Source organism: Schistocerca serialis, unplaced genomic scaffold (assembly GCF_023864345.2).
Source record: "Schistocerca serialis cubense isolate TAMUIC-IGC-003099 unplaced genomic scaffold, iqSchSeri2.2 HiC_scaffold_1401, whole genome shotgun sequence".
NCBI classification, from domain to species: Eukaryota; Metazoa; Arthropoda; class Insecta; order Orthoptera; family Acrididae; genus Schistocerca; species Schistocerca serialis.
Genome location: NW_026047627.1, coordinates 627,472 through 771,650, shown reverse-complemented (window position 1 = coordinate 771,650; position 144,179 = coordinate 627,472). Strand labels below are relative to the sequence as shown.

At 43.9% G+C, this 144,179-nt stretch overlaps 1 protein-coding gene across 1 annotated transcript; it reads left to right on the top strand.

Moving 5' to 3' along the window:
* Positions 1-28,479: 28,479 nt before the first annotated feature.
* Positions 28,480-86,120, top strand: LOC126442695 (uncharacterized). Its single transcript, XM_050090744.1, has 5 exons — positions 28,480-28,802; positions 58,248-58,414; positions 66,353-66,480; positions 78,046-78,221; positions 85,841-86,120. The coding sequence occupies exons 1-5, from the start codon at positions 28,480-28,482 to the stop codon at positions 86,118-86,120; spliced, it is 1,074 nt and encodes a 357-aa protein (XP_049946701.1).
* Positions 86,121-144,179: the final 58,059 nt, after the last annotated feature.

The window sequence follows — 144,179 nt, the reverse complement described above, 5'->3', positions numbered from 1 at the left end:
CGAATGTTTTTTGACTTGTTCAAAACAGATACTGTCTGAGGCCATTTTTGGACTGAACGTTGCGTGGCGTTTCTTGCTGGCACTTTGAGACCATTAAACATCTCGACAAACAACTAACCACGCCATTCCAATGCCTTTTTGTGACGTTACTTTCCACAACGGACACCCGCTGCTCCTCTGTGAGCACCGTCGCCTCCTTTGCACTGCTCCACTCGCACTGACACAGCTCGCACTGCACTCTGCAATGGTCTGGATCACGTGACCGGCATATACGTCACAGCGTGATGTTATGTGCACACATTCAAGTCCAATCGTATCGATTCGTCCGCGCCATTTTTATTTCCCCTGTCTGCATATTACAGGGTTTCCTTGCATTTCACTTATTTTGCCCAGACTGGAATGGAATGACGTTAACTCGCGGCCTGAGGATGAAGTGACATGGAACAGCTGGAAGTGACTGAGAGATGGACATACGGAGACTGTAGTTTTATGTCGATTTCCTCACCCAGGTTCCAGTTCTGAAGGTCACACCGAATTACTGTGTCTACCCCTACCCCAGGCCCAGATATGTTAGTTGCAGTGCTTTTGCTAGTATGTGGGATATTATTGGCAAAATTCATTGCATGAGTTTTCGCGCTCCAATTATTTTTTCTGGACACTGGTTTACTTTGGTTAGTTGTATGTTGCGAACAAATGAGATTAATTATTATTATACTGGAACTGGCTTCTTATTAAATGAACAGTTTTGTTACTGTAACTCAGTAGAATGCACAACATATCCTCCTCTGGTACAGTTATCGTAAAAATGTTCTGAAATTATTTCTGTTATCAAAAATAATGAAGTTACTGTACAGAGTGCTTAAAGAACCTCAAACCTTGCAGTGGACTTTTCGTCAACTTTATTTATTAATCAGTGCCATGGCTAACACTAGAGCATAAGACTATCATTATTAACCGGAAAATGATTTTTCTATAACTTTTGGCCGGCCGTGGTTGCCGATCGGTTCTAGGGGCTACAGTCTGGAACAACGCGACCGCTACGGTAGCAGGTTCGAATCCTGCCCCGGGCATGGATGTGTGTGATGTCCTTAGGTTAGTTAGGTTTAAGTAGTTCTAAGTTCTAGGGGACTGATGACCTCAGAAGTTGAGTCCCATAGCGCTCAGAGTCATTCGACCCATTTTCTATAACTTTTACTAGCGCATAACTTTTGCGTAGCAAGGTTTCCTTTTGAAACATGAAAGTATTTTAACTTTGATACTGTTAAAGTTTACAATATTAGCAGCCCGCGTCCACCTGTGAAACAGAACGTACAATCTGCTGCTTTGTACTCTGATCTCGAACTGCTGTGAGAAATAATTTTAAATGCACTTTTCGCCTGACCGCTTATTGCCGTATGGTTGCCCTTATTATCAGATCTGAATCTGCCGCGGCGGCGGCTCGCTCCGCCGTGTCTCAGCTCTGCACCGCGGACGCGACTTAAAAAACTGAAAGTGTCGCAAATAGATGTGTAAAATACCAGGCAAGCTTAATAGTACCATACGAATTCTCATTAAACAACTACATTTAAAAGTCGAACAACAAGTTCACACACCATTCTTAATAATCAGCGCCCAATAGCGTCCTGCTTACAATCTTGATAAATGAAAGCTACCTATGTGTTGAACATAGCGTCACAGGTTCTTCCTCTCTATGTGACTCCAAGAAGACGACAACGACAATATTATTCTTACACGACTATTTATAAAATGGCTGACTGTCATGAAATCTTTGAGTTTTTCTTCATTAATTCTTTTCTGTGGAGGTTTCAGAACTCGCCGACACAGATATTATTTCAAAAATCCACTACTTAATCCTTTACAAATACAAAATATATCATAATTGTCTCTATTATCTTATTATTCAGAGCTCACAGACGTAATCAGTGCCAGTATATACATAAATAAAATTGTGTTCGCATAGTTATAAAGCATGTTTTACGTGGAAACGTTATAGAGTCTGATGTGAAAGATAACTTTAAAGGTGAGAGTGAATATTATAAGTCTACAGCAATCACATGTGATGGTTGTGGAGGTAAAACGGAAGTTAGCAGGAGCATCCAGCCTGCTCTGCTGCCGTTCGGACATTATCAGCATTACGTCACCTTCCATGCTGTGTTACAGTGATACAGTTGATGTGATACGCATTATGTCCCACCATGAAGACATGCAAGACCAGATTAATATATCATGCTGTGCGAAAACGTAGGGTTGAAACGAAGCCTGGTGTTTGTTAAGGAAACGCTCAACTGTGGAGAACGACACCCATCTACTCAGTTATTGTGTTACAGAGATCTCCTCTGCAGGGTGTTGCTCAGCTCACCTGTCGCAGACAGGCTGATTTATTGGCGTTTCATGCTGGACAGAATAATGAGCCAAAATAACCAGTGGTGTTTGGTCGGAAAACACAGAATTTGCTAGATACAACAAGCCTGGTCTGCTGCCTTTCGGTCCACTTTACTGGGATGTGTTGTTTCAGCAGGACAGCTTTTACTGACTAACTTCCTGAATTACACAGATGCTCTAGCGCACATGTTCCTCATATCCTGTGTTACAGGTTAAACGATCACTTTATAAATATCCTTTGTGGCCAACTGTAAGTTAAAATAACCCATTTTGTTCTGTGAGGGAACACTAAACTGTGCTGGATTCCTCCAAGCTGTACTACTGTGCTACTTTTGGGGGTGATCTTTCACCAGCACAAGACATTTATACCCTTTTAGCGCAGGGTCACTCTCCAAAACGTAATCAGTTCCCTCGGGAGTGACAAATCAGATACATTCTCAGTCGCGTGGCTTGGGGAACTTTAACATGAAACGATCCTCCTGTGTCTGAGGAATTACTGAACTCTGCAGGTGTCCAGAGTGTTGTCCTGCCTCTGCTGGGTGAGTGGGAGACGATGTTCCACAAGAATACCGCCCTTTCCGTCGCTTCCTGGCAGTGACATGCAACCTCACTTTTGAGTATCATGTTTTAGAGGAACCATTAAGCAAACAATCACTGATGATTGATCAATGAATAATACGGCATGGTCAATGGTACTTGGTAACAACCTTAACGAATTTATCTACTGTATCTTTGCCATATTTAGCGAGTGTGTGTAACTGAATAGATACCATTGGACGCACATTAATTTCTCTTACTTCGTTCTCGAGGTTCCTACTTAAGACGTGCAATAGTTTTACCGTAAATGTTGCACATTTTGCCTCGAATTCCTTTTCTGTAAATTTACCTAATAGAATTTCATGCCAGCCGCTGTGGCCGAGCTGTTCTAGCCGCTTCAGCCCGGAACCGCGGTGCTGCTACGGTCGCTGGTTCGAATCCTGTCTCGGGCATGGATGTGTGTGATGTCCTTACGTTAGTTAGGTTTAAATAGTTATCAGTCTAGGGGAATGATGACCTCAGATGTTGTCCAATAGCGCTCAGAGCCACTTGAGCCATTTTTTTGAGAATTTCACGAAAACAACTTCGTCCTTCTGCCAACACTCCGGTCTGAATTTCACAACCACCTCTGTTACTTCTGCGTATGCTCAGTCCTAGCACTCCTTCTGATTTTGCTCCATACCCGCTGTCATGCCGACTTGACCAGGTCTCCAGGTGCTGCAGCAGAAGTCTACATCTACATCTACATTTACATGGATACTCAGAAAATCCCATTTAAGTGCCTCTCAGACGGTTCATGGAACCACGTTCTCAATTCTCTGTTATTGCAATCAAGTATAGCGCGTGTAAAAAACATCGCTCATATATTTCCGTGCGACCTCTGATTTCCCTTATTTTATTATGGTGATCGTTTCTTCATATGTAGTTCGGCGTACACTCCTTCAACATCCACATTCAGGTTCAGGGTCTTCCTGTCGTTCAATATCAGCATAGCTATACATTGAAAGGTCGTGCATTTCTGTATCATCCCCATTACATATCTGAATTGTTACGTTATCCACTGAAGAACCAAAGAAAGTGGTACACAGGCCTAATATCATGTAGTGTCCCCGTGAGCTCACAGAAGCGCCACAAAACGACTAATGTCTGAATGAGATCTGGGGGAAATAACACCATGAATCGTCCAGGACTGTCCATAAAATCGTAATAGTACGAGGGGCTGGCGACCTCTTCTGAACAACACGTTGAAAGGCATACCAGATATGCTCAATAATGTTCATGTCTGGGAGTTTGGGGCGAGTGGAAGTGTTTAAATTCAGAAGAGTGTTCCTAGGGCCACTCTGTGGACGTGTGGGGTGTCGCATTGTCCTGCTGGAATTTCCCAAGTTCGTCAGAATGCACATTGGACATGAGTGGATGCAGGTGACCAGACAGGTCACCTCTCAGAGTCGTATCTCGACGTATCAGAGGTCCCATATCACTCCAACTGCACATGCCGCACACCATTACAGAGCATCCATAATCTTGAACAGTCCCCTGCTGATATGCAGAGTCCATGGATTCATGAGGTTGTGTCCGTCCATCCACTCGATACAACTCTTACTTTTCATTTTCTTTGGTTGATAATATTAAGTTTATGACACTAGATAAGTCATTAGGAGCGAGTACTGTTAAATCAACGTTGTCTCGAAATCACGGAAGTTTTTAGCAACATACTGGCTGAAACAAACCGTCTGTACAACAAAAAACCAGCCACTGTGGGATATTTCACTTTTTTATTCACTTGATAGCTAGTTTCGGGCCAGGACCCATTTTCTTCCTTTTACAAGTTGCCACCCGCTCAAGGAAGATGCGTTGCTTATAGCGATTACGAGGCAATAGAGCGACTGCTGTCAGGTACGTAGGTTGTTCTTGAACATTAGCCAGAGGCTCTGTCTTGCAATTCTGATCGGCACACAAGAGAGGAGTCAGGCATCACATCTGGATAAAGAAGGAGGCCATCCTGGCCACCAATCGGCTTAATGGGAGTAACAGGAGAAAAACGGTAATAGGTCGTAGGAAAGGGTGACTTAAATGGAACAGACAAATTTAGATGCGTTTCAGTTTTTCTTTTGTTAATCGTTACACCAGAAATCCCAACGACTTCCCCACGCCTGTATGTTTATGGAAGATGCTAGGACACAAACCAGCTGTCTCAACTTCCTTCTTCGCACCATCGATCCTACCAGTAGAGCAGGAGTCAGCACTACAGTATATAACAACCAACAGACTCACTTCAGGGAGCGCTGTGTGAGGAGTAGATGTACCCAACTCCTCTCTGTGCTGTATACGACATCTCTTGTGTTGCACTGCGGACACAGCCAGTATGCTAACAACAGCTTCACGACCCGGCAACTAAGATCAAATTGAAAAGTCAGGAACAGGTAGATGCGCTTCCCTCTGTTGCTCCATTGCACCTGGCGAAGGCGTGGCAACAATCTCGTGAGCAGTAGAAACGAGATCAACACAAATATCCTCCACTAGCAATTAGTTAATAGGTGGCCACTTTAGCTGATGAGAAAGCACGTCGCTACTTCCTCATAATATGATGTATGAATGCGGTACACACAAAACTGTAGATGGGAAGGAATGTTGTATTTTACTACCATCTCCACTGAATGGATCCTACTATAACTCTACGAAGGTTATTGAGTTGAACGGCCTTCACATTGTATACCCGTCACATCACTTTAAGAGACCAAAGTAAACTCTTCTGGCCAAGACGATGTGTTACACACGAGGCCACGAAAACACCGAGGGAAAGCTGTCCAGGTATGCACGTACTGTGGTGAGGCAGTAAACTGGCGACCCTCCCATCTGGCGCTCGATGCGGAACTACCCCTGGACCACCGCTGCAGAAATATCGTACAAGAATCTATATCTTATGACATCACATTTCCAACGCAGATCCCGCTGGACACTATGTTGCATTGGAACACGAATTCCTGAGTGACTAATTACGCAACTTGTCTATAGAATGCAGCAGACGAATGCTTTGGTAACAAATTTCTCTGAACATTATTCGACAGATACTCATTTTGTGCGCATTTGTGTGCGTGTTCCACGTGATGTGTACAGCTGGAGTGCCTGACATCCCCACGCTGTGACCATACACGGAACGCCAGCAGAAACCAAAAATGTACTGGAAAAGCTGTGGTACAGAGGTAACGATCAAATCACGGTCCATCTTCCCAGATTTAGGTTTTTTGTGGTTTCGCCAAACCACTGCAGAAAACAGTGCGGCCTTCCCTTAAACACGGGTACTGTTGATTTCTGCCCTCATTCTTCTGTAGTGAGAGGCCATGTCCCCACTCGAATGGTCTAGACGTCAAGAGGACTTGAAACTTTAAACATTTCTCCTATTCTTCGGGAGCAGAACTCGCCGCCTCCTTCCAAAACTTGAATGTTCAGTACGGTTTTGCTGAAAAAGCAACAGACAGTGATCCGTATATCAGTTAGGGCACGTGCAGAGACTAAATTCACAAAACCCTAGGTTATGTATAAGCATATGCAGACACATGTTGGCTGATGCTAATGAAGATCTCATTTTCGTTAAAATGTATTCGTGTCCAACAACGTTCACCTCCGTCTTAACCGTTAATTTACGTCTGATGCATTCTATAGTAATTCGCTACTCGCCTGTTCTCTGTCAATATCACGAAAATGTAGTTGCAGTGGGTTGGAGCCTCGTCTTACAGCGCTAGGCAATCGACAGAAGTCATTCATTTGATGTCCACAGGGGGCGTCATAGTACATACCAGCGACACTCCAGCCTCTGGAAAATGAGACAAGTCAGTTCCCAGGTTTGAAGTTGTGGAGTACAGTACAAGGATGCAATTCTCATGTTTGATCAGTAACTAGCTACAGAAGTATTCTTCTGTTGTATATTTCCTTGTATAGTCTGTACGTGCAGCTTTCGCATTAGTGTACAGCCTAGGATTACTCTTGGGTATTTTAATAAGTTAGTAAATTCGATAGAATGGTTTCTTAAGGCTGTAGTTACGAGTTTGAAAAGCGGTTGTTTGTTTTATACAATGGCGTGGGTCTTGGAATCGCTTGAATCAAAGTGTGTCTGTTTGCACATGGTTGAGGTTTGATGGTCAACACATTGGAGGGAATGGACAGGATGTCTGAACCCAGCTGCTCCTAATGTTTCCATAACCAGTACATCTTATTGTCAATAAGAGTGGGGTTCACTTGGAACTTCTCCTTCATCTACTATGTTCTGCAACTTATCCACTACCTCAATAAGAACAAATTTGTCATCTTTGCAGCTCTTAACCTTCTGACTATGTGTGTGTGTGAGTGTGTGTATGCACAGGGGCAGGCACTGGTGCCTGTACCACTGGTATAGACAGAACACTACCGTCTGTTACTGCTCTCACCCAGGACAATGTATAGATTTTCATCGCTCCAGTAGTCATTACATTATCATGCAATGGGTAAATAATTCTTTCTTTCTTTCTTTGTCGCTGTGTTTTGTTTCTATCGAACTGCAGGTGATATGGCGCTCTACTGTCTGCTCATCTGCCTTTAGTTTTTCGAACGAACGTGGAACGCCACATTCGCGTTCAGCAGAAAGTGGAACAGGAAGTACGAGCTGGTCGCTCAGGGAAAGAAATGGAAAAAATGAAAACATTAACTCATCAACAAACCCAGGAAAAAATGCCAGTGTTCTACCACCTACTTAATTGACATTAGACTACTTATGTGCCGAGATGGTGCATAAATTCATACGCGTTAGCGTAAATTCACTTGCATTTCTTCAAGACCAGACCCTGATTTCCATATGTCGTCAACCACGTGTCTGCTACCCCTGCACTCGTACATACGTTATGTATATTCCCGTACAGGGGAGACATGTTGCCGGCCGGGGTGGCCGAGCGGTTCTAGGCGCTACAGTCTGGAACTGCGCGAGCGCTACAATCGCAGGTTCGAATCCTGCCTCGGGTATGGATGTGTGTGATGTCCTTAGGTTACTTAGGTTTAAGTAGTTCTACGTTCTAGGCGACTAATGACCTTAGAAGTTAAGTCCCATAGTGCTCAGAGCCATTTGATTTGGAGACATGTTAACTGACAGTCGCTTGCCCGGTATCGGCGGATAAATGCGATGCTGAAGTGCCTGTGTTGTTCAGAAATACGATGCAATGTTTCTTCGGACATGCAAGCGTGCATATATGTATGCATGTCCGAAAGAACATTGCACTGTACTTGTGAAGAAAACAGGTAAAGGGAGTATGGGACTGACGTAAGAAAATCTGTATCTCGAGGCTAAACTTTGACCGTTATTTTAGTAACACTATTTGCACAGTCGTTCGTAATCTACAGGAGTGGATATCATGAGCAATGTGTCTCAAATTGCCCTGCGAATGAGTATTAAACCTATGGATGCTAATATCTGTAAGTAATGTTTTGAATTGTAGCTAATGACGTAAAGAATTCCTGATACCTCCAACCATTCACTGCTTAGCTTCTTTGCTTTTTCTGTACTACCGCACACTTTGTTCCATTACCTGACTAACGTTTCCTCGATACTTGAAGACCTTTGCTGTCAGTCGATCCCTTCTATATGTTTCATCCATTCGATTATGTAACTTTTCGTTAAGAACTGGATTTACCCATCATACCTTCAGCATTATTCTGTGTAGGCTGCTGCCCCTCTACGGGAACCATATGTTGGTCTGGCTCCTGCATAGACGCCCCTTCCACGTTGTTGGATCTGCAGTACGGCTGTGTGCATCACTGAGGCACGCACGCCACCCCACGGCGGCGAGGGTCTTTCCGCCAAACAGTGTAGGTGGAGGGAGGATTGGAGTGATTTAGTGTACATTGTCGAATATTTTACTTCGTACATAAACGACATGAGGATGCCACAGATTCTTTGTATTCTATGTTGTACTGATAATCAACAGGTAAAATTTGCTACTCTGATATCTATATGTCTACTTAATCGATTTAATCTTCTCTTTATATTCTTCTATAAAATTTATAAATCAGTCATTTATATCTTTAAAACTTAATGAAGCGGTTACCAATGGGTGTAGCTATTCGAAACGGACGAAATTTATTTTAAATTCTTTGTAGGGATTTGGCATGAAGCCATGGTGAGACTCGCATCATGTAAGAGACACAGCGTGTCAGGCCATACATTTAGGTTCAAAATGGCTCTGAGCACTTTGGGACTTAACATCTGTGGTCATCAGTCCCCCAGAACTTAGAACTACTTAAAGCTAACTAATCTAAGGACATCACACACATCCAAGCTCGAGGCAGGATTCGAACCTGCGACCATAGCAGTCGCGTGATTCCAGACTGAAGCGCCTAGAACCGGTCGGCCACACCGGCCGGCCATAGTTGAAGTCTAGATGGCAGAGAGCGCAGTGGCGGCATGGCAAGGACGACGGATTCAACGTTTTGGAAGGTGCCGATTCAAAAGTGTGCGGCACCTTCAAACTCACTGCTCCTGCACAACGATGGAAATTCTGAATTTTATTTTACGTATTCTGTACTGCTTATCGACGTACCGGTAAGTCAGCAGCCACGTGTCACCACTACAGTGATTTTGGGTCGGTCCGTACGCCGGGCCCCGTACTGTCTGGACTCGGCCCGTGTCGCTCGCTGGCCTCCCTCGCCCTGTGTTGCTGTGACGCCCACAGCCGGGCTGTCGGAAGCGCGAAGCGGCTCAGACCGCAAACGGGATGTTAGCTGCCCGCTGTCACAGCGAGGACATGACGCACTTCCCACACACACACACACACACACGTAAAAGCGTGTAGTATTCATGGCGCACATCCGCAAAGCTGCACTTACGCAAATACGACTTGGAGGCGAGAAATCGCGATGCTGCGATAGTAGCTTCCCACTAATGGACAGATTTATACCAAACATGTTAGTAAGTCACGGCTCTATTCTCCCTTGGCACACAAAACAGCCACTGTTGAAGAAGAAACGAGAGAAATGACTTAAAAAAAGGACAGTATCACCAAGAATGGCGATGTTTTACTGAAAGTCAAAATTTTGCCGGGCTTCAATGCGATATGCTTTTAATAGTTTCCACAACGGAAGTGTGTCTTCACATCTGGCAGAAAACCCGCCTGTGTAAACATGTCACCCACACATGTCGCGCGATCGCATTGACGAGGCTTGCAACCGGCAGGGTCAAAAACGTACTAATAGACGTCCACCATTTAACAGTAAATATATTGAAGCTGCGTTATAAGACAAAAATGCTCAACACATTCTAGAACAACTTTTATTCTCAAAAGAACGAATAACTTGGAGCAGTGAAAGTTGTATTGTGTCAGAAATGATCAAATCAGTCATCCACACCGTACCCGTACATCCAGCAAACGTGTCTGTAACTGAACAGCCTACAGCCACTGGGCTTGTCAAGAAATCACAGTGGGCACCTGCTATTCCTTGTTTCAACTGATACAGGGTCAGTGATTTAACAAGCAGCCGTGTTCACTATACTCCAGCATATTCTGTGTAACGCGCTATGGTAGGTATTAGTTTCCATCAAAGAACACTTCTATCGAATGAAGTACTGTATTACGTTCACCAGTAGGATCAGAGACACAAGTTTACGGAACAATCTAGTGAACTTATCGTCAACGCAGATGTAGCACTTCGGCGTACACCGCCTGTGGTATTCGCGTCACTCCGGTTTGCACACGCGAGTAACCCAACACTGACGCCAGTGTACAGAGCTCTGGAGGCCGCCGTTCGACGTGGGACTGCTCCGGCTGCAGTGCTGTGCTGACTGAGGCAGGCGGGGGCGGGCGCAGCGCCTCACCAGCTGCAGCGCCGGCCTTTGCTGCGGGGGCGGAGCGACGCCCCGGCGCCGACCGCTCTGCCACTGGGAGACCGCAGCAGCTGGCAGTGGGACAGCTCAGCTCCTTCACTAATACAGTAGGGATCTGAGGTGAAAGTAATACTGCATTCACCTATAAACCCCCTATTGAGACTAAATATCTGAACAGCTATCATTTCTTTCCTTCTGGAAGATAGTATCAGTCATACTTAAATGCCGTTCCGCCGCGTCTTTTAAACTTTGCAATATTGTATCGACGCTGTTCACTTGATGAAAGTTACTGAACACCGAATTCAGTACCTATGAAAGACGGAAAAGTCACACTAATGCTCTTCCAGAAATCAAAACCAATATTTTCATTACAATGTTCATACGACAAATCAGGGTCAGATATTTTCGTTATGGAGTCCAAATGTTTCCTCTAGAGTCAGCCATGAATCTGACTAGTCAGCTAGATAATTTCTGCCTGACTGTCTGTTGACAATCTCTTGCTTTTTACCAGACCAGGATGTTTCGTAATATCAACCAACCAAAAATCTTATATTCTTTTCACAAAACTCAATTTATCCCTGATCATATTCCTAACGATTTCATATATTCGTACATCTGGAAGGGGTCAAATTGCCGTCCTTTTACAGAACTGCGGCATAAGCTGCACGTGCTGCGCCACTCTGTGATGCTGTCAGTGGTCACGTGATCACTCTCGCACTCGCAGACCAGCTCCTGCACGTCCACGCAGCCCTGACGCCCGCCAGACTCGTCTTATTCCAGGGGCAGCGGCGACAGGGCGTACAGCTACCACAGCACAGGTAACACAGCTCGTGAGACCAGACACAAACTGTTGTGAACCACCTATTAGCAATGACACTGTGGACACCCACGCTTCTAGCTCCTCTCCCACCCACACCACAGCATCGACTGGTGCCGCCAGGGCTTCCTTCACCTGGAAGAAGGAATGGCGCGCCCAGGTCTTCAGCGACGGCAGCAGATACTGCCTGCATCCAAGTGACGGTCGTTTGTGCATACGACGAAGAGCTGGTGAGTGCTACCTCAAAGAGTGTACTCTTCCGAAACACACTGGCCTTACTGTGCCGTTCCTGGAGAGGACATGCAGAATGTTGTTAACCCTGTTTTGCTTTTCTTGTAACAGGAAGATGGTGTGTTGTTCCAAGAGGATAATGCTCGCCCACATAATGCTCATCGAGCTCAATGTGCCCTGCAAGACGTGTGGCAACTTCCCTGGCTGGCACGATCTCTGCACTCCTCTCCAGTGCAGCAGGTGTGGGCTATGATGGGACGACAAGTGACAGGTGCGACGTGTCAAGCGAGGACTCTTACACAACGACGTGACATCACGTATCCCAGGGCCGTATTCGCCCCCCATACTATCGACTCGATGACAGAGTCAGCGCCTGTGTTGCCGCCCGTAGTGGCTACGCCACTTGCTAATATGGACGTCTCAGATTGGGTCGATGCCTTTCGTCCAACCCGCGTGTGCTATTCGTCTGTATGTGTTACCACTTCATGTACTCCATATGCAGTGTTGCAACAATAAATCTTGAGTGACCTATTAACCTCCAAAAGCTACAGTTTTTTTTCTGGCAGTGTATTAGCAACCATGAGTTGCAACATTTGCAGACAATAATCCTATACTATGAGATCATCAGCGTCCATCTTCCACCTCTAGTCCACGCTCGCCGTAGACATTAAATCACGAGTAACTTGTAGTTAAAATAGATAACTTCACACAGAATTGTCCGTGGAAGCCCTGTAGGCTTGTTCTAGCTCTACTACTGATGTGGCGACAATGGTTTGCAACTCATACAGGGTGTGGGCTTACAAGCTCAAACGTCTACGTTATAATTAATAAGTATTAAGGAAGAATATTTAAAAAATGGCAGTTCAAATTTGCCGAAACTAGTCATCACTGTACGATCAATTGCGATTTCGGCAAATAAAGTTTTCGAATCAGAACACTTCATCATTTAAAGCTACAGAGAGTCTTCTACAAGACTCTCTCTGTGCCAGGTAATCCAATAGATGTGACTTTAATTACACTCCTGGAAATTGAAATAAGAACACCTAGAATTCATTGTCCCAGGAAGGGGAAACTTTATTGACACATTCCTGGGGTCAGATACATCACATGATCACACTGACAGAACCACAGGCACATAGACACAGGCAACAGAGCATGCACAATGTCGGCACTAGTACAGTGTATATCCACCTTTCGCAGCAATGCAGGCTGCTATTCTCCCATGGAGACGATCGTAGAGATGCTGGATGTAGTCCTGTGGAACGGCTTGCCATGCCATTTCCACCTGGCGCCTCAGTTAGACGAGCGTTCGTGCTGGACGTGCAGACCGCGTGAGACGACGCTTCATCCAGTCCCAAACATGCTCAATGGGGGACAGATCCGGAGATCTTGCTGGCCAGGGTAGTTGACTTACACCTTCTAGAGCACGTTGGGTGGCACGCGATACATGCGGACGTGCATTGTCCTGTTGGAACAGCAAGTTCCCTTGCCGGTCTAGGAGTGGTAGAACGATGGGTTCGATGACGGTTTGGATGTACCGTGCACTATTCAGTGTCCCCTCGACGATCACCAGTGGTGTACGGCCAGTGTAGGAGATCGCTCCCCACACCATGATGCCGGGTGTTGGCCCTGTGTGCCTCGGTCGTATGCAGTCCTGATTGTGGCGCTCACCTGCACGGCGCCAAACACGCATACGACCATCATTGGCACCAAGGCAGAAGCGACTCTCATCGCTGAAGACGACACGTTTCCATTCGTCCCCCCATTCACGACTGTCGCGACACCACTGGAGGCGGGCTGCACGATGTTGGGGCGTGAGCGGAAGACGGCCTAACGGTGTGCGGGACCGTAGCCCAGCTTCATGGAGACGGTTGCGAATGGTCCTCGCCGATACTCCAGGAGCAACAGTGTCCCTAATTTGCTGGGAAGTGGCGGTGCGGTCCCCTACGGCACTGCGTAGGATCCTACGGTCTTGGCGTGCATCCGTGCGTCGCTGCGGTCCGGTCCCAGGTCGACGGGCACGTGCACCTTCCGCCGACCACTGGCGACAACATCGATGTACTGTGGAGACCTCACGCCCTACGTGTTGAGCAATTCGGCGGTACGTCCACCCGGCCTCCCGCATGCCCACTATACGCCCTCGCTCAAAGTCCGTCAACTGCACATACGGTTCACGTCCACACTGTCGCGGCATGCTACCAGTGTTAAAGACTGCAATGGAGCTCCGTATGCCACGGCAAACTGGCTGACACTGACGGCGGCGGTGCACAAATGCTGCGCAGCTAGCGCCATTCGACGGCCAACACCGCGGTTCCTGGTGTGTCCACTGTGCCGTGCGTGTGATCATTGCTTGTACAGCCCTCTCGCAGTGTCCGGAGCAAGTATGGTGGGTCTGACACACCGGTGTCAATGCGTTCTTTTTTCCATTTCCAGGAGTGTATAATGAATGTAATCCAAATAGAGATGTACAGGGCGAATCAAAAAGGAATTTGCAACTTTAGAATGATATAGAAATGTATTGAGATAACTTATAGAATCGGTAGGTGTCTGATTATGCAGCAAACAACCTGCATGTACTTCAGTCCATCAGTGCCCCATTCCACCACCAGGAACGCCAGCGTTGTGCACAGTTAGGATGGCTGCTTTCACTGGTGTGGAGCGTGCCCGCTGTGTGTTCTGGTTCCATGAAACGAACTCTGCAATAACTGTTCGGCGGTTTCATTAAAGACCGCGTGTATGTTCGTAACGTAGCAAACAATTCGGCCGACCTGAAAAATTTAATCTACGCTGCGGTTTCTCAAGTTTCGCCCGATTTGCCGCAATGTCGGAAGGGGAAGTTGACTACCAGTGGGATGTGTCCCGCATCATAGATAGTAGTAACATGGAAACGAAATGACACTTTTATGTGAAACTTGAGCTTCTTTGCTACAAAATAACACATCAACCGACTCTGTGAGATATTTCAATATATTTCTGTATCATTCCAAAGCTACAAAGTCCTTTTTGGCACACTCTTTCTTTTTAGCAATTTTCTAGAATGCTACTGTTGACCAAAGATAAGCTCCGTCCAAACGGTAAATCTTTGAACATTAGCCTTAGCCACACTCTTTGGTTTGTTTACACCCTGTGGAACAAGTGGGAGTTGTTGGCTGTGGAAAGTTTGTTTAGTGCTGTGTGATCAATTCAAATGGAAAACATGAACTACGTTCTCCAATGTGGCTTGTGAGCAGTGGGTAAAGTGGTGGATGTTTATTACTGCAAGTAATACCGTCAAGCTGACCTTGGAGGGTAAGTAATAATGGGAGGCGCCGCCCAGGGAAGTCGGGCTGGAGGACACGATCTGAGACCGCGTTCCTTACCAGCGTTGTTGAGGCCACAACTACCAATCATTCCCACTTTGCTTTTTCTTTTTCTTCTCAAAAGTTAAAAATTTTATAATTTTCGATTGGGAAATTTGATGTATTATAATTTCGAGAAGTGATTACAGCTGTATGTTGTACAAAAAATGACAGAAGACCTCCAGGTGGCAGTGCACGGGCAGCGGTGCCCGTGACGTCAGCTGCGCAGCCAGACACCGCGGTGAGGCGGGGGCCGAGTGCACTCAGTGGAGGGAGCACTGAGGCCCGCAGAAAGTTATCAGACGGCGGACCCTGGCTGTGCGAATGCGGGCTCGGAAAAGAAAGAAAGTGCAGCCCTTGCTGGAGTCACTGATAGCTCGGTTAACTCGCGCCGGTCTTCCAGGACGCTTAGCACGATGCCGCAGCCGTGGCGGCTGCCTCGGCAGTGAGCGCTCAGCCCCCACTGCCTGAGAGGACAGCGCCGGCCGCCACCGTCAGCTGCCGTCAGCCTCCGAGGCACCCAATGGCCGCCCACTACGTGGTTTCACGCAGCTGCACAGACAAGTTGTTGTACTGCATTTGCGGCATTCTTAGTGGCCTTCCCTGCACGGAAAGCGAGCTGCCAGTAGTTTGTACCGCTCAGAAGCCGGTGAGACGACAGTTTGCCGCCAACCAGCTTTTCAAAGGCTTTTTACAGAATATCCAGGAAGCAAGTAGATCTATCGGACTTTCTTCATTGTAAATACTTCCGCGATTTTCCATGGCCTATTTCTAGAGATCGATTATAAACGAGACATAAACATGGAGCTATCTTTGGCGCCAAAAGTTATATAATTTCTTCTGATAATCCATTAGGACATTGAGCTGTGCCTCAAACAAGACTATTTAAGGCTACGGAGACAACCTCATGAATACATGTCAGCAGGGGACCGACCGTTCGAGGGGCTGGAGGCTCAGGAATGGTGTGGAGCGTTTTCAGTTGCAGCGACATGGGACTCCTGGTATGTCTATATACAATTCTGATAGGTGACACGTACATAAGCATCCTGTTTCATCATCTGCATCCATTTATGTCCATTGTAAAGTCCGACTGATTTGGGCAATTCCAGCGGGGCAATGCGGCAACCCACATGTCCAGAATGATTACAGAGTGACTCTAGGAACTTTCTTTTGAATTTAAAAACTTCCGCTAGCCATCAAACTCCCCAGACGTGAGCATTATTGAGCATATCTTGGGCGCCTTGTAACGTGCTGTTTAGAAGAGATGTCCACCCTCTGGTTCTCTTACGGATTTACGGACAGTCCTGCAGGATTGATGGTGTCAGCTCCCTCCAGCACTGATTCAGACATTAGTCAAGTTTGTGCCGCATGCACCAATTTCTTTTACTCTTCAGTGCCTACATGTGTGCATGTGTATATGTGTGGTTCTTTTTTCACCTACGCATATTATGTACAGGCAAAAACAAATTAGAAAAGAAAAAGTGGTTGACTGGGAAAACAGAGTGCTTATTATTAGTTTTTAATTTGTGCATGGAATTAAATGCAAGTATGGCACATAATTAAACGGAAAAAGCAGATAGTTTATTACTTTAAAAATGTATATGGAATTAAATGTGAAATTATATATGTGATTAAATGGTATAAATGGTTCAAATCGCTCTGAGCACTATGGGACTTAACATCTGACGACGTCAGTCCCCTAGAACTTAGAACTACCTAAACCTAACTAACCTAAGGACATCACATACATCCATGCCCGAGGCAGGATTCGAACCTGCGACCATAGCGGTCGCGTGGTTTCAGACTGAAGCGCCAGAACCGCTCGGCCACACTGGCTGGTTTAAATGGCATAGAAAATGAATATATTAAAAAATACACATCGATCATTTTTTTACAAAAAAAGATGCTCAACTAAAAAAACATTTCTTATTGTTTAGTTATATCATTGTTACTTCATAGAAAATAACCTAATCACTACAAATGACTAGCCAGATGTGAAAGATGAAAAAGGAGGATTTCCTTAAATCAATATTGTAACATGTGGCTAGTTATTTACAGTGTGCTGCATTACACATGTCTTTTCTTCAAAAATAGACACCTTACATATGAGCACAAAGTAAACTTCAAGGTAAAACAATAGGAACTAAAAAAATTATGTACAGTCACAGCAGCTTCGTAAAACACTGCCGCTGAGTTAGAGTAACTACACGTAATTCATTATTAACATCAAAGTGCTGACTGCTGCCGGCCACACGCTGTGGCGTGCCACCCCTCTGGCACTGCTGTGGAGGCCGTGGCTGGCTGGCTGCGGCCCCGCCCCTGCAGGTCTCCTCTGGAGGCGGGCTGGCGGCTCCCCACCCAGCCAGTGGCCACGTGGGGCCCGCGGCGGCAGCTCGCCACGGCACTGCCCGGCCTACACGTGCGCCACAGAGGCGTCTCGCGCACAGTGCTGGAGACTCCCGAGTAAGCACTGGCCCGTGGCACGTTTATGTGCAGTACAATGGTGGGGATTGGTACGCAGTGAGGCAGGAAGAACAATTTATTTTGTATTTTCTTTACTCTCATATGTACGTTTTATACTCATTGTGTAGAGCAATGTTTTCTCAGACGTTGCTTCATATGAGTCTAAAAAATTCAGCTTGTATAGTATTCTGTCCAGCAAGTGCCTCAACATATGTATTAGTATACATACCACCTCTGAATTCTACTTCACTGAACTCGATAGTAATAGGCTCTCCTGGTACAGCGAGAATACATGCATTTATACACTGCTCCTCTTACATTCAGACACCAGCACCTCAGTCTATCTGTAGCAGTCGCTAAGATGCAGTATAAATCATCCAAATTCCCCACACTCGAATGTTTTATTTAAATGCGGATATCCCCTGAAGTTGATTCAGTCATAGCTTCCCTGTACATATGCACTGTTGAAACCCTCCTCCCATACATTTTAAAGTCAGTTGGTGATTGTAATGCACCGCACTCTGTTGTCATCTACTTCTTTGTATACTCCCTCATGCTGCACAGATAGTCCTGTGATGCCAAAAACACGTCGAAAGTTTTCTGTTTCTGGACCTACACTGACGCTTTTAGATAGACTAACAGCCACAGTATATGTGTTGGTGAAAATCAGTACAATTCTGCAACTTAACTAAGACTTGCCGACTTGAGGAACTTCTGATCTCTGTGTGAAATAGTTGAAAGACTGCAGATCTGATAAATCTGGAAGATACTCTGTGGCTTGTTGCTGCATTCCAGCTGGAGTTCATTGGCCTGGGGTAAAAATACATAGATATTGTCGACTATGTTTGGTTTTTCGGCCCATCCCTGCTGACTGCAGTTTGTGACGTTCTTTTCACTACTTTATACAGAAGTGAAATGATCTTTATTGGGCGAGAACAGTGTCCGGGAGGGGAATGTAGGGGGATTGGAGTGGGGAGGGAAGGGTGAGTGGATGGGAAGGCGACATACGGATATGTGTCTGCTGTAATATGACACCGGAAGAAAAGTACTGACAGATCCTGAGGCAGCGATTTCGCTCGTGCAGTCTCTTAACGGATGAACGCAGAAAAGGTTTCTAGATATGGGAGTGGAACGCAAATTTCATAATAGCAGAACCCCTTACTTTGCACTCGACAGCGAGCGTTCATGAGAGACAAAGGTATCGCCAGGAGTGCGGCAGAACGTAATCTGACAGACAGAATGAGCTGATGATGCTGTAGTGTACAGGGACGTTTAAGTGTTGAGTGACTGTAGGATGGTATAAAATTTCTAGTTGGTAAGACGAATTAAAGTTAGATCCAAATGTAGAAATATTCGAATACAGAATTAGCAGCGCGCTGCTTGACATTCACGTCCATGAAATATCTAGGTGTGACGTTGCAAAGCAATGTGAAATGAAATGGGCATATAAGGGTGCAGCGGAGAAGGTGAATGCTCGACTTCGAGTAGGAGAATTTTAGGAAACAACGGTTCATTTGTAGAAGACAGAATATAGGACACTAGTACAATCCGTTCTTGAGCACTGTTTGAGTGTTTTGGATCCGCACAAGGTCTTATTAAGGAAAGACGTCGAAGCAATTTAACTGTGCAGCCAGAGTTGTTACCTCCAGGATCGAACAACACGCTAGTGTTATGGAGGTGGTTTGTGAACGAAAATAGGAACCCCTGTAGCGAACACGATATTATTTCTACGAAAATTATAGAGGAAATTTAGAGAACCGACATTAGAAGCTGACTGCAGAACGATTTCACTGACGTCAACGTCCATTTCGGTTAAGGAGCACTAACAGAGAAATTTGGGTGTCTGTGGAGTCATGGTGAAGAAGTGGGATCTAGAGAAGATAAGATCCAACAAAGAACAAATTACAGAAATGCTGTCACTTGAGTTTCTAAACAGATTAAGAGACAAAGAACCACCTGATAATGTCAACGAGTACTGGAATATGCTGAAAGAAGAAATCATTAAAGCAGGACAGCAAAATATAGGATATGTAAAAGGGAAAAGAGAAAAGAAACGATACGTCACACAAGAAATGATTTCGAATGTGGAGAAGAAAATTTAAAAACAAGAACACTGAAGATGCAAGAAAGATGTACCGAAGGTTAAATAATGAACTGCAAAGAGAAACAGAGCAGGCTAGGAAAAAATGGCTAAGAGGAATGTAACGCAATCGAAGAACTGGACGGGAAGGGAAGATACGACTTACTGTACAACAGAGTAAAGACTATGACATGGGATTAAAACAGAGCTGGAAGTGCTACTATGGAAATTTTGAGTAAAGACGAAGAGGTAGTGTACAAAGATCGTGACAATGTCCTCCAGCGATGGGAAGAATATCTAAAAGAGCTATATGACACAGATCGCAAACCAGAAACTGTGGAACTTGAATTACTCAACAGTGTAAATGATGACCAGAAAGGAAGGCCCAACCATCATAATGGAAGAAGTAATGTCTGGCATAACTGCAATGAAAAATGGTAAAGCAGTAGGTACAGATGCCGAGAGAAATATTAAAATGCTTTAAACAAGATGAAATAAGGGAAATGTTGAGGTTATGAATAAAATATGACAGTGGTGAATGGCCTGAGGACTTTCTGACAAAAATAATGATTCCATTACCGAAAAAAACAAGGAATCAAGAAATGCAGTGAGCACCGGACAATCAACCTCATTTCACATGCAGCCAAAATGATGTTAAGAATAGTTAATACGAGACTTTAAAAATTAATGGAGGAGAATCTTGGCGAGGAGCAGTTTGGCTTTAGACGGAATACGGACACCAGAGATGCAGTGGGGCTCCTACGACTCTTGGGAGAAAGGTTTATTGGAAAAGGAAGAGACCTCTAAATGTGCTTCACCGATCCAGAAAAGGCACTTGACATTGTGGCTTGGGACAAGCTGGCGACTGAAAAAAGAGGGGACTGGAAAACCAAAAGACTCATTATATCTTAATCAAAAAGCCTCAGTTAAAGTGAGAGGAGAAAGTACAAACTGGATTGGACTGGGAAAAGGAGTAAGACAAGGATGCTGTCTATCACCTAACGTTTTCAATCTCTACTTCGAAAATATGATTGCCCACTGCAAATTAGATGACAAAGGAGTAGAAACTGAAGAAGAGTAGGGTGTTTGAGGTTTGCTGATGACATGCTCCTTCTAGCCACAGGGGAAAAACAATTACAGGATTTAGTGCACACCATTGACGCCATTATGGAATGAAAATTAACACAAAGAAAACAAAAGTATTGGCACTAGGAGAAACTAAAGAAATAAAAATTATGCTGAGTGGAGAAATATTAGAACAGGTGCTAAATTTTTAAGTACCTTGGAAGAAGGATAGTCACCGACTGGAAGTGCACCACAGAAATGAAAACAAGGATAGCAATGGTAAAAGAGGCATTTTGTAAGAAAAGGAGAGTTTTCTGCAGCAGTGTGGACAGAGAACTGAGGAAAAGATAAAATGTTTTGTATGGAGTGTTTTTCTGTACGGCCTGAAACATGGGTTTTGAGGAATAAAGACCGAGAAAGACTGGAGGCTTCTGAGATGTGGACATGGCGGAGTATGGAAAGAATAAGTTGGATGGACAGAGTAATAAATGAAGAGGTATTGAGATGAGTGGGAGAGAAAAGACAGTTGCTAGATGTAATAAAGAGAAGAAAAAGACATTGGATTGGGCGTATATTAATAAAGAATGACGGACTGATAAAAACATGTGTAGAAGGTTATGTAGAAGGGAAAAGGAAGCGAGGAAGGAGGAGATTTCAGATACTGGATGACGTAATGGACGGTACAACATACAGCAGCCGTAAGAAGGAGGCAATGGATCGCAGAAAATGGAGAGGCAAAGGACCTGCTAATATAGCAAAAAACTGATGATGATGGAGGCATAAAGAGAGTCGCTTTTCCCTCTCTGTATTTACGAGCGTAACAGGGAAGAAAATGACTAGTGATGGTGCAAGGCAACTTCCACTATGCACCATATTGCGACTTGTGTGGAGTTGTAGATGTACATCTGCATCTACACCAGTACTCCGCGTGACACCCGGCGGTGTGTGGCGGAGGGTTCTTCTAGCATCACTAAGTGAAAGTCTCTTTAGTGCGCTTGTCGCTTTGTGTAGGTGTTCTGCAAACAAAACACAGTCTTCCCTACAAGATTTTCGATTTGATCGTTCCTATTTAAGTTGGCCCTAATTGTAATACCTTGGCATTTACCTGAAACGGTACCCTTTCGATTTGTGTGACTCATCGAGTAAAAGAAATTTAACGGGTTCCTTCTAGTTCTCCTGTGGATGACATAACACTCTTCATTATTTAGAATCAACTGCCACTTTACGCATTGCACCGGTACACTGTCTAAATTATTTTCGTATTGCTTTGATCTTCTGATGACTTTACTAGACGGTAAAAGAGAGCATCATCTGCAAACAATGGCTGCTCAGATTGCGTCCTAAATCGTTTTTATAGATTAGGAACAGCACAATGACTACAACACTTCCTTGGGGAAGGGCAGATACCACTTTTGTTTTATTCTACGACTTTAGCGAGCTCTCACCAGGCAAACAGGAATACGGCGTCACGCTTCCCGTGGTTTGGCCGTCCTGCGGCAGACTTCCGCTGCGCCCGCCGTCATATTGAGCGCGCGCTCCCTGCGGCGCGCACTGCTTCTGTTTGCTCCCCAGTGTCGACAGCGGACAATGCAGCCGGCGGGCGTAATTGCCACAGTGGCAGCTCTGCTTGCAGCAAACGGGACCTACTCGGTGCTGGATTGCTTATGCTGGCACATGGACAAACGCCCGGCGTTCAGTATCGGTGAATATGTGCTACGGTTGCAGTACTGTCACCGTCTCGGTAAGTGCTCTTTCGTGCTGTACGGATTCATAAGACGTTATGCACAGTCCACTTATCAAACACTCACAGGCGGCTTGGCTTACATATGCTGTTATTAAAAATTATACGTTTTCTGCCTGACAGTGAAGGACTGCGTTTATTATGAGGACGCTCAGCTAGGCATCCACTCTTAAGGAATACGTATAGAAATGATATTGGTGTAACAGGGTGACGTGAACTGATGCAAAGTGATGGCGTGCAACCGAATGCGAAACAGCCTGTCGTCGAGCTTATCGTAAAACTGGCTGTCCTTTAAGGCGTTGCTGCAGGTAGTGTTATAATATGTTTCATACGCACTGAAAAGACAGATATCTAGAGGTAGAATTCATCTGGAGGTTCCAGGTGGTACGAACTGCTATGTCACACACTTTCCAGGAGCGGTAGCTTGTTCTTTAGGAGTATGATTTGTATGCGCAGCCTAGGAATCAAGAAAAAACACCTATTTTGAAGAGCTATTGGCCGAAAGCAGTGATCATAGAATAGCTGTAGTTCTCTTACGTCTGTTCTCCCACTCTTGTTTGCTGTGACGTAAATATTCCCTATGGCCCCTGCCAAAATTACACACACGAGAAAGAATCAACGGGCACAGAGCAATAAATAGTGTGATACACAATAAATAGTGTTCCAGCCAATTTACCGTCTGGTTAATCAGTCGGCATAACTGTATACGAATGCGAATTGATAATAGAGGATCTTGATTGATCTCTCTTGGTACCTCTAATTTCCAGGGTCCCTTTCATGTACGTTTCCTCTTCATATGCCGATTGGCTGCAGTTGAAAACAAATTCCTTAGTCAACGACGGGGCAAATTTGCTTATCTCATCTACAAATATTTCGGTCGATCCTGTAGTTTGCTGTGCATCGTCCAGTTGACGCTTTCTTCGAAATTTCATTATCTCACGTCTCACACTGCTGTAGCACTGTCTGACGTCATGCAAGCATCCACTGCTTCTTTTGAAAACTCTGTAATGTATGTCGAGCATCCTTGAAACGCGCAAGTGAGCCTTGTCCTCCGTTGAATGTCTGTAGTTTTCCTTACACACTAACGGTCATATTTCTGCAGACTTGTTCAAAATATGTTCGTAATTGTTCTTTTGCTATGCTGTCTGCGATTTTCCAAGTACGTGATTATGTTTAGCATCCGCTCCTTGGACAACGACTGTCCTTCACTACGTGTGACTGGAAACTGGAGCTGCGGCCCTCTGTCCGACAGCGACGATGAACCACAGCACGCCTGTTTCAGTACAACTTTCCAGTGCCGTGCACGTATCGCCATCACTGCACTCCCCTTGTACATTGTTCGCACGACACCACGCATTCCACTGACTCGTGCGCCACTTCTTTCACACTCAGCGAAATTTCTTGAGTTCCTTTCTGATCAAATCTCGACTTTGGCTACTGTTTCTGAAGATATAACGCAATGTTTGCTTTGTTTATCGGCGCCATTGCTCTGCTTTGTATTAACAGCACTAGCACTGTAGCACTGTCGTGAGTTACTCGTCAACTAAGCAGTGCAGCCAAGCTCCGTAGCCTCGTGCTGTCGACATCATTTGATAGCTCCAGTCCCGCCCCCTGTTGGCATCATCAGCCAGTGTTGTGTTAGCATCGTGGGCAATATCTGGGCCGCCGAACGCTGTCACATCTGACATGCAAGTGCATGTCCCGCTTGTGTCTTTACCCGTAGCTTACAGCAAACACGGAAAATAAAATGGGTTATTGGTAGGAGTTGACCAGGAAATCCAGATGCTACTTTTACAAACATTTACATTAAAAGAGCTGCAGGATGCCTTACTTCGGCTTTTTCACCTTTGCTTTACCTCGAGCTGAGGCAGCGGGTTTTGTACTTCATAGTTCCCTTCGTAGCTATAAGGTGTGTCATCCAGAGCGATGTACGCCCGCAATCTCATTCTTCTACAGTAATTTTTATTTTGTGCTGAGATTTTCTTCTCCGCCAGTGTATTTCTAGCGATCTTTGCCCTCGCTCCTCTCTGCTGAAGGAACGATCATCAAAACTTCCGCACGGAGGTTCAGAAGAGAAAGTGTACCTTATCAGTCCCCGGGTAATGCTTTCAGACATACACTTGCTATATGAACAAGTTAAAATATCACACAATAAAAACTAAAGATGCAGAAAAAATGATCACATACGAGGCAGAATCGAAGGACGATTGTTTCATTACATTCAACCAGCTGTTTTCTGAGGCTTGTAGAGTTTCCAGACTTTAGAGGTTCCAGGCTGTGGCTGGAGTCTGTTCCCACGGCCGGAGAACGCGAGCGGCCCGCGGCGCGAGTCGCCCAGTGCGGGGGTGGGGGCCGTGGCCCGCTGCGTGGGAGGCCGGCCTGCCTGCAGCCAGACGCACAGGCCGGGGAGTACGTGGAGGAGGCGCGCCAGTCGGCCGTAAACACACTTTCGCTTAATCACAATAGGAGTAGTTTCCTTTCGTTACAGTGATTGTCAGGGAAAGTCCCTCAGTCTTTGGCCGTAACTGGGGCATTATTCCAGTACGGGAAGCTTCAAGTATCGCTGCACAGTTCACGGGGACAAGCTCTACGAGAAACACCGAGTCGTACAATTCTACATCGCAGGTTACGGAGAGCGCCAAGTGAGTCAGTCGGCCCTCAGACACGACGAGGCGGAGGTCTCCGTGTTGGGTCAGGAGCGTGGACTTCCCTCTGTACGAGTCAATTACGTTCATTGATATCAGGTGTGCATTACTGGAACGTTCACAGTGGTTAATTACAATAGCCGTACCGCAATGGCATCTCGATTTTTCGGTTAACAGTGGCAGCTGCCCACAGTCCTATCAGAAGCGACTGTTTGAATGTTTACAGCCCGGTAGCCACACCGACGGCGAGAGACGCCGTCAGAATTAGCAGTCTCACTGGGCGGGTACGGAACTTTCAGAATGTTTACCGGCGATGTCAGCTCACAGCCGAGGTAGCCTCAGCTGGACTCCCTAAGCGAAGCGGATCTGACGAGTGAAGCTGCGCGGGCTGACCGTCTGTTCCTTCACAGAGACATTACGCTTTCTTCTTTCCTTTTGATTCATTTTGCAGTGTAACTCACTGAGGGTTTTATCACGCATTTGCTCAAAAAGACGTGAGCCTCGTGAGGGAATGAGCAGGCAGAATATCTTTTGTGTGTCCAGAGATTCTGCCGTAACCTTTCTGGCAGGTGAGAACATATCAGCGCTTTTTAGTGCAAAGCCACTCTCTGCCACTCAGTGCCTTCATTGCTGCTTTATTTGCGGCGAGGTACCGTATGTCAACCGCACTTGCATATCGGTCGACAATTTCAGTTCGATTATTTCAAAAATGATCTCAACATTTCATGAGTACTTAGCTATTACATTTGTACATTTGTTTTCTCCCTGCTCCGTAAGCGCTGAACGTTCCCACACAAGTACAAAGGGACAGAAGTGCAACTACTGCGTCGGAAGTGTACAGAACAACGAATGGCAGCGCCTCTGCTACTTACCTAACGAGATACCCTGGGTAAACACGGCTACAGCTAAGAGGAAAATACAGCTCAGACGCGGATCCAGAGGTTAAAGCGAGAGGAGAGTGGTATGCCGATTACATCATTGGGAATTCCAGCTTTTCTGGCTGCAGTTATTTGACTGTGACGCAGTACTTGGCAGGTAGACTGTGATGAGGCAGGCGTAGTGTGCGGCGCTCCAGGAGATGAGAGTACAGGATCCCCGGGGTCGTCATTCACGGCCCAGCCTGGACTGGAGATCTGAAGTCACCAGGAGAGGCTCCCACCGGCTGCCGCTCCAGTCTGGAGCGCCCTGCCGCCTGCAGCCCAGCTGCCTCTCGGCCAGCCTGGAGTCTCCTCTCCAGCCCCGCACTGCCAGCTCTCACACCAACGTGAGACTGTATCTGCTCTGGCGTTCTGCAAAGGTTTATGAGCACGGGTCCATATGTCTTATTCCCAATCTCGCCAATCAAACCAGTTAACGATAAGTCTGATTTTCACTTAAATATTACTGTCTGCGCCTAGGCAGGTACATCGCACGTTCCTGTGGTAGCGGTGCTAACTCTGTCGAGCTGTGGCAGAACAGCATGGCTGACATGCGACATTAAATTACACTACTGGAAATAGAAATAAGAACACCGTGAATTCATTGTCCCAGGAAGGGGAAACTTTATTGACACATTCCTGGGATCAGACACATCACATGATCACACTGACAGAACCACAGGTACATAGACACAGGCAACAGAGCATGCACAATGTCGGCACTAGTACAGTGTATATCCACCTTTCGCAGCAATGCAGGCTGCTATTCTCCCATGGAGACGATCGTAGAGATGCTGGATGTAGTCCTGTGGAACGGCTTGCCATGCCATTTCCACCTGGCGCCTCAGCTGGACCAGCGTTCGTGCTGGACGTGCAGACCACGTGAGACGAGGCTTCATCCAGTCCCAAACATGCTCAATGGGGGACAGATCCGGAGATCTTGCTGGCCAGGGTAGTTGACTTACACTTTCTAGAGCACGTTGGGTGGCACGGGATACATGCGGACGTGCATTGTCCTGTTGGAACAGCAAGTTCCCTTGCCGGACTAGGAATGGTAGAACGATGGGTTCGATGACGGTTTGGATGTACCGTGCACTATTCAGTGTCCCCTCGACGATCACCAGTGGTGTACGGCCAGTGTAGGAGATCGCTCCCCACACCATGATGCCGGGTGTTGGCCCTGTGTGCCTCGGTCGTATGCAGTCCTGATTGTGGCACTCACCTGCACGGCGCCAAACACGCATACGACCATCATTGGCACCAAGGCAGAAGCGACTCTCATCGCTGAAGACGACACGTCTCCATTCGTCCCTCCATTCACGCCTGTCGCGACACCACTGGAGGCGGGCTGCACGATGTTGGGGCGGTAGCGGAAGACGGCATTACGGTGTGCGGGACCGTAGCCCAGCTTCATGGAGACGGTTGCGAATGGTCCTCGCCGATACCCCAGGAGCAACAGTGTCCCTAATTTGCTGGGAAGTGGCGGTGCGGTCCCCTACGGCACTGCGTAGGATCCTACGGTCTTGGCGTGCATCCGTGCGTATCTGCGGTCCGGTCCCAGGTCGACGGACACGTGAACCTTCCGCCGACCACTGGCGACAACATCGATGTACTGTGGAGACCTCACGCCCCACGTGTTGAGCAATTCGGCGGTACGTCCACCCGGCCTCCCGCATGCCCACTATACGCCCTCGCTCAAAGTCCGTCAACTGCACATACGGTTCACGTCCACGCTGTCGCGGCATGCTACCAGTGTTAAAGACTGCGATGGACCTCCGTATGCCACGGCAAACTGGCTGACACTGACGGCGGCGGTGCACAAATGCTGCGCAGCTAGCGCCATTCGACGGCCAACACCGCGGTTCCTGGTGTGTCCGCTGTGCCGTGCGTGTGATCATTGCTTGTACAGCCCTCTCGCAGTGTCCGGAGCAAGTATGGTGGGTCTGACACACCGGTGTCAATGTGTTCTTTTTTCCATTTCCAGGAGTGTATTTTGTCGAAAGGATGTCGAAAATATCGCAAGCGAGCTGTCTCAAGGACTCAGAAATGTAACAGCTGCGATCAGTGTAAGCAATTACGTATTGTATAGCGAGTGGCTCCCCGTGAGATGGGCAAGAGTGCAACGTGGCATTCTCCGCTCTGCTCAGGGCCTCGATGCGCGGACCGTCCACACCGATGCTGCAGTCAGAACCTCGGCTCATACGGAATGACGGCACAGTGTCCAGTGTTGTACTGTCGGCGCAGCTCTTCCCGCTCCCTCGTCAAGGGGAGCCGCAGCAGTGGCCGCCGTGCTGACAGTCAGCTGACTTGTTGACCTTTTGCTTGTAAAAGTGTGCAGCACACCTCACGCCGTGTCGATTATCGTTGGCTGCAGCTCTCTTAGTGTTTCACTTTCAGTAGCTGCTAGTACTGATGTGCATATGAGTAGCCCATGGAAGCTCGTGAGTCAGAGTCCAGACCTCGAGGTGACTGAAGAACGGTTTGCAGTTTTGTCACCGGGGGTCGCAAAGTGCGGCAGCCTGGAGCAGCCGCCCCCCGCGTGGTCTGCTGCGCGACGCCTGGCAGCCCGCCTCTGGGGCTCCGGACTGCCGCCGCCGCCAGCAGGTGGAGCGGAGGAGGGAGGGGGGTGCGCCGGCGCCCTGGCGCAGCTCCGCCGCCTGACGTGGAACGAATCCCTGGAAGTCCTCGTGGACCTCGACTGCCGGATCGCTGACGACTGTATCGACTCCCGCTGTGTACCGAGGTATGTAGAGTACTCGATGCCATTACTACTAACTGTACAACTAATTCTTTCTCCTCTCCTTAAATTTATTCTCAATACTGTCACCTTTTCCTATTTTGCGATACTAACTATCAGCCAATAAGCGCACATTTGTGAGACCCAAAGAGGAAGCGCGCTAATACCTTCTGCCGCCGCCTCTTCTGTTGACACTTTCCACCGAGCAGTCAATGGAATGTGCCTCGTGGCATACGTCTCTCTCCGCTCGCTGTCTCCGCATATCGCTACAGCAGACAGTAAATAATCTGATGATGACAGTCAAAGACTGAAAGCGGTAACTAACAATAGAAGCTTTTCATCCAGACTACTTGCCTTACTAAAATTGAATTTATATTCCTATTTCCCAACCGTATTATCAAAAATCAATAAAAGTACAGCGTCGTATGAGATGACAATAGCTGTAGCTCGATATCGTTGTTAGTTGTAAATTAGTTCAAAAGTGAACAATAAACACTGCAAGTGGCTAAATTAATTACCTTTCGAAAGAAACAATTATAGAGTCAACACCCTGCACCACCAGATTACAGTAATACTCCACAACATTTGCTGTATATACGTAATTAAAATCTCTAACATGGCAGCAGTCAGCAACAGTAAAATTATGGAAGCCATAGGAATCGAACAGCCAACCAGTGGCACGTCAGCTGTTTATTGACACTTTTACCTTGCTTTACTGTTCATTAAGCCATCTGGCTATACGTTAGCATTTATATGGGTCATTTTAGTGTTGACTGAGCTTTATGACCTGTTTTCTCTTTTCACATAATTAATTTACACACGTTACTACTTCCTCCAAGGAAGAAATGCTTATATCTGTTTAAACCTAGGTAAGGATTCGAATAAACTTGTGAAGTACAACTAGCTGGTGCATGATTCCCATTCTTTCCATACATCATTAACTTATAGTAAGACAGTCACATTCCAGCCAACTTTTGCTTCAAGGATCATGAAATGGCATCACGGTATTACCGACTCTAGCCTCGAAGACTTCGTCAACTCGGCGGGGAAGAGAGTTCCGAAAGTTTCTTCAGATACGCAGCATCTGCCCGAGGCCTCCCACTGACGCATCAGATCCCGCAGAGCTACCAGTGTGTGGGGATGTCGGCTGCCACGTCTCAGCTGCTGTTCCAGACAGTACCGTACAACGTCTGCGGCTCTGGGACCGGGTAGTCTAGTGGTCGCCTCGATGTGCTGTAGGGCGCCTGAGTGTTCGAGAAACCGGGAGTGTCTGCACGCAGCCCTGGGAACACGACTGTGTGTGTCATCTTCTACAACGCAAGTGTCCAGAGAATAGGGCAACACTTCGCCACCGAGAATGTTGAAATAAACGTGCTGGTTCAGGTTCAGATTGACCGTAGTGACTGAATCCAAGTCGTGGTGATACAGACACCCCTATGACACCATGGAACCACCAGTGGCTTGAACTGCATCCTCTATAGGCCGTCGGTCCCATCGCCACCTCCATAATTTCAGAAGAGGCGAAATCGCGCGACTCGTGTGACGCACCTCCACCCAGCCACTGTCCGTCTCTGTGTGGTTTGGCCCACTCAAGGCGCGCCGCTGTGTGTGGCTGTGTGAGCGGCGGCCGCTGACTCCAAATGTCGAGCCTGTGCAGCCGCCTTCCGAACGATTGCTAGGCAGCTGGTTCAGATGGAGCTGCTTTGCCAGGCATTGGCAATTTGCGTCTCGTTTGAAACCGATCGCCAGTCACTTGGAGTGACACTCGTCAACAGCCCTGTCGGCTGGGATCTTTTTACGCCACTGCATCACATCACTAGGAGTGGTTCACCATTCGTTGCAGGTACTTGGACAGTCCACATTGATAGACCAACAGATCGTGTAACTTTACTAGTGATGTGGTCGTGGACAAGTCGAAACGCAAAAATTCCTTTCTGCCATTTCTCGACGCAGATGACCGCCCTGATCCCACGCGAGCGACTGGCACATACACACCGCGATTGTCACCTCACCGTCACCGCTGACGTCAGCGGTGGAGCGTCACGTGACCGCCTGGTTCCTCCTCTGCAGCACGGCATCCAGCCCTCCAAAGCGACCTCTGTGCGCAATTAAGTGGAGGCATAGCATTTCGTCTGATGAGATTAGTTCATGCTTTCCAGAAGGTCTGCGTTTTGTACACTTTTAGCCAACACTTAATTCGTCTATGATAAGCATCAGGTGGGAAATAACTTTGTAGTTGGCGACTTCAAGCACACTTTGTTCGTTTTTCACTCATAAATGGTGTACCATAATCAGTGGATTACTTTCTTTCTACAAAAGACATATCGTTTTACGATCGCCACCCAAGTGTTGTTATTGCTGTTAGAGGCATATGTGTACTGTTCACTGAACATACACAAATTTCCTATCTTAGCTCCTCATTTGCATATAATGCCATTTTAATATCATAAAGGAAAACGTTCCTGATGTTCCGCAACTACTATTTACATAATCACGGACTAGGATTCATGTTCTTATGCTGCGATATGATGGGTTGTGATTAAATTCGTAACATCTGCACAACATTGGGAAAATGTTTCCGTTGTGATATTATTTTCGTGCTCTGTCGATGATCGAACGATAATTCATTTGCTTAGTTTCATTTTCTGTCAAATATGGTTATGTCTCCGTCATACACACATGAAAAAAGTTTTGCATCACCCCAGTTCCCAGAACTGCTGAAGATAGACGTTGACTGTGGATATTGTATCACAGTTATAGTCCCTTCGACTGTTCAGAGATGTCACTAAACCCGCCCAAAGACGTAAACAACCGTGCATGAGCAGCGCCTATTAGACGGAAGGGATCCGACAGTTCCAGTCATTCCACCAGGAAGGAGGTACACGGCTGGTGTTGTCTGTAGTTCAAACGTGCCTAGACGGTCAATACCGCGGTTCGATCGCGTCCGCATTGTTACTTTGTGCCAGGAAGGGCTCTGAACAGGAGAAGTGTCCAGGCTTCTTGGAGTGAACCAAAGCGATGTTGTTCGGACATGGAGGAGGTAAACAGAGACAGGAACTGCAATCACATGCCTCGCTCAGGCCGCCCAAGGGCTACTACTACTTCAGTGGATAACCGCTATGGCTCGGAGAAACTCTTACAGCAACGCCACTATGTTGAATAACGCTTTTCGTGCAGCCACAGGACGTCCTGTTACAACTGAAACTGTGCGCAATCGGCTGCATAATGCGCAACTTCATTCCCGACGTCCGTGGCGAAGTCCATCTTTGGAACCACGACACCGTGCAGCGCGGTACGTGACCCACCAACCAATCTGAGGGATCTGCGCCGATTCGCCGTTGAGGAATGAGACAATCTGGACCAACAGTGCCTTGAAGAACTTGTGGATAGCACGCCACGACGAATACAGGCATGTATCAATGCCAGAGGACGTGCTACTGGGTATTAGAGGTACCAGTGTGTACAGCATGTGGACCATCACCTCTGAAGGTCTCGCTGTATGGTGGAACAACGTGCAACGTGTGGTTTTCTTGACCAATAAAAAGGGCGGAAATGATGTTTATATTGATATCTATTCCAATTTTCTGTACAGGTTCCGGAACTCTCGGAACCGAGGTGATGCAATCTATTTTTTGATGTGTGTATTAAGTAGTGAAATACATCTCAACATACCCATATCTTACTAAGTGAGCTAATAAGATTGCTGAAACGTTGACCTGTCACATTCAAAAGAGTAATTAGATTAGGAAGGAAGACTCTAAAGCAGTAGATGAGTAGTCCTATTCAGGCAGCAACATAATTGTTTCCAGCCGAAGTAGACAGGACATAAAATACAGACTGGCTAGGGCTTGGAAAACATCTCTGGAAAAGAGTAATTGTTTTGCTCTTTAACATAAATTTGACCTTTAGGCTGTCATTTCTTAAGGTAATTATCGCCAGTGTAGTCTTGTATGGAAGTGAAGAGAATAAGAGGTACTGAGACGTAGTGCTAGAGCAAACTGCTGAAGAATAGGTGTTTAGATGGTTTAATTAATGAGAAGATACTGAATCGAATTAGAGACAGTAAAAAATACGCCACAACTTGACTGAAAGAAGGGATCAGTTGACAGAACACCTCCTGGGACGTCAGCGATCGTCCGTTTGGTAATGGAGAAGTAGTGTGGGGAGAAAAACTTGTAGAGGGACACCGAGTGCTGAGTACAGCAAACAGGTTCAGACGAATGCAGGCTGCAGTAGTGGAGGGGTTCGCACAGGATAGTGAGGCATGGAGAGCGGCATCAAACCGGTCTCCGAACTAACAATGACAACGACAAATAACTACGACAATTGTACTGATAACAGAAATAACGTTATTTCTCACTAATCTGAAACCTGAATCTTGCTGACAGATGGAAACCGTGTGTCAGGCTGGCACTCAAACCCAGTCCTCCTCCTTTTGCGGACACTTCTCACACCAACTGTAGTATCGAGATATGAACAACAACGTGGGCATTGTCGGTCCGCCTTGATGCAAAATATTTTTGTTGTTCATTTATTTATTTATTCTTTGCCCAAGTTAGTTTCAGAGACAAATATCGCCATCAATCTAAAACATGCAGAAAATAGCACAGTTATAAAGCAGTCTAAAACGTAATTACATGTCAACTGTTTGTTTTTTAAATATTGCTTTCTGTGAGTACTTTAATAATACCTTATTTATTATACATTACAGCGTGGTTTTAAGATTCTTGTTGGTGTTTGGGGCATATTTTCTGTGGTTTTCTGTTGCCGTTTTTCTCAACATAAATCATGTCATTTGCAACTGTCTGAGCGACTATTAGTAAACAAATACGAAAACGTGAACTTACGTATGTCAGCGTTATGCAGTTGGGATTACGGTAGTGTTGTGGATACAGTTTTGGTGTGTACTAGGTTGTTACATAGTTTCTCGTGTACTCATGTTCGCTGGACGGCTTGCAGCTAGTTCTATACACAGAAAAACATAACCGTCGCACTTCTTTCATAATGCATAACGTTACGCCAACTTGCCGCTGGCGTGTCTCGTGAGAAATGTATCACACGTTGCAAGAAGGTTATGAAAATTTAAGCGCGAGTTCTGACGACTTCCGTTCCTCATTTATGTGTCCCTGTCTGATGGTGTGGTTCTTTTGCAAGTGTGTGCTTTCTGTTGTGTGTCGTGCGTCAGTTCTCTCAGAGCAGTGAAGATTGTGTCGTTGAAAAGGGTTGTTTCTTCGTTTATTACGTTTTTCCCTTCCACTATTGCTTTTTGTATGTGATAATTTTCTTCTGTTGTTGTTGGTATAAACAGAAAAACTTCTGGGATAGAATAAAATGACCAACCTAAGTGATTATCCAACACAAAGATATCAAAGGATCCCAAAGACATTAATAGAAAGCATCACACGCATCCTCACACCGAACCAGACAAAAAGAATGGTAAAAAAGGAATCCTAAAGCTCCACTCTTAACAGGCCTCCCAAGGGTCCACAAACTTCTCATTCTAGTCAGGCCAGCGGTGGACTTCAGAGAGACACATGTACACATCCCTAGAGAAAACATACACATACACAAACAACAGAAGCTTCAGAACCCCAGAAGACATAATAGAGAAAATTAAGAACATCCCCCCAACCTGCAAAACTTGTATCTTCTGACATTACATCCATGTACACACACATACTCACAGAAGAAACTCTAAACACTATTGAACAACAGCTAAAGTACAAGAAATTCCCAGAAAGACAAATAAATGAAATCTCATCCATTCTTAGTCTAATCACTGAACAAAACTACTTCACTTTCAGCAACAACTTCTGTTTGCAAAAAGAGGGGCTATCCATGGGATATCCCCTCAGTGGGAAATTAGTAGGCATATTCTTGGATCGTATAGAAAACACAATATTCAACAACTTTTTAAAACAAGATGAGTACAAAATAATTGACTGGTGCCGATACGAGGATGACATAATTGTCTTATAGATGAAACACAAAACAGTTGAAGAGCTACACAGTACTACCTCAGTCCCACTTCACAAAGGAAAGAGAAAAAAAAAAAACAAGAATCTAAATTTCTTGAATCTTACAGTTACAAGAAACAAGGACCAACATTATTTTCCCATCTTCAGAAAACCCACATCTACAACCACTGCTACCCATATCTCATCCAACCACCATACATTCAGTAAATATGCCAGCTTTGCACCCATGCTCCACAGGATTAACAGAACACGCCTTAAACTGAAGAGTACACACAGGAACTAAATATCATCAAATACAGCCGGCCGGAGTGGCCGAGCGGTTCTAGGCGCTACAGTCTGGAACCACGCGACCGCTACGGTCGCACGTTCGAATCCTGCATCGGGCTTGGATGTGTGTGATGTCCTTAGGTTAGTTAGGTTTAAGCAGTTCTAAGTTCTAGGGGACTGATGACCACAGCAGTTAAGTCCCATAGTGCTCAGAGCCATTTGAACCATTTATAATCAAACAAATTGCTGTTGAAAATGACTACAAAGCAGATATCATAAACAAGCTCAAAAGCAAGGTAAATATGAAACATAAAAATAGTGGCCACCCACTCAAAAGCACAAGCAAAGAATCTGAAAACCCACAGGCCAAACACACAGACAACACAGCAGACCACATCACTTCAGGAAACGGAAACATATGGTGCCCACTGACATAAAGTAATAAAATATCACATAGAACTGGGAACATCTTGAAAAAGCAAGGGATCCCAATAACATTCTAAACAAACAACATAGTTCATAAAAGGCTAAGACCAGACAAAAGAATCTCAGAAAAATTCAGCATGCGGGAATATACCAGCTCACATGTAACTGCTATCAGGCCTAACCCATTGTTGTTGTTGTGGTCTTCAGTCCTGAGACTGGTTTGATGCAGCTCTCCATGCTACTCTATCCTGTGCAAGCTTCTTCATCTCCCAGTACCTACTGAAACCTACATCCTTCTGAATCTGCTTAGTGTATTGATCTCTTGGTCTCCCTCTACGATTTTTACCCTCCACGCTGCCCTCCTATGCCAAATTGGTGATCCCTTGATGCCTCAAAACATGTCCTACCAACCTATCCCTTCTTCTAGTCAAGTTGTGCCACAAACCTCTCTTCTCCCCAATTCTATTCAATACCTCCTCATTAGTTACGTGATCTACCCACCTTATCTTCAGCATTCTTCTGTAGCACCACATTTCGAAAGCTTCTATTCTCTTCTTGTCGAAACTAGTTATCGTCCATGTCTCACTTCCATACATGGCTACACTCCATACAAATACTTTCAGAAACGACTTCCTGACACCTAAATCTATATTCGATGTTAACAAATTTCTCTTCTTGAGAAATGCTTTCCTCGCCATTGCCAGTCTACATTTTATATCCTCTCTACTTCGACCATCATAGATTATTTTACTCCCTAAATAGCAAAACTCCTTTACTACTTTAAGTGTCTCATTTCCTAATCTAATTCCCTCAGCATCACTCGACTTAATTTGACTACATTCCATTATCCTCGTTTTGCTTTTGTTGATGTTCATCTTATATCCTCCTTTCAAGACACTGTCCATTCCGTTCAACTGCTCTTCCAAGTCCTTTGCTGTCTCTGACAGAATTACAATGTCATCGGCGAACCTCAAAGTTTTTACTTCTTCTCCATGAATTTTAATACCTACTCCAAATTTTTCTTTTGTTTCCTTTACTGCTTGCTCAATATACAGATTGAATAACATCGAGGAGAGGCTACAACCCTGTCTCACTCCCTTCCCAACCACTGCTTCCCTTTCATGCCCCTCGACTCTTATAACTGCCATCTGGTTTCTGTACAAATTGTAAATAGCCTTTCGCTCCCTGTATTTTACCCCTGCCACCTTCAGAATTTGAAAGAGAGTATTCCAGTCAACATTGTCAAAAGCTTTCTCTAAGTCTACAAATGCTAGAAACGTAGGTTTGCCTTTTCTTAATCTTTCTTCCAAGATAAGTCGTAAGGTCAGTATTGCCTCACGTGTTCCAATATTTCTACGGAATCCAAACTGATCTTCCCCGAGGTCGGCTTCTACCAGTTTTTCCATTCGTCTGGAAAGAATTCGCGTTAGTATTTTGCAGCTGTGACTTATTAAACTGATAGTTCGGTAATTTTCACATCTGTCAACACCTGCTTTCTTTGGGATTGGAATTATTATATTCTTCTTGAAGTCTGAGGGTATTTCGCCTGTCTCATACATCGTGCTCACCAGATGGTAGAGTTTTGTCATGACTGGCTCTTCCGCGGCCATCAGTAGTTCTAATGGAATGTTGTCTACTCCCGGGGCCTTGTTTTGACTCAGGTCTTTCAGTGCTCTGTCAAACTCTTCACGCAGTATCTTATCTCCCATTTCGTCTTCATCTACATCCTCTTCCATTTCCATAATATTGTCGTCAAGTACATCGCCCTTGTATAAACCCTCTATATACTCCTTCCACCTTTCTGCCTTCCCTTCTTTGCTTAGAACTGGGTTTCCATCTGAGCTCTTGATATTCATACAAGTGGTTCTCTTATCTCCAAAGGTCTCTTTAATTTTCCTGTAGGCAGTATCTATCTTACCCCTAGTGAGACAAGCCTCTACATCCTTACATTTGTCCTCTATCCATCCCTGCTTAGCCATTTTGCACTTCCTGTCAATTTGATTTTTGAGACGTTTGTATTCCTTTTTGCCTGCTTCATTTACTGCATTTTTATATTTTCTCCTTTCATCAATTAAATTCAATATTTCTTCTGTTACCCAAGGATTTCTATTAGCCCTCGTCTTTTTACCTACTTGATTGTCTGCTGCCTTCACCACTTCATTCCTCAGAGCTACCCATTCTTCTTCTACTGTATTTCTTTCCCCATTCCTGTCAATTGTTCCCTTATGCTCTCCCTGAAACTCTCTACAACCCATAGAAACAATAAAAAATATCCGAACGAAGTACACAGAGTCCTAAAAAGTGACAGCACACATTCCACTTTCGCAAGACACCCAATGAACAAAAACTGCACCTCTACTAATATCGAAAGTGGTCTACACATAACAGGATGCACACACACGCAAAAAGTCAAAAACGAAGAACAGAAGTCGTCAGAACTTCCGCTACAATTTTCATAGCGTCCTTGTAACATGCGATACATTTCTCGCGACACATGCTAATGGTAAGATGGCGCAATGTTTTGAATTATGAACGAAGTGCTAAACTTACGTTTTTCTGTGTGTAAAATTAGCTGAAAGCCTTGCCGCGAACGTAAGTACACGAGAAACTATGTAACAACCGAGTACACATCAAAACTGTATCCACAACACTACGGCAATCCCAACTGTATAACGCTGACATACATAAGTTAATGTTTTTGTATTTGTTTAGTAATAGCCGCTCATACAGTTGTAGATGACATAACCTATGCCGCGAAAAACGGCAACAGAGGCACACAGAAAATATGCCCCAAAGACCAACAACAATCTTAAAACCATGCCGTACTGTATAATAAATAAGGTATTATGAAAGTACTCACGGAAATCAGTATTTATAAAACAAACTGTACACATATAATAATGTTTTATAGTGTTTTATGACTATGCTATTCTCTGCATGTTTTAGATATAAAGACCCCATGACCCATTAATGATTGCGACATTTGTCGCTGAAACTAGATTGGGGAATAAATAACCAAACAGCAAAATAGTTTGCATTCAGAAGGACTCACAGTTCCCTTTTTTTTTGTATGCAAACACCATCTGGAAGTGTTCCAGATAAAATTATTCTATGGAGATATGACTCACGATTTTCTTTCCTCCGGCACCTCGTTCTCGGAATGATAAGATGTCAGCCACGGCACTTTGGTATGCATGTTCCTGTCTTGGAAGAGGCGTATGAAGAGCTGGAAAGAAGACAGGACGGCAGGCAACTCCTACAGATAGCTAAAGCAAGAGATAAGGCGACCAAGGACATAACATCAGTGAGGCCGATAAAGGATAAATCCGGTGTAGTATTATACGACCTTGAGAAAATCCTGAATAGGTGGTGGGAGTACTTTCAAAGGCTATTGAATGAGGAAAATGTATGAGAGAAATATGAGTATGGAGATATAAATGAAAGAATGACCCAAAGTATAAGTAGAAAAGAAGTCCAACATGCGATGAAGAAAATGAAAAATGGGAGGGCCAAGGAGCTGACCAAATCCCAATAGAAGCATAGAGGTCTGGAAGAACAGGGTACTGATATTCTCTAGGATCTAATGCAGAAGATCTGGAAAGGAGAAGGAACGCCGCATGTGTGGAGAAGCAGTATGCTTCTATATAAAGGCAATTATAGAGGGATAAAAGTGATGTCCCACACAATGAAGATCTAGGAAAGGATATTTGAGAACAGAGTGGGTCTAGGAACTGACATATGTAAAGAACAATTTGGATTTATGGCGGGAAGAGGAAAAAACAACAAAGGATGCGAAAAATCTATATGTTAACCTGCAAGGAGAACAACTGATGATCAAGAAATTTAAATACCTAGGCTCTTACATGAAAACTAATGGAGGACTGGAGGTCGAAATACAGCAGAGGATAAACAGTTATGGATGAACTAGAGGAAACTGAGCTGAGTACTGTGTGATAAGAAGGTTAGCTGCAGAATGAAAGGAAAGTTTTACAAGTCTGTGGTGAGGCCTGCGATGCTGTATAGTGCAAAAACTTGCCCAATCACAAAACTCCAAGAGAAAAAGATGGAAGTGGCTGAAATGAGAATGATAAGGTGGATGAGTGGGGTAACACGAAAGGATAGACTAAGGAAAGTGTACACCAGGGGAACAGTGAAAGTGGAGCCCATAGGGAAGAAGATCCAAGAAAGTAGGCTGAGATGGTATTTTCACGTGCAGAGAAGAGGGGAGTACTACGCGGGGAGAAGAGTTGAAGACCTAGAAATCGAAAAATCAAGGAGAAGAGGAAGACCGAAACTGAGGTGGAAAGACAAGGTAGCAGGAGACCTATGGGAGAAAAGATGGCTCCGAGAAGAAGCACTGGATAGGAATTTATGGAAGAGAGGGATCCAGCAAAACAACGCCGACCCCACATGATGCGGGAAAAGGCGATTATGAGGATGACAATGATGTTCCTGTCACTTGTTTGGAATGATTTGGGCAAACAGTAGCAAGCGTAAGTCACAATAGACGGATCAGGTATCCTTGTTTGACAAACAGTTTAGGAGCTTTTCAAATCGCTGCTTCTAACACTCTGACCTTGTATACAGGATGATACTGGCTGTGTAATGCAGGTCGATGTGGCTCCCACTCCCGCACAAGGAATTATACCGCCACGAGCAGATAGTGACGCAGCTCGTAGTGACCTTTCACAGAAATGTGACCCTGAGCCTGAGGTCACAGCTGCAATAACCGCATCGAGTGCACAGCCCATACAGTGCGAACAGTACGAGGAAGTACCAAGTAAACAACCTGCTCGCTCCGAAGGGCAACACCGCGCCGAAGGAGGAAATAAACAAACATCACCGCCTCGCCAGCAAGATAACGCAACCGACAACACCCCGGAGCCAAATACTGACGACTCGCAAGCCACCGCCGTTGCGCAAGACGGCCACCGTCGGAGGCTGCGACCGAAACCAGGTCTTGTTGTTACGCGTCATCAAGCGAAAACCACACCAGAGAAGAAAGACGTCAAGAAAAAGAATATTAAATATGAAATCAGGACCAACACTGACGAGGAGAAAGAGAAAGACCACAGTGACTTATAGCAATACATTGTCAGGATTTCAGGATAATTTTCTTTTCAAGCACTTTGTTTAAAAGCAGTAAAAATTTTTCTATGAAGTTAGTGCATGTAATGGGCACACAGCTTGTAAAGATCCTGACTTGTAGAGAAGCACGTTGCTGCTATAATCATACCGATCCTCATCCCAAATAGCTTCTTCTGGTATGTCTGTGATGCAAGTTTATAGCACTACTACTATTAACATTAATAAAACACAGTCACCCTTCAAATTGGCAGAGTCAGAAGAATTCTTGTACCAGTCTGGGATAGATATCGCGTTGCTTTAAGAAGTTGCGATGACGGCATTTCGGATCCCAGGCTTTTTTGGAATTGTTAGTGTTTCTACGGAAGCCATATCGGTACAGTCATTCTTATAAGGGAAGGCATTCCGGTGACTGAAATCGAACGACTAGAATCAGGAAGAGCCGTAGGCATAAAAATTGTCGATATGACCGTGCTTAACCTTTAAGCCCCATCAGGAAATTCCCATAAATTGGATGGTGCGATGTTTTTTCAAGTTGAACTATTTATTTATTGAGGAAAAACCCGTGTTCTCTTATATTCGGTGGACATATTAACTGTGTTTTAAACCAGAAAGATCAACAACCCAATTTCAACTACTCGCCACAGTTAAAAAAGTTAGTAAGTGATCTACAACTCAAAGATGTATAGGAACTTCAGCACCCGACATCAGTCGAGTTCACGTATATAACCAGCCACTCCCGCAGCACACTAGATAGAATTTACGTGTCACCAAATTTGCAAAAATTTTTATTAAACGTTGAAACTGTTCCCGTGTATTTTAGCGATCACAGTACACTTTTAACTTGCTTTAATTTAAGTGTACAGCCAACCCATCGATTCAGAGGGCAATGGAATTTGAATATATCTGTTTTAACTGACGAAGAACTGGAACAGGAAATAAGAGTAGCGTGGACTATGTGCCTCCGCACAGCAGACAAGCACCCACCAGACATTGACTGGTGGACTAGGAGGGCTAAACCAAGGCTGCTGAAAGTTGTCATGCAGTATAGCGTAGCGTGGCGCAGGGAGTTGAGGAATACAATGGAGTTTTATTATAAAGTTTTAAGAGACTTATATCAAGAGGCACATGATGACGTAATTCGTCTGAATGATATCAAAAAATAAAAACCAAGTTATTAAGCATTAAACAGCAACAGATGGAGGGACTAAAAATTAAATCGAAAGCCACATCAGTAGTAGCTGATGAAGCTGCTTCTCTGTATCACTTGGTACGGCATGCTAAAAACAGACGTCAAACTTTTATTGCTGAAGTCCAGACGCATACTGGTACAAGGCTCCCATGCCAGAAAGAAATACTGGACCAAGTCCACAGGTACTATGACAACTTATGTGCCCCTACCACAGTGGACGATGCAGCTCTCGAGGACTTTCTCACTATTTTAGGTCCACAGTTGTCGGGAACAGAAAGCGCTGACATCCTGTCACCTATTACTAAAGATGAAGTGCATGAGGCAGTGCGTAACTCACCTCTCAAAAAATCTCCGGGACTTGGTGGCCTCCCTGTGGATTTTTATGCCCGCTACTGGTCTATAATTGGGGACAAGATCACTTCCATGGCGAATGTGGTCCTGACCGGAAAAGCGGTCCCTGCAGAGTTTAAGGAAAGTTAAATAGTACTGATTCCTAAGAGTAAAGGCAAAACCAACTTAAACAATTTTCGGCCTCTTTCGGTACTAAATTCTAATTACAAAATAATTTCGCGTATTATCAACAAAAGACTCCGTGCCTTTTCCAACAAAATATATTGAGTCATCATCAATCTTGTTCTCCAACCAGAACGATATTCGAAAGTCTATCTGCATACAGAGACGTCATTGCAATTAAGTCAGTGGCAAGTATAAAATGTGCTTTAATCTTTATAGATTTCAACAAAGCTTTTGACCGCCTTAGTCATAGATACCACTTTGCGACGCTGTCAAGAATGGCTTTTCACCCTCAGATAGCCAACATGCTAAGAAGGTGTGTGTGTTGGGGTTTATGGGCGCTCAACATCGAGGTCATCAGCGCCAACATGCTAAGAAATATTGCAACAGGTATAAATGTGAAAATAGTAATCAATGGGCAGACATCTAAACCCATACAGATAAGGCGAGGGGTTCCACAGGGAGTCCCTTATCTATGTTTTTATTTACCGTATCTGTAGAGCCCTTTCTCCGCAGTGTCCACGCAAGATTAACAGGCATAACATTGAGTGTTGGGAAAACCGTCATACGAGCTTATGCTGATCACGTGGGTGTTGTGATAAGGAATAACGAGACAGTTACACTGGAAAGAGAAATCCAAAAATATTGTCTAGCGTCGGGAGCGACGACCAATGAAAACAAAAGTAAAATATTGAATCTGCGGGTCCTAGATCACCTCCGACTGGCATGGACAAAACAAGACAACAAACATAAAACTTCGGGAATAACCTTAATGGCATGTCCGATGAGGATGGCTGCTTTTAACTGGACGGAAGCTAGGAGGAAAGTTCATGGAGCTGCAATGGAGAACATCCATCGAACTGTGGACCAGGTGCGAAAAGTCAGATTCATGAACTCCTGCATTTTGTCTAAGGCGTATTTCACTGCACAGGTATTTCCAATCCCCAAACTAGTAGCGAAAGGGATCATGTCCACTGTTACCAATTATTTATGGCGAGGAGACATATTCAGGGTTGGTGCGACTACCGTTATACTGGATGTCAGAAACGGGGGCCTCAGTTTGGTGGACATTCGAAATAAAGCGTCTGCTCTGTTCCTCAAACGGACTGTCCATGTACTCAGAGAACTTCCACAATGTATAACCGCAAAGCTCTTTGAGGCTGTGACACCCCATAGTCTGCAAACACCGATTGATGTGCGAAGGATTAATGCCCGTCTGCAGTACGTAAGGAACTTTTTCCTCGAAGCAAGTTACCTTAGTGACGAAATCAGAAGCAACACATGTACCACAGCGCGCGACATCGTACTTGAAAGGAAGTTAAATGAGGGCAGAAACAAAATTGAAAAGAAATTCCCTAATTGCGACTGGAAAGCTGTATGGCGAAACATCAACTGTGCCGGGCTATCTGCAGACGCTATTTCCGCATGGTACAAAACAGTTAACAATGTCATCAGCACCAACGAGACACTGTATGGGATCGGTTTAAACCAGACACACCTTTGTGGAAAATGCAGTCTGGTGGATACACTCATCCATAGATTCACCTGTGGCGGCAATGTGAATAACTGGATTTGTATCAGGCAACAAAGCGCCTTTCTCACCGATCCTCGACCGAATATATAACGCAATCGCTCCTCCTGAGACCAGACATGACATACATTCCGAAATTAAAAACGAACGCCATTAGCTGGTTACTGGGAAAATATGTTAGTTATGTCATCAACAAACTTGGGTCGGACAACGAGATAGAATTCCGCGTTTACATGAAGTGTGAATATGCAAAATCACAAGAAGCACTACGGCAACATGCTGAAGATCATTTTTGAAGGAATGGGTGTCGGTTAAATATGTGGCACCATTACAACACCTTGAACGAGAACGAACAGAAGAAAATTAAAAGTCACTTGTGTTTTTATTATTATTTGCTATTACCTTGCTTCCGAAACTTCTATGTTACACGAAGAGTTTTTTCAAAATTTTCAGAATTACTCGTGTTCGACTTCCAAAGTATTTGTGTGAGTCAAGAAGAATTATTAAGTTTTTGTCAGTGATCAGTTTATACTCAGAGAAGAGGTTTCTTTGTCTTTCTGACGTCGGAGAATGGGAATTTTGCGTTAAGATTTCTGCACACTTAGTGCTATGACCCAACTGGGGACATGGAAAAAGGGGCGGGAGGAGGGGTTTGGGCCTCGACGCACTGGCGGTGCCGTGGAGAGACCCCACTGCTAGTGCGGCGTGTTCCACGCCCTGTGACCTTCCTAAAAGAAATTAAAAAAAAAGTAGTTCGCGCGCGGGAATAGGATACGGAAGGTCATGGGTTCGCGCGTGGGCGGATGCGAAAAATTTTCTTTTCCTCTTCATAAAAAAAAGAACAAAAAGTTGATAGAGCACTTGCCCGCGAAAGGCAAAAGTCCCGATTTCGCGTCTCGGTCCGGCACACAGTTTTACTATGCCACGAAGTTTCATATCAGCGCACACTCGGCTGTAGAGTGAAAATTTCATTCTAGAAACATCCCCCAGGCTGTGGGTAAGCCATGTCTCAGCAATATTCTTTCTTCCAGGAGTGCTAGTTCTGCAAGGTTCGCAGGAGAGCTTCTGTGAAGTTCGGTAGGTAGGAGACGAGGTACTGGCGGAATTAAAGCTGTGAGGACGGGGCGCGAGTCGTCCTTTGGTAGCTCAGTTGGTAGAGCACTTGCCCGCGAAAGGCAAAGGTCGCGAGTTCGAGTTTTAATGTGCCAGGAAGTTTCATATCAGCGCACACTCCGCTGTAGAGTGAAAATTTGATTCTAGAAAGAATATATTGTTACAGGGGAAACGTATAATTTTAGAATTGTACATTTGCATTCGAAACATTCTCAGAAAGATGTATGCATTAATGGAACATGATGTTGCTGATGTCCGTGTCTGCAATTTCCAGTTTGGCTGGTATCTCGGTATTGCAGATGACGTGCAGCGACATGAACAACGGCATGTGCTACTATGGTATACATGTCTGTTATAACGTTCTGAGCAAAAATAACACATTCCCAAAAATATGCGTATCCCAATGCGATATTTTACTCTTTACTCGGCAGAAGAATAAAGGAAACCCGCTGGTGATAATGAGATATGGCCGAAATACGTATCGGTAAAAAGAGAAGAAACCGTGTTTGTTCAAGGTTGAATCTTTTCAAATTTTTGTTCTTAAATCAAAGACGAGATTTAAAAAAACTGAGATTTCATGTAGAGAAATCACCTCAAGATGAATACCTACTCACAACATTCCATGAAGCTGTACGAAGCGAAGAATCTAAGAATACAAGACGGACGCCTGGCTGTCGCTCTCGTAGGGCCGGCAAAGACGAGGTCACACTAATTACAGGGCGCGCAGGAGCGAAGTGGCCGGGGAGACGGTCCAGTATGTGCTACTGCAGGAAAAACCCTCTACCACGCACTTCGCAGGGGTTTGTAGAGTATGGAAGTGGAAGTTGATTTATATATTGCCAACATGTTATTTTTACAGCCTTATGACTGAATATTTACTTTCGCACAGGAAAAAATAAATTTCACGAGCTAGGTGACTGACGCAAAAGCGGTAGTGCATGATATAGAAAAATATACCGTCCCAAATAATATATGAACTCAAGCACATGCACCCTTACTTATTGCGTAATTACTGCTTCCATTTCCTTACAGTTTGTATCCTTCAGCTTTACCTTTAGTTGCCCACATTAAAAATGGTGTTACAAGCAATTTGAGTGAGTGAGGCGCAGGAGTTTGAACTTTTTTCGACGTTCAAGACTTTATTATTTAAACGTTTGCAAATCCCGTTAACGTTAGTAACGTCTTCACACTACGACATTCAGTAAACAGATAACCGAAGATTTCCGCTGCTCGCCTGGCATTGTCCTCGTTATATACCAGCTTATTTTGATGTTATTCTCAGATATGTACATACTACTCACACAGTTGATACTATCAGCTGGTCTAATGACATTTCTCAGTATATTGCAGTGTTCTCTGTAATTATCTCTAGTTGATGGCTCTTGATACTGCTGTATTCCTCGGTAATATTATGCTTTTAATATGTGTTATTCTGATGCATTGTGTTTTACACGCTTGCTGTTTGTCACTTTTAAAAATGGACATCTTTTTCCCGGAAAATATCAAACGAACATACGTGAAGTATTGCATCTTACATCCAACCTGTGGCCACCGGTGACGCCTCAGGAGTTGACTGAGTGACTTCGCCGCAGCTGGGTAGGGGCTCATAATCACGGCCGCGCCGCGCCGTGCCACGAGTCACGCGTGCGGCGTGTCTGGCCCACGGGCGGCGCGGGCCCGGCCTGCCTGCCGCTCGGCTCCGCTCGGCTCCGCTCGGTCCTTCTCGGAGGCGCCCGGAAGAGCGCCGCGCTTCGTCCGGCGTCGCGGTGCGGCGTCTTCCGGCCGGCACAAGTCTCTCGAGTTCGGCAGACTCGCGCTGTCAGCGCTGTTTACCCTTCGCTATGTGATCTCGGTACGATGGAGGTTCACTGGGCCAGTAGCTGTTTGCACGAAGGAGGCAGTCGAGCGATCTACCGTCGCGATTCTTTAAAATGAGTGGCAGTGACAGAAGAGAGCGAAGAGGTTTCTCAATTCATATACGTTACAGGTAGTGCATATCTACTGTGAAACGACATTAGATGTACATGTACACGGATGCTCTGCAGATCACACCTAAGTGCCTGGCGGAGGGTTCATCGAATGACCTTCACAACAATTCTCAATCATTCCAATATCGAACAGTGCGAGGAAAAAGCGAATGCCTATACTTTTCCCTGATAGCTCCTGTTTCCTTTATTTTATTGCGACGATCGTTTCTCCCTAAGTATGTCTGCGTTAGCAAATTATTTTCGTATTCGAAGGAGAAAGTTTGAAATTTCGTGAGATGATTCTGCCACAATGAAAAACGCCTTTTTGATGTCCACCCCAAATTCTGTAACATGTCAGTAACACTGTTTCCCCTATTTCGGGGTAACACAGAACGTGCAGCGGTACTCCAAAAGAGGGCATACAAGCGTAGCGTAGGCAGTCTCTTTAGTAGATCTGTTACATTTTCTAAATGTTCTGCTAATGAATCGCAGTCTTTGGGTTGCCTCCCCCTCAACATTATGTGTTCTTCCCAATTTAAGTCGCGTCTGCCCATCCTGATTTAGGTTTTCCGTGATTTCCCTAAATCGCTCCAGGCAAATGCTGGGATGGTTCCTTTGAAAGGGCACGGCCGACTTCCTGCCCCATTCTTCCCTAATCCAACGATACTGATGATCTCGCTGTTTGGTCTCTTTCCCCCAAACAACCCAACCCAACACCAACCCCCAATGTAAGTGGCTCGTAATTATAATTCCTATGGTTTTAGTTGAATCTGCGGGCTTCAGATTTAGTGATTTATCGTGTAACCGAAGTTTAACGGATTCCTTTTAGCACTCATATGGACTTCATTATCTAGGATCAATTGCCACTTTCCACAATATACAGATATATTTTCTAAATCGTTTTGCATTTATTGATCTCAGATTGTTCCTCAGATTGTTACAAAATCATTTATATAGATAAGGAACAGCAGTGGGCCTATAACACTACGTTGGGGAACGCCAGAAATCACTTCTGTTTCACTCGATGACTGTCAGTTATAAGGAACTGTGACCTCTCTGACAGGATATCACGAACCCAGTTAGCTAATTCCATAAGCACCCAATTTCAGTAGAATCCGCTTGTGTGGTACAGTGTCAAAGGCCTTTTAGAAATCCTTGTCGATAGCACTCAACACTTCGCGCTTCACAAGAATGATTTTTTCTGAATCCATCTTTACTGTGTGTCAATAGACCGTTTTCTTCGAGGTAATTAATAGTCCTCACACGCAATATATGTTCCAAAATCCTACTGGATATCGAAGTTAATAATATGGACCTGTAATTTACTGGATTACTCCTTCCACCGTTCTTGAATATTGGTGTAACCTGTGCAGCTTTCCAATCTTTTCATACGGATCTTTCGTCCAGCGGACGGTTGTATAAGGTTGTTATGTATGGAGCTGTTGCATCAGCATACTCTGAAGGAAACGTAATTGGTATACAGTACGGACCGGAAGACTTTCAGTTATTAAGTGATTTAAGTTGCCTCACAAATCGTAGGATATCTGCCTCTAGGTTACTCATGTGGAGAACTGTTCTTGATTCGGATTCTGGAATATGCAGAAAGAGTTTAAAGATTTGATTGACAATGAAACAGGATAAAATCACGAATGTCGACAGACGATATTCCTTGTTTTGTACATCAAAAAGCACTTTGTGCTAAATTTGCAGGCCTTTGGCACATGGCGAAATTGGAAGAAAGCATAGTATAATTGCTGAAGTGACACGCATCTTCCGATTTCAGCTGCAACGGTTTTCAGTGAAACTGAACAATTCCTATGGAGACTTCATATCGTACTGCAAAGTACGTAGGTTATGTCGAGAGACATACCTGGAACGACTTAAAACTTGCTAGCGTTTAATAAAGGAATGCAGGAACGAAAATTAAAACATGTGCAATCTAGTGCAGATTTCACATTTTAACTGGACTTGACTGCACACTGCCCACAGTAATGCACTGCAAGGTAACTTTTTCCTCATTTGATGGGGATGGATTTAAAAAGAAAATCGCGTTTCTGGAACGGACACATTCTGACAAAGACAGTGAAGTTCCCTAAGATCACTGGTGTTAAAGGAAATACGGAATTTCAAGAATACGTTGTGGCCTAGAAAGAATTACCAGGGTAGTTTTATAAAGTTTTTGAGATTTTTAAAAGTTTGTTTACATTAGCGCTTCATTGCGTATTAATACAGGTTACATAAGATCAGTGCTCTTGTGCCAAGTTATGCTCTTCCCTTGTGTAAATTTTTCTGTCAAAACATGTCTAGCAAATGTGATGTTTGCTGTAGAAATCTGAAGGCGGGGGTGTGAAGACTGTGTAGGTTGTGGTTTATTGGGGCGAATGTAGCGGCGAGGAAACTGGGTAGATAAGACGCTCTCCATGGCAACGTACGTTATGTAGAAAGGACAGAAAAGTCGCTGAAAAGGAGGCAAAAACTTGTGCCCTTGAGGCTGGATTAGAAAATGAGGACTTGGAATTATGTAGGCTAAGGGAAGAAACAGGGACGGGAAAGTTAGAAGCAAAAAGAGAAACTGTTGAAAAAACTTCGAAATTCAGTTAGTAAATCAGTTTGGCTTGCTATCTGAAGTAGTGGAGGAAGGGCCTCATCCAGATGTAGTTGAATGTATTTTGAAGCAGAATACTAGCTTCAAGAAAAAAAGACATGTAGGGATCAAATCAGAATAGGAAAAGAAGAATATTGGTTCTAGTTAACAGTCAAAGCCAGGAGCGTCAGGAGGAATTAGGTGCAGCGTACCAGCTCACAAGTTTTGTGAAAACAAATGCTAGAGAGATGAGGTAATTACAGTTGGAGCAGCAGGAAACAGCCTGTGGTATGAATCCAAGGTGTACTATTGCGAGAGACTTGGATGAAATAGGAACGTGAACTGGCTACACGAATGTGGTGTTTGTGGAGGTCTTTCAGCGCCATGTTCGGTCCTGCGTAAACACTGCTGTAAGGCGTGATAACACTCTGGCTTGCTATCTGAAGTAGTGGAGGAAAGGGATGTTCCAGATACCGCCAAAACCTCACACACTACTGGTAGGTGAGGACACACTACGCATGGCCTGCACCGAAATAGGGAGGGGAAAGATAAGTCAGCTTCTCTATTAGCCGACACTGTAAGGGGGAACCTCAGTCACACGAGGGTGACCCCTGTGGTTAATGGCACCAGGTAGACAGGTTTCTTATGTCAAGGTCAAAGTCCAAACAGGCAACACTCAAGAAAAATAAAATAACAGAAGCTTCATGTAAAGTAAATAGGGATGAAGCTAAGGGTAGTATCAACTTACTTCATCAGAATATCAGGGGAATAAAAAATAAAGTAGATGATCTGTTAGTATGTGTAGATGACCTCACAAATAACAATGAGATTGATATACTTTGACTGAACACCATGTAACTGTGGTGATGGATAGTGTCAGTATAAATTAGTATAATTTAGCCTCTTACACTTCCAGATATAGCATGGATAAAGGAGTAGTTGCCGTTTACAAAAACAAGGATATAAATACAAAACTGGAGAAGTAAGCAAATTCTGCATGGATCAGCACTTTGAAGTTTGTACATATAAACTACACCTAGATAATGTAGTGTTGATGGTAGCAACAGTGTAGAGGTCCCCATTAGGAGATTGGGAGCTACCCATAAAAAAGTTTACGCTGTCTATCAGCCAAAAACAGGAAGTTATTAATCTGTGATGATTTCTATGTAAACTTTCTAACCAGTTCAGATGAGAAAAGTATAAGTGTTATTAATTACATATAGAATCAGCTATCAATTTCCCTACACATATAGCTCAAGACAGTAGCGCTCTAATAGATTATGTATTTGTACAGCAAGAGGGTGTAAAACTAACATATGCTTCCCCATTGATAAATGGATTATCAACCCATGATGTACAATTGATTAAACACAGCAAGGTGTACAGTTCAGAAACCATGAAATAAAACTGTAAGGTTGCTCAACCCAGTGTTTATTGAGCACTTCAGAGAAAATTTAAGAAATGTTAATTGGGGAGATGTATATAATGAGCCAAATGCACTTGTGCCCGGGCATGGCCCGTGACCTGATGTCTTGGCCACCCCTTCTCTAAGGATTTCTCCCGTTTCTACACTCCTCATTTCTTTCGTGATTCCTACAAACACTAACACATGTACTCGTACTGATAAATAATTAAAATACAACCTACTGGTCAATTTTGATTAATGGGTATCAGGCCGCGTTCCATAGCGTATTTCTGTGCCAAAGACTTCGTCCCCTAAATCTGGAGGCACCACCAGCGACACTACCAGAGGCAATAAGCACTGAGACATCAGTACCTTAACGAAACGTGAAAAGAAACCTGTCCGAGACTTCAATTTTTATGTATTCTAGAGCTTCCAGCAGATAAGGGCAACGCTACAATGCTAATGGAATAACGAACCTACTGCAGTATAAATGGCGTTGTATAACAACCAGGAAGGTACAGGGAGTTCAAAAGCACACCAACAGCAATACTTTGGGAAATGCATCAGCTAGTGAAAGCCTCCTCGATTTCTCCCACAGACGATAAATGTCTTTTTAAATCAGATCTGGTCCCACCAAGATTGTGTAGTGTGCCAAAAATTCACAAACCCATCATTCGATTAAGACCAGTTGTTAGCGCTATGGACTGTTCGACAAGCATGGCTACCAAGCACTTAGCAAGTCTTCTACAGTCCTCTGTAGCAAAAAAAGACATATAAAAGGTTTAGTTAATTTATGCAAAAAATAGAATCCTTCATGCTAAGCCCATCACATATTAGCCTATTTAGGCATTCTATCACTGCTTACTAGAAGAAGGGATCGGTTGGCAGGACATATTCTGAGGCATCAAGGGATCACCAGTTTACTATTGGAGGGCAGCGAGGAGGGTAAAAATCGTAGATGGAGCACGATGTCACATATAGAAATTACACTCTTAGGCAAAAAAACGAACTATCTGAAAGGTCCAGATGTTCCGTACATGAACAGACAAACAAGTGGCTGACTTATTCGAGAGAGAAGCTTCACAGATTAAGCAAGTCAATAATGCGTCCTTATGTAAGCAATGCATCCTGATGTAAGCAAATTTTCAGCTTCGCATTGATTGACAGAGTTGTTGCATGTCTCCCTGAGGAACATGATGCCATATTTTGTCCAAATGCTGCGTTAGATCCTCAGAATCTCGACCTGGTTGGAGGTCCCTGCCTATTTGCTCCAATTATTCTCAATTCGGAAGAGGTCTGGCAAAGTTATTGGCCAAGGTAGGGTTTGGCAAGTCCAAAGACAAATAGTAGAAACTCTCTCTATGTGTGAGTGGGCGTTATCTTGGAAAAAAGTTAGCCGATGATGGCTAACCTAGATGGGCAGCAAAATAGGGTGTAGAACACCATAGGCGATCTGGTGTGCTGTAAGGGTGCCACAGATGACAACCAAAGAGGTCCTGCTGTGAAGACAAATGACACCCCTGAGCATCAATCCAGGTGGTCAGACCATATAGCGGACGACAGTAAGATTGGTATCCTACGACCATCTGGGGCATCTCTAGACGCGACTTCGGCCAGGAATCTCATTGACTGTAACAGTCTTCTATGATGAGCCTCACTTCTAATTGAGCCCCAGTGTCCAGCAAAGATATGTCTGGAGATGCCATGGGGGGTATCAACCTGACTGTCGCCCACCATAAGTCCCAACAACCGGGAGTGATGGTCTGGGGTGCCATTCACTTTCATAGCAGGACCACTTTAGTAGTCACCCGCAGAGCAGAGCGATATGTCCACGTCCAGTTTTGTTGCCCGTCATGGCAAGCCATACTGACCTTACATATCAGCAAGGTATTGCTCGCCAAACATACCTTGACTAGGAAGGGCGCCAAACCTCTACCCAACTGACAACATTTGGGGCATACTGGGTAGGGCCCTCCAACCATCTCGGGGTTTTCATGACTTAACCTGCCAGCTGGACATGATTTCGAACGATGTCCCTCAGGAGGACATTCAACAGCTCTGCCAGTAGATGCGAAGCCGAATAACTGCTTTCAGAAGGACCAGAGGCGGACCAAAGCGTTACTGACTTCGCTCAGTTTGTGGGGCTCTGGAATAAATCATCCAGTTTTCTGAAACTGTATTCATTAGAACATTATGGGAAACACACTCAGGACAGTTACAACGGAGTTCTATATGTAAAAATGGAAGGAACAGCTCATCAGCCCAGCACGAAAAATAACTATTGTTGGTTTTGTTATATTGATGACACTCATACTTCGTTATATAGCCTCATGGACAAAAAGAACACCGAATTTCTAAACTTCCCGAATGATATTAGTTATAATATAAAATCCAGTATAGAGAAAGAGAAAGAAGTTGAAATATTTTAAAATGTACAGCTACTTAGAAAATCCACAGATGTTAGGCACAGAAGGTCTGCAAAAACCTCACTCACACATGTGGATACATTCACAAAAATTCCAGTCATTGTCTCAAACTGAAAAGAGCAGTAATAAGAACATTGGTCGGCTTGGCTTAAATAATGTGTCACCAGAGTAGTTGGAGGAACGTTCCGACCATTTAAACACTACTTTCAGAATAAATGATTAATCTGAGAAAGAGATAAATAGGGCAGTAAGTCCATAAAGGTATGGAGCTTCTCATGAAGAAGAAACAAAGATTTACTCCCATTCGTAAAAGCAGTCATGGTTCACATGATAAGAGTACGTGGAATACATAGTATTGATGCAGTGTTTATACCAATTACGAAGGAGCGTGAATGTTTTGAACACTGTAAAGAATGTAGGCCAGCACTTGCCACAGGAAGAATATATAAATTGTCTTGCATACACAGTGAAGCACACATGTGTAGTACAAACAGAAGTACTCATTTCTTGCTTAAGGAACAGAAGAGCAGTTGTCATCTGCGAAATAGCAATAAATCGGCAGTTGCAGAATATCCACTCGGACCAGGGAAACTAAAAAGTTGTCTCTGCAATATAGAACCAATATTACTGTGCTTGAATTTACAGAGAGGGCATTCAAATTCCAAAGCACGAAAGCAACTTTAACGGAAAGAAGAATGAGAGAAATTAGACTAGTTGCTGACCTCAGTGCTGAATACAGAAACCAGCGCCAAGTGTTCCCCAGCAGAAGCTCGACAACACACGCACTCGTGACTCTGCGCTCTTAAGCAGCCATCTGACGACATCACAGCCCGACTGTGGCAGGGATCCCAACAAACAGTTCAGCTTGTAGAGTTTATAGAAGTTTCAAACTGCTGCCTGAGCCTTCATAGCCTCTGAAGATGTTTCCATCATTTGGAGATGAAACGTTAGAGACCTTTCCATTTTTTTTTTTTTTTTGGGGGGGGGGGTCATCTGTCTTCTCATTCGTTTGATGTGGCCCACTACAAATTCCTCTCCTATGCCAACCTCTTCACCTCAGAGCAGTACTTGCGACCTACGTCCTCAATTATTTGCTGGATGTATTCTCCAATTTCGTACCATGGAAGTCGTTCCCTGATGTCTTAGCAGATGTCCTATCATCGCGTCCCTTCCACATATTCCTTTCCTCTTCCATTCTGCGCAGAACCTCCTCATTCCTTACTTTGTAAGTTGACCTAATTTTCAGCATTCGTCCGTAGTACATCATCTCAAATACTTTGATTCTCTCCTTTTCCGGTTTTCCCACAGTCCATGTTTCACTACCATTCAAGGTTCTGCTCCAAACGTACATTCTCAGAAAATTCTTCCTAAAATGAAGGCCTATCTTTGTTACTAATAAACTTCTCTTGGTCAGGAATGCCTTTTTCGCCGGTGCTAATCTGCTTTCGATGTCCTCCTTGCTCCATCTGTCATTGGTTGTTTTGCTGCCTAGGTAGTAGAATTCCTTAATTTGATATACTTCGTGACAATTAATCCTGATGTTATGTTTATCTCTGTGCTCATTTCTGCTACTTCCAATTCCTTTCGTCTTTCTTCGATTTATTCTCAACACATATTTTGTACTCATTAGACTGTCCATTCAATTCAGCCCATCGTGTAATTCTTCTTCACTTTCACTTTCAGGATAGCAATGTCATCAGCGAATCGTATCATTCATACCCTTTGAACTTGAATTTTAATCCCACTCCTGAACCTTTCTTGTATTTCCATCATTGCTTCATCGATGTACATACTGAAAATACGGGCGAGACACTACATCCCTGCCTACATCACTTTTAATCCAAGCACTTCATTCTTGGTCATCCACTCTTATTATTCCCTCTTGGCTTTTGTACATATTGTGTATTACCTGTCTCTCTCTACAGCCTACCCCTGTCTGTCTCAGAATTTCTATCACTTTGCGCCATTTTACATTGCTCAACATCTTTTCCAGGTCGACAAATCCTATAAACGTAACTTTATTGTTCTTCAGTCTTGCTTCTATCACGGACAGCAACGTCGGAATTGCCTCTCTGTTGCACTTACCTTTCCTAAGGCCAAATTGATGGTCATCTAACTCATCCTCAATTTTCTTTTCCATTCCCCAATATATTATTCTTGTCAGCAATTTGGATGCATGGGCTGTTAAGCAGACTGTTCGATCATTGTCGCACTTGTCAGCTCTTGCAGTCTTAGGAATTGTGTGGATGATATTTTTCCGAAATCTAGATGGTATGTCGGCGGACTCATACATTTTACACACCAACATGAATAGTCGCTTTGTCGCCAGTTCCCCCCAATGATTTTAGACATCCTGATGGAAAGTTATCTACCCCTTCTCCCTTATTTGATCTTAAGTCCTCCAAAGCTCTTTTAAATTCTGATTCTATTACTGGATTTCCTATCTCTTCTAAATCGACTCTTCTTTCTTCTTCTATCACATCAGACAAATCTTCCCTCCTCATGGAGGCCTTCAATGTACTCTTTCCATATATACACTTCCTCCTCTTTTTTTGACGGTGAAATTCCCACTGCACTCTTAATGTTACCACCCTTTGCTAACAATTTCACTCAAGGCTGCTTTGACTTTCTTATGCGCTGACTCAGTCCTTTCAATAATCATTTCTTTTTCGATTTCTTCAATTTTTTCAGGCAGCCATTTCGTCTTAGCTTTCCTACACATCCTGTCTATTTCAGCCCTCAGGACTTGCATTTCTATATTCCTGAATTTACCTGAACATTTTTGAACTTCCTTCTTTCATCATGGGTAATAAAAGAAATACTTCAGTTATTTTTTTTATTTCCCATGGTTTCTTCGCAGTTACTTTCTTTGTACCTATGTTTTTCTTTCCAACTTTTATTATTGTCCTTTTCAGAGATATCCATTCCTCTTCAAGTGGACTGCCTACTGGGATATTCCTTGTTGATGTATCCATAGCCTTGCAGGTCTTCAAGAGTATCTCGTCATTCCTTAGTACTTCTGTAACTGACACATTTGCATATCGATTCTTTCTGACTTATCTTTTAAACTTCAACGTACTGTTTATCATTACTACTTTGTGACATGAGTCTATATCTGCTCCTGCGTATGCCTTACAATCCACTATATCTTTTCGGAATCTCTGTCGGACCATGATGTAATCTAACTGTAGTTCCCCGTATTACCCAGCCTTTTGCAATTATACATACTCCTCTTGCGATTAAGAGTATTCGCTATTACTAGCCGAAATTTATTACAGGACTGAGTCTTTCTTCTCTCTTATTCCCTATCCCAACCCCATATTCTCCAGTACCCATTTCTTCCACGTTTTCCCCTACAACTGCATTCCAGTCTCCCATGAGTAATGGAGTTTCATCTCCCTTTACGTCCTGTATTACCCTTTCAGTACCTTCATATACTTTTTCCTGTCTCTTCATCTTAAGCTTCCGACGTTGGCATGTAGTGTCTGAACTATCGTTGTGGGTGTTGGTTTGCTGTCGATTGTGATAAGCATAACTGTATCACTGAACTGTTCACTGTAACACACTCTCTGCTCTACCTTGCTAAAGAATCCTACTCCCGTTATACTGTTTCCTGCTACTGTAGATATTTGCATAATAGCAGCCCAAAATACGACAGTCCCGCCCCGCAGCAGAACCCATGGATAGAGACCTGCACCGGTGCCTGGTCGCCTACACAGCCCTGTACGACGAGCCCCAGTCGACATTCGAAACCTGTACTCGCCGGTGAACACAAGCCCACTCCACTGATCCAGGTTCCGTTTCACGTGTCCCCTTAGCCAATTTCTTCTCACTCCAAGGTCCCAGGTAGTTGTTTATTGTTGTGGCCGCCTAGTGACCGCATTCATCTAGTGGAACTGGCTACTTACTGATTGTGTCGACGAGCCTCCGAGTTGACATCAAACTGAGGGAGTACTTTTACAGATAGAGACTCCAGCCAAACACAAGCGGAACTGAGCCCACAGAGTTCTACCTCCATGATACAGAGGCACACAGGCAGTCATATGTGCCCCTGGACAGGACCAAAATTTCCTGCAGCTACTTCCTTAATTACCTTGCTGTCTCCCTCTTCCTGCCACTGTCATTTATGCAGCACTGCGCGGAACTGTGAAAGTCATTTGGTTCTATTCTAAATCAACTGCACTACACTCCTGCAAAAAAAAAAAACTGGGGAGCAAATGTAGACAAATAAAACAATGCTGCAATTTCTGTTGGTTATTGAGCTGTCGCATATTGTGCTAAAGCGTGGGAGAGTGGCACTCATACAGTTAAGACGTGAGGACCCATGTTGACTATTAATGACATTGCTACAACAGATCCCACTTAGGGGTTGCATGTTCTGTTAAATTTTGTCCCTGCTAATCTCACAATCAAGGATGCCAAGGTACTAATTCTAAAGACAGAGTGCAATAATTATTCAGTCCAACTGAGTAAGGTAGCGCAGTATGGTCTTTCTTGTCACGAAAGACCAAGATTCAACCTCATCCAAACGGCACAGGAGAGACATGGCAACGTCTTGAAAACGTGCTATTATAGTGGAAGTGCTGCTCGTGACTATGGCGCCAAGGAGCAGGCGGTGAGCCATGTTGTGGGGGAGCGCCCACTCCATGCCTTTGAAGGCGGTCTGCCGTGCTTGTCCAATCAAAGTTCTGGCTGCATGTTTGTATGTGAATTCTTGTATTTCATCAGAAATGATCAGTTCGCCAGAATATGTTAGCAGACTCGCATACCAGCCGTGATGTACGCAACAATTCCTGTCTGACACCTCGATTCGTCTCTAATGGGCTGGCGACCTCTATCAATGGGAAACGTAAAAGTTGGAGAAGGGCAAGTTCAGTTTAGTTTTGACTATTCTAGTCTACAAAATACAGTCAAGTTTCAGAATATCATCTGTCACATAAGCTGACTCCATTTTATTTTGGAAGGTTGAACAACATGGAATGGAACATGACAACGCTGCGAACGGCTGATCTGAGGCATCATATCCTGTCCCAGTCAGTGCATGCTGTTCGACGCATCACAGGAGCCACGTTCGGCAGGGTGAGATGTGAGAGGCGGCGTCATGTTGAGTTTAAGTGGAGGAATAAAACTGGTGAGTATATTATTTGGAAGTTCGTTATTGTTAAATAAAGTGTAATGTGCTCATTTAGGTATTCTATAAAAACTCTCGTCGATGCTTATGAACACATGATGATGGAGTTGCACCATATTTGAAAATTCAGTCCTAATGACAGTGCATAGAAATAAAAACATCAGAAGTAAATAATAATCACACTGGATAAAAGAAACAGTTATCTAATCACAACCGATTGCTTGTAACAAGAGAAGATCACCAACCTGGTCTCACATACAAAACGCTCACTTGCAAGGTGTGAGCCCCAGCTGTCTATGTCTCGCGGAGATTTGCGCCACGATTATGACTGTACGCAGTTAAGACCTTCTGAACACGTAGCTTTTCAACGCTCGTGTACGACTTGTTTCTGGCACGCTCCGCTGCGTTCGCCCATTGTCGGAGCTCGAACTACTGTGCGGTACGGTGAGTAAGAGGTTCGCGTTTATAGTGCCGGTCAACCGACAAGCGACAGTGTGGCAACTCCAGGAGCAGTATACAGTGACGGTCAGATTGCCACGTTTAAACGTCAAAGCTCGCGACAGTTGTGACCGGTAAGCGTCGTTATATGTGGCTATTCGACTAACTCTTACACGAGGCAAAAGAAACTCTATGAGCGTTTCTTTGTGCTACTATTTGTACCTTGCGATTTAGTTGCGGCAGTCATACAGAAGACCCGTTAAATGGAGAGAAGAATAGTTGATTGACGTTAGACTATTCTTTATGAGAGGATGGTGGTGACAATGATGACGATACCCTTTCACCACGATCATTTTCGTCAAACAACTTCATTGGCACAATGCGACGGAGACGTAAAATCACGAACTGACTGTTTAGGAAGCTTGCTTTGAAGAAGTAATGTTGTCAGATTTCACCTTGCCTCTGTCCGTAACAGAGATCTGTGTGTGTGTGTGTGTGTGTGTGTGTGTGCGTGTGTTTTATAAAAAACTGCTGCAGAATATGTCCTAAAATATTGCTAAACAGTGTTGACCATATATGCACATGGCATTGAAATACTATCTGCTCATATTGCTTACCCGTTTTTCACGTTAAATAACATGTGTTCTACTTGAAGAACAAAGTTTCGAAACACATGGGGCAGACGTGACCGGCTCCACACACGTCTTCCCACACTTGCGACATGAGGCGGGTCTGAGGGCTCTGGACGTCACCCCGCTGCACAGTACTCTGCACTCGTGCATCAGGCAGCTGCAGTGGGGCGGAGCCAGTGGCAGGCAACCTGCACCTACAGAACTTTAAAAACTCTGCATTCAAGACGTCTGAAATGAGTATTATCTTAAGTATGGCCATTTATTTTAAGAGAGGGCGGGTGTTTGGTATCTAGGGTTGAGATCTCGCAGGCGTACGTTTTTCTCCTTACAAAACAAGGTCGAGTTAGTTGTGTTTATGTGGAAGGTTACAAGTAATAAACATGAAGGTTGAGGACAGATTTCATTCGATGTCAGATAAGGAGAGATCATGCTGACACAGGAGTAGAGCACACCGCCTCTAGCCTCGACAAGGGCCTGAGTTGGCCGACAAACAGAGTCCACGAGTCTCTCCAGTTGTGTCGTGTTCAGCTGACGGCACTCAACAGGTCCCGTAGAGCCGCCAGATCGCAGGGACGTTGAGACCGCCGCTGTCCACACGCTGGAGCCAGACATCTGCTGTGAGGCTGAGACCGGATGGCTTAGCGGGCATGTCGGGATGCGGCAGGACGGCTGAGTGTTCGGCCGTCCAGCCAGGAGCGTGTCCACGCGGCCTGTGAACACGGCTGCTGTCTTGGGAGCGTCCCCAGGGCACTCAGCATGAAGGTAGCGCACAGGTCCGGATTAAAAAATCACTATGCGATGTGATGCGATCCAGACTGCTCGGTCACTAAACTTCAGCACAGATCTCTGACACGTGACGTTTTAAGACTCCCGTTCATTGTCGTTGCGATAAAAGTGACAGTGCAGGAAGGTACTGTAACTTTTCCGAAATTTTTAGACCTTCAATGCCATACGCTACAGAGCGTACGGGGATCCACTACACGATGCCAACCCCAGCAGAACAGACACTAAGAGTCGCAAGAAACGACAGAGCCCGTGTCCTTAGAAATAGTGTAAGGTGCGTTATAAAAAGTAGCGGAATTTGGCACATTGTGTACATTTATTTACTTCTTTATGCGTTTATTCCACCTGATAAAATTAAGGCATTCGTGCACTCTCTTATATATAACCTGACATGAGTCAACATTACGACATGCGAAGTATCCGAGCAGCGCACGGTAGTGATAACTATACTACTTCTGCTAATTACAACAACAACAACAATGGAGACACATAAGAACACACGTTTCTCTTGATGGGACATGCACAACTGTTGATACACATCCCAGTGATAAAATCAACTGCTGATGTACAATTTTGCAACTGTAGCAGGTATTATCACTGATGACAGAAATTAATGTATGGGGTTTCATAAATTCCACATGTTATGCTTTATATCAGAATACACATACTACAAAATTGTAGCTCTGCATCTTTAAGTTGACTTAGATGTAAAACAGTGTAACTGTTTCAAACTGTGGATGCATTACTTTTACATATTTGTTCGCCTTTCTTTTAACAAACTACATAATGATAAAAATATCAAAACTTTACGTACTGCAATTGCATGACATTATTGCTTCAGTACAAACAGTCATGATTGCACACGACGTTTGGCCTTGGAGCGGAGTGGAAGAGAGGGGAGTCCCTTTCTCTCTCCCTCTGTCGTTCTTTGTTTTAACTCGCAACCGTCGGTAGCTATAGAAAACTCTCGCTTCCCCACGGGAGGTATGCTTCGAAAAGGATCGAGGCACAGGAAAGTTCCATCTGAGGTTACGTCCTGGCGAGACTCTTGTTAATACTCGTACTTCTGTATTTATGGGAAGAATTGTCCGATTATCTATGTCTAGAAGTCGAAATTATCGTTTTCTAAATGCTGCTCTTCGATTGTGTGGCACACCTAGGGCCAGATATAAGCTCAGATGTCAACTGAATTGCGATGAAGAGTGGATTGAATTTTAAGAGAATGGTCTGGAAGAACAAAATGCGGAAAGGAGTGGGACACTAAAGTGCAAAGCAATCACGAAATTCATTTGACTTTCTCTTGGTCTGTAGATATTACGTTGATGAATACCACACAGGCAGTTCATTTGAACAGAAATGGACAGCTATGAAAAGGGCATCGTAGAAATTGGACAAATAAAGATAGATATAAGGAGCTAACGGAAAAGAAACCTTGGGAAACAGAAAAAAACACAGTAATTGATCAGCAAATCATTGGCGATAGTGCCAACCAAGAATTATTGAAGTTGGCATCTATAATATACGAGAAAGGTGGATACACCAATAGACACAACCATGAAGATAAGAGCGGAAAGTTGCAGGCCTATCGCACAACTAGCATAACACCTCATGTATGAAATTTGTCGGCAGGACTAATATATACAGAGAAATGGAAAAGAAAATAGAGAATATGACAGATGACGATCATTTTGACTGTCAGAAGGCTAATAGCATGAGAGGGCGGTAGGTCTGATATTGTGACTGATGAGAGAAACAAAACTTGGAAAATAAAATGGCCACATTCATAGGCCTTATAGACCTAGAAAAAGCATCCGGAAATGTAAACTTCTGCAAGATGTCCGAAATATTGAGAAAAATGGGAGTAACTTGCAAAGAAATACAGGTGATACGTACAAGAACCAAGAGGAAACAATAAGGTTGCATGACCAAGGACAAAATACTGTCCCATCTACCTACCAAAGCGTTTGGTATGTTCCATTCTTCACCGATTCTGCTGAGAACCTCATCATTTTTTCTTTTATCAGTCCATCTAATTTTCGACATTCTTCTCTAGCACCACATCTCAAACGCTTCGATTCTCTTCCGTCCCGGTTTTCCCGCTGTCCATGTTTCACTTTCACAGAATACTGTGCTCAAAACTTAAGGGGTAGACTTTGGGAAAGTCGCCCAGAACTGTGGGTCAGGGGAAACTCACTGTACGAGATGAGAAGGGAAGACTAATTGTTGAGGACTGCATCGGACGAGATTTGAAAACCTAAGGGCTTAAGACAAGGTGATATGCACGACAGAGATTACTGCTAAAACATTGATCACAAGTTATTAAGAGTGAGAAGGTAAGCACATTGTACATAACAGAGGTGGGATGGGGCGGTGAAAAATAGATGGGAATGACAATGAAAGATGCAGGAAACTGAAACGGAGTGAATCAAAGAGTAGTTACAGTGATAGAAAGCTGGATGGCGAGAACCAAGGACATGTTGTAGAGTTAGTTCTCACCTACGGAGTCCTGAGTTACTGGTGTCTGGGGGAGGAATCCAGATGGTGAAACAGGCGCTGGTGTCACGAATGTCACTTTGTAGACCGTGCTCTGCAACAGGATATTGTGAGTTACCAGTATATACCCTCAGCCTATGCCCATTCATCCTAATTGATAATGTGATGGTAGTCATGCCTATGTAGAAGGTTAAACAGTGTTTACGCAGTAGCTGGAATATGACTTGTATCTTTTCGCAGCTGGCTCTCCCTTTGATAGAATATGTTTTGTCACTTACAGGGCTATTATAGGAGGACACACTCTTGTTAACACGAGATCAATATTTTAGCAGTAATCTCTGTCTTGTATATTACCCTATCTTCCACCTTTAAGCTCCCTGGATGCGATCCCCAACATTCCTTCTCACCTTGTACGGTAAGTCTCCTCTGACCCGCAGTTCTGGGTGACTTTCCCAAAATCTACCCCTTTCCCCCTTTTCCTAGACCTGTCCAGTCCTTTTCCTTAACCCTTCTTACTTCCGTTTCAACCCTTTTACCTGCAGAAGGAGCCACTGGCTCCGAAAGCTTGCCAATCACAACAGTATCTATTTTATCAATGATTGTTTGATTTCGTTGTTACAAAACTGACAGTTGATGTTAGTTGACTTCGTTAGGCCGTGAACATCCTCTTTGAATGTTCTTCTCTACTCTTTATGTTCTCTTTCATTTTTCCATTATGAGTTAGTTTGGCCTTGGTTAAAATGGCTCTGAGCACTATGGGACTCAACTTCTGAGGTCATCAGTGTCCTAGAACTTAGAACTACTTAAACCTAACTAACCTAAGGACATCACACACATCCATGCCCGAGGCAGGATTCGAACCTGCGACCGTAGCAGTCTCGCGGTTCCAGACTGCACCGCCTAGAACCGCACGGCCACTTCAGCCAGCTACTTTGTCCTCAAGGTAGCAGAATTCTTTCAGTTCGTCTTGATCCTCGTCTACAATTCTGACAAGTTGAACACTGATCTGATCATTAATTTAATCTTTCTTTGGTTTAGTCTTAATTCATAGAGTCTACCCATTAGATTGCTCATTCTACTCAACATCTCCTACTGTTACCTCTGTCTTCCATTGAGAACAGCAATGACATCAGCTATTCCTGTCACTGATAACCTTTCAACATGAATTTTAATTCCATTTCTGAACCCCATTTTTAATTCCGTCATTGCTTCTTCGATGTACAGATTGAATCGTAGGGGCGATTAGATGTATGTCTTTTACCTTTCCTAACCTAATCTGTTTGTTATTGGTCTTCCTACTTTATCCTCTTGTTTGATGTACATATTGCACGTAACCCTTCTTTCCCTAGAGGTTACACCCATTTTCCTTAGAGTTTCGGAAATCCTGCAACATTTTAAATTATCGTACGATTTTTATCTAACTACAAATCCTACGGACATGCCTAGATTTTCCTTAGGTCTCGCTTTAATCATCAATCGCCAACTGAGAAGTCCTTCGCTGATGCGTTTATCTTTCCTAAAACCAAATTGATCGTAATCTAGCACTTCCTCAATCTAGTTTTTCCTCTTACATACATGATCTTGTCAGCAACTTGAGTGTGAGAGCTCTTAAGGTAATTGTGCGGATGTCCTCGCACTTATGTGTTCTTGAACATACAGAACTATGTGAATGATATTTTCAAGAGATACTGATTGTTTATCTGGAGAACCAGTTTGAATAATAATTTGGCTTCCAAATTTTGGAAATTCCTAAGAACTCTTCCATATGCCTTCCACATCATATGATCGCGAGTCTTCCTGACCCCTGTTTGTTTCTGTGGGCTGCAGAGGTAGGCATCTCGACGACCGCTGCTTCCCGTGACGTCTCACGAGGCCACCTGAGGGCAGAGCAGCGTCGACCTGACCGCCACAGGCAAAATCGACTCCCGCCGCTGAACACCACAGAACGCCCTGCTTGTGGCGTGGTGTTAGTGGTAGCCACAGATCTCAACCCAGGTTACACCGGTCTGTCTGTGATGGCTGGTGAACTTCTCCCAACCCGTTGCTATACATTCTGCAGTCGTTGCCCTACAGCCAGATGCCAGTGTAATGTGTCGGTACGTTGCTCTCAAGTCCCTCATGCCGATGATTCGTTTTTTTTTACAAAGTCATTAAGATGCACGTTCTTTGGACTTTCTCTTTTGCGATTTGCGCTGAGTAATTCCAAAAGCATTAGGAACAGAACAAACATCGTGTACACACATCATTCTCCATCTGTAGCAATGTATTTTTTGTACTGAAAATAGGCTCGCATAAGGACGAAATGCCAAAAATCTGGCACAGGCATAAAAATAACGCAGTATTTTTCTTAAAGACGTTGTGTCTGCCATTAACTGTAACATTATATGTATTCACGACTACATTTTCGATCCTATGCCCTTTATACAGGTATACAGCAATAACCGAAGAGGGAAGTGCAGATGGCATGTATTTGAACGCCACTATCCTCCCATACATGAGGCAGTTGTATTACAAAAAATGCTAAAAACAGCACATCACTTGCATCGGGCCACTGGAGGTGTCAAAATTTACAAATCTTCTGACGTGTATATATATATAATTTCACATGTGTATTCTTTGTACCACATTAACATCACAAAGGTATAAATCGCATTCACAACAACTTTCGTACATGAATTGATCCAGTGGACAAATAAAAAGAAAAAGGAGTACAAAAAGTGAGATAAAAACATGTGATGGGATACATGTCACACATTACAGAACATTATGTGTATCATCATGTAATTGTAAAATGTACTGTTAGTATGTAAGGTACTGTACCAGTACAAATGTAGTCATAGATTTCCATGGTCCTTAGAAAGTTTAGGCCGAGAATGGCTTTTTCAGCTACACTTGCAAAACACCTTATTCAATTTTTTACTGAATTACTAAAATATATTACTTATGTTAAAATAAATACGTCCTAAATATAAAAACGTTTATGAGTGGACATAATTCTTCCTCATTTCCATACATATCATACAACTCACGGCACGGGAAACGTTGTAAAGACTACTCGTATTATAAAACCAGCATAGACACGATCCTGTGCAAATCGTTACGTCCTATGCTTGTCAGCAAGTCAAAGTCAAATAGCCAAACTATACATTCTCATTTATGTTACTTTCTATTATTAGCACATAAAACTGACTGGAATTTATCTCGAGGTCTCTTATTGCTTAAATCTGTCTTATTGTTGGGCAAGCTGTGTGGGTGATTTTTGAAATAGTTGTATATTTCCACTTCTTCAGGTATTTTGATACTTCTACCATTACGTTAATTTTTATTACTGGATCTACGTTAGGTGATGGTACTCCTCTCTCTTTGCTTGATGTGCTCTTTAAATTTGTCACTGGAATATCAGCTTTGTAACGTCTGGTCAAGATGTCCGTGCTGTAACTCATACGATTACTGACATTGTATATTGATCTAGTTTCAAAAGGTAAATGCTACCTGCATACACTTTGTGGGGGCAGAAAGTGAAAGCTGTGCTTCCTACAGAAATCTCATCCACTGGCTTGTTCACCAGTCCGTCGTCTCCCGTCTTGTGCAGAACTGCAGGCCCAGGCGGCTGCTTTCCGGAAACGACTCTCCAGCTACAGGCGGGACTTGGCGCAGCTGCTCTCACTCGGTGCGACGCACACCTCGCAGCTGTTGGTTCCCCTCGCATTCGAACGTATGGTAGGTGGAGTTTTTTCCTCCTCTTACAAAATGTATTATACGTACAGGGGGTGAGAAAATGACACACACCATCTGGCCAGTTCTTGGAGACTGTTTCCCAGATTACCTTCTTGACACTGTAGCTATCTTTGGCTCTCCAGTTCTAATACTAACCTTCTGGAAGAATTCTGAACCAACCTCTACTTCTGTGAGCCTTTTGGGGCTATGATACAGGGAGGCTAAGCTCGGAATGGTTAGAGATCGAAGAAAATCGTCTGTATCTTTCTTTTCTCGTATGCGCTAGCTACTTCTTTAACAGATTCAGATAACTTTGCACCCAATCCTGCTTTACAAGCTGAAGCATGTTAGCATCATATTTATTGGAGAGTGGTCTAGAGTCTGAGTGTGGCATTTCAAGTCTCCATCAGCATCAACCTGCAGTTGAGGTCCACCAGTTAGCGCGTGTTGCGTCTGCGAGTGGCTTTGTTAAAGGCACTGCGATACTTGTCACAACCAGAACATTTTATGAATATGTCAAGGCCAATGAAAATCTCTGTCAGACTAACGTGAAACCGGATGCTGCTTTCTGAGAGCATTCATCTTAGTCGTTAGCCTTTCTGTACGTGTCTCGTGGCCTAACTCGAACCATTATCGAGTCTGAATTCTCTGTCTGTGATTTATGAACACTACCACCAGTGATTTTCCCACTACCGAGAATAAAAGCTATGTGGTCTTAACACATACACTGGACTCGCATTCGGGAGGACGACGGTTCAATCCCGTGTCCGGCCATTCTGATTTAGGGCACGGCCGACTTCCTTCACCATCCTTCCCTAATCCGATGAGACCGATGACCTCGCTGTCTGGTCTCCTTCCCCAAACAACCCAACCTTAACACACAGAATGGCCACTGTGCATTATGACTGTTTGGATTCTGACAGTAGTATACATGGAAAGCAAAAGGACGCAGTATGATCTGTGTCTTTGTGTAACTTTTGGTGGCGTATGTAGCAACGTGCCAGTCCCTAAAGTATCGTGTAAGTCTCATTTTCGATCCTTTGAGAAGAGAATTAGGCGACACCTGTTTTAGTGAACTGAAAAGGTTCTGAGTAGATTAAATCTTTTTTCTATAAATATTACGGATGTTTGCTGGATGGTAATTTCAAAGATTGATAGTTGCGGGTTTCGTATTTAAGAATGGTTTCTGCCGACATCGTATCATGTCCTGTCATTGCATCTTGTTTTCGTTACCATCGTCCATGCATTTCACTGCACCAAAGACAATTTACCTGATACGTATCCAATATTTTGTAGAGTTAGTACCTCACAGCTTGCGAGACTGTTTAAAGGACTTCTTCTTTATTACATTTGCGGTGCAGCTACGCTTCGTTGATCATACACTGCACGTGCTTAGGAAAAGTGTAATTGAGAAAAGTTATTCCGTGAAACCAATGTTGTACAGATAGTTTCGATTTAAAGACGCACTTTGCTTTCTGAATGAAACTTAAGTCTTCAGACAGCTGCAGCAGTCCTGAGGTATTCGTATTCGAGATAATTCCTCTCGTGGTTCTTCACTACAGCCCTGCAGAGTAGTACGGCAAAGCGTGCTGTGGCCCAGGTAACGACGCAGCTCACGATTTTGACCCTGTGCTCCTGGTAACTGGGCTCTCACATAATACTGTGTGCAAATATGTATGTATGTATGTTCAGAATAGTTCAAATGGCTCTGAGCAGTACGGGACTTAACTTATCAGGTCATCCGTCCCCTAGAACTTAGAACTACTTAAACCTAACTAAACTAAGGAAATCACACACATCCATGCCAGAGGCAGGATTCGAACCTGCGACCGTAGTAGTCGCGCGGTTCCAGACTGAAGCGCTTAGGACCGCTCGGCCGCACCGGCCGGCATAGATTAGGTCTAGATGGCAGAGCGCGCAGTGGCGCCATCGCAAGGACGACGGATCCAACGTTTTGGAAGGTGCCGATTCAAAAGTGTGCAGCACCTTCCAATTCACTGCTCCTGCACAACGAGGGATATTCTGAATTTTATTTTTCGTTTTCAATACTGCTTATCGACGTACGGTTAAGGGTCGACTGCAGCCACGTGTCACCACTACAGTGATTTTGGGTCGGTCCGTACGCCGGGCCCCCTACTGTGTGGACGCGGCCCGTGTCCCCCGCTGGCCTCCCTCGCCCTGTGTTGCTGTGACGCCCACAGCCGGGCTGTCGGAAGCGCGAAGCGGCTCAGACCGCAAACGGGATGTTAGCTGCCCGCTGACCGCTAACCGCACGCTGTCACAGCGAGGACGTGACGCACTTCCCACACATACACACACACACACACACACACACGTAAACGCGTAGAGTGTTCCTGGCTCACATCAGCAAAGCTCTACTTACGCAAATACGAATTGGAGGCGATAAATCGCGATCCCGTCTAGAACCGGTCGGCCATGTATGTATGTATGTAAATTTAAAAAATATTGTATTCGAAAAGGATTTCTTTTTTCTCTGGCTGCTACCATCAATATAAAACAGATAAAGGAGGTATTTCATTCAAAAAAATATGAAAAAGAAGGCCGGCCGCGGTGGTCTAGCGGCTCTGGCGCTGCAGTCCGGAACCGCGGGACTGCTACGGTCGCAGGTTCGAATCCTGCCTCGGGCATGGGTGTGTGTGATGTCCTTAGGTTAGTTACGTTTAAGTAGTTCTAAGTTCTAGGGGACTTATGACCTAAGATGTTGAGTCCCATAGTGCTCAGAGCCATTTATGAAAAAGAAGAACAACTGTATTGTGAAAACAACTGAAAGCTTTTTAATTTCCATTTTTTCTCGTATTTGTGATATACGATTTGTGATATACGTAACAGTTTTGTTATTTCATAATTGATTCATTGCAATATACACAATCTTTTGTGAATAAGGTAATTTTTTAATTTCCAATGTCTATTAAACACTTATTAGTAACTCAGAGAGAGAGAGAGAGAAGTTTTCAGTGCGTACATACTTAGAACAGCAATGACAGCTCAAAAACAATACACACACACACACACACACACGCGCGCGCGCGCGCGCGCGCGCGCACGCACCATAAACATAGAAAATACTTTCTTTACACGGATGCATATTGTACATGTTCCACACGAAATATATACTCTCTCTTCTCTCTCTCTCTCTCTCTCTCTCTCTCTCTCTCTCTCTCTCACACACACACACACACACACACGGACGCACGCAGTGTGCAATGAAACATTCATAATCTCAAGCATGCAGTCAGAACTGTGACAAACAGTTCATCAAACTATTACACACACACCCAGTCAAGTGGAACACCTTTTCACCTTTTTACTAACAAATAAACCCATCCAGACGCATCAGTAAATAGTCTGGGTTCAGCAGGTTTCCACACCTATGCCCCCCGATGAACCACTTGTGATCGTGATAGGATCCCCTGCTTCCAGCTGGAATTGCAGTATATACCTCAGTATATAACCTCAATCGAAAGGTCTCCTGATAAGCATTTGTGGCGCAGCGCCAATGCCCTGGAGGAGGCACCTGTTGAAGTCCCTGAACGTGAAAGTCTTTCAGGCTGTGCAAATCACCGTGTCTGTCATGCAGACTTGTGGGATAGTCCAGCTCTACCTCTAGGACATATCCCTCAACAGCATCATCAGCAGCCACATATTTGATCTCTTTCCTCAGTCTGGTGATTTCCCCTTTGGACATCCATGAGAGCCCTTGAAAAGGAAGACTTTGTTGCATGGTTTGCCTTTAGAGACAGTTTACATCCAGGTACAGGATGAAACTGAAATCGTCAGACAACCTGTACTCCCCCTCAATTATTTGCAAGTTATTTGCCTTGGCATACCTGCGCACACATTGGCAAAGTCACTCGTGGACCGCATGTTCCAGGAAGACATGCATCTCAACGTTGGTCAAGAATTGGCTGCTGGCTTGTGTCTTTCTTAACATGGCATCCCACGAAATCTCAGCCATATGCTACAGAACTTCTCGAAGATGTTGCCAGTCAGATGTACATTCATGTTCATCATTTTACATGTTCTGATAAATCAGAGATGCCGAAGTCCTGCTGTTCATTCACCAAGTGCCCGTTCTTTCCATTCATTATGGAAATGCCTCTTAGTTTACTAGAGACTCCAGATATTCGTATGGAAAGACCCCTTCTCCCTCACAAGTTGAAAGTCTACATCTTCTAGATAAGTGGCTCCCTTTGCTGCGAATATCTACACGACGCGTTGGTTCAGCAGATTTCTAAAGAGACATGAGAATGAAGCGTTGTGAATCCAGGAAGTGGCTGTGATCCTCTTTGAAGCGGCATGTATTTGTCAACGGTGTCAGCAATGACACTGATCTTATCATCCTACTACCCAGACTCTTCAAAGTGCTGAACTAGAAAGTGGGCATCATGCTCAATGAAATTGTGGAAAAGATGGCTGTGTGCTGTGGCAGTTGGTACTTAAAGTTACATGGGTTGTCAGCTGCACTCTGGGACTTCCCCGTTACGTGGCAACAGTCTCTACAGGGAGCTTCCTCACCTCTGTCCAGTCACAGTCCCCAGGTATAACGATCAGCTGTCTGCTTGTACAGTGCATCATTCTCCTTCACGTTGGTCATGAGGACGTTTTCACTGTAAATGTTATAAACATCCCGTACAAGACTTTCAAGCTCAGTGATCAGCCATCTCGCACTATTCCCTTGACATAAGATTTTAATTTTAGTGCACAGAACTTGATGGGTAGCCACATATCGTATGCATCATTTTGTGACAGTGATACGGGAGGCAGAGGCACCACGGTCACACTGTACCACAGGAGCTAGGAGGCGCTCTAAATCGACGTAAACGACGAGGGGACACAAGTGTTGGTGAGAGGCATTCTTAAACTTCTAGAACCGTTTATCCTTGATAAGCATTTCCACACATATTGTTTCCTGGCTCTAGCAGTCAATCAGGTGTCTTTCAAGATACATGCTCTTGGTAAACGACTTGAGACATCTACAGCAAAAATATCTTGCACCTTTTTTGTTTTCATTTCAGAGGGATGTAGGTGGGACATGCATTTCATCCATACGTTGTGTTGCTTATCGTCTTCAGAGATTAGCAGCAGGTCTACACTTTTTGGATGTTTCTCGGCTAATATGGACAAGAAGAGGGGACCACCTAATTTACGCTCGACTTCTTTGTCGATGTGCCACACAGCGTGTTAATGTTTGTCTTCTTCTTATGGCTCTCCTACATTCGGCCATAAACGAGAAATTAGAACGTCAGTGGACATCTGGTCTTTGTTGTGTATCTGTATGCCCTGTATTTTTTGGTTGATTTCTATCACTAGTGAGAAGCAACCATGGAAATCAATTTAAATTCCTCTCGTCATGATTCTGGGCATTAGGACATGCTTTTTGTTAGCAGTATATACTTTTGAAGAGAGATGTAACTGGACCCCACAATAAGTTGATCAAAATCTTATGAATATAAATCAAGGCAGAGCATACAGCTGAGTGTCTTACAGGACTCCCTTTCCTGCACCTCAGAAAAGCGACTCAGTTCGACCACTCTGGTATCGACTCACCCCATGACGTCACCACAGCTCTCCCCCTAACTTGGACAATGCTATTCTCCTCAACAACACGTCGAACTCCTAATAACTCTGCACACGAGAAGGAGAAACAGACGAAGTTGATAAGTATCTAAGGAAGAAGAAATAAAAATCCGTATTCGTATAATAATAATAATAATAATAATAAATTCTGAGTACTTACAAGTAAAACTGTTGTTGTGTTCATTACTGGAATACACTTCCAGCAACTCATCATCAGTGGGCATGTTTGTCATTAAGGGCATATCCAGCATGGGTACTAGAGGAGGTGTATGACGTCGGCAGGGGAATGTGTCTGAAAGAATATGGACAAACCCAAACGAAAACACAGGTGCAAAAGAACTAGTAGCTGATGCTCGTGTCTAAACACCGATGTTCGCCTTGAGAACATCTACAAACTAGAGCATCTCAAAAATAACAAACAAAAAATTTAATACTGTAGAATAAGCGATATCTGCCTCTGAACAATCGAAGTCGTTCCCCAGAGATCATCATCATCGTCATCATCATTATCAGCTGCTGGGTTCAGATCCCACAGCGAGTAACGCCTGCTCACACCTAGAAAAGAAGAAGTAGAACCCATAAGAATCACTTACACTACTAGCCATTAAAATTGCTACACCAAGAAGAAATGCAGATTATAAACGGGTATTCACTGGACAAATATATTATTCTAGAACTGACAGTGACTACATTTTCACGGAATTTCTGTGCATAGATCCTGACAAATCAGTACCCAGAACAACCACCTCTGGCCGTAATAACGGCCTTGATACGTCTGGGCATTGAGTCAAACAGAGCTTTGATGGTGTGTACAGGTACAGCTGCCCATGCAGCCTCAACACGATACCACAGTTCATCAAGAGTAGTGACGCGTATTGTGACGAGCCAGTTGCTCGGCCACCATTGACCAGACGTTTTCAATTGGTGAGAGATCTGGAGAATGTGCTGGCCAGGGCAGCAGTCGAACATTTTCTGTATCCAGAAAGGCCCGTACAGGACCTGCCATGCGGTCAGGAATTGTCCTGCTGAAATGTAGGATTTCGCAGGGATCGAATGAAGGTAGAGCCACGGGTCGTAAGACATCTGCAATGTAACGTCCACTGTTCAAAGTGCCGTCATTGCGAACAAGAGGTGACCGAGACGTGTAACCAATGGCACCCCATACCATCACGCCGGGTGATACGCCAGTATGGCGATGACGAATACACGCTTCCAATGTGCGTTCACCGCGATGTCGCCAAACACGGATGCGACCATCGCAATGCTGTAAACAGAGCCTGGATTCATCCGAATAAATGACGTTTTGTCATTCGTGCACCCAGGTTCGTCGTTGACTACACCATAGCAGGCGCTCCTGTCTGTGATGCAGCGTCAAAGGTAACCGCAGCCACGATCTCAGAGCTGATAGTCCATGCTGCTGCAAACGTCATCGAACTGTTCGTGCAGATGATTGTTGTCTTGCAAAGGTCCCCATCTGCACATGGCTGCACGATCCATTACAGCCATGCGGATAAGATGCCTGTCATCTCGACTGCTAGTGATACGTGGCCGTTGGGATCCAGCACGGCGTTCCGTATTACCTTCCTGAACCCACCGATTCCATATTCTGCTAACAGTCCTTGGATCTCGACGAACGCGAGCAGCAATGTCGCGATACGATAAACCGCAATCGCCATAGGCTACAATCGGACCGTTATCAAAGTCGGAAACGTGATGGTGCGCATTTCTCCTCCTTACACGAGGCATCATAACAACGTTTCACCAGGCAACGCCGGTCAACTGCTGTTTGTCTATGAGAAATGGGTTGGAAACTTTCCTCATGTCAGCACGTTGTAGGTGTCGCCACCGGTGCCAACATTCTGTGAATGCTCTGAAAAGCTAATCATTTGCATATCACAGCATCTTCTTCCTGTCGGTTGAATTTCGCGTCTGTAGCACGTCATCTTCGTGGTGTAGCAATTTTAATGGCCAGTAGTGTATAAACAAAACAGTATAGAAAATATGTATACTTGCTTTCATCCTCAGCCAAGGTGACCACGATGAATGACATCACACCGTCGTCGGTAAACAGTGACAACAGTGCGGCGTCATCATTGTTATCCAACGTGCGTGGCCATGACTGCAGTCACCATCGTCGTCACGGATACCGCACGAGCGCTTGACTCCGGTATCAGGGCTGGCTGGCAGTCGGAGAGAGGGAGAGAGACTCGGGTCGCCCTCCGCAGGGCTGTTTACAAAACCCTTCAGCCACGCAGCGTGCGCTGATCAGCAATTCAAGTCGCAGTTCATCACGCTTCTTCTCTCCCCACTAACATTACTTACACATAGCGCATTGCGACAGTGCCCAGCGTGTTGGTACACATTTGAACATGCCTCTCTCAACTTGCTACTACTCTCACTACTTACCATGCGTGGACACAAGGCAGCACAAACGGGTTTGTTTCTAGTAAGAAAAGAACTTCCACACATTAAACGAGTGGGATTGTGCTGTGACACAAATGCGCGAAATGGAATATGCTGGCTGCAAGTAGCTAGCTGCTGATCGGCTACGTTTTGAGAGACACATTGCAGAAACTTGGGAAATCGTCTCGACAGTTCTCCAAAAAGAGTGTAGATGTCACCTGGTAAATAAACATAGCTGACAAAAGAACTGTAAAAAATGAGCTCGGGAGTATCTAAACAAGTACAAAAATTTTATTAAGAAAATAATATTTGCACATATCTGCAACACAATTAAATCCGTTTTTCTCTCCACCACCGTACACTTGCCTAAGGTGTCGGACTGACATACAGTTGAATGATTCCAAATTCAGAATGGCAGTGTTCTTGAAAATATCCTACTTCACACCACCACCTCACGACCTTTGACGTGCATAACGCTCTCTCCGTGATCACAGTTTCGGAGTGATGTCAGCATATCCTCATAGGTCATTCCTGTATCGTCGCGGCTACTGCGATAGTGGAATCGAGTCAATCACGCTATTGTCTTCCAAGACATGTTACACTTCATTGTTCTGAGCAGCTGGGCAGAAGTGACAACTGTGTAGAAACTTGCCGAAACACAGACTGAGTCGATGCGTGTGACAACAGCCACACCTTTAATCATCTTTAAACATGAAGCGGCCGCACTCGTCGTGGAGGCCTCGCCCGTGAGCAACAATGTTGTACCAGGAGACAGGCAGCTTGGACCCTGCCAAGCAGGTCTTCAGCTGTATCTACAGGTGTTTCGTACACCTACATCTTGGCATAACCTCAGGTAATGAAGTCCAGGGTTGTAAGATCCAACGATCGCAATGGCCATCAGAGAGGACCCCCCCCCCCCTTTCCAGTCCTACAATGAGTGTGAGTATTCTTCAGGTGCTTGGTGCTTGCAAACATTAACATCAAAGTGGAATGATCTTGGATATTGCCCTAAAATACCTTGACTGAGAATCTTTGCTGTTGGCCTCCGATATGGGTGGTGTGGGTTTTGTCCTCATTCTAGATCTGCCTGTTTGGCTTTTGAAAACAACATCACGTATGAATGAGGCCTCATCCACAAACAATACAAACTGTATGAAGTTGGACAGTACAGCGCTGTGAACGATACTGGATTGACACAAGCAGACACAGGGCTCAAAATCCGTTTGTCCCAGTGCTTGCACATTTCACCTTTGATTACTCATTGTGCACTGTACACAGCAACACACCTCACCATGAACACGACACAAGCTATCTGATGCAATGGACAGCTGACAGCAGGGTCAGTGGTGTGCTTGCGGCACAGGTTAATGCGCCACTGCGATGCTTGAGTGCTACGAGCCTAGTTGTGTACAGTAGGTCCGTTCGGTGGTCAGGTGTGTACACTGTTTATCAGCTGCTACCGTTCGAGTGCACAACGGACACCCGAGATCTTTGCAAGAGTGTGAAGAACTGCAGCCATCATTGCAATACATGCATTCATTCAGACTGACAGTCGTTGCTTTGAAGAATTACTATGAGCTACATTGTTGTTAGGTGGTGTATGCTGTGTATGTCCTTAACACAATAAATATGCTCTTTCGAGTGTTGGTTCGCTATCTCAATTTAATCTATTGTGGAACCACTGTCACCTGTTTCAGTGTGACCCAAAAGGATTGGGGACTCCACGTACAGAGAACAAGAGCAGTTCTGTCCCACTTCGCTTAGACTCTCCCGACGGCACCCATGTCTGTGGTGAGCACTCACCTTCCAGAACAACATACTGGGTGATGCTAGGGTAGATAGAAAAAAGGAAAACAGAATGTGCAAGTGCGAGAGGCACTGACGCACTAAGGGTTCTGTACAAACTCCCCATCCTCGGAATCGAGATTCCCAATAATTTTTGCCTGTTATCGACACTTTGTAACTTTACTGGTAAGATACTGGTCCCAGGAATACCAAGATCGGTTCAAACATTCTATGTTATTTCCTCAGCCCAGCCCAAACAAACGAGAACAAGCAAGCAGAGGACCTTAGTTTATGTATGTAGGCAGAGAAGATTTAATAACACATTTCTGTTTATGTACTAAATCATGAATACATCATACAATTTATTTTTGGATGCAGTAATGCTCGTATGTTATACTTTCAACAGGTGATGAATACAATATATGTCCAAATCGAAAACGACATTTTTATGTGATATAATTACAAGTTAACAAGTTTCAGATTTTTTGCTTTACTTGCACCGGAAAACTTAGTTGTTGCCAAATCTCATGATTCCAAGTCAATGGAGGGCACCCTATAGGTTTCGATGAGTGAGTTTCCGATTATAAAACACGAGACATTGAATGGAGTCAGTTATAAGCTTGCAATTTTTACGCCGCCAAGGGTCCGATACCTTTGTATGTGACATAATTTGAACATGATACCCAGAACTGATCCAGAGAAAAAGATTCCCAACTGATGGACAGACAAATAGACAGACTGATAAAAAAAATACGAAAAGTATTTTCTAGAGTTATATAGTTACCAATTATGGAGTTTAAGATTTTTTCCTTTATTTGCACTGTGAAATCTGGCTTCTTCCAAAATGTCATGATTCTAAATCAACAGGGAGCACCTTATAGATCTTTGTGAGTGATTTTTCAAGTATGAAAATGTGTAATTAAATGCCCATATCTTTATTGCATTGACTTAGAAGCCTAGAATTTGTACAACGCCAAAGAGCATAGACCTTAAGATGTGACATAAATGTGAACTTCGTACCCGAAAATGGTCCAGCAAAAATGATCTTAACAATCGAACAGTCGATATATTCCTTCAAGTCTGCAATATTCGAGGCGTGTTCAGATACAGACGACATCGTGTTAGATGACGAGCAACAAACGCAAATTTTCGGCAAAAGCGATCAGCCAGGCAACAGACTAACGCTACAAAATTTTGAGTCAAACTGGCATTTCCCGTGTGCACAACTACCTCAGACAATGTTTCAGATATGGAGCGGCTGATGTCTATCGTTGCGTTTGTAGAAGGTCATAACATGTGTTCAGGTTTCTCACAGCGTTGGTAACGAGTAGGATTTTGACGGATTTGTCAACAGTCTGGCCATTCTATTTTCGAAAATCGTTCAAAAGTTTGAATAGAATCTCCTCAGAGTTCCAGCCACGCCATGTGGCTTTACAGTAGGAACTCGACGCTGCTGGCAGCTCCAGAACATTTCAGTTGGATACATCGTCACGGGAGTATACATTCGTACATTCAGACGTCGGTAATGTCAACTACCAAGAAATATCTGTACCTCTCTTATCTGATGTGACAGTTTGAGAAATGTATTTATTTAATAAAACCCCACTAGGCATCTGCTGTGCATTAATGTTTTTATGCCTGTACAAAACTGAATGTACTACGCTCATGCGCTGGCAGTAATTTCAGTGTCATGTAATAGTGCTACATGTAACTGTATATTAAGACAGGCTGCTGCTTGTGGATGTTATGAAAGTAATTTGAACTATTTTCTGTGTGTATCAGGGTAACCACACGAGTGATCAGCAACTCCACGGTTGGATTAAGGACATGGAACGTGTGAAAGACATGCTGCGCACGAAATTAACCGGATGGTTACAGGACTTGCAATTCGCCAGCAAACAGGTGGAGCACTACGAGGTGGAAGAAGACAAGGACAGGCCAGGGCACGTGATAATCAGGTATAAACCAGTGTACACTCAAATGTCTGTCTTACTCACTATGGTTTATTGGAGCTTATCTCACTTTTATCCATGGAAGTATTCATTAAAGTTATAGAAAACACAGGGATCATTTAATTCAAAATGGAGTAAAGAACTAGCACTAATAGGCAGTAGTGAAGGACATGGTTAAAGAAACTCGTGATTTACAAAGGTTTTTGACTCCTTTTAGCCTTCGATTTTTTGATTCGTATTGTGTCTTAAAATGTGCCACGTATTACGTAACAGACCAGCGGAGAAAACTGACATAATAAACTATGTTACTGCGTTTACTAGAGAAAGTATTGATGGTTACAGACACTTCCGAAGTTTTCACAATTTGTGGAAACAATTATGTGGAACCTGACACGAAAAGTGAGCGTGTCCTCGTGTTATGCGGGACAAAAAAAAAAAAAAAAAAAAAAAAAAACACTTCGGGAGAAATTACGGTAATACCATGTAGTAGCGACTCTAGTCCAGATACTGGCATCCAGTCGGTGAGGAAAAGAGGCCACAAGTCATATTCATCTCAATAGATGGAGGAAAAATCCAAGCAGCGATGAGGGAAGATGGGAAGACGTCAGCAGAGGGCAGGAAGCGGATAGCCATCGTTCTTATATTTTGTCCTGTGGTTGGTGTGTTTAAATCAGTCCGTAGCATAGAGCGTAAATACTGGAGGTTGTGAGCGGGAGGAAAGCGGAATAGTCTCTCGAGTGGTTGACATATGGGGCCGTGGAATGGAGTGTTGTAGGAGATATGTTGGCACTATGGAGGGTGAGCAGGTGGCTTCCTATGTGGGAATGGGTAAGCTCCCAGCAGGCACCCCAGGTCTTGTGGCGGTGTTGTTGGATTCTTTCAGGTGGCTTATTGTGGGATAGCTATGGAGGTGGAGAACATGGATTACGATGAACAATTACTCAGTCGTGATTACTATCAATAGGATGAAAGACTTCTGCAGTTATATCTGAAGAGGTCGATAGGGGAGTCACTTTGGGATGAGTGTGTCTGGGAAATGGACTAGGTCTTCTGAAACGAAGGTGATCAACCGACATCCACAGTTAAGTTCATCATGGGAACTGATGTGGATATAAAGCTGTGGTCAGTGTGAGGAACGAAATTATGTGCTATAGGATGGCTCGGACAGAGACAGGCAGTAGGAGAGATCACGGTCAGGGTGGTAAAATACACACTCAGGATAAAGTATTATGACTGAACATGATTTGTAGCCCACTGGAGCTGTTTTTGAGGAACGCTATTGTTACTCCACAATGTTTATTGTGTGGGGATTTTTGATTTGCTACTCCACATCTGTCATCAGAACTGTGAGTGGGTTACTGGTTCACTGTGTATAGACACATGCAGATAGTGTGACGGGATAACACTATCGATATTGTTCAGGCAGTGGGAATGTAGGGAACAGTGATTTCAAGACAGGGGTGCAGTACACAAAGGAAGCAGCTAATCGGATAGCAGAGTACTTGTGGAGAGTACATGGGGGGTTTCAGGCTAGCCAGTAGTTTGAGGTACTCTCATGAACACTCGCCAGTTGGTACACATTTAGGGAAATCAGATAGCTTTCAGAGTAAAGTCAGTTCGACCCTGAAACTTTTATCAGTCAACTGTCGAAGTATTTGTAACATAGTTCCCAAATTTACTCTCCTCCATGAACGTTCTCAGCCTCAAATTATTCTTGAATTGAGAGCTGGCTAAGATCCAAAGTAAAAAAACTCTGAGATATTTAGCGAGTCTTGGAATGTTTATGGGAAAGACATATTCGACGCCGTAGGAGGCGAAGTGTTTATTGCAATTGACAAAAAATATTGTCTTTACTGAGGTTGAATTTGAGTGCTATAGTGAACTTACGTGGTCGCACATAACAGGACTAGGTGAAACCATATCAGTTGTTGGATGATTTTACCACCCACCCGACTCCACTGGGACAGATGTGGAACCATTCAAAGAAGGTAAATAGTCAGCATTGCATAAATATCCAGATCACGCGACACTAGCTGGCGGTGACCTTAACCTACCGAGTATAGACTGGGACGTCTATGGATTCACTCAGGTCGTGCAGACAAACAGTCTTCTGAAGGACTTTTGAACACGTTTTCCGAAAACTGTGTTGAGCAGCTAGTTCGGCATCCAGCACAAACAGGCAGGACCTTATCGATGGCGTCAGCATAGAGATGGGGATTAGTGATCATGATGTTATCATAGCGACTATGGTTACGAAAGTCAGTAAATCAGTCGAGAACGCTAGTAGAGTTGATATGCAGTTGTCAGCGTCTCACTTAGACAATAAAATACAATCATTTAATTCTAAAATTATGGCCATATAAAAATTATGGCTAAAGTTTAAAGAGACTGTAAATCGTGATCCGTAAAAGTATGCGCCTACTAAGTGGAGTACGGGCGGAAAAGACTCATCGTGCTTTAATAACAAAATTCGGAAAATGCTGAGGAACGAAAGGCTGTTACATTCTCGGTTCAAAAGAGAACGCGCAAATGAGGACAGAAAGATTTGTAGAGATTCGTGCGTCTGTGAAAAGATCTGTGCGCGAAGCACAGCTACCATCGGAGAACCGGAAAAAGTTTTGGTCCTCTGAAAAATCATTAAGCGGATCTAACGCTTCTATTCAGTCACACGTTGACCAGCCTGCTTTGGCGCTAGGATATTCCAAAAGGAAGGCCGAAGTTAAAAATTCCTCGTTCAAGAAATCGTTCACGCAGGAGAATGGTACAAACGTGCCGTCGTTTGACCGTCGCACAGAGTCCCGTATGGAAATCATAGTAATGAGTACCGCTGGCGTAGAGAAACAGCTGAAACAGCTGAAAATAAATAAGTGGCAATGCCTAGATGGAATGCCAGTTTGGTTTTACAATGAGTAGTGTACGGCATTGGCCCCTTACTTAGCTTGCATTTACCGCGAATCTTGCGATCAGCGCTAAGAACCAAGCGAATGGAAAAAAGTGCAAGTGGCTCTAGTGTATAAGAAAGGTAAAAGAACGGACCTACAAAATTGCAGACCAATATCGCTAACACCTGTTTGGTGCAGAATCCTTGAGCATATTCTCAGTTGTAACATAATCAACTTTCTTCAGACTAAGGAGCTTATGTGCACAAATCAACACGGTTTTGGTAAGCATCGCTTCTGTGAAACTCACCTTTTCCTTTTCTCGCATGATGCACTGAGAGCTACGGATGAAGGGCAACAGGCAGATTCCATATTTCTAGGTTTCTCGAAATCATTTGACACGGTGTCCCATTGCGGGGTGCTAACGGAAGAACGAGCATATGGAATAACTACACAGATATGTGTGTGGCTCAAAGATTTCTTAAGTAATAGTATGTTTTCGTCGTCGGCGAGTGTTCATCAGAGACAAGGGTATCATCAGCAGTGCCCATGGAAGTGTGATAGGACTTGGCCGAGAAGGTGGGCAGCAGTCTGCGGTTGTTGGCTGATGATGCCATGGTGTACTGAAAGGCGTCGAAATTGAGTGACTGCAGGTTGACACGAGATGACCTCGACCTAATTTCTAGTTGGTGTGATGAATGGCAGGTGGCTCTTGCTGTAGAAGAAAGCGGATGAGTAGCAAAAACGAACCCGTAATATCCGGATACGGCATTCCAAGTGTCCTGCTTACCACAGTCACTTCGTTTAAATATCTGGGCGTAATGTTGCGAAGCGAGATGAAATGCAATAAACATGTGAGGATTCTGGTAGGGAAGGGGAACGGTCGACATCGGTTTATTGGGAGAGTTTTGTGAAAGTGTGGTTCGTGTGTAAGGAAGACCTCGTATAGGACGCCAGAGCGACTTCTTGCTCAGCATTGCTCGAGTGTTTGGGATCTGCACCAGGTCGGATTGAAAGAAGGCATCGAAACAATTCAGGGTGAGCAGGTAGATTTCTTACGGGGCTTTCGATCAGCATGCAAGTGTGACGTATATGCTTCTGGAGCTCAGCAGGGAAGAAGACACTCATTTCGAAGAAAACAACTGAGAAAGTGTAGAGAACCTGGCTGCAGAACGATCCTAATGACTCCAGCATACATTTCTGGTAGGGACGACGAAGACGAGATACAAGGAATTACGTCTCCTAAGGAGGCATATAGGCAGGCGTCTGTCCCTCGCTCTGTCAGCGAGCGGAACAGGAAAGGAAACGACTAGTTGTGGAACAGGGTACCCTCCGCCACACACCGCACCGTGGCTTGCGGATTATGTATGTAGATGTAGATACAAAGGACGATAGTTGAGAGGAATTATTGGTTTCATGTCCGTAAATCTAGTGAAATCATTTTTGGCTTGGTTTCATTTGGAATCGCGAGGTTTTATCTATTCTATTTCATTAGTTTGGTCTTATGACTGCATGCATGAGTGTTTTGGTGTAACAGGTGGTCCAAGTTGTGTGTAGATAGGGACATTGACAGGAGTTTATGACGACGGTGACGAAGCTGCAGTGGTGGTGGATGTGGTTGGAACTTCTGGCTCCGGCAGTGGTGGGGGCGATGGGGCGGGCCGCTGTTTGGGGCTGGCGACGGTGTTCGCGACAGAGCCAGCGACGCTGCTGGAGAGGGAGTCGACGGTGGCGTAGGTGGCGGCGACGGTGGTGGAGCATTTGACGGAGGCAGTGGCGAAGGAGCTGCCAGACTACGGCTCTCTGTGATTGGTGAAACAATGAAGACGACGACGAAGGGTGGGAGATGATCGGCGAAGAACCACTGGGAGAGTCCAGGTGAGAGCTGAGGTGCTGGCGAAGTATAGTGGGGCGTGTCAGTAAAACCGAGGATATACTTCGTACTGAAAATTTTGAGAGGACATTTTGAGGTTAACATGAGTAAAGCGAGTCAGAGAATATACTCCAGCCGAGAATGTGCTCAACGTGAGTAAAAAGGTGAGGGATGTTGCTTAAGACAAAGAATGTTCTCCGATGACGTATGAATAAAACTAGAGGAGCTTCTCACAATCGGAAAACATCGAAACGAGCTCTTTGGCATTCTTTGAGCTGAGCAAGTTCTGTTCAGGTTAAGTTTTACATACTTTTTGACAGTAATGGCAGAATTCATGCTGCTTCGAAGGCAATGAAAGATATATGTAGCCCAACAAAATGCTGAACGGAGACACTGTAGAAGTTTATATGGGTTTGACAATAAGAACATTACTTGCCTGGTGAACTTCCCTCCAAAAAATCACCAAAGAACAGGGGACGACCTTTCAAAAGAAGTTAAAATTAAAACATTCTTGCTGCCTTTTAGTACACCTAAGTTTTCAGACTAAGGTACGAGAAAGCTTCGGTGTAGGCCTACACCAAACAACGGTGTCACTGACACTTCCAGATGTTCACCATGATGTCTTTTGACAGCATAAGTCTTATAGTTTGGTACGTTATAAATAAGTAGGCGCATCACAAAAATTATTAACTGGTTTCTGGCAAACCTAGCGACCTGTTTCTCGTAACGAACAGAGCGGGCGACCGCTTCCGTACTTGATAAGCGAGCAGAACACTGTGCGCCGTATTTAACCAAAATTATCTCGTGTAGGAGGACTCTGACAGAGTTCCGGCTTGGAGTAGATAAAAAGTCATGTAATCTTAAGATTTCGTTCGCATAACGTTTGCCTAACTTCTATAACTGAAACGTTTTCCGCATGTTGTAAATTCGGTAACATCTCAAGAAAATGCATTTTCGTAAGCTGTACGTACTTGTCTTAATAATTTGTTGCCGCACATAAAATAAACAAAATGAAACGTAGTGCAACTCTGCCTGAACACACTGATGCCGGTTCCAGACATGTCGCCCCTTTGAGCGAGCTGAATGAAACGTGACACTGCGCATGCTGTCTGTGCCGGACACGGCAGACCACACACACCGAGAACTCAGCAGGGAGCAGAGGTAGTGAGGAAAAGGAACCCTCTCGTCACAAATTATGGCTTCGAATGTTTTGCTCGTAAGAACTTTCCCAGAGAATGTTCTTTTGCTTGGAGAATCTTCTCCAGAGAACGTCGTCTTGTTTATTCATACCACCCAGCGTGTTTACCTTCTGTTGGATGTCAGTACAAAGTCGAAAACCGGAGATCCGAGAGGGGACGGGGTCACAGAGCTCCAGCGGCAGTGGTGCAGCTTAGGTACCGCCACCCTAGTCCAGGCAGCGCACCATTTCGTGTCTCTTCTGTAGTTCACGTATCGCCATTTAGAGTCGGTCATTTCTAAATTCCGCCAATCCCCTTCATTACTGGACTCGCATGATGCCTTTAGTAATGGCTCCAGCACTACAGGCCAAAGCCGCCTATAGCACACTGACCCTGCCTCTGTACCCTAATTGACGACGATTGCCTTCCGTGGTAGCGGCCTGCCTCGCTCATCGACACTCCACGTCCCTGTGGCGAGTATGGATTGCGTCTTCTGTTGATTTGCCACTTCGTGTTGCAACGCACTTGCTCCTAAAATGAATATGGTATCACCAAATGCAGATAGGAAACTCCCTGGCAGGTCAGAGCCGTGTGTCGGATCCCCGACGTTTCAAGTGACTGCACTCTCCACTGCAGAGTGAGGATTCGCCCAGGAAGCAACTCCCGAGGCCTCTGGTCACTGCAGTGCCCATCCTTCCGGGAGCGCTGGTCCCGCCAGCCGTGCAGGGGAGCTTCTGTGACGACCGGAAGGCAGCGGCTGAGCTACTGGCGGAAGTAAGGCTGCGACGGCGGCTCTCGGTTCCTGCCTGCCTAGCTCGATGTCTATTTTTATAAGGACGTCATATCCGCCATTGACTATAAAAATTGTTTTACAATTGCAGTTTCGGCCTTTTGAGCCATTTTAAAGTGGTAATGTGGAAGATTTTGCTTCAGCTCATGACAGACATGTCTACATGTCAGCGTCTAAAATCAACTATAACAAATTTGAACAAGTCATTCATATCCTTAACATAAATATCACATGTTCACTCTCTTGCAATGCATACGAAATTCTTGTTTAAAGAAAAGAGGTATTCTGCGGCAAGCGCTGCAGCTCTGCTGTTTGATGTGTCTGAAACCAGTTAAAACGATATAGCAGCACAGAACGGAGTGGATGACCTGCAAGAAATAGTTACAATCGGTGTCTCACTCTAGTGCTCTGAAATCTAAAGATGAAATCTCGATGCGCTATAATGCTAAAAAGACCAATGGATTTGCGATTGTTTGCTGTGTTACTATGCATCCTTTAAAGAATGAAAAAGTTCCACGTTTGTGTCCCAGTCTGGTACATAGTACTCATCTATCAGCAAGTTTCTAATCCACTGCTGAGTGGAAATCCGCTCGGGATACTTTTAGCCGCGCGGGATTAGCCGAGCGGTCTCAGGCGCTGCAGTCATGGGGTGCACGGCTGGTCCCGGCGGAGGTGCGAGCCCTCCCTCGGGCATGGATGTGTGTGTGTGTGTGTGTGTGTGTGTGTGTGTGTGTGTGTGTGTCCTTAGGATAATGTAGGTTAAGTAGTGTGTAAGCTTAGGGACTGATGACCTTAGCAGTCAAGTCCCATAAGATTTCACACACATTTTTGGATACTTGTACGTTCTTGCATAAACTATACATGCCCGGTTTTCAACTTTTAACCTGGCAGCTTGTGTGCTACAGGCGGCCGCTGTTGAGTGAACGCCTGCTGCGCTATCATCCGTGGAGCCTCTCCTCTGACGACGACTTCAGTGCGCTGTGCAAGGAACGGCAGCCAGAGGCGTCGCAAATGTTCAGTCTGGCTGATGAACTGTACGCCTTCTTTCGTGTCTACTGGTACCATGCAGCTCAGCACATCGATACATTGTACGAATATGCTTTAAAGATTGTAGGTAAGTTTAATACTGGGACCCGGCCACTTCACGGTTATGCGCTGAGAACTGTTCAGTTGTTCGATGAATGAGATTCAAATATCCTTCTGAATATGTAGTTTTAGATCTTGCGTGATTTTGCATGCCACGCAAGATAATCTCTGGTGCTCTTTCCAAAGTCAGTGTTTAGATTCCTCGGCAACTCTCCGTCTGGATCTATAACAAGCTAACTACTTAACTTCGATGTATTATTGACTTCTTCATTGTGGAAGGACTAAAAAAAGACTACGTACACAAAATTTTGGATTGTTTACAGAAGATTAAAAAGAACAAATTTTATGTGACACAAATGCCACAGGTGTGATGTTTTAGAGACGTTACTGAATTGCCAGCTGGGCGCTAACACACTCGAAACAAGTGGGCGTCTCACAAATAATGTTTGCAGCCTCAGCCTAACAGGCGACCACCTCACCTGGGGTGTCTGCCAGTGTCTGGTACACTGAACAACTCGTCTCCCTCCCGTAGGAGGCACGCAGCACCTCTAAAACAGGGCCCATCCCACAGCACTTTGAACACCGTCTCTGAACGCCAGTGCACGTAAGACCTTCATACATGTGCGACACGTGCCTCATATAAAAAAGTGTTCCTTCTTATCTTCTATAAACGCTCTAAACTTCTGTACACGTAGTTTTTTTTCAGACCTAGTCTAAGGCATGTTTTAAAAATGGCGAATGGTTTCTGCAACTTAACGGCTTCAGACAAGCTAATGTTTTGTCAATACTGTAACTAGTGTAGTGTTCTACATTTCTCATCTATGATCCTGGCATGATACTGTTCGTATTTACTAATTTTCTTTGACGAATAATATTTCCATTTGTAACTGAACAGTTAATTGTATGACGTACACTGTTAATATTATCCTTACAAGTGTTAATACTATGAACTGTAGTAGGACTGAGGAAACACAGCTATCGCACCTGTCTGCTAAACAACTCTATTTGTCCGAATCACTATATTTTTTTAATTTATTATTTTATTCTCATTGCTGGACTTTATTTCTTACTCGATCACCTATCCATCGTGCACCAGACATGAAACGAGTTGTAATCGTTTAATTCTCTCTTTGTAACTGCCCGATAGCTTCTTGTTCGGCAGGGAGTACCTCCATTTAGATGAGAGGAAAGTAGGACAGTGGGCTTGTGCTCTCTCAGCGGAAAAATTATTTATTCCTGCCGTTGTCACTCTTGACCGCTTAAGGAAATCGAACTTGCAGGGTTTTCATTGGTAGTAAGCCAACTAATTAAGAAACTAAGGTGATCGGAAAGGGTTGCAACAGATAAGGAAGTAAGTTATCATAAGAATATCCGTATATTAGAACCAGGAACTGTAATACTGAGAAGAAAGGCCTTTCAAAAATTTCGGGTGTCGCCGATAATTGACATAAAGGAAATATGGTCAAAAATGGTTCAAATGGCTCTGAGCACTATGGGACTCAACTGCTGAGGTCATTAGTCCCCTAGAACTTAGAACTAGTTAAACCTAACTAACTTAAGGACATCACAAACATCCATGCCCGAGGCAGGATTCGAACCTTCGACCGTAGCGGTCTTGCGGTTCCAGACTGCACCGCCTTTAACCGCACGGCCGGCTAAAGGAAATATGCATTGTTAGCAAGTTACCAAAGAAGCAGAGTCTTACCCCATCTATTGCTAGATTGAGCTGCACTCTGCAGCATGTCTATAATTATGACTGAAACTGTTATGGACACCGAGAACATACGTGTGAGCTGTAGTTGATGTTTCAATTCGTCACGAGTGGCGACAAGATATTAAAGAATGAGCATCGACAAGACCTTACAGAGTTGTGGACCACTAGCCGTTTGTCTGGAAGCTAACTTTAAGCCCGACATTGAAGATATCTTCAGGGGCCGACCGATGTGGCCGTACGGTTCTAGGCGCTTCACTCTGCAACCGCGTGACCGCTACGGTCGTAGGTTCGAATCCTGCCTGGGGCATGGATGTGTGTGATGTCCTTAGGTTAGTTAGGTTTAAGTAGTTCTAACTTCTAGGGGACTGATGGCCTCAGATGTTAAGCCCCATCGTGCTCAGAGCCATTTTATCTTCAGGGGAAAGTGGTCGTGATAATCCAGAGAGATCGGAGAGGTCGTGGCAGTTCGGTCGAGATGGGAGGGGGGGGGGGGGGGAGGAGGAGGGAAAGAAGAAACTGGTGCGAATCTCTTCTGAGCACGTGGAGATGTTCTAAATGGTTTGCACCATCCAGCAGCCTGCTACAACGCCCCTGTCCGAAAGAGTTGCCATCGCCACTATTAAAACCGTGGCGCTTCTCTGCCGGCTTCTTTACGCATCACTGTCCAGCAGAACTAGATGCTTGCCCACAACAGACCAACGTATCAAAAACTGAGCCCTGATCTGTGGCCGCTGCCGTTGTGTAAAATCACCTAAATCGCAAATACAAGCCTACAGATCTCACAAATACTTCCTGTGTGACGACTATCTGACCCAGTATCGCAGAACCACCTGACCTATCCCAGTTACAAACAAGACCACCCATCAGTAGGACAGAAAACCCGTCCAAGTTGCAAATTTTTATTTTTTATTCGTTCGATGACTTGTTTCGGACCGAGACCCATTTTCAAATCACCATAACATAGTCGAAAATGGCATTTCCGAAGATGTCAATAACGTGCAATGAATATTTACAGCGCATACAGATAACTCATCGAATGGACAAAACCTTGGAACGGTTTTTCGTTCACTGGTTACCAGAAGTTGCTGACCCGAACTACTGCAGCATACTGGAAGTTCGTGAAACCTCCCATGTTAACTGTGCCCAAATGTGCAATCCTTGCACAACTGCATCATCTACACAGCCTCAACTCGAATGATCTAATAAATATAACGTAAACGCATTATTCACGACACTAAACTTACATTCCGCATCCCAACAACTACGTGCATTGCATCCTCACCATCAAAGATATTGAGTTCAGATCCACGGTTTTCCACACCGTCAGTCGAGCTCACCGTCATCATCTCAACAGTTTGTGTCGCATCCCTAACATGAAAGACATCCAGTTTAGAACCACTGTTTTCCACAACATTCACTCTCCTTCAACGTCCACATATCGTCCAACAGATGACGATAACAGCCACAGCCACCTCCCATTTTAACATCCAAGTCACCAATTCCAAAAAGCAATCCAACTTTATCTTCAGCCACACCAGAACATCAGCTTAAAACCTATACCTAACCTTGTTTCGCCACATAAAACATCAAGACAAAGTAGCAGCATAGCATTCAATCCATATGTCTGTGTCTGTTCCCTCAGCTCCAACGAGATCTTCATCGCTCACATATTATCTCAATGCTACAACTATACTTTAATGAAAATTGTTACAGTCTGCCGGGCGCGGTGGTCTCGCGGTTCTAGGCGCTCAGTCCGGAACCGCGCGCCTGCTACGGTCGCAGGTTCGAATCCTGCCTCGGGCATGGATGTGCGTGATGTCCTTAGGTTAGTTAGGTTTAAGTAGTTCTAAGTCTAGGGGACTGATGACCACAGATGTTAAGGCCCATAGTGCTCAGAGCCATTTTTTTTTTTTTGTTACAGTCTCGTAACACAGTCCCAGTCATTCTACACTCTACAAAGCACAGATAATTGCTACAACATACAATCAGATGGTATTGCCAATGGGTGCTTGTGAGACATCCTGATACCAGCACCTCATTCTGCAGATCAGAAACCCTGGGATTGGTGATACACATGAACAAAAACACTGCCACATTTCCCATAAACTGAACAATCTATTGAAAAAGGATTCATTCTCCTCTCCTCCATAACAACCACACGTTACCAAACAGCCTCAACAAGCCAGACTCAGTGCTTCATATCTTAAAGATATACTCACTGTATCTAATGACTGCTCGACATAGACGGTACATACAATGTCACACAAATACGACCACCATATCTCTTGGTCCCAGTTTAAAATACCTGTCTATGACGCCACAAAACGAATTAAATATAGCATTTACAACACAAGACTATAAAGCCACACATTTTGTGAGCGTGTGGGTTGGTGCTATTCTGTCATTCTGCGCAACAGATTAATCTGAGATGTACCCTTTACCCTTTGGCCCCTGCAAGATCCAATTTCCACCCCCACACTACTACAGAAGTCAGACGGACAGTCTTGACGTTCCAAAGAGAAATGCCTGAAAAACTTTCAACAATAAATACCTTCTGGAGTCGTCCACTGTAAGGAAATGACACAAAAATTCACAAAATTTCTTACGTATCTAGTGGGATACTTGGGTACTGGAGTAGTGATAGTTAGTGTAAGAAAAACATGAAAGTAACGAAAATTATTATTTATTTTGCAAAAATTCTGAGAAATCACAATAGCACTTTTAGTTATGAATTGAACACGTTATTTGCGAGTTCTTTTCAGAATGTGAAGTTACCTCTTAAGGATAGGATTCGCTAATGAAATTTCTATACAAAGTTTAAGATTGTTATTGAGTTGGCAGAATGGCTGAGAGCCGCACCTACTGAACTTGAATAATTATCGGTTAGAATGTTGCTAGGTACAGTCGAGGCTGTCACATGTGATATGCAGTGAAGGGTACTGTTGTGGAGGAAATGTGGGAGTCGCAAGAGCTGTAGCTGTGATGACTGCTGTCTGCGCCGCTCGCTGCCGGCAAATAAGGTAACTCTCGTTCTATCTGGATTGACCTTCGCCAATCAAACTCTCCCTATGCCTTGATGAAGTCAAGGACTCCTATTCCTATTGGCGTGGTACACCGGTCAGATAACCAGTCCACCACGATGCCACTCAGAAATTCGCTCGCAGGCGTTTAACTATTACTCAGTCCGTTCACACCGCACAATAAGTGTGGCGGCCAACACAGTGAACAATGCTTAATCGCAAGGACTCAATATACAGTTGCACTTCGATTCGCTCTCGACAGAGGTGCTCTCCCAGTGAAGTACTGAGGAGAGACTTGTTCCTCGCTCTTTGAGTACGTGTACGAGCGCGCACACTCTCGTTACGTGTTCTCGCTCCAAGAGCGACAACGGAACGACCCCTCTGCACGCCAGACGTGAAGGGGTATATCTTTCGATCTCTTCCATTACTCCTTCAGCTCTAGGTGTCAGAAATATCGTCTACCAATCAGCATTGCTCTTCTACAACGGGAGAATGACGTTTTGTTTAAGGTGACCAATCCGGAAATCTGTAGTATCGGTGTTTGGCGTTTGCTGTCTCCCTGTGAAAATCTCTGAAACTGTGTGCTATGTGTAAAGAATGCGTAGGCTAACCGCTCCCACACAACGTAGCTGAATTTGCTTTTAAGCCGAACACGGGGTCGTCCTTTCACTCGGGCTAACGCTGTCTGCTCTACAGGCGGTCACTGGCCGACGTAGATAGCTTGGGACCGGCCTCCTGGGGTGCAGTTGCCTCTCTCGAGCTAAAAGCTCCTGTGACCGTCGTGTCTGGAATGTATGTGTGTACGCCAGCCTCGAGTATTTTAACCACGGTGCGCACTTGCGATTTATTAGTTATTTGCATATCGTTTACATGAATTCATACAATACTGACTTTATCCTATCGAGTTTGGGCTCGAATGAAGCGTCTTGGTGTGCAGGATGTGATTGTGAGGGCGGAATATGTAAGCAATGAAGGAGACCACGATGTCTTACAATTTCAGGAAATTCTTATGAGAGGCTGCTCGTGACTCCATTACTTTCGACCTTCTTAAAAAAAACAAAAAAACCTCTTTATTTCCTACTAGCTCTAGTCAAGTTGTGTGATATCATACTGCATGCAAGTTTATATCCCATGGCTCACCTATGATTTAAGGGTAGTGTCTTTGTATACTAATCAAAACGTCATGGGACCCAGGTTCAAACCTCGCTACTGCTTAAATTTAGAATAAATATCATCAGTAATGATGGATGGGTGGATAGAGCTTCAAGGCACTTTTTTTCCCTGCTCCTAAAACCCTGAAGAGTCAGCAGTGCTCAAAGGCATGAGAATGCAGAAGGTAATGGGAACCACTGGTGTCTGTCCACAGGACATATGGCCTATAATTGAAAAGTGGTATGATGACTCCTCCATTGGCGAAATATTCCGCAATAGTCGCACATTCGGATCTCTGGGAGGAAACTGGCAAGTGCCAGGTGTCCCAATGAATTAAGGTTACTGTATAGCTCCTTGTCTGGCACACCATGTACTGTAAATCTTACTCAACAGCATATCTCCATCTGCCTCGACAACTTCACCTCTTGGTGTAGCCTCTGCTACATCAAAATCACTTATGTTAAAAACCCAAGGAATTATTACAATAAATACCACCAATCATTTCTCTCTCCCTAACTTCCACCATGGCACACATAAACATGACTGTGTGGTGGTACTCTCTTCAAAGGTAAGTTGGATCGAATCCAGGTGATGGAAGAAATTTGTATTGCTGGTATTTCCCCAGTAATGGGAGGGGGAATTGAAGCATAAAGTTTCTCATCACCAGACCTCGTGTCAGTGTTCTACAGTACATTGCCTCCCCTCATTGTATCATGATACACTGATGAGGCCTGTGACACTGTTGAAGGTGACACATGTGGTGTCGACGATAATCGCCTGCAGCAAATCGTCAATCGACCACCGCAATGATGCTGTACACCTAAGTAGCATCGCCACCGGCTAAGAGAAAGAAGTAGTAAGCCACTCCTCCTGTAGCTTCGAGGCGCCACACGCAACAAGTATTTCCAGCTCTGCCAGTGCCTGGTACGAGTTGTGCCAGAGTCCAGCCTGAGTTCTGTTCTGTCTACGAGGGTATCAACAGTTCCATGACGACTGCAGAGAAGCGACGAATTTCTGCCTTCAGAGTGCAGCGTCGGCGTAACGTCACTCAGTCAAGCCTAGGCCAAGCATGCACGTACAGAGAGTCGAGGGCCAACAACAGACACATATTTGGCACAGTTGTAGTAAACGTTCAGTGCTCATCATCTGCAGACTTGCACTGTAATGCCGCTCAGTGTTTTCAGCAGCTCCTGTGTATTTGGACCCCAATTAATACCACACGTGCTCACACAGCCACAGCCACGAGGAGCTAAAGATAAGTGTATTGCTTTCCAAACAATAAGGCGTTCTGATCATTGACTGTTTCATTTATCTACTTGTAAATTTATTAAAAGCATGACACAACAACGTGTGTGTCAGATGTCGATGTTAAGCTCTTAACGCATCCATTACAGTCATGTACACTCAACAGATAACTCCGAGTCACAGTTCTCTCACAATGCAAGGACAGTGCCCAATTACGTGGAGGAAGATAAGCGCTCGAAGTAAGGCGGGGGACCTGCTGCTCCATTCCTCTCTGCTGACATGGGCAGAGGACTCTCACTTTCTCATATCTTGGAATAATCACGCATCCTCAGCTTACAACAAACTCAAATTAAGAAGACAGGAAACTCGACAATGTGGGGATTCCATCATTCAGCCATCCTCTGTACATGGTTAAAACCCACTGAATGAGGCGATGCTGTGGGAAGCTGTTGCCTCCAAACTTGATTTTCGACCATATTTAGTTTCTCTGCGATGTCCCTACACAGCTTAAGGTGAATGACACGACGGTTCCTATGGATGGACGCAGCTGTCCTGCTTCCCCGTTCTTCCCAATTCTGGGTTATGCTCTAATAGCTGTTTCACCAACAGGACGTTAACCCCTGATCTTGTTTCTTCCTTCGTCTTTCCAGAAGCCTTAATATCCCCAGAGTTACTTCTGCCAATATAGCTTGGATCTCAGCACTCTCAAAAATTTACCATTCCTTACAGTCTTAGAACACCTTGCACTCTGTATCGTATTTGCCGTCTCGGGCGCAACCTCTACAAGCTGATTAGATTGCCCTCTCTTCTGAGGTTCCTCAAACTTTGTCACAAATTGCAAACGTTCCATAAACGTGGGAAACAAAAGCAATTTTTCTCGCCTATCCTCTGGATACCTAGGCTTCTGGTGCGCCTATACCAACATGTCATACCCACCCTCCACTTGCCACCCATCTGTATCCTATTCGAGCGGAACTTCAACTGGCTGGTTCTTCCTGTTCCAGAATAGTATGTAGACACTTACTCCTCCAACCAGCTATAATCCTAGCGTCTACGCCTCTTCAGTATGTAGATGATCCCGCTTCCAGCCTCCTGACCACTGTCATCCCTCCCTCACACCTCCCTCTACCCACATCAACTTGTCAATCATACTTCCCAGCCTACTCCAACACCTTGAATACATACACCCTTTCTCGCCGGCACCTGCATCATACCGTATTACCCTCGTAGTAGTTATTGGGAACTGACTGCCAGTGACTTGCCAGAAGCACGAGCCTTATCTTCACCATAGCACCACCATCAGCTTCAATGTACATATGTTTATGTAGAGACGCTACGACTTTTATTTTTTTGAAACCTATCATTTTATTCATTCTCCCATAAAAGCTATACTGTCCCAACTTCGATAGGCTGAAGAGCAGCAAAGTGTCCGAAGCTTGCGCACCACACGATAATGTGGTGGGAGTGGAATGAATAACAAAGAAAATGGAGTGTTTACGATGGCATTGGGCCTTTCACAGAATGTGCCTGTGTATAAGAATCTTTCAGAACTTATTCGTCTTACTGGGCATACATTTGCGCTCAACACGCCAATGAGGTATAGATTGGATGACGTGTAGCATATCAGTATCATTCTCCTTTGATTTGTACTCTGAACAGGAATAGTGCTCGAGGAAAACGACCATTAGGACTTCTCAGAATGCAGTAGGTAAAGTCGTCATCAAGCTGAAGCCTGGTTTGGTCACCACAGTGCTTCGCGAGCCACTGTCCTACTGCAGGTTGTGGTCACTCGCCGTCTTCCTACTTCTGAACTAACTTACCCAGTTAATAATTGTGGGACACAGTTAATTATTGGGTGTCCGAACAATTCTACAGTTCCAACATTTTCGATTTCGATAAATCAATGTCAGAGGTGAAAGAAGAGATAAGTGACAGAAGGAATCTCGGGAGCAATGCCTGAATCCCAAATCTCTGGAGTTGTAATCCCACATTCATCCACTCAGCAGCTGAGGCATGTATGTCCCAATTGCATTTATTGCTGCATTATTATCATTGCACTAGATACAAGTGAGACGAAGTAATTACATTTTTCTGCGTGTTTTTGAATGTATGCAAACAGAGTATTAAAAGTAAATCGTTCATTGTGGTAAAGGAACTCCCAAAATCGTCAGTTACTGTATTTTGTTGTGCTTTTTCTCGACAATCTCGTGCTAACGAAACAAACTGGTGACAAATATGCTCCATCACTTTTTTTTACGCTGCTAAGTTCACGGAGGAAAGTGAAATATCACAAAGACGAGAATTCAGCCTGCATCCTATTTCTTTGTACAGGACGCCTATGGAGTTATATCAAAAGAATATATTCTATATGGACGTAGTTAGATATATAAAAAAAATACGTATCCAACGGATCAGTGTATGGATGATCACACCTTCCTCAGATATCTATGTGTCTCGCTGTCCCCCTTGCTTTATTGCGGATCGTTCTAGTAATTCTGCTTAGAAAGACTTCCTCAACACTTGTGTCAATTTTCCGTTAATCTTTCAACGTTGAGCCACATGAGGCTTTATTATTCTTCATATTCAGTTATTTGCGTGGTAAGATCAAAAATTGTCATGACGATTTCAAAAGGTTGTTGAGGTGGTAATGTTGGGATTTCGTGGCAACCATTTTAATGTCTCTTTAAATGCTGCAGAACCAAATACAATCCGAGAATAAGTTGTTCATTAAGAAACCCACACATCTGAACAACAAAACGAGACCCAAGCTCCTTCCTTCTACAACCACAGAAGATCCGTGATTGCCTTGTCACTGAGCTGAGATACTGAAAACTTCTGTTGTACTGAGAAATGGAAGTTCCCATTCATGTAAGCTTCAAAAGAATGTGGTCCTAACAGGTATTCTGCTCACACAGTAGCCCACATAATGTGAGGTAGGTTTCTTTCCAACTCTTGGTAATAATGGGTACTTTCCTTAGACAAGGAAACAATTTTTTCCTGAGCAAACAGTGGTATATGGCACATTTATACGTAAACAACACTCTTGAGCGAGACATGGCAGAAGTCGCCACAACAAAGTACGGTAGGTTACAAATCGTTGCTGCACACTACTGTCAGATAATTCTGTAACAAACATGGGCCTAAATCCTTTCGTATTCATATTTTTTCAATATGGTCGTGCATTGTTGAACAAGGTGCTAGAAGTCCAACTGCTCTTTTGCAAATAATTTTCATTGGACACTGCTCATCTGATTAAGAGTGGGTGACACACGTTTCCTGTCAATTTTTATTTCATCCAAGATGTGGCCTGTCTTTGAGACAGCCTGAAAATACAGGACATTTATCTCAATCAGGCATGGCTTCTATACGAGGGGGACTGAGGCAAATGGTCTCATCATGCCTTACATAGTTTTTCCTCTCTGCGGATGTTCATGCACCCACAAATCTGCCACTAAATTTTCTTTTACAAGATGGATTCGGAACTCAAAAAGACTGGAGTGCTGAAACAAAAATATAATTCTGATAACATTGTTTTTTTCCATCTCCAATGCAGGAATATCAAGAAAACCTATTTACTTCCTCATTTTTACTATGTCAAGAGCGATGCAGGGACGTCTTGGACACCCTGTAGGTGAAATAGACGTGCATAGTAACATGATACCTGTCTTTGTTAGTACTCTTACTTTGTGTTGACATGCCGCCTTACATAGGTCTGGGTAAATGAACCTGGATAATGTGGGTAAACAACGCCCAGGCTCGTGATCCAGAGAAGACTGGATTCAGCTGCCTGCAGTGTACGGCCACCACCTACTTGCTGTCGTTTTCTTGCAGACGAGGAGTGGCAGCTGGAGGACAGAAGCCACGATACGCTCTCCGTGGACACTGACTGCGTGCAGCTGTTGGTGAACGCCCTGGACCACCCCACGTGTCCGCTGGAAGACCTGCCACTGGAAGCCGTTAAGCAGCGCGAGCAGTGCCGCGAGCAGCTGTGGGACGACGTGGTGCAGAGGTCACCCCACATACCCGTCACCAGCTACCTGGCCTACACGCAGAGGGTAAATGTCAACCTCTGTCTGCTGGCCTGGATGGCGGTCAACTCGTACGGCATTTGTCAGGACGTCCCGTTTAGTATGATACAGTCTGTGCACGATGCTCGCTGCTATTTCGATAGTCCTGATGATCAATCATGTCTGCAGTCGAACGCTACAGACGCCATCTGCTCTGTTTCCAGAGCTATTCTGTTGCTAAAGTGTCGCGACTTTTCCTCCATTAAGACTTCCTATAATTGTACGTACAATAACATCCCATTTCTATGGGTCTATAGTAGTAGTAGTATACTGTATCAAAAGCTAACAGAAGAAACACTGAACTACAAAAACAGTTTAACCAACGCCACCTTGAAATACAAGGATTTCAAAATAGACAGCTTGAAGCCTTTAGAAATCTCATTTATACTGATAAATATCATTTTCCGTTTTTCGACCGCCGGAGTATACTTGTACCTTCCCCAGTTACGTAACTTGCCTGGAAAGATATTATTGTCCTTTCAGATCACGTGCATAACCCAGATCCTGTGTTCTGAGGTCGTGTATCGCATGGCAGGCGTCCCTGACTTACCTACAGCAGTGCTGATAGACAGCGCCCTCACACTTCTCAGCTGTATCTGGCTGAACTCATTCTGCTACCACATGTATGCTTGTGTTCGCCATCTCAGGCTTCCTGACCAGCTACTACCTGCTGAAGTAAGCCAGTTATTCCGTCGTGAGGTGCTGTGTGTGTTTATACCGTGGAGTATAGTATGTGTGGCAGCTGTTGCTTTGGAAAAGACGAGTAAATATTACCTGATGTACAGTCGTATAGTAGTCCTTGCAGGGATTTCAGTGTCTGTGGCATTCAACTTGGTTTGTCTCGGACTGATTGGATACATGTACCTACGTACTCGGTGCACCATGCGGCAACTCGAAATTGTTGATAAGAAGAAATTTGCCTCAAAGAAGCAATATGTTTTTATGTCAGTTAAAGCCATTATATTAAGTGGAACAGGAATTATTATTAGAATTGGGTTCCACCAGGCTCAGGGAATAGCGCAGTTAGTGTACTATATACATCTAGCTACGATGGTGCAAGGACCAGTGCTCTTCGTCTGTTTCGTTTGCAATGGAACGACGCTCCCCGTACTGAAGAACAGGATACTTCTTTGGTGGAACCCAACCAACATCCCTGCAGGTCTAGAGCTGTGTTCGGCAGCCGAGAGGAATCTGGCCAGGAGAAACAATGAACAGTCTCCCTTTTCAGAATCCTCGGTGTAGCCTCCTTCAGTATTTTTCGCAAATAACTGTCTCCACACTACACTGCATTAAACCCAGCAATAAAATGGACTCTACCTGGTATGACAATATTAAATGTCATTAAATCTGATATCGTACAGCCAGTACTTCTCTTCCCTAACGTCTACTTCATTTATAACTGTGTGCTTATTTGTGAGTGGTAGCCTCTGTCTACCTATTCTAATGCACTGAGACTACTTACTAAAATTGTTGGGAAATGCTTCGTGTATACAATGGGCTGCGTCAATCACACGACCTGTTATATACAAGGAAAACGCAGCACGTTGTCGGAGGAATTCCCGTTCGTCAGTGTCATCTACCGTGGCGATGGTGCATTTCTGGACACCTGTTCGTAGGACGTTTTTTCTCCGTTTTCCTTCGAGGATCTGTCTTTGCAGTTTGTCGGTTTTATTAATGTATAATGTATGATATTAGTATATATCATATTATGTCTGAAACCAGGAAATTTTCCATACGTGTATGAAAGATGTACTTTTACATAATCTGTATATAAGTATGTCAAGTACCATGACAAGAGACATTCAGATACTTATAAAATCAAAAGAGAGGGGCCCATGACTGAAGTGGTGTGTGCATGAAAGTGTAAATGGGTTTGTTGAGCTTATTAGCGGTTCGATTACATAGAGTGGCTCAAACAGGTATGGTAATAAAGTAACAGATGACTTGTTGTGAGAAATGTGGCTAGAAGTGAACGCAAAATGTCGAATGGCAGAGTTATATGAGATTAGCATTATTGGGTTTGTGAGACAAGATGGTGATTTGTTAAGCTAGAGGTTTGTAAGGGTACCATGGCAGATGTTAAAAGTTAATGTTCCATGTGCCACTCTTGAGCAAGGAAGAACATTACTTAAAGACGTATTTACAGAAACAGTACTGTGGAAGGCTAAACTTGTGCCAGTACTGTGAGTCCTGGTAAACATGTGCCATAGTAGCTTCACTAGAAGCACACAGTGCGCCGAGATTGTTGTGATTCGTAATCAATAGACGATCTCCCATTTGTTCAAATAAAACCTGAGTGAGCAAAGTAAAGGAGTGTCTGTGTGAATTTATTATCCAACTCAACTGAAAATCCTGTGATAAATAGTATTACGTGGAGTGATTTTCGTGAATTTTGCATTTACCAGGCACCCGCAGTGTTAACCGCGATTTCTGTGCTGGACGCAGTGGAACCAGAGGCCGCAGCGCCACGAGGGAGGCAGGTGCCGGGTGCTGCCCGCCTGGCCGCAGGGGGGCGCCGGCAGCTCAACACATTCTGTAAAACCGTTTGACGAAGATTTGCAGGCCGTGCGCCTCGATTCTGTCAGCGCAGCGCCAAGCCAACACTGGCCCGCTTTGCGTGACGTCACAATAGCGCGCCGCGGCCTTCTCTTTAGGTGGTGGCGGCCAGAGCCGACACGGGGCGCACTGGGGGCACTTAGCGGCCCACCCAGGCAAGCGTCCTGCACCACCGGGACACGCGTAAAGTCGGTCCGACACAGTGGTCGCCAGCCGAGCCTCGACCCGCTGGAAAGTATCGAACCTCATCGCTCGAAAGCCAGTAGTTAACGGCCCTCATGCTACCTACTTACCCCCAGGCAAGATCCCGAGTTGCGACCGCAGTACTGGGAACATTCACAGCCAGGTCCAGAAAATTACTTTCGACTGGCTGTACGAAATACACAGTTCAAACTCAACAGGAGTACGGTCACTCAAAAAACATTACTCCCAGATTTCGATGACAGACTGAGATTATCGCTATCCGATTACCGCAGCCAAGTCAGTCACTTTGAGTCGGAGCACCACTGCCACTTAGCTAACATCACCGAGTTTTCCCTGAGCTACAATTCGCCGTAAACGCCCACACTAATTACTATGCAACATTCGCAGATAACGACAGGAAAGTTCTTAGGCGGTAATCGATGCGCGCAAACGAGAACGCGTTTGGAAACTCGAGAACACTGTGCGTCGCGACACAGAACTCCGCTCCAGAGAGTCCGCGACCCGCCACGTCGGCCACACGGGCGCCGACGGCCAGCTTTCGATTCCCCGAGCTCCGAGCCTCTCCACGAAATCCTTCTACACGTGGGCCTTTCAGCCAATCAGGAACAGCAGAGGACTGCAAGCCCCACCACTGGCCACTCCCTGCTGCTGCTTACAGCCGCTGCTGTCACGTTCTGGTCTTCAAAAAGGCGAACCAGCGAGCAGATATGGGTGGTCAGGGAATCACCTGTTACAACCCTTTCACTCGTGGGGTATCAAGCATTAACTTCTGCAACCGATATACCTATTAAGGCCTTTCCTCTGATATATCTGGAGGCAAGCATTCCCTCAGCCGAAACTGCTTGAACTGTAGTTACATGTACGTAGTTGTTCGGCAGCACACATGTTACTCAGACGATGTCCCCTGCAAAGTGCATCATGCGTTACTCGCGCCACTGTCGCCAAATGCAGCATTGTCAGAGCGACTCAGACTTGGGATCTACAGTCTGCACAACCGCCACACTTTGAGACAGGGACGACCAACCCACATCTGCCGAGGCTAAAGGCACAGAACTCAACACTGACTGCGAGCGTTCTCAAGCAGCGCGTGGGGACTATGGATCGTCCTGTTTCCGATATGCAACAACAGTTTTCAGCGCACCAGACTGAAGTAGAGAACTCTGTCTCCACCAGATCTCCAGAAACGCAACACTACGCGAACTAGCCGAAAACCCGGACAAGAAACCCGAAGTAAACAGGCAAAGCCGCCACAAACACGATACTCCAATTACAAAAAGTTTACACTCATCCAAATACATCTCACGAAGAACAAGGTTTACAACTGGTTGGGTGCAGATAGAATTAAAGCACATCTAACACAACTTATGGCACTTTAGCAAACCCTACAATAAACTATAAACTAAGAAGGTGGCAAAGAAACCGCCAAATCGTTGTAACCTGCACTAAAACAGTTGCCTGGGCCACCAAGTCGTTCACAAAAAAATCCGAAAAAATTTGCCAACATCACAACACACCCATCAGATATCGAAACCCGAGATAAGTTTGAGTTACTTACCGATCTGAAGCAACAGTAACAGAAATCACACCGCACGCCAAACACTAAGCAAAAGAGAAACCACACACTCACGCTCGCCTTTGTGATAACCAATTTTGACCGTGATACAACAAACGAAAAAACTGAAGGGGACCTAAAGGTACCGGGAAACTAAATCAAAATTCCCCGCTATTCCTTCCAGTCATGTATAGTTACAAAGAACCAACTAACCAGCTACTTGTCCACCATTTCAGGATGCACTGTGCACCTCACAAGGTTGGACTATTCAAACACTGCCTCCTCAATAACAGCAACGTCCATATCGCAACACTTTCCAATAAGACACGAAAAGCTGCGATATAAATTGAAATGTGAAGAACGGAGTCGAGCACATCGAATTTTTAATTGCAAAATAGACCCGAAACAAGAAGCACCAAAATGCAGGAGCTGCATCACTGATAACGTTAATAGTGATGAGAGTTGCAAAGAAAGACCAAAACAGCCTATCTCAGCAAACAAAACTGAAAACATTAAGCGCATTGACGAAACTATCACGGTCTTCGTCCAAGAATGTCACGAAAACAATCAAACGGAAAACATACTCTCAGCAACATGATATTTGAAAGAAGGGAAATAATAACAGCAGTTTCTAAAAAGCTCCTACTAAGTTCTTTGGCGAACACGGATCCACGTCTATATCGCCATATTGATAAGCAAGGAAGCCTATGCACAACCTAGCCTGAGAGACAAGAATTAACCTTCGCATTCAATCCTAAGAAAGATATTGCCACTATCTGCATTGTCAACACACTGGGTTTCTGTTCTAAAAACAAACTCCCTAAAGGCATAGTAAGAGAAAAGAAGTTGGTATTAGAGTCGCACCACGTACCCCATGAGCAGGTAGAGAAATCAATCTAGATAATTATATCTGTCACCGACCTGATTAACCCAAACCAGACCATAGTAGAAGCTGAGATAGATGCTTCAGAGTGTTTCATATATAACACCACAAAGATGTATCCTGCCGAGGAACCGCCAACTGATCTCGTTAATTATATACTCTCATTTTGCCCAGCTAAAGGAACAGGAGACTCAGTACTAGATCTGCGATATTTGCTGAAAAATTGAACAAGAAAGATATTAAACTTGTTGTAGCCATTTTGAATCACGCAAGACTCAGAAATGACTCGCCGCCTTTTATCAATCACTATGGCACTTGTATCTTACAACATATACTACGTACAGCATAGCTACCCAGATTCTGAAGTTACACTGAATTTGGCGACTGCATAGCTAACGAATACCTCACATTTATTATGCTGTGAACCACAAAAACTAGGAAAAACGATCATAAACTCACGAAATCGGATAGTCGAAAAATTCAGATTGATACGTTTTAACACAAAACCTAACGAATCAACTATTCAAACCACTCCTTATAACATATTGTAATCACCAAATACAAGTGGAAGCAATACAACCTGCTATACCTAAAACTACCCTAAGAAGAAAATAACATAACAAAGAGAAAGACTCCTGACGCACATAAGAAACAAAATTAAACAGTAGGGAAAGTCTATAGACCATACGGCACTAACCAAATGGATATGCTACGATTGGCTTGAACGTTTTCAATGACCTAATAAGAAGAGAAACCCAGCAAATGATGCGCGAGGTAATCACAAGAATTAGGTCCCACAATAGCAGTAGTTTTTGGAAAAAATTTCCAACAGGTCATAGCACACCATTTGCGAACAGCCATCCTTAATAGCAGATGAGAATGACGACCTCAAAAAAGTGCCTCAAAGTGCTAGGAAAACATTCACGGCCATCCACGGTATCCAAAATTCGATGAAACCCACTAAGAAATAATACTCGAAAATCCGAATGCAACCGCTTAACATCCACTACTTTATAAGATTGACGAATATGAAATGGAAAGTAAGCAGCTCAGAGACTGGAGGCACTGGAAGATAACAAAATAAATCACTCCTTTCACAAGACACCTGCCTCAAACACATCAGACTTTTCTTCATCGCAGCGATTAAACTGAAAATAGTCTCTCTAAAATAGAAGCAAGCTAAAATCAAGATGATTTCCCAACCCGAAAGACCAAAAAACAACACCAAATCATAGGTTACCGTGCTCTCAGTGACAGGGAAAGCTTTCGAGACAGACTAAAAATATTCAAGGAATAGAGCAACTTAATCGCACAAGAACAAGCCGGGTTCAGCGGCAACCGCAGCACAGGAGACCCGGTCCCAGGACTGAGCAGCAGAGCGACGCAGGCTGAACGCAACGCGGCAGGCGCAACGCCGGCACGCTTTCTCGTGGACGGCGAATGCGCCTTCCATTGGTTGTGGCATGCTGGGCTGCTCTTTGAAACGCTACTTTTGAACTTCGCATGCCAAAGTGTGCAGCTTACTAAAAACGTTGCTGGAAACAGGTAAGTATAAGCGCTGCTTGGTGATCACCATTCGACAAATACACTCCTGGAAATTGAAATAAGAACACCGTGAATTCATTGTCCCAGAAGGGGAAACTTTATTGACACATTCCTGGGGTCAGATACATCACATGATCATACTGACAGAACCACAGGCACATAGACACAGGCAACAGAGCATGCACAATGTCGGCACTAGTACAGTGTATATCCACCTTTCGCAGCAATGCAGGCTGCTATTCTCCCATGGAGACGATCGTAGAGATGCTCGATGTAGTCCTGTGCAACGGCTTGCCATGCCATTTCCACCTGGCGCCTCAGTTGGACCAGCGTTCGTGCTGGACGTGCAGACCGCGTGAGACGACGCTTCATCCAGTCCCAAACATGCTCAATGGGGGACAGATCCGGAGATCTTGCTGGCCAGGGTAGTTGACTTACACCTTCTAGAGCACGTTGGGTGGCACGGGATACATGCGGACGTGCATTGTCCTGTTGGAACAGCACGTTCCCTTGCCGGTCTAGGAATGGTAGAACGATGGGTTCGATGACGGTTTGGATGTACCGTGCACTATTCAGTGTCCCCTCGACGATCACCAGTGGTGTACGGCCAGTGTAGGAGATCGCTCCCCACACCATGATGCCGGGTGTTGGCCCTGTGTGCCTCGGTCGTATGTAGTCCTCATTGTGGCGCTCACCTGCACGGCGCCAAACACGCATACGACCATCATTGGCACCAAGGCAGAAGCGACTCTCATCGCTGAAGACGACACAGCTTCATTCGTCCCTCCATTCACGCCTGTCGCGACACCACTGGAGGCGGGCTGCACGATGTTGGGGCGTGAGCGGAAGACGGCCTAACGGTGTGCGGGACCGTAGCCCAGCTTCATGGAGACGGTTGCGAATGGTCCTCGCCGATACCCCAGGAGCAACAGTGTCCCTAATTTGCTGGGAAGTGGCGGTGCGGTCCCGTACGGCACTGCGTAGGATCCTACGGTCTTGGCGTGCATCCGTGCGTCGCTGCGGTCCGGTCCCAGGTCGACGGGCACGTGCACCTTCCGCCGACCACTGGCGACAACATCGATGTACTGTGGAGACCTCACGCCCCACGTGTTGAGCAATTCGGCGGTACGTCCACCCGGCCTCCCGCATGCCCACTATACGCCTGTAACGCCGGAAATGCATATCCTCCTATTCCATCTATTGTACTATTATTTTTTTCCATGTTTTGTCACCTCAAGATATGACATTTCTGTCTCTTTGTATATTGTAATTGTTTTACTGTTTGTATATATAGATTTATATATTTATGTCGATGTATAATTGGTTGTTTTGTAAATATTATTTGTATTTTACGCTGGGTCTTGCCTAGGGAAAACTGCTATCGAACGATTACATCGATAGGTCGTGTGAAGAATCAAAGTGTGTAGGATCTTTGGTAGTGTTAACTCTGCCGCGTGGAGCGCGGGCTGAGCAGAGAGAGTGTGGCGGGAGTAGCGAGTGGAGCAGGTGTGTTGTGTGACGCTCCCGCGAGTTGCCGCGCTTTCGGGGTTTGGCAGCATGTAATTGCGCTCGACTTGCGATGATAGTTTCTGACATGGTGTCGCGGACGGGAAACATTAACTAGCGCACATCAAGAGCCCGTTTCGTCTGGTGACCGTGTCGAGAAGAAGGCGCGCCAACATCCAGCTTCTGCAACAGCGACGGCCGACAATGAGTGACTGTCGCCACCTCCTCGACCGACGGCTTCAAACCTTCAATCAACCGACAAGGAAGACTGGACGCACGTAAAGTTTTAGAACTGTATGGCAGACCTCAGCTTTTCAAACTGTTCCATTTCCGTCACTATAATTACAGCAACTTAGCGTGAATGTTTGTTGCTCATTGTCCCAATTGCATTACCAAGCAGAGTCCCTTCCTTTTCCGGAATGAACCCGAGTGTCATTGAAATTCAAACGCCAGCATTAAAGTAATATTCTATTTCACTGCTTTAATTTCAAATTTCAATTAAGGTATTTATAGCTGGCTACACTATTTAGATTACACAAGCACAAATTAAGAGTGCGAGTTTTGTTACCATATTTTAGCTTACCTGTGACTGCAGCTCAGCTTGGTACGTACTAAATTTTACTATTGTTAATTGTTCAGAATCATTTAATTAAAGTTCAAAGTTAAATCTCTTATTTCTAAATTGCGTAGATTCAAGTAGCTTTTGAAATGATTGTTGAGGTAGTCCAAGACTTACCGTATTTTACTGATTTCGATGTGCTTCAGAAAGAAAGCTCACTATTAACTTCAGTCACTAAATTAACTTTCGATTTTCCTGTTTTATTAATTCTTTTGCTACATTAAGTCAGAGTGTAGCTAAATTTATTACTTCTGACAAACGTCAGTTTTCACGCTACATGGGTCAACCTTCAGTTGCCACACTTCTAGTGCTAATTATATGTGTAATAACCTTTCTTTTTCAGTTACTATAGTAATTGTCCTTAGGACTGGCGACCGTGATTTCCCCCAAATCTCAAATACCTAATTACCACTAGTTAATTGTTAACGTAACGGCTGCACATTTTCTTTCTTTATTAACTTTACCCCTTTTCAAAATTAATTTCCACCAGTTTCATTAGCACTTTTCCTTTCATTTAGATGTAACTCTTTCCTCCCTCTTTACCGACAGATTAACTTCGGTGACGATTGCTTTTCCAAAACTCCCATTAGGTACACGCGGTTTCATTTTTCACTGTCATTAAGGTCGGTAAGTGAGGGGGAGGTTACACGCCCTCGCTCAAAATCCGTCAACTGCACATACGGTTCACGTCCACGCTGTCGCGGCATGCTACCAGTGTTAAAGACTGCGATGGAGCTCCGTATGCCACGGCAAACTGGCTGACACTGACGGCGGCGGTGCACAAATGCTGCGCAGCTAGCGCCATTCGACGGCCAACACCGCAGTTCCTGGTGTGTCCGCTGTGCCGTGCGTGTGATCATTGCTTGTACAGCCCTCTCGCAGTGTCCGAAGCAAGTGTGGTGGGTCTGCACACCGGTGTCAATGTGTACTTTTTCCATTTCCAGGAGTGTATTATGCCAGCCGCACATACGCCACGTGGGACAGTCACGTCTCCACTGCTACACACCAACAACACGGCTGACATCGCTAAAGGTCGAGGAACGAAACAACAGCCCTGTACACAGACGACACTGCGTACTGTTGTCAGGGCCCGACATGCGGCAGAATTAACGAGCAGGTCAGCCCCTTCACAAACAAGCAGGAATCATCGTTAAGCAAGTCGAGTAGATTAAAATACAGTGGATCCACGAAATCTATCCTTCATCGCCAACCTGTGATCTTCAACTACCCCTACTTTAAATAAATATGTATTCCTCACGTTGAAACGTCCCCTTAGAAAAATTATACAAGACTGTGCTTAAACTGACACACAATATTTTTAGCGCAACGCAATCTGACTTTCAAAAATCCCTACAAAAGAATGGCCCTGACTAACATTAACCTATACCTTTCACAAATTACTTACCTCACAAAAATCTTCGTTACTCGAGCTACTGCAATACAGCGAGCGCCACTACTGCCAGCTAAATAAAAGATTCAAACTATGGAAGGCACTAACTACTGATAGGCATATTTAGCAAATGAAAGATTTTAATAGAGGACAGACAATGTATTTACCTTAATAGTCATAACATATATAGCAGTTCATGACATCCAGTCTTACAAATTTCAAAACTCCACCATCTCTCTCCCCACATCCACCACTGCTGGCGGCTCACTTCCAACTGCGCAACGCTACGCGCTGTTCACAGCCAGCTGTCGCTGCCCAACACTACAATGGCAGACAACAATGCAAACTAGCCACAGACTGCACACAGCACAGCCAGTGATTTTCATACAGAGCGCTACGTAACGTTGCCAATAAGAAAACATAAACAGCCTACTTACATAGCCCCCATGCTCCCCACAAAAAATTTTACAAATTGTTTTGGGCAGTGGCCAATAATGATTTGATAAAATTTTTCATAATTACAATAACAAAGATATCAAATGCACACACTTATTGATACAATGTTGGTCAAAAGCTAAAATTTTCTCACAGTCCATAAAGACAGTCCTGATCATTCATCACAGTAAAATTGCAGTGTTTTTCTCAGTCTGAGCAGTAAGAGAAAATGCACACGGAAGTAGTGGATTTCCATGCAGTCTTGAAGAAGTAGTGTTGTCCTTCCAACGGAAAGACAGTGCTAACTCTTGACATGCAGACAGGTAATGGGCCACCACAGAGCAAACCCACCGAAGAGTCAGTCGAAGTTTTGAAGAATATTGGGAGGTAGGTCATCACAGAGTAGACCCACTGTAGTCCTGATAGAGATTACGGTATTGGTGGGCTACCAGAGGTGCAGACCCACTGCAGTCCTTGTAGAAATAATGGTATTGATGGATCATCAAAGGTGTAGACCCACTGTAGTCCTTGTAGAGACGGCCAGCAGCCATCTGTTGCGACTGTGCAGGTGCACAATCACCATCGAAGAGTCTTGCGGAGAATATAGCAAGTCCATAAACCACCACATGTTCACTCACAAAAAATTAGTTTGAAATGTCCTTAGAACCAGCAGTGCTGTTATCCAGTCTCCTGCTGAATTATTAACACACGTGCAAACACTATCAGTCCCTACTTCTCACATATTGGCCATATACTATGACCAACAGAAATGTGTGCAGTGAAATGTAACTTACAAGTTACTTAATTTGATGAACTGATGTCAATTACAATTTTATAACATAAGAATACAATAACAAAGGTGCAAATTACATCATTAAAGAACATAACAATACACATAACATTTGTGGTAATGCAGGCTTTACAAAAGAATAGAAATAACACATACATCAGTGTTACAGGAATTATGACATGAGTACATACATAAAAGATCAGAATAACTTTTGAAACATGAACTTCACACTTGAGCATTGAAACAGAACAGAATTAATAATGTCTAAACATCTCTACAAAGTAAATAACATATTATTAGAAAAATTGTACAACATAACTCTCATTAGCTAAACATATAAAGACAGGAAAAACACAAATTCATATAGCATAATAACACAAAGGTACAGGACAGGGTTTGTTTTCAGTGTAACATTTGGTACTGCAGTATTTTTCAAACAAAACCTTTTTTTTCTTGGAGATGTCCCTTTGTTCATCATTATTCCCAAAAAGTCCTATCTATATCTGCTTTCTGTACTTTTTTCGTATAACTTCTCAATGCATTTCTTCCAATTCATCGCAACTCATTCTCTTATATAGTCTACCCCCTCTTAAGCTAACTTAACTGAGCTCAGATGCTAAACTGAGAGACGAGGCAATGCAGCAGCACAAAACAATTAACACAAACAGCAATGACAAAAAATGCAGATTTGCAAAGGAAGCAGCATTATAGAAGTTAGCAAAGCAATTGCAATAATACAACTAATATAAGGCAATGTGCAGCAAACAAGAAAAATAAATCTGGCTTAGCAGAGTAATACAAATTAAAATTCAGTAGCACTATGCCTGGCAAACAGCAGCAGCAAATGCAATAACTTATATCTTAACATGACAAAGCCCAAGCAGAAAAAATATTACATTAAAAATGGCCATGTTTAATACCTATGTCACATCTTAACACTAGAGTGATGTGATGCATCACGAGAACTTACACTAGCAGATAAGTTACCAAATCGTAAAAAAATTATTTATGCAATTCCTGTGAAGGGAAATGTCTATTTATGTGCCCTCGTTTTCTTGGAAGTAGATCATAAATTTCTTATTGACTGGATCTGTAGGCATAAAATAACTATATTAGTACATCTATTAAATTTTATTTTAACCAATACTGCAGTGCTGCTAGAAACTAGATATTAAGCAAAATGAGTAAATAAATACATAAAGCAAGCCATATGGCATTTCTCTCAACTAGCAAGACAATAGCCATGAAATGTTTCTCATCATTTCATTAGGCATTTTAGTAAATATCATAAATTAAGAGCTCCACAGTATAATCATATGTTTTCAAGTATTTGCGATGCTTTCTACAAAGCAAAAGCGAGGATAATGGCCTCTTTTTTTTCACCTAATGGCTTCCTTTTGTCAGACGACTATCTCTCAGTTGGGCGCCCAAAACGCATTATGTCAAGGTCACTTACCTTTCTTACTGAAATATTTACAACAGCAGTTTCTGCTACAGTGACAGTCTCATTAAAAATATTTTCACAGGTTGATAATTTGCGTTACAAATGTGTAGAAAATAAAATCCTATAAATATAACAGTGTACACAAAATTTTCGACAGCATTGTAATACATTCACGCATGTACACACATTTCATAATTCTTAAAGTACGATTCTTGGTTTCCAACATACTTTTGCACAAATCAGAGCCCCTAACCACTACTCATTATTCCTTACCTTATTATACATGTACATATTCGTCAACACTTCTTCAACATTTCATCATAAGAAATACGTAGCATAATCAAATTCCTCATATACGGTAGCATCATCTTATTGATCATAAACATACCTCAACAGCATAATACACATCGTCGTTGTAATAATATCATAACATCTCAGTCAATTCTCAAAATCGTCATAGCTTCCTCCAGTAACTTCAAAACCTAAAAAAAATTCTCTGCTCATTTCTATAGTGTCATCTACCTCAAACGTACTTTAAAAATCATGATCCCATACCAAATACATAATTCAAAGCTCTCATAGTATCACAATGGTTCTGAAAAAATATGAACATTTCACAAAGTACAGACAAAATACAATTTCATGAGTGTAAAGTTACCCAACTGTGTAATTACGTAAACATCTGTCACCGATGTAGTAAAATAAATGTTTGTCTCTCCCAGTTAAATGATCAGATAGCTGTGTAATTCTGTGTTAGAGAAATATGGTACCGATGTGTAAAGTTGTATAAGCAAATACCATATTAGCTAGGGCTCCTTGTGCTTGCCAAATACATGGTACACAAAGTAAGCGTGTACCCCCCTGAGGATTAATGTAATTGTACCCTCAGGTGTTACAGATTACGGCAATGGAATGAAATGTATCACGGAAAACCTCTGTACACTGTACTTCAAATATCTTTAAAAATAAATGATTTAAGTACAAAATTAATCACTCAAATACGTGTCCTGTAGCGCTAAATGAGCGTCTTGCTGTAAGATAATCTCTGTGGAAGTGTCGTAGTTATTGTCCTCCGAAAGCTAAGTTCTGCAGAAGCCAATGTACTTACCTCATGATAAACAAAAGTGAAATGCTTGGCGTATAGATATCTTAGTTATTACGCTTATTACCGTGATGAAGAAGGTACTTTGCTGTAACGTATTGTTGTGCTACAGAAAAGGCAGTCTCATTGTAGGTATACCACATAAGTTACTACTAAAACATGTTTTACTTTCCAGAATAATACAGAAAAACTGTGCAGATATAAAACAGAAACACTGCAAAAGAAACATTGTAAATTGTCACTCATTAGTAGCGTCGTGATAAAATCGTGTAGCTGTCACATAAACTAACCACTGTCTCATCTGGTATCTCACAGAAAGTACTTCAAATAAATAATGTATTTTCAAGTAAACCAAAATGTTGCATTAAAATCTCATTAGCAGTACTGGTAATTGTTTTAAGTATGTAAGCCTTATAGCCGTTACGTAATTGTGCAACTAACAAGCAACAATGTAGACGCACAATAACACTGTGTCGTCTGTTCACAATAACAATGCATTCGTAATTTCGGTTTAAATAAGTTCTCTTGGTTCTTGAATGGATATTTAACTTCAAACATTGTTGGATATTAACAGATTCTAAGTTTGACACAGCATACTAGTAATGTAAAGTGAAAAGTTATATGGCAAAGACAAAGTTAAAAAGCAGATTATCTTTCAATAAACGGTTTTACATGTGAAATGTGGTGTAAACCTTTACTCTTCCTAGTACGCAGAGTTTCAACTTCAACGCAATTATCATGTGGTATACGTCGGATTCTGTAAGGTCCATTGTAAACTAGAAATAATTTGTGACTCAAGTGTTTCTTCTTATGTGACAATGAATGAGCCTTAATGAGAACATTCTGACCAATATATAATTTCTTCGCATTTGCTTTACCGTGTAGTTTTCTCCTTTTGTTTGCTGCAGATTTTATATTTTTAAGAGCCAAATCAATTATGTCTTTGTGTCGAAGTTTACGTGTATTCACGAAAGGTACAAGCTCTCTGATTCTGTTCGGTGGTTCTTCATTCTTCAGTACAAGAATAGGTGGTAAATCAGTGGAGTCATGAGGCATTTCATTCAGCACGTTTTGAAATAAGTGTAAATATCTGTCCCAATGCTGATGCTTTCTGTGACAATAAAGTCTGCAAAGCTTATTGATTTCTTTCATAATCCGTTCAGACGGGTTACAATGTGGTGAGTACAATGAAATAAAAACAGGTTTGATTTTATGATTCCAAAGCATGCGTGACCAAACAGCAGATCTGAATTGTGGTCCATTATCTGAAATGACTTTACTAACGGGTCAACTTCACGTAAAAAATTTTTAACAAAGGCGTTGGATACAGACCGTCCAGTGGCTTTACGTAACGGAGTGAAAGAAACAAATTTTGAAGTAAGTTCAACAGCAACTAGAACTACGAAAATCCATTAGATGTTCTGACAAGCGTTCCCAAGAGATCAACAGCAGCAAATTCTTTTAATTTAGAAAGAATGATAGGAAACAATGGAGCACGATGGGAGATAGTAGATGGTTTCGCCTTTTGACAAAGTTTACAAATAGACAAGACTCTTCGAATTCGCTTTTCCATATTGTTAAAATAACAAGTCGTCCGAAGAATATGATAACATTTTCGTGGGCCAAAATGTGCATAGCTGAAATGAATGTAACAAATGAGCTTATTAACAAAATCGTCAGGAATGCAAATAAATAATATGTCCCAGAAACCTCACCTTTGACCTACCAAATTCAGACTTTTCCAAGTTAACTGTAATTCCAGATTCTGCAAAAATACGTAACAAACTGTTGAGGATGTGATTATGTTGTTCCAATGAAGCTTCTGCTATTAGAATATCGTCCACATATAAGGTGATGTGACGTTTTAAGAACTCAGGTAATATGGAATTTAGCCTGCGAATGAATGCTGCCGAAGAAATGTTCAAACCAAAAGGAAGTTTCCGAAACTGATAACAAACGCCGAAACAAAGGAAAGCTGTGTATTTTCTACATTCTGGATGAAGTTCGATCTGATAAAAGCTGGATCTGAGATGAATGGAAGACAACACTTTTCCACCATTAAAATTTTGAAAAAGTTCTTCCAACGTTTGCGGCCTGTCTGTTTCAGGAATAATGATAGTATTGATTTGTCTCGAATCTAAGACAAGCCTGATCTATCCATTTTTCTTCTCAACAACATGTAATGGGTTATTGTATGAGCTTACTGCAGGCTCAATAATGCCCTCGTCAAGCATAGATTGTATTTCTGTTCTAACACGATCCCTATAATGTGCTGGAATCACGTATGGTCTAACACAAAATTTAGTATGCTCACGAACACGAAATTGGTATTGAAATCCCTTGATTGTTCCTGTTTTGTGAGTAAAACCTGTGGAATGTGCTTGTAAAATCTCAAAAAGGTCCTGTCTATCAGTGTCATTACAATTCTCAATTGTTTGAATTTTATTCTGAATTAACTCATTAGTTTCAAATATGCCATCGATATCATCCCTGTCAGTACTTGCAGAGTGATTGTTAGTGTCCAGTTCCGTAGAAAATTCCGAACTGTTGTCTAACAGAAGGTAAAGCCGATTAATTTCCTCGTCATGGTTTGCGTGCCAATCTTCAAATTTCAAAGCTATTGACTCACCTTCTTTCACTAAAATTATTTCAGCATCGTGAAAGTTTAAAATTGCTTTTTATTCATTCAAAAAGTCTACTCCCAATATAATTTCCGTCGACAATAATGGAACAATAAGAAAGTTCATAGAGAAGCTGTGGCTTTGACAAAACAATTCTCAGATGGTTTGTTGGCGTACATCTACACTTTTTCCAAAGATTTCACCTTGTAATTTAATCTTACGTAACGGAAGTGTGGGGCAATCGTTCGATTTGTTGCATTTGCTAAAGGCTGTTTCACTAATTACTAAAATGGGACTGCCAGAGTCAAGTACTGCCGTAAATTTTATGTCATTTACTGTAATGGGAATCACAGGATATGCAATGTTGTTTTGTTTTACGTCGTGTTCCTGGAGTAAGAGGTCCCTAATGTCTTCCATTTTTACGTAATTACTAGCTACGGCAGCTGCGTCGTCAGTTTCATAAGTACGTTTTGTGGCTGCCAGCGGTGTGAGTCATTGCCTATTGTCTCTTTGTTGGCGCGCGTCGTTATTGGGATTTGGAGACCTAACTTCTACAAATTCACCTTGTCGAGAGGGCCCTGCTCTGTTTGAAGCTCAGCCCGCATCTCGTGGTAGTGCGGTAGCGTTCTCGCTTCCCACGCCCGGGTTCCCGGGTTCGATTCCCGGTGGGGTCAGGGATTTTCTCTGCCTCGTGATGGCTGGGTGTTGTGTGCTGTCCTTAGGTTAGTTAGGTTTAAGTAGTTCTAAGTTCTAGGGGACTGATGACCATAGCTGTTAAGTCCCATAGTGCTCAGAGCCATTTGAACCATTTTTTTTGTTTGAAGCTCGCCAGTTCTGATGGAATTCAGGTCTGTCGTTTTGTCGGTAGTTTACATAGTTTCTTGTTTGTCGGTCATGTGGTGGAGAATTTCTCCCGGAATCGTAACTGCGTGGTGGACCGTTGCGTCTGAAGTTATTCTGTCTCCCTTGATAATAATTATTTTGGTTCCCATATTGTCTGATTCTATGGTTGTCTCTATCACATTCATTACTATGGAAAAGCGATCTTTCTCTGTAACTATTATTCTGCCAATGGTTGTCATATGGATGGTGTCTGTTTTGGTCACAATTTGTGTTGTGAGAATAACCTTGTTGTGTCCAGTTAGTATTTCTTTCATCACGGAATTGCGACGGATGTGAACTGTAATTGTTGTGTTCCTGTTTTCGCGTTCTGCGATTGTCAGTGTCAATTTCTAATTCTTGTAAGAGTCCCTGAAAAGCTTCAATGTCGTCTTTGCAACGTCCTGCCAAAATAATATGTCGTAAATGTTCAGGTAATTTGATTAAGCAAATGCGGATGAGTTCTGAGGGGCTGTATGGGTTTGACAGGTACTGATTCTTGTGCAACATGTCTTCAAAATATTTCACAAGACTGGAGAATTCAGATTGTTCGAAATGTTTCATCATTATGATGCTATGTTTTACTCGCTCTTGTGTAGCTTGAGACCAATATGCTGAGAGGAAGGCATGATAAAATTCTCCTTCACTGTGACAATCGTGAATGACCGATCGCATTCTTACAGCTGGTTCATTCTCTAAGTAGCCACACATAAATTCTAACCTGTGCTGCAATGACCAGTTGGGAAGAAAACAATGAGAGAATTGATGAAGCCATGCTCGTGGATGAATGTCGTTGCCAGAATTCTTAAATGTTTTGAATTTACGTGTAGTAATGAACAGCTTATAGTGAAAATCATCGTGTCGGCGAGTCGCACATCGCTCATTGTTACTTCGTTTCGGCGGTTCCATCTCAAAATTCAATGCGCCTTGCCAATTTCTTTCATAATTTCCGAAGTGTCCTGTGTTATTATTTTGTGGTTGTTCCGTATTTCCATGTCCCTCTTCCCGTACTGGAGCGCGAGTGTCCTCTGAAATATGTAATTCTTGTATTACTTGTGCCAACTGATCTTGTACTTCCCGGATTTCTCTGTCGTACTCTGTATGGATTTGATTTTGATTTTGTTTGAATTTTCTAATTTGTTCATACTCTTCAGTGTCCGTGAAGGCTACCGGTCTTGTGTCATTCAGATCATCATTTACCTTTGTAGATAAGTTAGTGAACTGATCTGAAAGTTCGGCTACTTTATCCGATAGTGAAATTATTTCCTCTGTGTGTTTTTCTGAACAAAGTTTCAGAGTGTCCATTTGTGTTGAAATCGAATCTACTGTGTCCTTTAAGTTTTCCTGAGTTTTTGCAAGTTGCGTAACCGAATCGGTAGTGCACTAGTACTGTACTAGTGTTAAGGATGCGTATTACACTGGCACAAGGACGATAAAGACACCCCATTTAATGATACATTAACAGAAAAAAATGAATAAATTCTAGTGTCCGATTTCACCCTCGGCGTTGACCGCAGAGCGAGGACTAAGATACACAGAATTTATTTTCTGTTGTCGACACACATTGCCACCGCGGACATGTGATCTCGCGGTGGCGTAGGTTTCTCCATAAAATGTCCTATTAATTTTGAATGCCGCCATATCATTAGCACAGATAGAGTCCCTTCGTAGGTGCTGTGTATTTGGGACAGGCGTTTTGTAGACACCTTACCAATTTGCATTTGATACCTGAAATACATTGTTCTCACACCTTTGATCAGCAAAATAAGTGGGCATCACGTCACAGCATCGTCACGTCAGCGTGTATTCACACTGTCTGTCACGTCATGTAACATCAATTTGGTTAGTCTGTGTCAGAGTATAGTATTGCAAATGAGGAAGTAAGGTGATTAATGGGTAAAGCAAACCTCATAACTTGTGTTCTTGATTAGTTTTGTTTGTTGAAGTGCTGAGACGTGAAACAATATTTCAAAACATCGACATTTCTGTGCAATGGAAAAAAGGGCGTCTGTTCTGTTATTGTCAAACCTAAATAATTTTTCGCTTCCAGATATCTCACATCCTTGTGTTAGAACATCCAGCCAGCGGAAATAACACCAAACATTTTCAATTTGCCACGAAAACAAAGTACAATAATACTAGAAACAATAGGAAGATACAGAAGCACAATATCCACTACAATAACACGAAAGGCAAAATAGGTTAACTTACGATGATAGCAGAAGATGATACTGTCAGCACTTCCTTCCCGGGAAACCTTGGGCTGCCGTGAAGTGACGTGACGGTCTGTTGAAGACTTGTCCGAATGCCGCCATTTCATATGCATTGTGGAATGTTTTGATTTGACATTACGGGACACGTAGGACAGGCGAACTGGTCTTAAAAAAGAGTCATCTCGAGATCACGTGACAATTTCAGCTTAATGTTGACAGCATGCGCGGCATGCAATGCTCGCTCCAGAGATTTTTCTACTCTATGGCTTTGACCGACGTCATATCTGAGTCACAGACGCTACTTAGAGGCGACATCTGAAGGCAATAAGATTTATTCCTAAATCAAAGGCTGTGTCACAGAAAAGAAAGATTATACACATACATACAATAATATTCCATTGCAGCTCACGCGAATAATTAAATAGCCACAAATTATATCGCAAAGAAATTGATGTAACAAACAAAAGTAACAACATGAAAAAGAATTCATGCATCAAATACATTATTGTCACAGTTTACCAAAGAAATTGAAAGAGTCATAGAAAGCCTTTAAAGTCCACTACAATATCACTCGTAGTAAACTCGTAATCTGCATCGACATCTACATGGATACTTTGCAAATCACACTTACGTGCTTGGCAAAGTAACCTTCACAATAATCCTCTATTATTCCAATCTCTAACAGCGCGCTGGAAAAACCTGTATCTCCCCGAGCGAGCCCTGATCTCCTTATTTTATCATGATGATCGTTTCTGTCCGTGGAGGTCGGCGTCAGCAATATGCTTTCACATTCGGAGGAGATAGTTCGTGATCGAAATTTCGTGATAAAGTTCTGCCGCAATGAAACACATCTTTGTTTTAATTATGTCCGCCCCAAATCCCCTATTACGTCAGTGACACTGTCTACCCTATTTCTCAATAATACTAAATATGCTACTCTTCTTTAAACATTCTCGATGTAGCCTGTTAATTCTACTTGGTAGGGATCTAACACCGCACAGCAGCGCTCCATATGCGGACGGACAAGCGTAGTGTAGGCAGTCTCTCTAGTAGATCTGTTGCATCTTCAGCGAATAAAACGCAATCTTCGGTTCGACTTCCTCACAACATTTCCTATGTGTTATTGCCAATTAATTTTGTTCATAATTGTGATTCCTAGGTGTTTAGCTGAATTTCTGGCCTTTGGATTTGACTGATTTATCGTCTAACGAAATTATAACCGATTCTGTGTACCACTCATGTGGATGACCTCACAACTTTTCATTATTTGGGTTGCTGTTTGTGAAATGATGATTGTTGATTCCAGGCAAAAATTAAAGACTATGGTACAGTAATTAAACCGGATGCACTATGCAGATGTAAAGCCTAACACCAAGTACAAGAGGTGAACAAGAAGAACTGGAAAAGTAGAAAAACTTCAGGGCCACAAGAGAACAAAACTAATAGCTTGACGACGAGGGGAAACGAGGAGCTATAGAGAAACATAGGACCAATTGCAGACACAATAAGAAAGAGGAGATGAAAGTTTTACGGTCGTATTCACAGAATGAATGACAACAGGCTAGCAGAGAAAATTGAAAAACACCACGAGAGGGCTGGAACAGACAAGAAAGGATCTGAGAAAACTAAACGTCACAGAAGACACCAGACAGGACAGGGAAAACTTCAGTCTAAGCCATCTACAGGTGACCAAATTCAGTAATAAAAAAAATAGGAAACTTAAGTAGGTCGTAATCAGGGAATAAAGAGAAACCAACATAGAATTCCTAAAAGAAGCGCTATAGTGGTAAGGAAAATTCATGATAAAGGGACAAATGTTGGAACTGGGCACTAGAACTCAGCTATATATTTCAATTCTAGATAGCGAGTCCAAGTTCCTTTATTTTCAGCTTTTCTACAGTAGGTGAGTGCAGTTCTTTGTTACAAGATTTCTCTTGTTGTATTACATTCTGTACTACTTCGACGAATAAGAAATTCTGGATTCGACAACTAAACTTGACCTAGATAACTCATGTACAGAGGCAAGAACAAAAAAAATCCTTAAAAGTAATAACAATACACATTGAATGAAATGGCAGGAAAATTAACGAAACGTGGAATGGAGAACTATTAATTGACCTATGTAGGCCCAGCTGTCCTCTTAGGTTCCTTCTTAACCTCACCCTCACAAATCGGGTCGTTTGTGGAAAAGTAGATCAAAATATTCGTGAGTATCAAGATTATAAATAAAACTGCTAATTGTTCCATTCGCAGCAGTTTAACCTGCTCTCTCAGATTACTGCACGACCTCCACTTCGAAAATCAGGTCTTACTGGGAAAGAAGTAGTCAAATATTTTACGATAACCAAGATTACAAATACGATTGCTGCTTGATTCACTAGCAGCAGTTTAAGCTGTGCCCTTAGATTGCTCCCTAACCACACGTACGGAAGTGGCGACATATCTACAATAGACGGCACTGTTCACGTCAGGCACAAGGACAACCACAGATAACATTTAATGACAGGAGACTTTCACCTTTCTCATCGCTGGTCAAAGCTGACGAGTGGAATAGGACACTAGAACTGAGCCAAAGTAGTTCTTAATGCACGAAAATACTCTGTAGGCCGGTGGAAAACCTTGTAAAAATAAATTATGTTCTAGATAGGTCCATGGAGGACGCGTGTTTCAAGAAACCACGCCGAGGTACTAACTTTGCCGAGAATTATCCAAACAAGCGACTGAACATGGCACTTGGCGTGGCAGCTTTGTAGAAGCATTTATAATTTGCAGACGCCCGATCTTCCTGTAATTAAAAGAGACGTAAAATTAATGTTTCTCCTACACAGACCGCCTTAGACAGATTCGTATGAATAATCAGTTCGACTGCTTTGTTATAACCACCCATAGTATTTTTGTTTATGCGTTATCACAACTACAGTTGTTGAAGCGGTACTGTAGTACGCTCCGTTTGAGCCTTTGAGGTTAATTTCTTTGACAAATTAATGTGCATGACGTGCAGTTACCCCTCTAGCCAGCTAGTCATGGAAAGTGGTCACTGGAGCTTTATTTTTATTTTTTTTTGCCACACTTCCTTTATTTCTTCTTCACTCTTTCTGTATAGATGTGATTGGCTGAAAGTAATTATCTTGGGAGTAAAAGCATGGGGCTACTGAATTAGCAAATCTTTGACGTACAAGAGTAAAGTTGGCAGTGGCTTATTTGAGTTTCACCTGTTTCTGGAGGACGAGGCAGGAAACAGTCAATGAGCGGCGTATTCCTCGTTTCGTTTGAATAGGCGGTCGTTGGGGTAGCTTTCCGCCATGTTTAGCACTCTGCAGCGGAGTGACCTAGGGTGAGGATGGGTCCCAGAAGCAGTGGCAGAAATGGTGAGATAACCTGGTTGAAATGACTTAAATTGTGTTAGATGATATGTGGACTGTTGCCTTTCAAGTACAACTTGGATAGCTTACATCGAGAGCTTCGACAGCTGTAATTATTTCGCGATACTGAATTAGCTGCGGTCGCGAGGTCTCACTTATAACATACGGCATTTGTCTTCAGCGTAGGATTGTAACTGTCCCCTCCCAGGGGACACCGCCTTATAGCGGGCACCTTCAGTGCCGGGCGGGAGGGTTTGCGTGCTTCGCTGAAGTCGAGAGCTGTGCCGGGGGTAGCATAGCTACTGGCAGGGTCACCCAAGCCGGATTGGTCTCGACAGAGGAGCCAGACAAAGTGTGCCCCACAACATAGGGCAGGGAGGGCTCTAGAGGCGCAGTGAAGTCAGCTTCCCTAAACCTCATACAAATCCTAGTACTCCAGGTTGGGGTTGGGCATGGGGCTAATAACCCCACACTGTAAAAAAAAAGATTATTACAGAAATTCAACAGAAGCCTCTGAAACTGGATGCAAAGCACGTATCATGACCCTGGCGAAGGAAACAGATAAAGGATCTGACAGTAGCATCGCGGAATCTGAGGACAATGCTTCAGCCTGGAGAAATGAAAGAAACAGCCAATGAAATTTTAAAATTCAAATATGATATCGTATGGCTACAGGAAATAAGATGGCAAGGGAATGGGCCGACAGATAAACCTGACTACTCATTGGTATATAGTGGACCAGAAGAAAGAACAGGCCATCCTGGAACAGGGTTTATAATAACTAGGGAAGCTAGGAAAAGTCTTCTGGAATTTGAACCCGTAAATGAAAGGATGCGCAGACTCAGTCTAAGAGGGAAGTTTAGGAGTATACCAATAGTTAATGCACATGCACCAAAAGAGCAAAAAGAGGATATAATTAAAGAACAGTTCTACAAACAATTAGAATAGGTATGCTGCGCAGTACCTAAATGTGACCTGTTGCTAGTAATAGGAGATTTCAGTGCAAAAATAGGAATGAACACCCATATGGAGTTTCTGGAAAATACTCACTACTTGAAGAAATCAATGAGAATGGAGACTTACTATGCCAATTCGCAGCAAGGACTAATAATTAAAAGTACCTGCTTTCCACACAAAAAGAGCCATCCGAGTACTTGGAAGTCTGCAGCCAATGGAGCAGTTAATCAGACTGACCATATTTTAGTGAATGCACGCCACTCCGACTCAGTTACGGATGTACAGAGCTGCAGAGGACCACACTGTGATTCAGACCACTTTGTGATAAATCAGTCTTGAGACAGAAACTGTCACTAACAAGTGGCAACAGAATACGAAAGATGATGAAATGGAATACAGACAAACCTAATATCCCTGATGAAGTAAAAAAAATACCAAGTAACACTAAGCAGAAAGTTAAGCAATGAAGAGACAGCAGTAGGACTAGACAAAAGGTGGAACAGGATTGAAAAAGCCATTAAGGATGCTGCAGAGGAAATAACAGGCATAAGAAGGAATAGAAGAACCCAGGAATGGTTTGATGAAGACTGCAGGTCAGCAATAGAGGAAAAGAACAGGGCAAGAACAAAAGTGCTACACAGAGAAACCAGAAGAGAAGGAAGAGAGAGTGGAATAACAAGAAATTTCAAGAACTAGAAGAATTAAAGGAACAGAGTGAAACAAGAAAGTTCTATCATGCTACAGGCAAAATGAAGAACAGATTCCAACCAAAAACAATGGCCCGCTCCAGTGAAGGTGGGAAAATAATAAGGGAGGAAGAACAGATAGTTGGAAGATGGGCAGAGTATTTCAAAGGTACACCAAGCACCAGCCTAGAAGATGAAGAGACAGCCACACAGGAGGAAAGACTGGAGCTGGAAGTAAATGAAACCAAAGAGGCAAGAAAGCCAACACTATAAGAGCTCTCCTAGGCTGTGCACAGCTCAAAAGTCTTCCCTGGGGAAGACAGCGTAATTGCTGAATTAATAAAAACTGGTGGTGAGGCTGTAATAAAGGAGCTGCACACATTAATATCAGATATATGGGAAACAGAAACTATGCCAGGTATTTGGAAAATTGGAATAATAATCCCCATTTATAAGAAAGGGGATAGAACAGCATGTGAAAACTATAGGGATATAACACTCCTAAGCACAGTGTATAAGAACTTCACAAGTATATTAAACGAAAGGATACAGAAGCGTGCAGAAGGCATACTAGGGGAATATCTGTATGGCTTTAGACCAGACAGAGGAACAAGTGATCAAATATTTGTGATAAGACAAATGATGGAAAAGCCCTATGAATATGATATAGATCAGCATATCCTATTCATCGACTTCAAACAATCCTTTGATAGCACAAATCGGCAAGAACTATACAGAGTACTGAAAGAAGTTGGTATATGTGCTAAACTAATAAGACTAATCGGAATGACAATGAACAAGTGAACAAGTGATCAAATATTTGTGATAAGACAAATAATGGAAAAGCCCTATGAATATGATATAGATCAGCATACCTTATTCATCGACTTCAAACAAACCTTTGATAGCACAAATCGGCAAGAACTATACAGCGTACTGAAAGAAGTTGGTATATGTGCTAAACTAATAAGACTAATCGGAATGACAATGACAGAGACAAGAGCAAAAGTAAAGGTCCTTAGCAGGACAAATGAAAGCTTTGACTTGAATAAAGGTGTGAACAAGGTGATAGTCTCTCCACCGTCCTATTCAATATAGCCCTGCATGGTGTAGTAAATAAAATCAACAAAAGAGCACCATATTTATGAAAACTAGCCAGATATGTGCATGCGCTGATGACGTTGCTATAGTAGGAAGAATTACCAGTACACTCCTAGAAACATACCGGGCAATGGAAACAGATGCCTTAAAAATTGGCCTCATAGCAAATGAAAACAAAACAAAATATATGGTAATGTCACAATCTGAGGACAGAAAAACCCCTAAAAACCTAAAAATCAATGGGAGATGCTTCACAGGTGTGTCCTCTTTTAACTACTTGGGAGCCCTAATAACAAATGATTACAGTATTGGAAAGGCTATAAGGGAAAGAATACAAGCAAGAAACAGAGCTTACTTTGCAAATATGCAACTTTTCAAAAATAGCCTTGTTACAAGAAAAACAAAAATGATAATATATCATTCCATAGTCCGTCCACTTACCACACATGGGTCAGAGATACGGACGTTGACAGAACACAATAAAAAGGCACTAAGAACCATTGAGCGGAAAATACTACTCAAAATCTATGGACCAATAAGGGAGGAAGAAAGCTGGAGAATACGCTACAATGCCGAATTACAAGAGTTAATACAAGGCAGGGACATAGTAAAATTCGTGAAATCACAGCGAATACGATGGCTAGTACACTTGGAGGGAATGGCAGAGGATAGAATTCCAAAGAAAATGATGAAGGGTGTGATCTGTTCAGCTAGGCTAAAAGGGAGACCTAGAAAAACATGGATCGACGAGGCAATAATGGATATCACCAGCATGGGAGTCGGGGGTGGAAAAGAGCAGCAAATAACTGAGAAGTGTGGAGGAAGATTGTTGAAGAAACCAAGGTTCAGCAAGGGCTGTAGCGCTACTGAAGAGAGAGATAGGACTTAACTTTTGGTATTTCAGTGTGCTCGATGGCATTTTCACTGTTCTGCTAAATTACGTATTTTCGTGTGTCGTTGGGTTACTGGTGGAGCCATGTGCTTTGCGCCAAATTATTTTAGGGGACGGGGTCTCACTCAGTGCTAAGGGACATGTCTTCTTATTATTAACATCGTAATCCTCAGGTAAAATTTTGCATCAAAATATAATAAAATTGTGTGTGGCTTGTGAGATGTGTCATAAGAAAATTGTGTCAAGTGTGTTGTTGCATGCGGTATTTTACAGAAGAGCTAATATGATGTTAAGTGATCATTACCTTCTGAATGATGCGGAAAAGCAACTTTGGTTGTGAAGGTAATGTTGAAATATGCGAAAGGTAGGGCAGACTTTATTGTAACTCGCACAGCCACTGCGACTCTTGCTGCACAGCCTGTCCCACGTCATCATTAGGCAGCAAAGCCTTAGCATTTGCATGCAGAGTGTGTAGTGTAGAGTTGTAAATGTGCTCAGGATGTTTGGCTCCTATACATCACTAATTAAGCTCACCCTTTCGGTACTAATAGTGTGGAAACCATTTTACTAACGTAGACCAATGTATTGTTGATGACATATTTTATGGTGTCATTATCAGTTTTTGTTTATTATGATTGCTATTCAATTTGATTTGTGAATATCCTTTTTAATGTCTTGCTTACCGAACGTGATATTCGAATGATCATCTGACATTGAACTTTGATATAATAAAAACCTAATTTTGTTACTGAGCTGGATCACGTGTCGATTAGATAACATTTCCGTATGCGCCACCTTAAAATTATTCTGAAATTTGGTAAAAGGATAGAAAGAGGTAACAGTTTTTGGACATTAATTTTGCATAGTATTTGAGACATTGAGTAAAGCATATCATGGACGAATCATATGTGAACCTCCCTCTGTATCGGCTGTAGTGGAGCTTGGTGGTAGGCTAGCGTTATACGTTGTGTTGGAACTATCTGAGCACTGAAAGAGACGGTAACAAATCGGATAAAATACTCAAATCGGGCCTAAATAACTTGTAGAATAATGCCTAATGTCAGACCACGTGATTCCGTAGTAACATGTGTGAGCAAATAAGATAGGAGGAAGTTAAGGGTAGGTTACACCTGGCGAACGCTGCTCTGGGATGTTTCTAGAACTGTTGGGACTTATTAGAGCAGGCAGATCTTATTCTCTTTCACTATGCAGACTGTGCATTTATTAACTTCTTGGCAGTTTAAAACTGTGTGCCGGACCGAGACTCGAACTCGGGACATTTGCCTTTCGCGGGCAAGTGCTCTACAGTCTGAGCTACCCAAGCAGGAAGTTTCATATTAGTGCACACTCCGCTGCGGAGTGAAAATCTCAATCTGGAAACATCCCTCAGACTGTGGCTAAGCCATGTCTCCGCTATATCCTTTCTTTCAGGAGTGCTATTTCTGCTAAGTTCGCAGGAGAGCTTCTATAAACTTGGAAGGTAGGAGACGGGATACCGGCGGAAGTAAAGGAGGGGGCGTGAGCTGTGCTTGGGTTGCTCAGATTGTAGAGCACTTGTCCATCAAAGGCAAAGGTACCGAGTTCGAGTCTCGGTCCGGCACATAGTTTTAATCTGCCAGGAAGTTTCATATCAGTGCACACTCCGCTGCAGAGTGAAAATCTCATTCTGTGCATTTAGTAATTTGTAGGAGAAATTTTTCCCTTTCTTAAGCAACACCTATGAATTAGTACATGGTATTGTTTCTACTACTGACGGCCTTGGGAGAGCCAGTCCTGACAAAACTCTACCATCTGGTGAGCAAGACGTACGAGACAGGCGAAATACCCTCAGACTTCAAGAAGAATATAATCATTCCAATCCCAAATAAAGCAGGTGTTGACAGATGTGAAAATTACCGAACTATCAGTTCAATAAGTCACAGCTGCAAAATACTAACACGAATTATTTACAGACGAATGGAAAAACTGGTAGAAGCCGACCTTGGGGAAGATCAGTTTGGATTCCGTAGAAATGTTGGAACACGTGAGGCAATACTGACCTTACGACTTATCTTAGAAGAAAGATTAAGGAAAGGCAAATCTACGTTTCTAGCATTTGTAGTCTTTGTGAAAGCTTTTGACAATGTTGACTGGAATAATCTGTTTCAAATTCTAAAGGGGGCAGAGGTAAAATACAGGGAGCGAAAGGCTATTTACAATTTGTACAGAAACCAGATGGCAGTTATAAGAGTCGAGGGGCATGAAAGGGAAGCTGTGGTGGGGAAGGGTGTGAGACAGGGTTGTAGCCTCTCCCCAATGTTATTCAATCTGTATATTGAGCAAGCAGTAAAGGAAACAAAAGAAAAATTTGGAGTAGGTATTAAAACCCAGGGAGAAGAAATAAAAACTTTGAGATTCGCCGATGTCTTTGTAGTTCTGTCAGAGACGGCAAAGGACTTGGAAGAGCAGTTGAACGGAATGGACAGTGTCTTGAAAGGAGGGTATAAGATGAACATCAACAAAAGCAAAACAAGGATAATGGAATGTAGTCGAATTAAGTCGGGTGATGCTGAGGGAATTAGATTAGGAAATGAGACACTTAAAGTAGTAAAGGAGTTTTGCTATCAGGGGAGCAAAATAACAGATGATGGTCGAAGTAGAGAGGGTATAAAATGTAGACTGGCAATGGCAAGGAAAGCGTTTCTGAAGAAGAGAAATTTGTTAACATCAAGTATAGATTTAAGTGTCAGGAAGTCGTTTCTGAAAGCATTTGTATGGAGTGTAACCATGTATGGAAGTGAAACATGGACAATAAATAGTTTGGATAAGAAGAGAATAGAAGCTTTCGGAATGTGGTGATACAGAAGAATGTTGAAGATTAGGTGGGTAGATCACGTAATTAATGATGAGGTATTGAATAGGACTGGGGAGAAGAGAAATGTGTGGCACAACTTGACTAGAAGAAGGGATCGGATGGTAGGACATGTCCTGAGGCATCAAGGGATCACAAATTTATCATTGGAGGGCAGCGTGGAGGGTAAAAATCGTAGAGGGAGACCAAGAGATGAATACACTAAGCAGATTCAGAAGGATGTAGGTTGCAGTAGGTACTGGGAGATGAAGGAGCTTGCACAGGATAGATTAGCATGGAGAACTGCATCAAACCAGTCTCAGGACTGAAGACCACAACAACAACAACATTGTTCCTTATGCTCATGTTGCAATAGTACAAATTGTGTATCCTGTGAAATGTTGTGCCATTGCATGTGTAAGTAAGCTGTTTAGGTTTTTATGTTGATAACGTCATGTAGCGCACTATATGAAAATCACTGACTGTGCTGTGTGCAGTCTGTGGCTGGTTTGCATTGTTGGAATATTTGCTATTGTAGCGTTGGGCAGTTGGATGTGAACAGAGCGTAGCGTTGCACAGTTGGAGGTGAGCCGCCAGCAGTGGTGGATGTGGGGGGAGAGATGGCGGAGTTTTGAGAGCGGATGTTCTGGACGTGTGTCCATCAGAAAAAGGAAATTTGTAAGACTGGATACCATGAATATACAGAGTGAGTCACCTAACATTACCGCTGGATATATTTCGTAAACGACATCAAATATTGACGAATCGATTCCACAGACCGAACGTGAGGAGAGGGGCTAGTGTAATTGGTTAATACAAACCATAAAAAATGGACGGAAGTATGTTTTTTAACACAAACCTACGTTTTTTAAATGGAGCCCCGTTAGTTTTGTTAGCACATCTGAACATATAAACAAATACGTAATCAGTGCCGTTTGTTGCATTGTAAAATATTAATTACATCCGGAGATATTGTAACCTAAAGTTGACGCTTGAGTACCACTCCTCCGCTGTTCGATCGTGTGTATCGGAGAGCACCGAATTACGTAGGGATCCTAAGGGAACGGTGATGGACCTTAGGTACAGAAGAGTCTGGAACAGCACATTACGTCCACATGCTAACACCTTTTTATTGGTCTTTTTCACTGACGCACACGTACATTACCATGAGGGGTGGGGTACACGTTAGACGGGCGTTTCATAGGACGTGGAGGGCGTATAAATTGGCCAGCCCGTCCTCCTGATCTTACAACTCTGGACTTCTTTCTGTGGGGTACGTTAAAGGAGAATGTCTACCGTGATGTGCCTACAACCCCAGAGGATATGAAACAACGTATTGTGGCAGCCTGCGGCGACATTACACCAGATGTACTGCGGCGTGTACGACATTCATTACGCCAGAGATTGTAATTGTGTGCAGCAAATGATGGCCACCACATTGAACATCTATTGGCCTGACATTTCGGGACACACTCTATTCCACTCCGTAATTGAAAACGGAAACCACGTGTGTACGTGTACCTCACCCCTCATGGTAATGTACATGTGCGTCAGTGAAAAAGACCAATAAAAAGGTGTTAGCATGTGGACGTAATGCACTGTTCCAGTCTCTTGTGTACCTAAGGTCCATCACCGTTCCCTTTGGGTCCCTACGTAATTCGGTGCTCTCCGATACACACGATCGAACAGCGGAGGAGTGGTACTCAAGCGTCAACTTTAGGTTACAATATCTCCGGATGTAATTAACATTTTACAATGCAACAAACGGCACTGATTACGTATTTGTTTATATGTTCAGATGTGCTAACAAAACTAACTGGGTTCCATTTAAAAAAAACAGCCGCAATGAACGACAAAATTTTGGTAATAGCAACAAATGTAATCGAGGACAACGGTACCGTGGTCGTTGCAGCGGCGGCAATAGGCCGAACCATCAAGGATGGCAATTCCACAATCGAAATCAGCAGCCACGAGAAAACGGAAATCACGTACAATTTAACGGACAGAGGATGGAAGACCACCGTCAAAGAAATAACGGAGAGTAAACGCAAGTTATAGAGGCGTGGCAGGAGGAGGGTAGGCTGGGAGGTGATGACCCAGTAGAAGAAATCTACTGCGTGTATACAGAACAAGAAGACGTCAGAGAAAGTTTCTTAGAGCAAAGTATTGTTGTTCCCAGTATTAAGTGCCCCATTATCTCTATTAACATTGTAATTCCATGTCTGCTTGACTCAGGCAGCCAAACATCAGTCATAAGAGAAGACATTTTTGACAACTGCCGCAAGGTTAGAGATTGGTCCATAGAAGTGCAGTAAGGATAGAAAATGGCCTATTTTGCTTTTGCAAAAAACGAGGATTCGTAAGGCTGTACCAAATAAAAGCTTAGAGGCGAGTGCCAAACAGAACTTGAATTCCGTTGCCAGTCTCATGTATTTTTCTGTGTTTATAATTCTGAAATTACTTACAGTGGGAGCTGTGCTAGGGGTAGATTTTCTGTATAAATACTATGCTGTATTGGACTCTCCTAACTCGTGTACAACAATGACGGAAAGGAAGTGTAACTGCAGTTCGAGGAAGAAGTGAATGTAGAAGAGGCGATTAGCCAACCCCTTAGTACGCTTATGGAGGAAGATGACGAGGACGTAAGTTGCTGGTGTAGGTTAGGCAAGGTAGAGGAAGACCGTCACAGGGTACAGAGTGTAGACGAAGTCATAGAGGAGAAGACAGAGCACATAATGGATTCAGAGCAAAAGGAGGAATTGCGCCAGGTACTCGTCAAGAGAAAGGGAGCATTTTCGGAGGTGCCAGGTCCGATCAAGAACTTGCAATACAGATTTAAGGTCTTGCCATATCAGACATTTTCGGCGCATACTTACCCGATACCTGTTGCATATAAAGACAGTCAGGAAAGAATTAAGAAAAATTACAGATTTAGGGACTGTTGGATCTGTGGTCAGCTCGTATAACAGCCCGATACGTACTGTGGGAAAAAAGGGACTCAATAAAACTCGTACTAGACTCCCGCAAAATTAATGAAATCATAGAACCAGAGACGGAGAGGCCAGAGACACTATAAGAGATCCTGCACAGATTCCATGGCGTTAAAGTCCTCACACCCATCGATTTAAAATGCAGTTACTGGTGAATAGAGCTTGCAGAGTCATGTAGGAAGTACACAGCCTTCCTATGCTTCGGAAGATGCTACCAGTAACAAAGATTACCTTTCGGGTTAAATGTATCAAATGCGGCGTTTATTCGAGCCGTAGATGCAGTGCTACCCGGAGGGTTACGCAGTAGAATTACCTGCTATATCGATGACGTGCTGGTAGCAGAACAATCGTAGAGCGAACGCAACAAGGGGGTTCTTGGCTTATTAGAAACCTTTGAGTAGAGGAATGTGAGTGTGAACATGTGAAAGTCCGAGTTTGGTAAGAAACAGCTGCATTTCCTAGGACACCTAATTTCGGAGGAAGGAATACTTCAGGATCAGGAGAAGTTGAGAGCCATTCGTGAGTTTCCCGTACTTCACACTAAGAGAGGGTTCAGATCGTTCTTAGGATTTGTAATTTTTTCCAAAAGGTTCATTTGTCTGAAACTGCCACACTGCGGCTATGTCAACTAACGGGGAAAGGAACCCAGTGGGAACGGGGTGAAAGTGAACAGCAGGAATCTGATGCACTAAAAGGAGCCCTATTATGCGCATTGTTGCTTGGACATCCGCATATGAATAAGGAATTCTGCATGTCCTGCTCCCCGAATGCAATCGGGGTAGCGTTATTCCAGGGAAAGGAGGAAAACGTTAGGATATTCCACAAGCCGATAGCATTTGCGAGCCGCGTACTGAACAAAGCTGAGCGTAATTATACGGTAACAGAGATCGAAGCGCTCGCGGTAGTGTGGGGTTTTCAAAAATTCTGCTACTATCTTCTCAGATGTACAACTAAAGTTTACAGTGGCCATAGCGCACTGCAGTTCTTGCTCACAGCCAGGCTTACCCATAGACGTTTTATGAGGTGGGTGCTCTACCTTCAAGAGTTTACATTCAGTATCACGAACATCCCAGGGAACCAAAACATAATAGCTGAAGCATTATCCTGCAGTCCTGTGGGATTGGTCCGTGGGAGTGAAGTCGAAATCGAAGAGAACAGGTATGACATAATGTGTCTCAGGAATGTGCCCTTCGATAATTATGTTAGGACAAGACTCACCAACATCAGTAGAGAGCAATAAAAGGATGAGAATTCCAAAATAATAAGGGAAAGACTCCACAATATAGACGAGGTACAGTTGAGAAAGTATTACGTCATGAAAAATGAGGTGCTGTTCTATGCACAACACGAGCACAATGACCGTTAGCTCTCGTCCATCCGTGACGAAGTGGTGAATAAACTTGTGTGGTACACAGACCTATCTTGTGGTCACCTATGGGCAAGGAAATGCTGTATGAAGCTGAAAGAGATGACGTACTTCATCAGCACGGATCGGAGAGTGTGCAGAGTTCTGGGCCCCTGTAGGATTTGTCAGCGTGCGAAACACGCTACAAAAAGTACTCCAGAGCCTGTGTTTCAGATAGTGCCCAAAAGGCTACAAGAAATCGGGGCCACGGATATCTTAGGTCCATTGGCAAAATCTGTGAACGGATATAGGTGTGTGCCCGTGGCCACTGAGTTGGTTTCATAGTACGTTACCTTCACGCCCTTGAAGAGAGCCTCAGGCAAGTCTGTTGCGCCGGCTTTTCTTCGGCACTTTATACGAGATGTTGGAAGAGTCGAAAAGATTATCTCAGATAACGGTCCTCAATATCGTTCGAAAGAGTGGGCAACCTCTCTAAAGGGGAGGAGGATTGAGCCAGTTTTTGTCTCACTCTGGCATCCACACTCAAGTCCGGCAGAGAGAGTCATTAACGAACTGGTAAAATTCTGCCACGTATATTGTCACAGCCAACACCGTAAATGGGACCTGTATCTTAAGTGACTTTCAGCAAATTATGAACGAGATGCCCCATGGCACTAAAGGCTTCAGCCCTACAGTCGTGCTGAAGAACCGTTCCCCGATGAATAGAATAACTGAATTGATTTTCCGACGACTAAGAGAGCAAGGCATGGGGAAGTAATCAAGCTAGCAATAGACAGGATAAAAAGGGAGGCGTTACGTAGGCAGCGCAACCAAAAAGGCCAGATTCGTAATTTGCATCTGAAAGCGGGCGATAAAGTCCTTATCAAAGCCCACTGACTATACAAAGGTAGCAGATATGTATGAAAGAAATTTTGCATTTATTAAGGACAGTAGAGGGACAAACGCATCGATCATCCGAACGCGATTGAGGTCGAAACGACCCGGTCCCGCAAGTGAAAACGAGTTCACCACGTAACATTGTTGGGGAAGGAGTAAACGGTTATAGCAGAAGCTAACAGATATGGTAAATTTATGGCTTCGTGCCCACATTGTATGAAGTTTATTAACGATGGCACATGGCCTAAGTAATGTAAGTTAACTGTATACATGGTGTCGCCGCGCGGCCGACGTACAGCGCCTGGTAAACAACAGCCAACTCGTCATTCGACGGTGACCACCAATCACAGCACATGACACAGGATCCAACAGATAACAGAGGTTACGTTCTCCCTCCACCACAGTGACCTATTAAAATAAAGTTCCCTGTCGTTCTTCCTTAAGCGACCAATGAAACGAAATATCTTTTAAAATTATGACGTAATGGCATGCGCAGTGAACAGTAACAACAAACTATAACTTACACTGCATAGCTACTAGAACGCACCATTAGACCCAGAGGAAGGCCGCTGCAACCGTGGCCGAAACTTTGGTTTTTCTCCAACAGCAGAATTTTATACAGTATGACGCGCGATACCATACCCAGAAAACTCTTATGTCCACTGACTATGGCCGTGGAAGCCTGCGCAATTACACTTCTGGTGTTACTATTGTGAAGAGGAATACAAGCTGGACTGCGAGGGTTTAGCATCCACATGCAGTAACGAGTGTAAAAACGCAGAGTATAAAAAGTTGTAATGTAAATTGTGAAGGTGTGTGTAAGCAGAACATCGTGTACAGGCAGGGCTGTGACCAGCCATGTTCCACAACAGGCAACACGTGGGTGTGCGTTAGATCATGTTTCCAGTTCGTCACTGGAAGAAGCCGATGAAAGCTTAGGTGAGCCGTTGAATAGAAGCGAGATCGTGGCTATGGGAAAGAAGCCGAAAGCTAGACAGATAGATTTTAGTGTATAGGTTACCCCTGACCAACTCCGCAATCTATTGAGCTTTCGGCACGAAAACGAAACAGTAGCGGATCGAGAAAACATTTTGTATTCCGAGATATACGCTTAAAACACATGTGGTTGGCAATCACACTGAGTTATGTGCATGCACAATAAATTGCAATGAAACCACAGTCGATTTTGCTTATCGATCCATTATGTCCGAATACAGAACTGAAGCCGTTCGGTAACTACAGTATGCTTCAGTGACATCGAAAAAGTTCAAAGGACAGGTCGTTTTGTATCATCGCGAAATAGCGGGCATAGTGCCACAGACATCATATCTGAACTGGAGTGGCAATCATTAAAACAAAGACATTTTTCGATGCGACGGGATCTTCTCATGCCCGCAGCTCGTGGTCGTGCGGTAGCGTTCTCGCTTCCCGCACCCGGGTTCCCGGGTTCGATTCCCGGCGGGGTCAGGGATTTTCTCTGCCTCGTGATGCCTGGGTATTGTGTGATGTCCTTAGGTTATTTAGGTTTAAGTAGTTCTAAGTTCTAGGGGACTGATGACCATAGATGTTAAGTCCCATAGTGCTCAGAGCCATTTTTTTTTTTTATCTTCTCTTGAAATTTCAGTTATCACTTTTCTCCTCCGATATGTAAAAACATTCCGATGGCACACATCCTCATAGGGAGAAATGATCATCACAATAAAATAAGAGAAATCGGGGCTCGCAAGGAAAAATTTAAGTGCTCGTTTTTCCCGCGCGCCGTTCCAGAGTGGAACAGTAGACGGACAGCTTGAAAGTGGTTCATTGAAACCTCTGCCAGGCACTTTATTGTGGACAGCAGAGTAATCACGCAGATGTAGATCCTCGTGACTGCTGTAGGAAAGACAGGCTGACGGTCGAAAAATCTCGAAATTTTTTTCATTATGAAATTCGAATGTATATACATTGAAGAATTATTCCCCACAATATTATGCTAGAACTCTAAAAAGGAACGATTCTGTGAGCTTGTGAATCCGAGTGTGCACTGCACGCCTCGGCGTTTGAGAACCGCTTTCCACAAGTCGTTATCGATGCCTTCACCCCCATTTTTACCGATTTGAGTAAACCTGATTTGCTGGAGCGTTCTTTGGACGGTTTTATTCAAAATGTGAACGAACGTTTTAATAGTTGCATTCGGAGATATGCTCCAGAAATAAAATCCAGGCGAAGCGAAATTGTCAACTTTGCTTCAAACCACCACCATTAGTACCTGAATTTTGACAGCTGTCATCCCTTTCAGACCAAAAAAATCCCTCCCATGTAGCCTGGCTACCCGAGGATGGCATGTGGGTAGAGAGATGAAAACTGTCTGGTGGAGTGTGCAGGGACTAGACTTCGAACAGGTGCAGCATCAGGAGACTGTGGACCAGGGAGGTGGGAAAAAAAGGAACAAAAAAGGAGAGGAGCAGAAAAAAACGGGCAGATGCGTTGGGAGAGGGCTGCAAATAAACTGGGTGGGAGACAAAAATGGGGAGGAGATGAGAGGACAGAGGAAACTGGTGGAGGATGTGGAAACAATATGTTACCAAAGGTTGAGGCCAGGATGATTACAGGACTGTAGAATGTGTTGTAAGAATAACTCCCATCTGTGCAGCTCAGGAAAGCTGGTAGTGGAGGGAAAAATCCAGATGGCTCAGGTAGTGAAGCAGCCACTGAAATCAAGTGTGTTACGTTCAGCTGCATGTTGTGCCACAGGATGGTCTACTTGGCTTCTGTTTGACAGTGGCCATTCATCCTGAAGGACAGCTGGTTGGTAGTAATACAAATATAAAAAGCTGTGCAGTGATTGCAGCAGAGTTGGTAAATGACATGGATGTTTTCACAGGCAACCCAGCCACTGATGGGGTAGGATAAACCTGTGACAAGTCTGGAATAGGAAGTGCTGGTGGGGGATTGGGCAAGTTTTGCACCTAGTTACTTCACAGGGGTGTGACCTCTTGTGACAAGGGACTGGCATTTGGAGTGGCACAGGGATCGGCTGGGATTTTAAGGTTGGTTGGGCGACAGAACACATTTTAGGAGGAGTGGGAAGTATTGCATGTAGGATATCCCTCATTTCTGGGCACAGTGATAGATAATGAAAGCCCTGTCGAAGGATATGGTTCAGTTGTTCCAGTTCAGGGTGGTACTGGATGACAAAGGGGACACCTCTTTGTGGCTGATTTTTGGGGGGTGTTGGGAGGATTGGGGTTATGACGAGAAATCACATGCATGAGAGATCTGTTTGTGGACTATGTCTGGAGATAGTGCCTGCCTGTGAAGGCCTTAACGAGCATCCACATACTGAGCAAGGGAGTTTTTGTCACTGCAGATGTGCTATTTTCAGGTAGCCAGGCTATATGTGAGGGGTTCTTTGGTGTGAAAGGGATGACAGCCGTCAAAATGCAGGTACTGTTGTTAGTTGCTGGGTTTATTGTGGACTGAGGTACAGATGGAGCATCATAGAACGGGAGGTCACCATCTTGGAAGTTGGCACGCTGGGTTGAGGAAGACCACATGAAGTGGTTGTGAGAGAAGGTGTTGAGGTTGTGAAGGAACGAAGATAGGGTGCCTTGGTACTAAATCATGAAGATATCATCAATGAACCAGAATGAGACTAGAGGTTCAGTGTTTTGAGAGGCTAGGAAGATCTCCTCTAGATGCCCCATAAAAAGGTGGGCATAGGAGCGTGCCATGCAGATGCCCATAGCTGTACTGCTGATTTGTTCATGTACCTCCCCTTCAAATGAGAAGTAGTTGTGTTTTAGGATATAGTTAGTAAGCTGTGTGAGGAATTAGGTAGGGGGCTTGGAAATATAGCATTCAATAGTGGTAAGACCATGGGCATGAGGGATGTTGGTTGATAGGGAGGTGTCATCAACTGTGATGAGTAGGGATTCAGGAGGTAAAGAGGTAGAGATACAGGAGACTCAGCGAAGGAAGTGGTCTTTGACTTGTTAGGCTAGATTATGAGCAATTGGTGGGAGATGTTGATGAATGAGTGCCAAATAATCCAGTGTCAGAGCTGTCACTGGAAGGCACATTGAATCGGCAGGAGTCTCAACAATCTAAAACCCCATTGCGACTGAGGGGATGAATCCATAGATAGTATGAATCAGACTGTTGTTGAGATAAGAGTTCATTGCAATGTTGCACTTGATAAGGATTGTACTGATGGGAAATATGTCCACAGTCTGATCTGACTTGTAAAATTTGCTACGTTCCTTCTTCAAACGAGCCCTTTCGTGAAACCCAGTAGGCGCCCTATTGAACCTTTCTGGTTAAAGTCAATCGTTGCATTTACAGTCCTTATTTCAGATTTAAGTGTATTGATGTCTGCACATAGCTAAATACCTTTTCCAGACTGTTTTCAGACTTTATTTAAATTGTCGATATCGTATGCAACCGGTTCTATTTACACAATACATTTTCATAATTAATATCCAGGTGCAGTTTGTTGTTAGTCTCGGTGATATTTGGGGTGCTGTTGTACATCTCCAGTCCATTCAGTGCAATACTACATTCACCAATACCCAAATCAATTGGCGAGAAGCAATTTGCATGCAATACAGATGATCGTTCTTTTAACATCAAAGTTTACGACATTGCATCTAAACTATAACTGATGAAGGACTGGTTAAAGCTCCTCCTTATACAGTCTCCTTCTCCTTCTTTGTAAACGTCAAGAGAAACATGATACATAGTTGTACACAGCGCCGTGTATTAAAGTCCTGATAGCGCCGGAAATTGTAGGACACACGTCTTCTGTGAGTGACGTGTCGTGGTAACTCTCCTGGCAGTTACCGCCGATGCAATATACCTTCCAGTGACAGCTCAGGTATTGGATTATTTGACGCTGCGTATTGTGCTCCAGGTTAAACACCTTGTGGACTTCCGTGGTGAGGATATCATTGTACGATTACATCCAAGGCAAGATGGGCATACAGCATAAAACCAGTGGTCGGAATCTACAGAATGTCACTACGTTACCAAACTTCTAAGTGATAACATGTGTGAACTATGAGTTTCTTAAGTCAGTTGGCTTGAAACCTCGCAATGATGCCCTCACTCAATATAATCAGTCCAGTAGAGAATGATGAGAGAATTATACCTCAGGAATACTTCTCGCATAAACCTTACGCTTCAACCACATTTAATAAGAACGACGTTCCTGTTCCAGGTGATACTCTATGAACTCAGTGGGTCTGAGATCGACTGTACACGCAGTGTCGACATAGCATCAACTCTGCATCACGTGCAGATTTGAATAGTTTAGAAATTGCGGGATGATTCGTAGATGATACATAGGACAGAGCAGTTGCAGAGTATAAGCTATTTACTGCATGCATACCTCTGAAAATACTTATGGGGTACTTCGAGGACATGAGGCACATTTTTACGAACGCTAAACAGGAACTCATGGTGGTGCGGAGTGCGACAAATACTAAATCATACATTCAAGGACCTCAAGTGGAGAAAATGATCACAATCAGAAAGATAATATGGAAAATGGCTCACATCAGTGTATCAGACGCGGAGCATTTGAAACTTTTAAAAGTCCTGAATTCTGGTACATTTCTGTCACTGACATTTCGCTCGTGGAAGTATTTCGAGTACCCAGTGTTACCGACTGCGAGCAGTAAAACAAGGGCTATTAAAACCTCTTCGCAGCTAGAGACACCTAAATACACCATACTTACGAAACTTCCTGGCAGATTAAAACTGTGTGCACCGACCGAAACTCGAACTCGCGACCTTTGCCTTCGCTGGCAAGTGCTCTACCATCTGAGCTACCGAAGCACGAATCACGCGCGGTCCTCACAGCTTTACTTCTGCCAGTATCTCGTCTCCTACCTTCCAAACTTTACAGAAGCTCTCCTGCGAACCTTGCAGAACTAGCACTCCTGAAAGAAAGGATAGGAAGGTAGGAGACGAGATACTGGCAGACGTAAAGCTGTGAGGAGCGGGCGTGAGTCGTGCTTCGGTAGCTCAGATGGTAGAGCACTTGCCCGCAAAAGGCAAAGGTCCCGAGTTCGAGTCTAGGTCGGTGCACACAGTTTTAATCTGCCAGGAAGTGTCATATCAGCAAACACTCCGCTGCAGAGTGAAAATTTCATTCTGGAAACATCATACTTACGTTTCAGATTGATAGACTAGGGAATATAGCAAATGATTCCACCGTGTCCGACAAATGCAAGTTAACTAATGCCAAAGTCTACCTGAATTCATATTTGTACCCATATGACATATACGCAAGGTTTCGCGCGCTTCTTAGTATGAAAGTGCCGAAGAAGAAGGAGGAGGTTATCTACTCAGCCCATGGAAGTTCAAAGAGCTATCACGGATCATCGTAACAGACTGCTCGAAAAAAATGGCTCTGAGCACTATGGGACTTAACATCTATGGTCAGCAGTCCCCTAGAACTTAGAACTACTTAAACCTAACTAACCTAAGGACAGCACACAACACCCAGCCATCACGAGGCAGAGAAAATCCCTGACCCCGCCGGGAATCGAACCCGGGAACCCGGGCGTGGGAAGCGAGAACGCTACCGCACGACCACGAGATGCGGGCAGACTGCTCGAAACGGAACAAAATAATTAAGTCTGGACTGATAGACATGCGAAATGAATTTGAAGCTTTGACAAATTCCACAGAACACACTGCCGTGTATGCTCTAGTTCTACATGACCGTGTGATCTACTACTGCCCACTCGCCAGTGTTGTGAAACAAGCTGCGCAAATGAACAGGTGCTGCACCATACCTAGAGCATTTTACAATGGCGTCTCAAGGTGTGAACATCATTGCGGATGCTCAGGGTGTGTATGATGGTGAGTGTAGACAGTTCATATTTAAATATGTTGCGTTTTTAGCATACACAGAATACGCAGGAATAATAAAGACATTCTCAGTAAACATTGCATCACTTATGTCTTTCAAGTGTGTGAAGTGTGCTAAGACATGGAAGAGTGCAAAGTGGTTAACACATTTCTACCATAGAATAGACTGGGATTATCATGGCATACCCTGTGAAGATATGGTGACATCGCTTCAATTATTCGGCCACCCGGATACCATCATCTCCGTGAAGGGGAAGGACAAGGGCTCATGGATGCATCGAATCTTCAAGTTTGCTGCTACTTAAGACCTTGAATTCTACAGGTGTCCTTCTCTCCATCGACTCAAGAAGAAGAACAAGAAGATGTGTGGAAATATTGTTGATGTGGCTACTTATGAATATGTAAAATTACTTCCAATTTCGATTACAAATAAACGATTTTTTACCTCACAACCTCTGTGTTCTTGCTTTCAACCGTGTTCCCACTTTTACAGTGTACATTTTTAACCACATGCTATGTCTGTGGTTTCCTTCAAGCACAGAAGATTTTAGAAATGTGATGGTACGCATTTCTCCTCCTTGCACAAGGCATCACAACATTTCACAAGGCAACGCCAGTCAACTGCTGTTTGTGTATGACAAATAGGTTGGAAACTTTCCTCATATCAGCACGTTGTAGGTGTCGCCACCGGCGCCAACCTTGTGTCAATGCTCTGAAAGCTAATCATTTACTTATCAGAGCATCTTCTCCCTGTCGGTTAAATTTCGTGTCTGTAGCACGTCATCTTCGTGGTGTAGCAATTTTAATGGCCAGTAGTGTAATAAAAATGAATTTGGCACCCCTGAAATTCTCACCGAAGGCAGATACCCCGGTCCCTCCCCCCCTAGCTTCCCGTCCCCCCTTAGATCCGGGACCAGCTTATGAGAAGCACCTAGGCAATTACATGTCATCATTTTTCATTCTCTATGCGCAGTTGTTTTGCTAGCTGGACTGCTGTCAGCACTTTGAAGCTCACGAGTGATTCCTTTCACTGATTTCATGCGATTTCCTATAACCCCCTCCACAGTGCCCGACAGTCCCCGTCCGTCACTACATGTGGTCTGCTCGGTCACCAAGCGAGGCGTTCTTTGGCGTTTACTGGCGTGATGTATGGCTTATGAGCAGCCGCTCGATCATGAAATCCAAGTTTTCTCACCTGCCCCCTGACTGTCGTAGTACCTGCAGTGGATCCTGATGCAGTATGGAATTTCTGTGTGATGGTCTGGATATATGTATGCCTATAACACATTACAACCCCCTTCAACTGTCAGCGGTCTCTGTCAATCAACAGACGAGGTCGGCCTGTACGCTTTTGTGCTGTACGTGTCCTCTTCACTATCACATCGGAAGCAGTGGATCTAGGGTTGTTTAGGAGTATGGAAATCTCACGTACTGACATATGACACAAGTGGCACCCAATCACCTGCCACGTTTGAAACCCGTGAGTACCACGGAGCGCCCCATTCTGCTCTCTCACGGTGTCCAATGACTACTGAGGTCGCTGATGTGGAGTACCTGGCATTAGGTGGCAGCACAATGCACCTAATGTGAAAAACGTCTGTTTTGGGAGGTATCCGGCTACTTTTGGTCACATAGTGTATACTCTATATTACACCTAAATTCAATTTAGATAGTGTACAACCGATTTCAGTGTTTCCAGTTATACCTAATTATTTCATTAGAGTACGAACACTGTTCATAGAATATGATGCTTACGAGAATTACTCAGTAGGTAATGTTATAAAATGTCCCTTGCTACTAATATTTATTACTAGGCCCAGGTATCTACGCAGCGATGTTTGATGGAGTTTTCTTTTCTTTTTTTTTTCCAACTTTCGGAAAGCGTTATCGGCAGCATAAAGAAAGCGACGACATTCATTAAAGGACTTGTGACGCTAACACGCCAAGTTCCTTGCATTATATTTGTTCCACGCCGGCTTAATCATATTTGGGTTTCACTGAACTTTGTTCCTGTAAACATTATATGCAGTTCTGTTGTCCTGGGGAACGCTGGGGGATGCGTACCCCTAAGCATTTTCGTCGACAAAGTAATTTTTTTAAGATGTTGAGAACTTGGAAGAGTGCCAAAAATTTATTTCACGGACGTAAATTTTTTATTTCCGTTTGTCGCGTGGGCAATTGCAATACGAACGATACCAGTGTAGTTTTTGGGGGGAAAATCGATATCATTGACTGTTTCAAGCATTTCGAAGCTGCGGCAGCCGTTTTCGACAACTGAATCGCTGGCAGCCAGTTCGACAAGCACGTAGTGCCTTCGCTCGTTAATAGTGGGCGATGGTAGTGCTAAACGGATATGCGTACGCTCAAATCGCATGCTTCACTTGAGGTGATGTAAACTGAAGTGTTTGATACCACTTTCTCTTGTACGAGGGCTATCCACAAAGTACATTACGTTTTGGAATTGAAAATAAATAAAATATTGGAAAAATGAAAGCCACGCTTCAATACTACTTTTCTACATAGTTGCCATTTAAATTAAGGCACTTATCGTAGCGATGGACGAGCTTGGAAATTCCTTCCTCGTAAAATTCGGCCGCCTGCGCCTTCAACTACGTGGTTACCTCGTCTTGAAGCTGTGCGTCGTCATCAAAACGCTGCGTAGCCAACCACTTCTTCATTTCTGGGAATAAGTGGAAGTCGCTCGGTGCCAGGTCGGGACTGTACGGCGGATGAGGAAACAACTCCCACTTAAAAGATTCGAGAACTTCACGAGTGGCATTTGCCATGTGGACCCGGGCGTTGTCGTGAATCAGCAAGATCTTTGAGCCCAACTTTCCCCTGCGCTTGTTTTGTGTTGCTCTTCTGAGATTGTGCAGAGTTTGGGAATACCTTTGAGAGTCTATTGTAGTGCCTCTTTCCAGGAAATCCACAAAAATCGTATTTCTACTGGGTTACTGATTAACCACGTGGTTGAAGGCGCAGGCGGCCGAATTTTACGACAAAGGAATTTCCAAGCTCGTCAATCGCTACGATAAGTGCCTTAATTTAAATGGCAACTATGTAGAAAAGTGTGGCTTTGATCTGTATATAATAAAAAATTTCCAATACTTTATTTATTTTTAACTCCAGAACGTAATGCACTTTGTGGATAGCCCTCGTATGTTTCTCGGTATCGCCTACTTCATTTGAGCTGTAAAGTCAACTTAAGAGTCAGATACCACTTTTTGTTTTAGTAGTTCGACATTTTGATGACGTCATGGCTAAAAGCTGACGGTGGTATCCCATGTTTCAGTTATAACTATTTTTCGCTGCTTTATATCCCATGTCGGAGTACCCTCAAACTTTTATTTTTTAAAAAAAGCACTGATTATATGTAATTCGAAATTTGTGTCGAACAGAGTTGCAATCTAGGGCATAGGTTCATCAGGCTACTGAAAATAAACTGACGGAAAAAAACTTCAACACCAAAAAATAACTAATGTAGAGTAATGAAATTTCGCGAATACACTTGTCTAGTAATACATGTAAGTGATTAAAATTGCGAGACCACACGTTATGTAAGTGCGAGATAAGCAATTGCAAATGTGAAATGCTAGGACATTAATGAAAAGTGTGTCCTCCCCGATAGGTGAATGGTCAGCATGACGGACTGCCGTCCTAAGGGGCCCGGGTTCGATTCCCGGGTGGGTCGAGGATTTCCTCCACTCAGGTACTGGGTGTTGTGTTGTCTTCATGATCAATTCATCCCCATTAGGCACGCAGGTCGCCCAGCGTGCCGTCGAATGTAATAAGACCTGCACCGAGGCGGCCGGACCTGCCCCGTAAGGGGCCTCGTGGCCAATGGCGCCAAACGCTCATTTCCATTTCCAATGACCGGTGTAGCCGCCAGAATGTTGGATGCAAACGTGGAAACGTGCACGCGTTGTGTTGCACAGGTGCCGGATGTCAGTTTGTGGGTCGGAGATCCCTACCAGTTCCACTCGGTCGGTCAAAACAGGGACGGTTAATGCCATTTGTGGATGACTCCGAAGTTGTTGTCCGATGCTATCATTCGAGACAGATATGGTGATTGAGCAGGCATGCGAAACTCTACTTTTCAGCAGGATGATGCACGACCGCAAGTTGCAGGTCCTGTACAGGCCTTTCTGGATACAGATAATGTTCGACTGCTGCCCTGGACAGTACATTCTCCAGATCTCTCACCAATTGAAAACATCTGGTCAATGGTGCCCGAGCAACTGGCTCGTCACAATACGCCAGTCACTACTCTTGATATCTGTGGTATCGAGTTCAAGCTGCATGGACAGCTGTACCTATACACGCCATCCAAACACTGTTTGACTCAATGCCCAGGCGTACCAGGGCCGCTATTACGGCCAGTGGTGGTTGTTCTGGGTACTGATTTTACAGGATCTCTGCAACCAAATTGGGTGAAAATCACATGTCAGTTGTACTATAATATATTTGTCCAATGAATACCCGTTTATCATCTGCATTTCTTCTTGGTGTAGCAATTCTAATAGCCAGTAGTGTAAAATCGCACCGAGTGTAACATTGGACAGAAAGGAAAAGCCAACCACCAAGTAACGCACTAAAAACCCCAGTCTAAAACCGTAGGCCAAAGGCCAGACTCCACACAAAAAAAGGGGCAAACGCTTAGATCGAGCGATAAAAAAACCCTGCACGAATAAAACTCAAAACTAAATCTGCCATTGTAACATCGTCCGATAAAAGTGCAGGAAGCGTATCGGGCAGCGGAAACGTCAGCCCGAGCGGAGTTAAAAGCGGGCAGTCCGACAAGATGTGGACCACCGCCGAAGCTGACCCGCAGAGGCATCAAGGCGGATCCTCGCGATTCAATAAATAGCTGTGTGTCGTCCTGGTGTGGCCCATGCAGAGCCGGCAGAGGACGACAGAGTCCTGGCGGGTCTCTCACCACGCACCGGTAGCCTCCTCGGTGGCCGGAAGTTTGTCGGGTGAATGAAGGGTCGCCATTCTTCACCCCAGGTGCAAAGTACCTTCTGCCGCAAAACTGACCCGAGGTCACTCTCCGAAACGACAATCTCCGAGGCCGGTGCACCGACAGCCCGTTTGTCCAGCGCGTCGACACGTCCGTTTCCTGGGATGCCGACAGGACCCGGGGTCCACACAGAGACCACACAGTGGCAGCAATGGACAAGAGTATGGAGGGTCTCCTGGACAGGCATCACCAGGTGCTAATAGCGTCGTTCTCGCCTTAAAGGCACTCTCGACTCACATCAACTCGTCACGTCCAGTCTCAAAGGTAACTAACGCTCACGACC

Bases quoted from the DNA above. Each gene is read 5' to 3' on its own strand.
- LOC126442695 (XM_050090744.1), top strand. From the start codon at position 28,480: ATGAGTAGCCCATGGAAGCTCGTGAGTCAGAGTCCAGACCTCGAGGTG. The intron at 28,803-58,247 runs GTATGTAGAGTA...TTATTTTGGAAG, and splicing joins GACTCCCGCTGTGTACCGAG to GTTGAACAACATGGAATGGA. The intron at 78,222-85,840 runs GTATAAACCAGT...TGTGTGCTACAG, and splicing joins CCAGGGCACGTGATAATCAG to GCGGCCGCTGTTGAGTGAAC.